Raw genomic sequence first — 129,152 nt, forward strand, 5'->3', positions numbered from 1 at the left:
AAAATTTTGTTATATAAAGATTTGGAATTTTGTACCAGTATCCTCATCTATTCATTTTTTTTCAAAAAAAAAAAAAAAATTTATTACAAAGTAAAGCATAGATTTTTCTAAGGACATAACATTTTCTAAGAATGAAATAGGATGAAGTTTTGTATCTGAGTCAGTCAAACATCATCCTCATATCTTCTCTCTCACCACTTCATTGGATTTTGTTCGTTGAAATCTGTTTATTCTCTTTCATTTATTATTTATTATTTATTTCTTAGTTCTTGATCGTACAATTTTCGTTTTCTTCCTCTCTACAGAATGAGTCTGGCATCCTCTGTACTTCTCGATGTGTCTCAACTCTCACAAAATTACACATGTTACAATTTTCTCAATTGATTTGAGGTCTTTAAATCTTTAAAATTACAAAGATTTTTCCTCTTTTTTCTTCTTCTCAAAATACACCTTCAAATCTTTAAAATCAAAACTCACCTTCAAATCTTCAAAATCAAAATGGTAGAAAACCTCCCTACAACCTACTTCAAAACAAAGAAGAGATAGAAATCAAAACCCTCGAGTATTGCCACCGTCGATTTCTTTTGCAGCCCTCGCCGCCGTGTGAGAGGGACAGTACGATGCCGCCGCCATGTGAAAGAGAGAGAGAATTTGCTGCCTCTGTGTATAAGTGAGAGTGAGGGAGAGAGACCGTGGATGGAAGCGGTGGGTTTTTGTTTGTGATAAAAGGTTAGGGCAACACATTTTAAACATCGGTTTTATCGGGTGGTACCGATCCGAACCGACTTTCACTGTAACCGAACCCGAACTCGAACCGAATTGGACACTTACACCCCTAGTATTTGGGGTACCATTGTCCTGTTTTTTTCCATTCTTTTTGGGATTTACTTTGTTGGATTTAATTTAGGTCTCATTCTCATAGGAAGTGCCTTTTTTTTTTTTTGCCATTGGAGTACTTTATTGGGAACTTGGGGCACATTAACATTGTACAATTTTAACTCCAAAACAAAGATAAAATTCTCACTTATAGGAATTAGAGACTTGATATATAGTATTTTTTTTCCTTCTGAACAATATGTGGAGGTCGAGATTTGAACCTCCAACCTTTTGGTTGATTTGATATCGTGCATTATTATGAAACATTCAACATGGTGCTACTACGCATATAAATTTGATATCTTAATATAGTAAGTTATGACTCATTAACGGAGATTATTAGCTTCAAATAAATAAAAATTGACTTTATCAATAAATGAGTAATAATTTAGCCGTATATGATACTGTGGGAAGTGAGATTGAGTGGGTAGGGCTTGTTTGGTAATGTTTCCGTTTTCTTATTTCTCTTTTCCAATTTTTTTTAAGAAATCTAACCATTTCACAACTAACCATGTTTATTGTTTCTCATTTCTTAGGAACATTTTCAAAATTGTATATAAATTTTGGAAACAATCAAAACAAGTTTCTACTTTTTTATTCCCATTTTCAAATTTGTTCCACAAAATAAATAAAAAATTTGTTTATCATACTTGAATCTATGAATGTTATAGCATGCAATTCAATTTTCTTTATTAAAAATAAAGAAACAGAGACAAGAAACAAGAAATAGAAATGTTACCAAACGAACTCGTAGAAATGCCGGTCACATAAATAATTTTTTTCTTGTCCATTCCGGTGGAAAATGGGCTTCTCCCCTTTTATCCAGAATTAATAAAAGATAACCACCGAGAAAAGTACTTGAACCAAAATTGACTCTGAATCAAATGTTAATAGAGCTATCTGTTTGTTTTCTGATTTACTTCAAGTCTCGCTGCGGCTTGTTGGGCACTAAATACAACAATCGATCAGACAATAATTCTGAAATATCCATTGAATATAGGAAAATAATAATAAAACTTAAAATAACAATAAAACTTAAAATATTTAACTTATAATATTTAGTAATTTTTTTTAATAGATTTGTTTCGATATAAATAGATGAAAAAATAAAATTTCAAAATTTTAGAATTTAATTAAATGAAAATATATTTTTTATTAAAAGAAAAATTATATTTATTTTATTCGAAAAGAAAGAAAAAGGGTTTACACAGTCGGAGATTCGAACACAAAATGGGGGCAATGTCTGCTAGATATATATCATAACGTATATCACTTAATTCTTTTAAGTCTTCCTTATATGATCTGTATAAATAAAAAAGGCTTAAAAGAAATATTATTTGTAACTCTTTATACCAACAACGCACACGAGGGCTCTACTATATAAAACAAAAAAAAGAGACAAATTCAAATTCAAAGTATTAATAATCATGAGATTTTATTTCAAAAACAATTGACAATGGGAGAAATTCTTCTTGACTGGATCTCATTTTTGGATCGGATATGCTCGTTTGAATTTTTTGGATTCTCATACTAAATTAATATTCATGAGTTTCATCTTAAAACTAATAAAAAATAGTCCATGTTATAATTCATTCTTTTTCAACGTGGGATCTTTTAACACAAAGTCCGAGAATTGTTTAAAAGTTGAGAATTAATTGAGACCCCAAAATTGGCCATTTCTTCAAGTTCTCTCCATTGCCATGTTCATCTTCAGGCTTAGAGGCTTCCATAGTTTGTCAGATGCGATTTTCCTACTCACTCAACTTACCACTGACCACACCGCCGACCTGAAATGCTCGCCGGCGACCTTCTCTCTGACAGTCTCCAACATCGGCCCTCGCTTCTCCGTCGCCCTCCGATTGGCCCCGCAATCGTTCATCCACCATTTCGCCGACGGGACTCACCGTGCCGGGATTTCGCTCGACGTCCTCTATGATCATATGAGGGAAGCCACGAGATTTTCTTCAATGACCTTCACTCTTTCTGGCACTGCTCCTCTCGTCTCCCTTCAATTTCGTGGTTAGTATATGATCATCGATCTTGGTTCTAATTTTGATTGGTTCTTTCATATATATTATGAGAGTTTGATTATTTGTGTGATCATGTTTTGATTTTTATGATTGACTTTTTGATCTCAAAGAATCTTGTTGCTTTTGGTCAATTTCAAGAACACAGCCTAATTATTTGATGTGTGTAAAGATAAATCTTGTTTGTTTTCCGGGCACGAAAGTTTGAAATGACTTGTTAGGCACCTAACATTTCTTTGTTTTCAATTTTTTTTTAGAAACATAAGCATCCAACGACGATTAATGTTATTTCTCATTTCTCATTTTTAAGAAAAATGATCCTAAAGTTATGTAAAAATTTCGAAAACAACAAAAAAAACCATTTTCTTTTTCTTTTTCTTGCTTATGTTTTTTTTACAACATAAAAATGTTGAAAATTTAAATTTTGTATAAAATTACTTTTTTTAATCTAAAATTTTAGACACCAAGAATACAAATAATTATCAAACATCTCTTTTTTAGAAAAGAAATAAGAAGTAACGACAATAAATAGTTAAATATAGTTCTATTTTTTCAAAATTAAAAGGGAGGAAAGTGAATGAGGAAAAAAAAACATGAACACTACGGAACGAGTGCGTAGGACTTGTTTGGTAACGTTCCTGTTTCTTATCCTTGTTTCTTTATTTTTAATGAAGAAAATGTATTGCATGATTCCCACGTCTAAGAATTTAAGCGTGATAAAACAATGTTTTTATTTATGTTTTAGAACAAATTGGAAATGGGAACCAGAAGAAGGAGAAACTCGTTTTGGTTGTTTCCAAAATTTCTATATAATTATGAGAATGTTTCTAAAAAATGAGAACACGAAACAAAGTTAATTTGAAAATACTTAGATTTCTTAAGAAAATTGGAAACGAGAAATAAGAACGTTACTAAACGAGCTCAGTTTTACTTTGATTTGATCTGATCACTATACATATATAATATCATTTTTAGGGCGTGGGCGACCAATGTTGTTTCGTGAATTGTCCTTGACGGATTCGGTAGAGGGAGATGATAATGTTGGTGAAATTGATTATACAACTTTTGTGGCAATTGATTCAGAAGAGTTTAGAAACATCATAACAGAGTTTAATCTTTACATAGGTGATGATATATCTCAAATTCTTCTTTCATTTCTCATATTACTCGAAAGATAATAGGGTCGTGATTAAATTTCTAAAAACTTGTTCTCATTTGTCGTAGTTCGTGTTACACTGACGGATTCACAAGTCAAGTTCTCTGTCGCAATTAAGAGTACTATTCTTACCAAAGAGGTATTGTCTTTCGATGTTGATCAAGTAGCTAATGATCGTAGAGTTCGTTTGAAATAACATATTCATGAGTATAAAGTACGTTTTAGGAAACGAGATGAGATTTGAATCGTCAAACTTAAGAGTATTTGATTCATGAGTGAATTAATTGTTGATTGATTTTATGTAGGGGAGACAGTGCATAATTGGAGGTGTTCCACCAGGAGGTGAAATTGAATTCCTAATCACTCTATATCCCATGACATTTTTTCATCACTTGACGGATCGGTCAAAAATGGTATGGTTGTTCAAGACAATTGATTCTCGTAATATAGTTAGTGTCCCTATTGAGTTGTATATTGGAATTTATAATATATTTTAATGATCGGTGACATGGGAGAACTAAGTCTACAAGAATAAATGTTGATATATACTATTTGTGACGAGAGATTTGAACCACCAAAATCTTTAGAGGAGTAAATGCTTTGACCAATCGAACTTGTTCATATCGGTTTTGTCGGGCTGAAAATGGGCAATAATGAAACTATATGTACATATATTCCTACTTTGATTATAGAATTTTATGGCTCAGCTTCTTAGGAAACTATATAGAATTCTAACATTTCTATATAAGTATCCAAATTACAGTGGAGAGTGAGACCTTACAATATCATCCAAATTATTTGATAGGTAAACTATGTTAATCACATATGATAATTTATTTCCAAAAGGTTGATTATTGCAAACATAATGTATAATTTTTTTTTTATTATTTGGGAATGCTTTAGAATTTCTTTTATTAAAGGTAGTGGTTTGTTTGGGAGTGGTATTAAAATAAGTAATATGTGTGTAAAAGTATTTTGATTATAAGTGGTTTAGTAAAAAGTGAAATAATAACCAATCTCATTCTAATCTATTTTATATTTAAAAATGATTTATATTTTTATTTATTTTTTTTTGTGGGGTAGGAGTTGAAACTCTCAACCTCACGATTGAATACATGTGTCTTAACCTGTCGAGCTATATTCTGGTTGGTTACATGTTTTTCCCATTTAATCAATGTCTTATGTTTTCTTAGTTAGATTCAGTTTTTAATTTTTTTTTCAATATGATGTTAAATAATTTGTTATTTTAAAAAATATTTGATTACCTACCATTTATAGTTAACTTATTATTAAAATATGTAAAAAAATACATATTGTACTAAAAAAACTTAGTTGAATCATTGAATGTGATTTTTTTGCCATCACTTCGAAATAATCACTTTTTAGAGAAGTAAATCTCTGTGTTGATTGAAAAGTTGTTTTTAATCTGTCTTTTTTTAAGTATTTTTTTATTTGTTACCTCCTCAAATATATATTGCAAAATTTTAAAAAGATTTTTTCTGTCATCAAAAATTATTTTGACACACACTCTAAATTTTATTATTATAATTTGTGGTTGGGTTAGGTCAAACTCTTTATTCTATATATTGGGTTCAATTTTACTTCTAACTCTCTGTCCAACAAAAAAAAAAAAACTTCTAACATTTTGAAAGTAATATTTATTTAAAAAAAATGTAAAGATTTGTGAGTAAAATGTTTTATTATACTTTATTATAAATTATAACTTTAATTTTTTAGGGAGAATTTCCCTTAAAGAACTTATTTTTTTTTATAAAAATACTTTATAATAATATGCTTTTAATTACATGTTTGGTTATATTACTGTTTAAAGTACTCTGTGTGACAATTTGTTTAACTGCACTACACTAAAAAAAAAAAAATCTATTAACTCACAAATATGGTTTTCTTTCTTATAAATGTTTTTTAGTCAGTCACGGCCTTAAAATCAATTTTTGGACAATATTTCTAAAAATAATTTTAAAATCATTATATATTTTATAAATGATTTTTAGTCGACCACTTCTTCACACTTTTGCTAGTATGTGTTCATCCTTCTTAATAAAACATTCGTATTCTTAATATAATTAAAAATAATGACAAGTTTTTAAAAACTACGTTTTAGTTTTCAAAATTTGACTTAGATTTCGAGAACATATTCAAAAAGTAGATAACAAAATAAAAATATATATAGATGAGACTTATTAATATTTATAGACATCTCAAAATCAATCGATTATAAGTGGCTATTATAAACCGGTTTCTTATCTTTTCAAAATGACATCCTCAACAAAACTATATTTATAAGCTTAATTTTTAAAAGAAAATTGTTATAAAATGCGAAATGTCGACGTTATGTGAACCTGAAAAGATATACGTGTGTATATATCTTTTTTGTATGGTCTTTGGTGAAAAGTCTGATTAACTCTTCTCTAATCACATAAATTTTTAGAATTGATACAATTTCCTGTTCTGTCTGAAAAGTGATGCCCTTGATGTTGAATATTTTTATCCGTTGAATTCACGTACTAGTATAAATTTGAGTTTTCGTGATGTTTAAAAAATTTCACTAAACGATTTCGTGACTTCTTTTCGGCATCATTGTATCGCGTATCATAAAAGGATATAAATGTTACATCAAAGAGATTTAACAACAGTTAAAAAATGTCATGAAAAAATGGATTTCATGACTGTTGAAAACGTCATGAATAATGTAATTGGTTGGTTTGAGTATTTATTTTTATTGGACTTTGGGTGTTATCTATTTTGCTATTTTGAGTAATTTATTCGTTGGGTAAACTTTCTAACTTTTAACTATATTAACTGTATTAGTTCTAGTGAAAATTTTATGGATTAAAATTTAAATTTTAAGGTTAAAATTAACTCATTCCATCAGGAAGAAAATTTTCTAAATCTTTTCATTGCGGATTTTAATCAAATTTATAGGATTATTCTTTCAGTTCAAACTCCCCAACACTATTATTCTTATATATAAATTTAGAGTAATTGTGGTGGGTAACAAAAATATTTTATGTATTGCACAAATGTCACCAATTTTTCAAAATTTCAAATATAGCAAAATATTTGAATTTTTATTTTCGAAATTTTTATTATTCCAATTTTACCCTTATGATATTTGATACACATTCAATCTATATCTGATGTATATTTGTATATGATAACATATGATGATGTATATCTGTATATGATATATATCAAATCTATATGTATATCTGATATACATCCAATCTATATCTCATGTAAATCCGATATAATGCTACTTGTAGAATTGATGATTTTGCTAAAATTATTTGCCGATGTTGATCCTATAAATTTTGATGAATTTTGCTTAAATTTTGATGAGGCGATTTAAGATGGAAAATGGAAGATTGCAATGGATCAAGAAATTGATGCCATACAAAAGAAATGAAACATGGGAGTTGTTTGAGTTTCTTGTAAATAAACAAGCTCTTGGAATGAAATGGATGTATAGAACAAAGCTGAAGTCAAATGGTGAAGTTGAAAAATACAAGACAAGACTTGTTGTAAAAGGTTACAAGCAAGTATATGGAGTTGATTATGAAGAGATATTTGCCCCTGTGACCAGAATTGACCAGAATTGAGACCATTCGATTCATTTTATCTTTGGCTGCTCAAAATGGATGGAATTATAATATAGTTATACACACATAAATGAGAGTACAATATGAGGGTAAAACGGTCTAAATAAGCGTGCAATTTAAAAAAAAAAGTTTTAATATTTGCAAAAGAATAAATTAGATATTGTTTATTTTGCATATGACGATGTGTATTGCTTTCATTTACATAAATACAAAATTTTTGTTCTAGACGAATATAAAGGTAAGATTCAAAATATAACTTTTGAAATAATATTTGTCATCGGGAGAGATCACTCCCAACATTTTTCTAATAAATTTCCGACCTTTTAAAATGTTGAAAAAAATTCAAATTCTTGTAATAGTCGGAGAGGGAATAAACTTTTTTTCTCTCTCTTATTCTTCTGAAATAAGTCCAGCATGCTAGACAATATAAAAAAGAGCCAAATCCGAAGAGTTTCTCAAACTTGAGAACCTGAAATAAAAACCATTAGCAATTTAGCAGTCCTTCTTCCTCCTCCTCCCTCCCTTCCCCACAGCTTTCTCCCATAGCTACCGATGTCGTTCGGGTTCAATCTCGACCAAGTCAAGCCACTTCTCGAAGCAACCTTCCTCCTCACTCGCCTTTCCGACGAAGCCGACATGAAATTCTCGCCGGAAAAGTTCTCCCTAACAGTCTCCCACCTCTCCCCTCCCTTCACCGTAGTCCTCCAAATCATTCCCCAATTCTTCACCCACTTTTTCTCCGACCACACTCACTTTTCCAGAATCCCCCTCCTCCTCTTCCATCGAACCATCTCTCACATCAATCAAACAGGATTTTCTTCACTCACCCTCTCTCTCGATCAACAAAATAATCGTCTCCTCCTTCAGTTTCCAAGTTCAAGTAACAATTCCCCAAGAATTATTAATCTTGTTTCTCTATTGGGTTTTCAAGAAGATAGCAAAATCTTGATTCTTTTTTTCAAAGATCTGATCTTGATCGCGCCATGTGTTGTTGTTTTAGGGGACGACGAGCAGCCAATACCGAATCGCCATCTGGCATTGTCGGATCCGGCGGAGGAAGATGTCGGCCAGATTGATCTTCGAAGTTCTGTCTCAATTGGTTCACGAGATTTCAGACGCATTGTTTTAGAGTTTGCAAATGATGACTTGGGTGATGCATATAATTAATTAACTCTCAACCCTCTTCTTTTGATCTTTCTTGTACCGATAAGTTCTTTAAAAATTTATTTTTGTTATTTGTCACAGTTCGTGTTGTTCTAACCTATTCACGAGTCAAGTTCTGTAGTGGAACAAAGGAGATTATTCTTACCGTAGAGGTCGGTATTGTCTGAAATAGTACATTATTCCAAAGTTTTTAAAAACCAAGATTTAAATTTAAAAGTTTGCTAGGTCGAACTTAGGAACATCTAATTTGTTGGCTGATGTTGTGCAGGAAAATCGATGCGTAATTGATGGCATTAGGGTAGGACGGGAAATTGAATTCTTAATCACTATTCACCCCACGACGTTTTTTGGTAATATGACGTGTCGGGCGAAAAGGGTATGGTTGTTCAAGACAACTAATTCTGAAAGTATGATCATTGCCCCTTTTGGATTACATGCTCAATATATGATATTTTATCCCTATGGGATGTGACATAAAAACCAAGTTTTTGTAAAAAATAATGTTGATACTATTTTAGTTTCTTCTTCTTCCCTTTTTTTCTTTCCTTCATTCATCTCAATAGAATTGAAAGGGATAAATTTGCAGTGAAAATAAATATTAAATACACATAAAATCCTAATTATGATTAGAATACTGTTACTCGTTACAGTGAAGGGATCCTTTGAATTAAGTATAGATGAATAGATGAAGCACTTTAATAAATGAGAAAACTCCACAAATCACTATTTAATTTCGGATCAAGTTGAAGTTGTTAAGATTGCATTTTCAAACTTTTTAAATTTGAGCAACTAATTTTTTTTTAAGTTACGAAATTGTTGTAATGAAGGGTGCAATTTGGAGTAGCAACTCATTTGGAAGAGATTTCTAGCTAATTTTTTTTTCCCCATAGAAGTAACTCTCAAAGTGTTCCTCGAAAATGTGTTTTAAATCAATCTAATTTTTCAAAAAATATATATATTTTTAATTATACTAGTTTAGTAGATTTAAAAAGGAGTGCACTGTAGTTATCCAACATAATTTAAGAAACTATGCCAAACACAACCAATCTTAATGCATAATGTAATGCTGGCTTTAAAAAATGCATATTTACATCAATTAAATGTTTCACTTAATAGCATTTTTCTCATGAACAAACATCATAAAAGGGTATGGTTACTATGTTTTCGGGAGGGTGGTCTAATTGATGATGCCATAACTCCGTGGACTTTGAACTTAGAAGCTAACACGGCTTGCACGGTTAAGACACTGACATACATAATAAAGTCATCCCTTCGCTCACCCGTGCAAATCACCTTCTCTCAAACGTTGGTCTTGTAACACATAAATTATAATTAAATTGGATAAAATAAGGGAACTCATCATTCAATTGTGAAACTGAGATTAAATTGCCACTTTAATTGAGAGACGACAAAGAGAACCTTATGAAGTATTATGGAGTCTGTCAGCTTCACAATGCTTGCTTTAGTATCAACCATGGTTTCTTCATCCGAAACATCACAGGACAAGACAAAACTGCTTAAATAATATAATGATAAACAAGATTTATTACTGGCAGCATGCTGAGAATAGTAGGTAACAATAATCCAATAAATATTGTTGAGGCAGAAATTTGGCTTCATGAGATTTTGTCAAATTCGTACCAATCAAATTAAAAGATCGACGAAACCTACAAAACCAAATAGCACTGAATACCGATGTGGCTTTTGCCACACATGCTTCGATGCTTAAGTTAGAATTGGAATAGTAAAGTATGGAGAGTAGGATATTTCAGCGTACCTCTAGGATTTTGTTAACCCTTTTATTTATAGAAGTCGAATCCTAATGCTCATAGGAAATATAGAAGTCGAATTTTTGTTTTCCGAGGAAATCTGGACTTCTGGCCCGTGTACTTTGTCGTGGCCTAAAGTCGAATCGAGATTTGAGACGGATAGGTTCGGGCCTGGCTGCACAACAGTCGGGGAGCACCATTGGAGTTCTCGACCAGAAGTCGAGAATTGCTCAGCGTCGAGAACTGGTCGGCATCGACCCTGGGTCGATCGTGGTCGACCTGGGTCATCTTCTTATTTCTTTACCTGGTTCATGCATAGGAGCCCACTTCCCTTTCAACCTTTTATATCACTTAGTCGGATCTCGTCTGAACACTCTAGATCGGGTCATGCTTCGGGCCATGACCAGTGATGTAATTCGCATGTCGCGTCTGCTTTTGTCTTCTCATATTAAATATTATCATGCAACACCCGATTGAGAGAATGAGTACTTAACACGACTACTCCATGTTAATTAATGGAGATTTTTCTCTGTCTGTCATGATGAAACCGAAGCTAAATCGAATTAGGGTGAATCAATTTGAGTCAAACCGATCCCAAATTGAGACCTAAATCAAATGGGCAAACTAACCCAAACATGGACTAAACCGAACCAGGAGTGAATAATCGAACTGGCAAGATAAACCGAACTCACGATGCGTCCTTCCCTTGCAACGGCGGCACGAGAGCAACCACGGTGGTCTTTTACCCTAGCAATGGTGATCGTTTGAGCTCCGTTGAGGGAGCCGGTTCTGAATCTGGGTCTTAGAAATTGGTGAGGATTGCTAGGTTCTGAATTTGGTTGAAACTAGAATCGGTTCCAGTGTAGAGAATTAGGGGCGATTGATTGAAACTGTCGAATGATGGTCTGACTGAAACTGTAGAAGCAAGCAATAATAATGCAATGTAGCAACCTTCCCACCAATTTTAATGGCAAAAAAATATTTCAAACGAATGGAGACCAAATTGTCACTTTTCAAAACTACAAAACCAAAACGAATATTTTGATAGTATATGAAGTAAAATGAATTAAAGTTGAGAGTAGAGGGACCAAAATGAATATTAAAAAAAAAGGATTAAAGAGAATAAAAGCTTAAAATATACGGACCAAAATAGTGTTTGACCTGAGTTTCTTTTAGACAAGTATAACTCAAACGAAACTTTTTGCAAAGATAAAGATCTTTAGCGTTTAGAACATGATTAAACATGTATAATTACGCGTTTAGCAATTTGACAAAAAACAATACAAAATTAAGCACAAACTTTAAAAATTTACAAATAAGACACAATTTTTGAAATGATCCATCATAATGTATCTCAACACAGCACATTTACGAGTTATAGATATCTATATCATCACTAAACACATAAGTCATCGACAGAGATTATCTATTGTTGAGATACACATAAATGAATTAAATTTACCCAATCCATCAACTTAAGTTTTTGAATTGAGTCGTGGATTATTCATCATTAACATGATATCAGAGCAGGATATCTTATATTGATCTCCACTTGTTAGGTCTTTAAATTTATCCAAATCCAGCTTAAACTTTTGAATTGAGTGGTGTGCAAACTATCCGTAGTTGCAAAATCTTATAGGGGTTGTTTGGCCAAGGGGTGTGCAAACTATCCATATTTGCACAAGGGATAAGTACATTTACTCCCAAATTAACTTCACAATCATTTGACATGCATAGAACTCAACTCTTTTACCATTAAACCCTCACAACAAGATCTTCAAGAATCAAACGTTTGTTAAATCCCAACTCACAAAACGAGGGCTAGAGGTTTCTCCACTATAAAAGGGAGCCAAATAAATCCAAAGAGATCATGATCAGTTCATTAAACTTAGCCTTTTCTTCCATCACGATCAATGTTGAAGGTGAACCATATCCATCCATTTCTGCAAGGATTCTTCCTCCTCACTCAACTCGCAGACAGAGCCGACATGAAACTCTCTCCCACAATGTTCTCCCTCAAAGTCTCCCATTTCTCCCCCCATTTGTTCGTCGCAGCCCTTCAATTTTCCCCTCAATTCTTCACCTTCTTCTCCTTCGACCACACCCACTGCTCAAGAATTCCCATCCACCGTCTCTACAATCTCATTCTCGACATGTCGCACAGAAAATTCTCCTCCATGGCCCTCTTTCTTGACGAAGAACACAACCGCCTGGCCCTCCAATTTTACAGTTCTGGTAAGTAGTAACTGAGAGCTTTTCAAGAATCTATCTTGGGTTAGTTAATTCTTCTTTGGCATGATCGTTGATCGCTTTCAGGGCAATCGGGGCAAGTTTTGTTTCATCATTTGATGTTGTCGAGCCCGGTGGAGAACGACATGGGCCAAATTGATCCAAGAACTTATGTCTCAATTGATTCACAAGATTTCAGACACATTGTACAACAGTTTGAGCCTGGCTTAGGTGATACCCATTTTTACTACTCGATTCTTTTTGTTTAAAAAAAAAATTTAGGGCACGTTTCCGATAACGTTCTCGTTTCTTGTTTGCTTCGTGTTTCTTGATATTATTTTACCATTGTTGTATCTATTGGTGTACGTTGGGGCATGCAATTGTATTTAAACAAGAAACGAAAACATTATCAGATGGGCTATAGACCTAAATGGTGGTGCTACGGTTTCTAAAAACTTGTTTTTGTCGTATGTCGCAGTTCATGTCACTCTAACCGATTCACAAGTCAAGTTCTCCGATGCTAATACAGAGTTTATTTTTGTAAAAGAGGTAACTATTAATTATACTGTCGTTTGATGTTGAAGAAGCTTACTATTCTAGGGTGTGTTTGAAAGTTTATGAAGTAGAGTAAAACAAATATAAAGTTTTTGGAATCAAAGCTAAGTAAATTTAAATTAAATCTAAGGTTCATCCTATGTTAGACTTATGAATATTTGTTGGATTTTGTGCAGGAAGACGAATGTGTGATTGATGGTGTTACAGCGGGAGATGAAATTGAATTCCTAATCACTCTTCATCCCGTAGAATTTTTTCATAAAACGGCGTATAATGCAGGAAGGGTATGGTTGTACAAGACAACGAATTCGGGCAGTATAATCGTCGTCCCTGTTGCACATTTTGCTAAATCTATGATCTATTTTCCCCCTAGGTCACATGGGAAAACAACAAGTAGTCTACAAAAATGTTGATACTATTTCTCTATTTGACATTGTCTTAATTAGAATTGGAATGGCTGGAAATTGAGTATGAAAATACATACATATAATCCTAGTTGTGATTACAATTCCCTGGCAATTATATCGAATTCTAACATTTCTATTCAATTATCCAGTCTTTAAAACTTATGATATTGTTGTAATTAATTAAGGGTGAGATTTTGGAAAAATCTGTTTGAAAGTAATTTTTTTTGTCAATCACTTTAAATCCAATTTTATTCTTATATTTAAGAAATGACACACTTTTAATCACTTAAAATTATTAGAAAATTACTAATCTCTTGGATATAATTGCAGCTTGGTTCCAAAATAATTGTCACTCATTGAGAGATGGATATTCAAACTCATAACGATCGAAACTAAGATAACAATTTTTATTTTTTTTACTGTTGGATGAAGATTCAAAAATATAGACTTTTAAAATATGTTTATTTCTCTCTCATAAATCGAATAGCGTAATTTTATCAACTACATTACATTGTAGCAACTTCCTCCAATAATTTCTCAAGTTCCTCCAATAATTTCTCAAGGTTGTTTGGGAAATAATATACGGTTGACTTGAGTTATCTTCTTGAAAATAAAAACCTAGACTATCATAAAATGAGCCTTCCTTGATCTTATTCTCCTTCACCGTTCCATTGTCATTGCCATGTTGATCTTCAAGCTCGAGCGGATAGACGGGTTCGTGGAGGCGACGGCAGTGCTGGCCGGAATATCGACTCGATGCCATTTCAAGTTGTCGGCGGCGATGTTCTCCCTGTACGTGTACCACCATTCCCTCCGGTGCAACATAGCCCTCCAAATAATGCCTCCCTTCTTCACCACATACAATTTCTTCGACCAGAACCCCAACTCCTCATTCTACATCGAAAACTTCTTCCGCGCTCTCCTCAACTTTCAGCGCAGCGGATGCTCTTCGCTGAGCTTCGCCCTCGACCACCACCTCCCCCGCGTGGAGCTGATCTCAGAAGGATCTTGCCTCACGCAGCGCGTGATTGAATTGCCCCTCTCTCCTGCAGAGGAGAAGGCCTCCACAGAAATCGACTACTCAGTCTTTGTGTCCATTGATTTGCAAGACTTCAAGCCCGTGGCAACCATGTTTGATCGCGCTCCTTATGTTCGCGTTACTTTGTCGCATTCGGGCGTGAGGTTTGCTTATGAAGACGAGGAGATTACTCTCACCGCACAGGTATTGTACATTACCACTTAATTAGTCATGAGAGGAGTAGTCGAGGTAATTAATAGGTGTTATTTGTTGGTTGGTTAGAGGAATGAATGCATAGTTGGAGGAGTTGGGGCAGGAGATTCAACACAGCTCATTCTCACACCCATTCCCTTGACATCATTCTATAATATGACGGGTCACTCCAAAAGGGTGTGGATTTTCAAGTCAAATCATAAGTACAGTGCTGTGCTTACGGCTCCTATTGGATTGTATTCCACTTTTTTTGTGTATCTTCCACAATTGATCTGACCATTCCCAAACCCCATTGCTAGCTACTTGTTTATTTTGTCATGTGATTAATGGCAGCATTTTCATACTTGGGATGTATTTTGTTTATTTTGTTACCTATTTTTAGCTGTAATTGCTAAGGAATTAAGAATATCTATTTTTTCATACTCTGAGACTTTAAATTTGATTAATCTCGAATTACAATAAGGAATGGTGCGTCGTTTTTCTTTTTTTCTTTTTTTTTTTAAAGGATTATAATTGTGGAGCGTGAGGGTTTACGTTGTAGCTTATAAAAGGAGGCAAAGCCAAGGGTCCTTAATTCCTTCTGTTCCATTATTACAATGTTGATCTTCAAGCTTGAGCGCACGGACGAATTTCTGGAGGCCGCCGCCGTACTGGCTGGAATCTCAACGCGATGCCATTTCACATTGTCCAAAGGAATCTTCTCCTTACACATCTTCCACCACTCCCTCCGCTGCAAAATAGCCCTCCAAATAATGCCATATTTCTTCACCACATACAATTTCTTCAACCAAAATCCCCATCCCTCCTTTTTCATCGGCGCCTTCTTCACCGCTCTCCTCAACTTTCAACGCATCGGTTGCTCTTCCCTGACCTTCCACCTTGCCCAGATCCTCCCTCTCGCCGAGCTCATCTCCGACGAATCTTGTCAGTACTCCTCCATTTTCTTTCTCTCAAGAACCAACTTAATTATAAACTGGGTTTTGTTTAATTTCTTTTTTCTTTTCTGATCTTGATCTTTTAGGCGAAACGCAGAGTGTAATTCAATTGAAAGTGACCCCTGCGGCTGCGGCCAACAGGGCTACAAATGAAATTGATTTGAGAATCTTTGTCTCCATGGAGCTCCATCACTTCAAGCCCATTGCAACAACCTTTGATCAAGCTCCTTATGGTACGTCATACTAATTTCTCTAAAGAAATGGTTTTGTTTTTGTTTCTAAAGACTTGTTTTTGGTTGTGGTTTTCTTTTGTGGCAGTTCGTGTTGCTGTAACCGATTCAAGAGTCAGGTTCTCTTATGAAGATTATATCATTACTCTTACCGTAGAGGTAAGTAGGTACAATTCAAATTTTAAAAGTGTAAAAATATTTAAACTAATAAATAAACATTTTCATGTTTCTAAATAAGATAAAAAAAATAATTAATATTCATATGATATATATATATTAGTGATATTTTGTTGATATTTTTCATATTTTGTCGGATTTTTTATACTATCATGAAAATGTCAATTTACATGTCGATATTCAAGGGAGGTTTAGAATCATAACATAGATTGTGTTTTAAGATATATTAAAGATTTTGTGGCATTGTAAGATTCATAAAGTTGTTTTAATTTCAGGGAAATGAATGTATAATTGGAGGTGTTGAGGGAGGAGATGAAGTGCAGTTAATACTCACACCAATTCCCATGACAGCCTTCCATGGTATCACTACTACGCCTGCGTCCAAAAGGGTTTGGATATTCAAATCAAATCATAATTTCCACGCTGTTCTCAGTGTCCCTTTTGGATTGGATGTTCGATTTTTTGTATGTTTTCCTCAATTGATATGACATCGGAAACTCTCTAGTTCTATAAAAAAATTTGATATTATTATATGTATTTTTTCTTTTCTGTACTTTCCTCAAAGTACTCGACTTAATTAAATGGATTGTATATTGATTGTGAAAATTAAATCTACATATAATCTTAGTTGGAAGCTACAGCTTTTTGTCAGTAGAATTTTGTCATTTCTATTCAAGTATCTAACTTATCAGAGAATCGAACTCGTTTTTCAAGTCCGAACTCCCACTTTCTCGTCTATGACAGCTCTCTTCGATGCTAGCAACTGCGTTTGACCCTTTTCCGCACTTCTTTCAATTTCCTTACATTAACGATAAAAGACGCGTCAGCGGGGCCTTCAAGCATTCGAAATATGCCACTTTGGGTATGCTATCCCAATCATGATCCCTAGATATCAATGCCCTAGAGCCATGATTTCCGTCTCCGCAATGGTGAGTGCTACACCTTGTCTCACCCCCGGAGCATATAGATCCACTCAGTGAATGGACCATAAAATTATTCTCCCGAGAGGCCTTTATTTTCGAAATTAGTTTTGTTTGAACAAAAGAGATAATTAAAAGTATGTTTGGAAATAGTTTTGGAAGGGTTCTTATTGAAATAGAATGATTGCTCTTGAAGTAGATTAGTTATATTATAGTCCTATTGTTTCCACTTTCAATTTAATAGTTCTTTTAGATGGAGATAAATGATTTAATCAATTGAACTATGATCATGTTAGTTAAGCTGATTTAGTTAAATCCTATTATATTAAACTCTATTAGTAGTTGGGAGTCAGGTCCATAATTTTCTAAACATTTTCAAATTTTCAAATTTGCTAAACATTTTAGAAAAATTAATAACAAAAGTTTAGGGTGAGGATCAAACTCAAGCCTTTAGTTGGAGACATATTCCAAACTGCTAATCTATGTTTGCTTAATTTGCAATTAAATATTAAACTTAAATTTTTTATTACATATTGACATGTCACTCAAATATTATTTAACATATAAAATCCAACTTGTATATTCTCAAATTTAAATATGTGAATTAAAGAATAATTTAACAGAAATTTCGGTAGATGACATTAATTTAATATATCTTCCAAAAAAATGTTACAACTGTCTTAGATTTTTGTTTTCAAATACAACTCATGCCTTTTCATAATGTTGTAAAATAATAAAATTTTGGTCAATCACAAATTAAATTGTCACGTGATTATTTTAAACTAATGATGAAATTACATATTATTATTTTTTTAGACCAATTACAAATTAACACGTGAGTCAAAAATTAAATTAATACACATAAAATTAGCATAATTAATGTGATTTCTCTGTCATAATGCTAGCTAATGAGATTGTATCCTATGTAACCATGTGGTCTAAAGTCAACCGAGCTCAAATTTACTTATGTAAGACAAAAAAAAAAAAAAAAGAAAAAGCCCCATGGACCAAGAGCGATCCAAAACCATTAAGGAGCATAGGATGGCAAAAAAGTCTCATGGACTCGATCCCGTGGTTACCCGATCCAATCGAGGGAGAGAATCCTTGGTAATTGATCTGGTACAAGGTCAAATCGGAAAATTTATTCAGGGATCCGTGGCGGGACGGGGAAGGGCATTCCCGCCTCGTCTCCGTCCCCAACCCTGCCACGTTTAATATTTTAATAATTAATAATTATTTTTATTTATAATAATATTAATAATATATTTACTTTTAAATATACTTTTTCCAGTTTGAAAAGGCCGAAACCCAAATTTCGTTATTTTCTTCCGAACCCTAATTTAAAATTTAGATTTCTTTTAACCTCTCTTCTCTACCAACAGTCCCAGCGGACCGCACTGCACACCCAGTCCATCCATCCATAAGATCACCAAAGTTTCAAAAAATCCAAACCTTCTCATATCTCTCGACTTTCTCTCAACTGTTTCAACCTTCTTTTAAGTTCTTCTTTTTCAAGCACCTCGTCGGACATTTCTTCTTATATTGCATAAAAAAAAATGTTTACTTTTAAAATTTAAAAAATTGCTCCAATTATTGTAATTGGGGTCGAAGGCGGGCACCGCGGGGAACCCGCCCCCGTTCAATATAGCTACCATTTCTCTCAATTGGAATGCTTTCCTCCAGGCATCTCTTTTTTTAATATGTTTCTCACATTTTTTTTAATGAAATGGTACCTTTTTTTCAAAAAAAAAAAAACAATTTAGATTATAAAAATTATGATATACTAATGACCTACGTGATATATTATATTACAAAAGAAATCAAAAGTTTGGTTCTTCACTTTTAGGTTTGTGTTTATTATCATGATAATTTATCATAGCCATAAAAAAAACACTATTTAGGCACCGACCAGTAGCACTCAACATCCATCTCTTTCTTAATCACCATTAAACTTTTGACAAGTACTAAGAGAGATGAATGTAGAAAGGAAAATATTATATATATATATATATTTTTTAAAAATAAAAAGTTGTCAAATATTTAGTGGTGGTTAGCTAGAAGATGAGGGTTGATCGTTAACACCTAAATATTGTTCCATACAAATGTTGGGTCTTTAAACTTTTTTAAATTGATGACTTTATTATTTTAGGAGGTAGTGTTTAGTCATTTTATGACATAAGCATTTAACTAACGGATTGAACACACTCCAGCATAGCTCGGCGGTAATTGACATATATCTCCAACTATGTAAGTTCGATCCCTTACCCAACATATTGTATTAAAAAAAAGAAATGGACTAAGCACACTCATCTATTAAAGACAAAATAAAAAATTTAAAAACTTGTTAGAATTTTTTTCAAGTAGAAAGGTCAAATACACACGATTTTAAAAATTTAGGGATATATTTTGAAAATTTTAAAGGGTAAATAGGACTAAATAAACACAACCTTCAAAGTATAAGGTTAAACCTATAATTTAACAACTTTGAATATATCTATTATATTCATTCAACTTTTAAAAATAATTATTTTTGTTTAATTGTAATATATATTTTCTAATTTGATAATTTTTTTTTTTAAGAATGATAAAATATAACTCTAACATGTTGGTAACATGATTCCAAATGTGTATTGTTACATCCTCCCTTCTCCTTTGAAAGATTTAAAAACGTCTCATTACATAAAACACAACTTTGAAACTTCGTCTATATATCATGTGACATTTTTGTAATATTACTAATTTTAAAACTTAATTTTAAAATATTATAACTTTCGAATTTATTCCGAAAATAATGTTTCAAAACTTTTTTTGCCACCAACTTACCTATGTGACCTGGTGGCCATCCACGTTGCTTAGAAAAGAAAACAGCTCCTCACGTTGTTTCTTCTTTTTTGTTTTTTGTTTTTTCTTCTGATAACTCGAAATCAATGTCGTGTGGTTTCGCCAGTTAGATCCATCTAACTGAAGGGTGTCGACGACCACTCACTATTATAAACGACGTTACGGAACTCGTCCTTGAAACGGGGGGGGGGGGGGGTGAAACCTCTCTGCTATACACGTCCAAGGGCTCGATCCTTGGAAGGGTATAAGGTGGTTAGGTTGTTTCTTTAGGACACAACCTATACCAATTTTAAATAGTTTATTCAAGGAAATGAGATTAACAAAGTTTTATATAGTCCTGACATTTGATTCCAAAGCTACAATCGATAAGATTCTTACCTTGAGGTAAACATGACCCTAGAGGTCAAGATTCAATTCTTAATACTCCTGTTCTTTTTTTTTCTTCATTTTTATCCAATACTATTGCAATTTTTTCTTTTAAATAAATGTTACTTAATAGATTTATATGTTCTCTCATAAAACAAATAATTACTATTAAAAATAATATATATTCTTTATCTTAATAAGTAATACTTATTTTAATTTGTTTAAAAGGGAAAAATTACAATATAGATATTTAAGAGAGAAGGGATATTTTAACGAGTAATAATTATTTAAGTTTTGTTGGGATTGGCGGAGTCAAAACGATGTCGGAATGAGCTAGGGATGAGTCGGGATCAAGTCAGGATGCGTCGGGATCGAAGTGGGGATGAAAACCAGGGGAAGTGGTCTCTGCAGGCCACAAGGGCCGAGGAGGCAGCACTGCGGCGCTGTCCTGATTAGGGGCGTGGACAGCGCCATGACACTGTGTCGATGTTTATAAATTACAGTTTTAGGATTTAGTCCCGCCGTTTTTTAGAGGGTTTTGTGGCAATTTCAAGGCAGAGGCTCGGGGTATTTGCAGAGGCATTGAGGTTGATCAAGATCGACATTATCGGGGTAATTGTATCTTGATCCTTGTGAGTTTTCATTCATGTTCCCAAGTATTAATCGTGTTAAAATACTTAGAAGCCAGGAGGCTTTTGTTGGGACCTCTAAGGGATATTTTTGGGGAGAGTTTTGTATTCCAATCTTATAGCCAAGTTTACGATAAAAGAATAGGACAAAGGTCTATATTCAAGTCAGAAATCTCGGTAGCAAGCCTATTTAAAGAGAGTTGTTATACGAGCAAGCTAAGTCCATTAGAGTGAATTTATTTGAGCGCCATGTGAAAGCAATATCATGAACGTACGAGAGGAAATGAACATGCTCAAAATAGGCTTTTTTTCGACTTCAACGAGATTGACGTTATAGTAGCTCCGCGGATTCGCCCTGAGAGCGATGGTATAAGAAGAATTTGGATTCCAGAAAGCACATGAAAGAACGAAATATACATCTGAGTGGAAGACTAAATATAGCTCTTAGTGGTGAACATAATCTGCTGTGTCATTTATCGTGTGCTTTACAATTTTTCTTCCTATTTGCATATTATGATTGTATTTAGATATTTTATGTGGAATTAAAAATTATACGACCGTTATTTTCCCAATAAGTTTGAACTATGAAAACTATTATTACTTTTTTCTTTTGTTGAAAAAAGTTATTAAAAGGTTTCTAACCTTAGAGAGATTTTATTAAAGTAATACTTATTTATATTTGTTTAAAAGGAAAACAATGACAATATATTATAGAAAAGTAGATGACTGAGTATATATTAATTATAGTTTTTTTAATTATTGTTTTTAGTACTTAAGAGTTATATATAGTAATTATTTTATTCTATGAGAAGAGATAAATTTGATTAAGCAGCATTTATTTAAATTTAAACTCATTTAAAAGAAAAAAAATTAAAATATAACATTTATTTGCTAGAAGAAGAATGAGAGTGCTAAAAATTGAACCTTGAACCTCCAAGTTAAAAAGCAAAATCTATAGCCGTACTACCAAATTGAATATATTATTCAAAATTGGTATACCATAGAGATGACATAGGAGTTTTTTTATTTTTATTTTTAATAAGCAATAAGACTTGCCAGTAGGTAGATCGAGAGATTGAGGTAAATTGAATCATATATACTTCAATGGAAATGACAAATTTTTTTATAGTTTGCTAAAGATCAGTTTGAATCATATTACACACTATTTTGAACTAGGGCGGAGTATAGGTATATTTTTACTATCATCGATCATCTCCAATCTCTTGATTATTAAGAGAAAAAGAATGTCAAATAGTCAGAACCCTCTACAGATCAAGATTTTCACGCTGTCATATTAGATTAAAATAGATCACATAAACATACGTGTCAAAAGGGACACGCATTGCACCACGAGAATCAACTGTCTTGAAAAACCATACCTTTTGCGATTGACCTGCCACACCAAGGAAAAACATCATGGGTTGGATAGTAATTAGAAATTGAGTCATTTCATCTTCTCCGCGACCAAGAATCGTACATTTTCCTCCCTGTACAACATCAACCAACACCTTGTTTACTCGTGGTTGGTGGTCATAATTAACAATCCAAAAGAACTTTTTATTTTAATATGCTACATAAAAATTAATTTGAGTTTTTCATCAGTCGTTCATCATCTAATAAGAAAAAATATAAAAATAAAATAAGATCAACAATACCTCTTTGTGAAGAGTGAGCAACCTAGCTGGCGTAGAGAATGTGACCTCTGAATCGGTAGATGTGACCAAAACTGTAATAAACACGCTAACAAATTCTTAATTATCAAATAAATTAATGTTCTCTTTGATACTTCGGATTTTGAAAGAATTCAAAATCATGACGGATTTCAAATGAATTCTACTATTTGGTAGCACATGATTTGATTTCAAATCCTATTTGTCGGATTTGATAAGTAAATTACCTATTTAACCTCGTCATATTTTAATTTCTAATTAATAAATTTAGAATAAAAGTCTAAATCAGTAAAATTTCTATTTTCTTTTCATTTCGGTAAACATCCAAATAAATCTAATTTAATTCGCTTCAAATCATTCTTGTTCCAAACAAGATAAAGAATTTAAAATCATTTCTCAGAACGATTTAAAATCATTTCATCAACTTGACGCGAAACAGAGGCTAAAGAATCCGAAAAGTTTGTATTACGTGTTTCATCATCGTGGATAGAGAATCTGGCTATAATCTGAGTGAAATCTTGGTAATGAATCCCAAAAAATCTTCCATAGTCAAGTTTGCCAAAGTGATCCTCATCTTGATCCTGGTCCGGAAGAAGTGAAAATATCAATTCGTGGCGCTTCTCTTGCTGATGACCTAAAAAAGAAAAGCCAATAATGAAAAGAATAAAGAAGTTGAAACCAAATTAAAAGAAACAATGAATAATGAAAAAGGTTACTTGAATTCTCAAATCTAAGGATGAAGCGATTAATGGAATCGTGAATATGGATGGTCATTGAGGGGGAAGTTGAGGCATCCAAGAGAGCAGTGTGGAAGGCGTGGATGGAAATCCTTGAAGTGTGAGTGAGCAGGACGGAGTAGGCGGTGAAGAAATTACGCGGCAACTTCAGCACGACGTCGAAGCGAGACGACCGGTGCGAGGCGATCATCGAGAACAACTCCGGGGTGAGTTTCACGGTCACCTCGTCGGCGATTTCGGTGAGTTGAGATGTGGCGTGCAGAAGAAGACCAATGTTCCCAACCCTGATCGAGAACATGGTGTCTTGTCTTTTCATTTTTGAGATAATGTACGTGAGAAACGTAAAAAAGAGAGGCGATATGTAAAAACACTCCAATTGAGATAAGGTATATCATAATTACAAAAAAGATTGGATTTAGAACTCCATGTAGGAGCAAGGACTACGATGTCGTCCCAGAGAGAAATTTGAGATTTCTACAAGTCAGCAAATGATCTATTGTTGCGTTCCAATAACAGAATTGCCTGATATGATGTCAAAATGAAAAAGGCACCAAAATTTTCTCAACTCCCTGTGGCTCCCAATAGAATTGCCTTCTTTTATGGAAAAACTTCGCTTTACCTTCATGTGGCCCTATAAAAACAAAACAAGTGTTGATAGATTTTTTAATTATTTTATTAAAACTCATAATCTCTTCAAAATCTCCCAAATCTCTTTTAATTATTTTTTGGATTGGTTGGAATACTCTTCTCCCCTTTTTTTTATCTCTCGGATCTCATTTTGTTGGGCCAAGGCTGCCTAATTTCCGTCAGTTGTTCTTCCACTAGCTGTGGGGTTCGAACCCACGCGCACTTATGTGCAGAAGATCTTAAGTCTTCCCCCTTAACCTCTCGGACAAACCAGCTCAATTAATAATACATTGCTAGTATTAATTTTATTTTTACCTTCCATTAAAATTTAATCTTTATTCTTTCAATTTGTAATTCAAAAAAAAAAAAACTTTTGTTACCAAATTTTATTAAAATGCCTAAAAAAAATATCAAATATCAAATTTCAAATTTGTAAAACTCAAACCAACTAAATTATAGACGAGAGAGTTTGAAATGACTCTCAACTACAAATAATTAAGAGAGTTTGTCGATGTAGACTCCCTCGATACATCGACATATCGAGCGATATATATCAACGATATATTGATTGACTTTTAGTATCCGAGTGTATTAGCTTATTTATTTATTTTGAAACCAAATATATATATCAGTTGATTTTAGTATTTAAATAATAATATTTTAGGTCCATTTGTAGATCACTAATAGTTAATAATTAATTGAAAAAATAGCATTAACTATTTTTTAGTTGCAAACATAATAAAAAAGGGAAGGCAAGACCGAAATAAAAAAAAATAGAAAAGTCGATTATACCCCTCCCATTGATACATATAAGTGAATATTGGTTATATTAATCATATATAATAAGTGATATACATATGATATTACTTGATATGTGAATAAATCTATAAATGATCCACTAGAAAAAGATTGAAGTTTATAATTCATGAATGAGTAATATACTTTAAAGTTACTGATAGGCTATTTAGAGACTATAATTACATAAAAGCATTGAATGTATAAAATTTACCGTTCATTTTAAATCCCTTAAATTTTGCCTAATTAGACTATCCAAAAGTAAAAAATACCAAATCCCCAAAATTATCCATTATTGAAAAAATTCGAAAACCTTCTTCCTCCGACTTTTCTTCTTCCTCTGTCGTTTTGTTTTTGTCCATTCCTTCGTCTTCGACCGCGGTCTACGTTCCTTCGTCTCCGACTGCTGTCTCCGTTCTTCTTCGTCTCTGGAACAATCTATCTAGCTTCTCCTTTGTCTCCAACCGCCCGTCAATTGTTTCCGTCCATTTATCCAGAGGTTTCTTTTTTGTAGCCGGCCGCCCGTCGACCATTCAAACCCTCCGTTTATCCCGACCATTGTCTAGTCACCGACCGGAAGGTTTGTAGGTTATTTGCTTAATTTGTTTGTTAATTGTTGAGGGATATAGTCGTATCTACTTTATAGCCAGATATAGGTTATATCTCAATATAAGTGTATGTTATAATGGCTATAGTTTATATCACTACTGTTAAGTGTATCTTGCTTAAGTTTATAGCCGAATATAGTTTATATTTTTATATGAATGAAAATGTAGCCGGATAAAGTTTATATCTCCATATAAGTGTATATTATAATGACTATAATATTGAAATTTATCTCCATAGTTTATATCTCCATAGTTTATATCACATATGTCAATGGAGTAGTTTTTCCAAAAAAAAAAATAATATTGAAATTTGGCCAAAAATTGTAATGAAACGAAAATAAATATTTTGTAATAAATTTCATTATTTAGTAGAATATATTAAGGAGTAAATTTGGGGATTATGAGAATAATTGAATATTTTGTAATAAATTTGTAGAATATATTAGAGAGTAAATTAGGGGATTATGAGAATGATTGATTTATTTCTGACGATAATTTAATGTTTACAAAATCAAATTTGGAATATTAATCTCTTGCAATTAAATAAAAGACTAATTATAATAAATATAAATGTCATAAATAAGGGCAACTTTAGCATTTGGAAAAAGTTTTAAATCCACAAATTTAAAAAGAAAAAAAGAAAGAAAGAAACAGAAAAATGTAAGTTGCATGGTCGAAATCAATATTCTTAATCATATGCACCATCAGTATTCCATGTATATATGAATATTAATCATATGATGGACAAGAAACAAGAAACGGGAACGTTATCAAACGAGCCCTAAGTTTTCAAAGGGGTGGGGGTTCGAACTCATGACCTTTTGATCATAAATAGATGTCTTAACCACTTGAGCTATACTCAATTAGACAAAATTTCTACCGTTAAACTCTATCACTAATGAATATAATTGTTAGGTTCAATTTCAATAATTTGATATTGATAAAATTGAAAGTTTGAAAGTATGAAAAGATAAATCCTTCCCTAACAATTGCTACGTAACAAAATAAACAAAATCCAAACTATGAAAATGCTACAAAAGCCTAACCAAAACCACTAGCAATTGAGTTTTAGCGATTTTCATGACCAAACTAAATTATATAATAATAGTTTTTTAGTACCTCACGAACTAGGATTATCTATAAATTTAAAAAAGAAAGTCAAATAATACCAAGGTTCAGGTTCCATGCCGTGCGTGTGCGTGTGCGTGTGCGTGTGCGTGTGCGTGTGCGTGCGTGCGCGTGTGGGTGGTGTGTGGGTGTGCGTATGCGTGTGCGTGTGCGTGCGCGTGCGGGTGGTGTGTGTGTGTGCGTGTGTGTGTGTGTGCGTGTGTGTGTGCGTGTGTGTGCGTGTGTGTGTGCGTGCGTGTGCGCGTGTGTGTGCGCTGTGCGTGCGCGTGCGCGTGCGCGTGTGCGTGTGCGTGTGTGCGTGTGCGTGTGCATGTGCGTGTGTGTGTGTGTGCGCGTTTGCGCTACGTTCGTAGCGCCATGGCGTCGGGGACAGTGCCACACCGCTGTTTCAAGCCTAAAAACGTGCAGTTTTCCGGTTTAGGTTTGGTTAGACAAAAAAGTGTTATTTGCAGCCAATTTTGAACGGGTTTTGACAGCAAATCAGTGACAGCAACTCAGATATTGACAGAGGTTTTAGAGCTAATCAAGATCGACATTATCGGGGTAATTATTGCAAACATGTGTTAGTTTATTTGTTAGTATTTCCACATTTTAAGAATTATGCTTGGTAGTTGTTTTCATAGTTGGAAGTTATATTTTATTAGTGGAAGAGTGGCTGTAATTTAAGGAGAGTTTATAGCTTAGTGACTTAATGGAGTAGTGGTGTTGGTTTAGAGAGATTTTGAAGGGTACTGGCCTAACTAGTGGGTTAGTGGCCTAAGTATTGGATTAGTGATCGGTTTTCTTATTCCTTATAAATACTTTGTAACAATCTCAATTCAATTAATAGAAGTTCTTCCTTCGTACGATTTCTCTCTTGCTTCCACTTTGTTATTCATCTTCGTTTTCATTACACGGTATCATAGCCAAGTTCTTTACCTCGTGTTTGTGTTTGAGTTCAGTGCTCATTGTTTGAGTCTAGTGCTCGATGTTTAAGTTTAATACTCTGTGAAGATGAACAGTGGAAGCAATGTTTGTGTAGACAAGCTTACCGATGATTGATAACTCTCCTAAAGAGAGTTATTTGTGTCTAAAGTAGCGAAAGATAGCCTCATCTAGCCCCCATATTCATTGAGTTGTGCCTAAATTAGAAAGTAAAGCAAGGTTCTCCTATATAATTCTAGCGCTTATATAAATGACCTAATTTTGAGCATTTTGCTGCAGCTTTGATGATGCTACAACATCGGGTCCAGAAAGAGACAAAAAGCAGCAAGCTGATATTGAAAAGACTTCTCAACGAAATTTACCACAGTAACTTGAGGTTTCACCTGGGAGTAAGAGCTGGGCCCCATAGGGCTTGTTTTGTTGTCCTAAAATCGGAGGGAGGTATAATTGCCAACAAAAATAGAAGCCTCCACACACACAAGACAATTCCATTTCATTCTTGCAATTACTCAACCCTCACTTCAAGAAAATCTCTCCAACCGTCTGAGAAAGTCAAGAGGAGAAGAAGACCAGATAACTGTAGCTGAGAAAGAACTCGAGAACTCTTGTTGGGAGCTGATCTTCAACTCTCTCTCTTCATCTTTTAAACTCTTTGTATTGATTTTATTCCTATATTTTGGAATTTCCTTATGGCATTGTCTAGCTAAAAACCTTGTGTAAGGAGATATGTTGTGAACTCATTTTCAGGGCTGTAACTTTGTTGTTTTGCAGTAATTATAGTATGTTTTGATTTGAAGTTGTTGTATCACTTTATTTTCAATGTGCTTGACCACCATATTGAAATATCTTCTTAATAACCTTTGGAAAAATGTCTTAGGGAGCGGAAAACTTCATGTCAGGCTAGAATCTACTTTAGTTTATAGTGTGATAACTTAGGGATAAGCACCACCTAGCTTGGTTAAAAACTGTTCATATATACTATTATTGTTTGTTTAAGAACTCTAATGGTAGAAAATCTGGGGTGTTTGGAAAAGCATCTTGTCTGTTTGACCACTGCATTCACTCCATTAATGTTGCAGCATCGTTAGAGTAGCCTAGAAAGCGTCACTGTTCTATCCCCTTATGTCGTTATTTTCATACGAAGTTACTCGTTAATTGTTTATGTTTGTTAGTTCTAGCGAAAATTTATGTGTGTTTAAGGATATATTTAAACCGCCTGCATTACTGTTCATTTTAGCATTTATTCAGAAGAAAAATTATTTAGTTTAATGCATTGATTTCTTAAGTGAATATTGAGTGTTTGGGCACTTAGTCTCTGTGGATTCAAACTTTTTATTACTTGCTGCGACGATTGTGTATACTTGCACATATAGGAATTGGTAGCATAATCCATAAACAACAAGTTTTTGGCGCCGTTGCCAGGAATTAAATTGCTTAACACTTTGTATTTTGCTTTAAGAAATTTTGTGCTAGATATTTGACTACTGTGTTGGTGAACTTTAAAGGTGAATGCATGATTTGCAAGGGTTAGAGTATCTGCTTGAGAACGAAATTGAGCACACATTCCATCAGAGAAGGAGAGAGCAGCGTCGACAATGAGTGGAAATTAACCCAATGGATCACCCACCAAGGCTCCCCAACCCAGCAGTTGAGGAACACAATGGAGGAGAAATGGCTGAACCAGCAGCTGTGCCCCCTCTTAACGTCATTCTGTTGGCAGATGATGGAGATAGAGCTATCACAACTTATGATTCGCCTCCACTCCACGGTTTTCATCCAGTCGTAGTAGGTCCATAGATAGAAGCTGAAAAATTTGAATTGAAGTCTGTGATGTTTCAAATGCTTCAAACAGTGGGCCAATTCTATGGGAACCCATCTGAAGACCCACATCTCCATTTAAAATACTTCTTGGAAGTGAGTGACTCCTTTAACATGCAAGGAGTATCAAAAGAAGCATTGCATTTGAAATTGTTCCCTTACTCATTGAGGGACAAGGCAAGAGACTAGTTGAACTCTATGCCAACAGAATCCATTACCTCGTGGAATGACCTTACTGAGAAATTCCTGATAAAATATTTTCCCCCAAGTAAGAATGCCAAATTTAGAGGGGACATCAACAACTTCCAGCAAAGATGATGAGAATACGTGAGTGAGTCTTGAGAAATATTTAAAGAGCTGCATAGAGGTGCTCGCACCATAGCCCGTCAAAAGTGTATTCAAATAGAAACATTTTATAACGAACTGAATGAGGCAACTCGAATGGTTGTTGATGCATCTGCTAATGGAACCCTGTTATCGAAATCGTACACAGAAGTAGTGGACATATTGGAAAGAATTTCTTCCAATAACTACCATTGGTCAGATTCCAGAGCTATAAATGACAGAGGCAACTATGGGGCGGCTAGCACTAATGAGATGGCCTCCCTGAAAGACCAAATTATAAACTTAACAACATTGTAAAGAACATTAGTGCTACTACAGTATCATCGAAGTTATACTGTGATCACTAGGGAAAAGTTCGACCTGATGAAGCATAAGTTCGATGAGCAGGTCGAGGCGCTTAAGGCCAGGTGCGAGAAGAAAGACTGTTCGCTCGACGATGGCGACTTGGGAGAATCGCCATTCACCGCGGACATCCTGGAGGCTCCAATCCCTCCGAAGTTCAAGACTCCCGCCATGAAGCCCTATGACGGGTCTAAGGACCCTAAAGACTATGTTGAGGTCTTCGAGGGCCTCATGGACTTTCAAGCGGCGACAGATGCGATTAAATGCCGCGCCTTCCAGATCGCGCTTACCGGCAGCGCGCGCCTGTGGTACCAAAGACTGCCGGCCAGGTCGATCTCGACCTACTCCCAGCTAAGGAGGGAGTTCATCAGTCAGTTCTCCTCTCGGCATTATGACAGAAAGACAGCGACTCACCTTGCCACCATCAGGCAGAGGGAAGGAGAAACGCTGAGGGAATATGCCACACGGTTCCAGGAGGAGCAACTTAATGTCGCGCACTGCTCCGATGATTCGGCCATGTGCTACTTCCTCACCGACCTGGCGATGAGACCTTGACAGTAAAGCCTGGAGAGGAGGCTCCAGCCGCCTTCGCCAAAGTATTGCAGAAGGCGAAAAAAGTCATTGATGGACAGGAGCTACTCCGAACCAAAACTGGCCGACCTGAGAAGCGGATCGACCAAAAGAAGTTGAACCAGGAGACGAGGAGGCCTGATGTCAAGTCCAAGGATAAGGGTCCATCCTCCTCCAGTAGCAGAACAGAGTACCGTAGGACGGAGAGCGGCCCTACCCAGAGCCGACCTTATGAACGGTACACCCCCACCACCATCCCCATCTCTGAGATACTCATGAACATCGAGGAGAGCAGGATGGAAAAACTCCTCAAGCGACCTGAGAAGCTCCGAGGAGACCCAGAAAAACGTAGCAAAGGCAAGTACTGCCACTTTCATCGAGATTACGGCCACAATACGACAAGTTGCTGGGAATTGAAGCGCCAGATTGAAGAACTCATTCAAGACGGCTACTTCAAAAAATTTGTGCGCAAACCGAGGGCGAACTCGGTCGAAAAGAAAGAGGAAAGGAAGCGTTCAAGAACGCCGCCTCGCCGGGGTGACCGACCTGCGGTCATCAATACTATTTTCGGGGGTCCGAGCGGGGGCCAGTCTGAAAATAAGAGGAAAGAGCTAGCTCGCGAGGCCAGGCGCGAGGTATGCATCATCAGAGAGCAGAAGCCCACTTGCTCCATCACTTTTTGCGACGCCGACCTGGAGGGGGTCCAGTTGCCTCACAACGATGCACTGGTGTTCGCCCCTCTGATTGATCACGTCCTAGTCCGAAGAGTGTTGGTCGATGGAGGCGCATTTGCCAACATCTTGTCCCTCCCAACATACCTAGCATTGGGATGGACCAGGTCACAACTGAAGAGGAGTCCAACACCCTTGGTTGGATTCTTTGGAGAATCGGTCTCCCCTGAAGGGTGCATTGACCTGCCGGTAATTATCGGGCAAGATGATACCCAGGTAACGCAGATGGCCGAGTTCGTGGTGATAGACGGCAGATCAGCCTATAACGCCATTTTCGGGAGACCCGTCATCCACTCGTTTCGGGCCGTCCCCTCCACACTGCATCAAGTCTTGAAATACTCAACCCTGAATGGGGTGGGCATGGTCCGAGGTGAGCAAAAAGCCTCACGGGAGTGTTATGCATCCGCGCTCAAGGGATCGGCCGTATGCGCCCTGGAAGAACAAACCAATTGTGGCAAGCTGCAGGAGTCAGAGGCCGACCCGCCAAAGGAAAGCAAAAGGCAGTTCTCCCCGCCAACAGAAGAGCTCGAGCTTGTTCCTTTACTTAGTCCCGAAAAACAAGTAAGCATCGGAACCAGGCTGGGGGCCACTGACAGGGAAGAACTGATCAACTTCCTCAGGTCTAACTCGGACGTCTTCGCATGGTCTCACGAGGATATGCCTGGCATCGACCCGAAGATCATAGTGCATCGCCTCAACATAGACCCATCATTCCGACCTATAAAGCAAAAAAGAAGACTTGTAAATAAAGAGAGGAGTGATGTAATTGTTGAGGAAGTAAACAAACTCTTGAAAGCTGAATACATACGAGAAATTCTGTATCCTGAGTGGCTCTCTAACGTGGTATTAGTTAAAAAATCCAACGGGAAGTGGAGGATATGCGTGGACTTTACAAATCTAAATAAGGCATGCCCAAAAGATTGCTTCCCCCTTCCGATGATCGACCAGCTCGTGGACGCAACGGCCGGGCACGAGCTACTCACCTTCATGGATGCCTACTCCGGATACAACCAAATTAAAATGCATTTGCCAGACCAAGATCACACCGCGTTCATAACAGACCAAGGTCTGTACTGCTACAAGGTGATGCCTTTTGGCCTAAAAAATGCGGGTGCGACCTACCAAAGGATGGTGAACAAAATGTTTGCCAAGCAGATCGGTCGGAATATGGAAGTGTATGTGGACGACATGCTTGTCAAGAGCAAGCAGTCAAAGTTGCATCTTTCCGATCTGATCGAAGCTTTTGAAGTGCTACGCAAGTACCAAATGAAGCTCAATCTGACCAAGTGCGCTTTCGGAGTCTCCTCGGGGAAATTCCTTGGTTTCATGGTAAATAACCGTGGGATTGAGGCTAACCCAGAGAAAATAAAGGCCGTGCTCGAAATGGAGGCACCCAAGATTCTAAAGCAACTTCAGTGCCTCAATGGCAGGATTGCAGCCTTGAATAGGTTCGTGTCAAGATCGACGGACAAGTGTCTTCCGTTTTTCAAAGTTCTTAGGAAGAAGGGACCGTTCGAATGGACGGAAGAGTGTGAACAAGTGCTGGGACAGTTAAAAGATTATCTCTGCTCGGCACCTTTACTCGCGAAGCCATTACCAAGGGAAAAACTTCATTTGTACCTGGCGGTATCTGCTAGCACCGTCAGCTCGGCACTGGTCAAGCAGGAGGGTGCGAGCCAGAGCCCCGTTTATTACACCAGTAAGGCCATGACCGAGGCCGAGACCAGATATCCCCAAATGGAGAAGCTAGCCCTCGCTTTAGTCACCTCGGCCCGAAGACTTAGGCCGTACTACCAAGCGCACACGGTCGTAGTACTTACAAACTTGCCCCTGAAGAGTATCTTCCTTAAGCCTGAAACATCAGGGTGTTTGATGAAGTGGGCATTGGAATTGAGCGAGTACGACATCTAGTTCGAGCCCAGAACTGCGATGAAGGGACAAGTAGTGGCAGATTTCATAGCCGAGCTAACGCCACCTTCCGAGCTGAGCGAGTCCGACTTCGCGTGGACAGTCTATGTCGACGGATCCTCCAACGAGAGGGGGTGCGGGGCCGGGGTCCTCTTGCTCGCACTAGGAGGCGAGCGATTTGAATATTCCTTGCGGTTTGGCTTTCAGACTTCTAATAACGAGGCCGAGTACGAGGCACTTATTGCTGGTCTACGAATCGCTAGAGCGTTGGGGACCTCTTGTATCAAGGTCTTCAGCGACTCCCAGCTGGTCATGAGCCAGATCAAGGAAGAGTACCAAGCCATGGACTCCCGAATGGAGAAGTATTTGGGCAAGGTCAGATCGTACCTCACCCAGTTCCGAACCTACGAAGTAAGCCGGGTTCCTCGAGCAGAAAATTCCAACGCCGATGCCTTGGCCAAATTAGCATCAGCGTACGAGACCGACCTGGCTAGGTCGGTCCTCGTTGAGATCTTGGATAATCCCTCGATCTTGGAGCCAGATCTGATGGAGATTGGCGCTCCAGAGCCCTCATGGATGGACCCGATTATGGACTTCATTAGGGGCAATTCACCACAAGACCCCAAGGAGCGCAGAAAGTTAGCGAGGAAGGCAGCTCGGTTCATAGTCCGAGGTGGAACGTTGTACCGACGTGGTTTTTCCTACCTCTACTGAGATGCCTAACCCCTGAAGAGGGCCTATACGTCCTCAGAGAAATCCACGAGGGAGTATGCGGCAATCACTCAGGCGCCCGTTCGCTGTCGGCCAAGGTGGTCCGACAAAAATACTATTGGCCGACTCTCAGCCAGGACGCCAAGAAGTTCGTTAGAACTTGCGACAATTGCCAACGCTACGGAAACGTAATCCACCAACCTCCCGAGATGCTCACCCCCATCTCGACCCCGTGGCTATTCGCGTAGTGGGGGGTAAACATTAATTGTCATTTCCCTTTGGGCAAAGGCCAGCCAAGTTCGCTGTGGTTGCTGTGGACTATTTCACAAAGTGGGCCGAGGCCGAGGCACTCTCCCACATAACGGAATCCAGAGTCACGTCCTTCGTATGGACAAATATCATATGTCGCTTTGGTATACCGAAGGCCATTGTGACAGACAATGGGAAGCAGTTCGACAACGCAAAGTTCAAAGATTTTTGCAGCAAGCTTGACATAAGTCACCTTAGCTCGTCCCCTGCGCATTCGCAAGTAAATGGGCAGGTGGAGGCAGTCAATAAGATCATCAAGCGAGGCATCAAACTTAGACTGGACTCCAAGAAAGGTAGGTGGGCCGAAGAGCTACCAGAGGTTCTATGGTCATACCGGACCACCCAAAGAGAGTAGACGGGTGAGACCTCGTTCTCCCTAGCCTTCGGCTCCGAAGCTGTAGTCCCCGTTGAGATCGGCATGCCATCTGACAGAGTAGAGCATTACGAGCCCACAGCAAATGGGGAAGAGCTGCTCCTCAACCTCGACTTATTGGAAGAAAGAAGAGAAATGACCCAGCTACGCGTGGCGGAATATCAGGGCAGAATGGCCAGACATTACAACGCCCGCGTTCGACCTCGCACCTTCCGAGTCGGACATCTGGTCTTAAGGAAGGTCCAAACCCATGTGGGTACCCTTGACCCGAACTGGGAGGGGCCGTTTGCAGTCAGGGGAATAGTCCGACCTGGGACGTACATATTGGCCGATCTTAAAGGAGACGTCTTCGCGCACCCATGGAACGCGGAGCACCTGAAGCGTTATTACCCTTGAAATGCCAAAATGGTTCTCAATGGACCTGTAAAAACCTTTTCAATAGGATTATGGTCGGAATAGATGAGATGATTTAATTTCATGCCTCCGAGTTCGACCAGAAATTAAATGGGGGCCACGGACTCCCACACGATCAAATTCTAGCAGTCGGTTAAAATTCATTCCTCCAAAACCTAAGGGTACGAGGTGCGATGCCAAAACCACTGATGAACTTAAAATTCAAACCTTCAAGGTAAAAAGGCGATGTGAAAAGTTCAGAAAAGTCAATCCTCCAAAACCTACGGGTACGAGGTGCGATGCCAAAACCACTGACGAACTTAAAATTCAAACCTTTAAGGTAAAGGGGCGATGTGAAAAGTTCAGAATGATCGAGCCTCTGAACCCGAGGGTACGAGGTGCGATATGAAAAACAACTACGGACTTAGGATTTTAGCCTTTTAACGTTTTTAAGTTAAGGGTGCGATGCTAAAAGTCTAGAGTTGGTGCAATACATTGAATGCTAGACAGAGATTCGAATTCAAAGTTTTAATAATTTTAATTGAAGGAGCGACCTCAAAGGTAAGAGGTGCGAGGTAACGTTGGCTACAGTTTAAAGAAAAAGCAAAGAAAGGAGCGATGTTGCCAACACGAAAGTAAAAACGAATAAGAGCTTCTTCATTGATTGGAGAGCAGAGCCAAGACTTATGGACCTTGCAGCTCTGCCCTAACACTTACAAACAAAAGAGAAGAGAAGAAAGACAGAGGAAGGCCTCAGCTGCGCCCGAGGTGAGGGGACCATTCGCCTTGCGACCCCAAGAGGGTGATCTCCTAAGAGCCTGTTTGAGCGCCCTCTTGAGTGGTGCCGACCTGGTCCTCTTCGAGGTCGGAGTAGTCAGAGTCCAGATCTCTGACATACTTATTCACCAACGCTTGGGGGCCAGGGGTACCGTTAGGCCCAGAAGCCCACTGCTCGGCATATCTCTTCTTCAGACTACTGAGATCGATATGAAGGTCGGGCATGTCGGAAGTAATGCCCTTCATGAAGAACTTGAAGCCCGCGTCAGAAAAGTCTTTGGCAAATCCATCGAAGTCAGGATGTTGCCTGAAAGACTCCTCCAGCAGGACTTCGTTGCCGAGACGCTCCTTCGCCGCCTTTAGCTCGGTAGTCGCACGCTTCAGTTCCTCGTCCTTCGCTTCAAGCGCCTGAAGCATGTCGTCCTTCTCCTTGAGGAGTTGGAACTTCTCCTTCTCCAGGCCCTTGGTGATGGCATGGGCGGCTCGGAGCTGGGCCTTGCGTCTGTCCTCTTCTTTCTTCAACAGCTCGGCCTTAGCCTCCACCTCGACCTTCAGAATGTCCGCCTCAGAGTGAGCCCTTAGCAGCTCATCCTTCATGGTGGAGGAAGCAGCCTCCAAGGCAGCAGAGAATTCCTCCTTCTCCATCGCTGCCAGAACTTCCCTCCTATCCAGCTCGGCCTTTACAGCTAGGGCCGATTGAATGGAAGCAACGAACGCTTGAGAAAAACACCATGAAGAAAATTAGACCGAGCTACCTGTTAGGTAAATTGAGCAAAATAAAGAAACCAATCTCACCTCAGCGGCGTAGTCGATGGTCCTCTGCAGAACGGACCCCGGGTCACTTACAAATTTGGACGCTCTTCTGAGGCAGCGGTCCAAACTTGCAGCTGATATGCGGGACACCTGGTCCCTCACCCCAGAACTTGATAGTTCAATTCTGAACCGTGCTGTCACGTCGGACGTCCCGCCCATCCTGGCTTCAGGATCGTCCACCCGGTCTGCGAAGCTCGCGGGCAGGACCCCACATGCTCCGACCTCCAAGGGGGAGGTGGTTTTCTTCTTCTTCTTCCTCCGCTTCAGAGGGGCCGCCTCCCCCACCTCCTCACCCAAGGGCGAGACGTCCACCGCCTCGGTCTGATCTCTTAGCGCTTCTCCCGCGAAGGACCTCCAAAAGACTCCAGCTCGATCACTCGGGTTGGATCTTCTGAGGCTGGCCCTGCCACAGCAGGAGTTGCAGGTTCCGAACTCTAGGCGGCCTCGAGAGCATGGGCTCGGCCCTTGGACTTGCGCTTTACGTTACTCGCAAATCTGCAAACCATGGCTGCGAAACAAAGAACAGAAAGTTAGCACAAAGTCAGAGGAAATGGGGGGGGTAGCGAGCTCGGCTTACCTAGTTCGGAGTTCGGCCTTGAGGTTTCAATGGGACGAACTGCGGGGTTGTAATCTCTAACAACCCGGACTCGAGCAGCAGCTTGTCGGTCACCAAGGTTCCGACCTTCCTGCCCCTCGGAAAGTGCTCCTTGTAATATTTCAGCGTGTCGAATGAGGCTTGAGTAAGCTCGGGAACTGGCCGGATTGATACTGCACAAGATAAAATCCGAGTTAGACCTGAATAACATGAAAGAAAGCTTATCATGAAAAGCAAGAACTACTCCATACCTAGGTTCCCAAACCTAGTGGGAACGTCAAAGAAGGAACGACCTGACTCGTCCTTTGCAAGCCATTCCCCAGAAGCGTAGAACCACTTCCTCACCCATCCTTTGATGGAGGTCGGCCCCTTAACTATACCTTCTGCGCCTTTTCTTGCACACATATAGTACCGACCAGGCTTCTTAGCTATCCTTTTCGCTTCGAAGCACGCGAGGAGCTGATCAACATCTAATAGTTCGGCCTCTTCATTGTCCCGAGCTCGTAACCAAAAAAGGATGGCCAAAGCAAAAATGACACCCCATCCATTGGGGGCCACTTGAGCCGGAGCCAGCCAAGTTCGGAAAAGAAACTCTTGTACGAAAGGGTGAAGGCGAAGTCTGAGGCCGTACTCAAACATTTTGAGGTAGAGAGTGACCCATCCCTCTGGAGGATTGTCAGCTCTCTCCCCCTCCTCCGGAATCCTAAGGAGGATGTTTTCAGGGATAGCGAACCCCTTACGAAGGGGACCGAGGTAGTGCTCGGGTATCCTAGAAGGGTATTCCAAACCCTGACCCGAGGTGGAAGCATCACTATCCTCCCCATCGTCGGAGAACCTAAAGTTTTCTATCTCCTCGAGCTCGGACTCTAACCTACGAGCTAAATCCTCATCGGATCCTAAGTCGCTACTAAAAGAGGACGACATGGAAACTATGCTCGAAAGAGAATGAGAGGGAAGAGACCGACCTACCAAGGGTTCGAGCTGCCTTCAGATCGAACTCCAAGAATTCAGGAAGCGTAAGGTATGACCTGAAGGATTGGGGGTATTTATACTCATCGGAAAACTTTCCCCACCGTACACGTGTAATCAACGAGTGACTGGGATCTTCCCAAAATCCGAAGCGTCGGAATATTTGAATATTCCGACGATAAATCTACCGCAACGGTTGTATTTTTCCACGAATAGGAAGTCGCCACGTGTCCGAAGCGAATCGAATGAACTTCTCTGCCAGGTCGAGATCGAACCGGACAGAGAGGGGGCCGATGTTTGGGGGAGAAAATACCCTGGACACGTGGAGGACAGCTATGAATGTTTCAAGATGACTCATGAGTCATGCTCAACTCGAACCGCCGAGATTGCCACCACTAGCATTGACATGTGCTAAGTATAAGGGTCGAGGTGCGAGCTGGTCAAGGTCCGATCTACCGAGAAGCTCGGCAGGTTCGATGTGAGCAACCATCAGTGGCGTGATTATCGGGTGTAACCGTCGATCCCGAGATTACCGGGTGTAACTGTCGGTCCCGAGATCACCGGGTGTAACCGTCGCGAGATTAACGGAACTACCCCCCATAAGTTGAGGACCTCACTCCACACTCAGGTATGGTTTTTGACCTCGAACTAAATTGGGAATCCGACCTATACTGACTTGATCGTTGGAGTGTACGCCTTTTTGTGCAGGTCCGCCCAAGTGTTCAGATCGGTCCGGAGACCGAGTTCGAGCTGCGATCAGAATAAACACTGTTGTGCATATTCTTGCATAAACACTATCCAACCCATGCTGTTTTTCCTTGGTGTGGCACATCTAGCACAAAAGGTATGGTTTTTCAAGACAATTGATTCTCGTGGTGCAATCCATGTCCCTTTTGACATGTATGTTTATATGATCTATTTTAATCTACTATGACTTGAAAATCTTGGTCTGTAAAGCTGTTGACTATTTGACATTCATTTTCTTTTAATAATCAATTGATTGAAGATTACGGAAGATAATGAAAATAATATATATACCTATAATCACCTGGTTCAAAACTGTGTGTAACATGATTCAAACTCTTTAGCAAACTATAAAGAATTTTGTCAATTTTAGGAGTTCTTATAATTTTTTTTTTTTTTTTTGACATAGGAGTTCTTATAATCATGCTACTGAACTTTCAATTTCCATGTGGGATGAACTCACAACCTTTAAAAAAATTTGTTGTAATTAATCCCACCGTAGGATTTAATTACAATAAATTGGAGTGGAGGGTGATTGTACGAAACAAATTTTTACTGAGGCAAAATTATATGACATGTTAGGTAGTTTCAAATTTTGTCTTTTTAACCTTTTAAAGTTTAATATTTAACCTTTCAATTTGTAATTTAAGAAAAAGAAAACTTTTGTTAGCAATGTTTATTAAAATGCCAAAAAATATATCAAATTTGAATATTTGAATTTGTTTAGAAGTAAAACTCAAACCAACTAAATTATACAATAAATTAAGAGATTGAATGTTTGGAACATAGGACTATTAACATAACTTTCTATACTTCCAATGCTTTTTTAGTTCTCACTCTTATCAAAACACCTTCTGCTTTTAATAAAAAGTATTTCTAAACATATAGCTTCAATCTCTTTTGTTCAAATAAAACTAATTTTGAAAATAATGCCTTTCACTAATAAAGTTCACTTCACTTGATTCACTTAATTTATAGATATCGAGAATAATTTTAAGATTAATTCGCTAATAATTTGGATACTTGAATAGAAATATGTATAATTTGATGGGACGATACCTCACTCCCAACTGGGTTATATGTACATTTAATTTTCACAATCAATCTACAATCCATTAAAAGTCAAATAATACGAACACCAGTACTTTGAAGAAAATATACAAAAGAAAAATAAAATAAAGTAATATCAAAATTTGTTGTAGAGTAAAAGATTTTCATTATTAAGAATCCCACATTAGAAAACGAATGATTTATAATAGATATGGACTACTCTACTCATGGCCAATTGACTATTTTGGAGTTCCGAGCTCATTTCGTCCTATAAACTAAATATGATCGAGCAGAAGTCACACAAACAAAGAGGAATCTTGAAGGAAATTGACTTTTGTTCGTCGATAGATATTCTTAATTCCTTAGCAATTACAGCTAAAAATAGGTAACAAAATAAACAAAATACATCCCAAGTATGAAAATGCTGCCATTAATCACATGACAAAATAAACAAGTAGCTAGCAATGGGGTTTGGGAATGGTCAGATCAATTGTGGAAGATACACAAAAAAAGTGGAATACAATCCAATAGGAGCCGTAAGCACAGCACTGTACTTATGATTTGACTTGAAAATCCACACCCTTTTGGAGTGACCCGTCATATTATAGAATGATGTCAAGGGAATGGGTGTGAGAATGAGCTGTGTTGAATCTCCTGCCCCAACTCCTCCAACTATGCATTCATTCCTCTGACCAACCAACAAATAACACCTATTAATTACCTCGACTACTCCTCTCATGACTAATTAAGTGGTAATGTACAATACCTGTGCGGTGAGAGTAATCTCCTCGTCTTCATAAGCAAACCTCACGCCCGAATGCGACAAAGTAACGCGAACATAAGGAGCGCGATCAAACATGGTTGCCACGGGCTTGAAGTCTTGCAAATCAATGGACACAAAGACTGAGTAGTCGATTTCTGTGGAGGCCTTCTCCTCTGCAGGAGAGAGGGGCAATTCAATCACGCGCTGCGTGAGGCAAGATCCTTCTGAGATCAGCTCCACGCGGGGGAGGTGGTGGTCGAGGGCGAAGCTCAGCGAAGAGCATCCGCTGCGCTGAAAGTTGAGGAGAGCGCGGAAGAAGTTTTCGATGTAGAATGAGGAGTTGGGGTTCTGGTCGAAGAAATTGTATGTGGTGAAGAAGGGAGGCATTATTTGGAGGGCTATGTTGCACCGGAGGGAATGGTGGTACACGTACAGGGAGAACATCGCCGCCGACAACTTGAAATGGCATCGAGTCGATATTCCGGCCAGCACTGCCGTCGCCTCCACGAACCCGTCTATCCGCTCGAGCTTGAAGATCAACATGGCAATGGCAATGGAACGGTGAAGGAGAAGGAGATCAAGGAAGGCTCATTTTTTGATAGTCTAAGTTTTTTATTTTCAAGAAGATAATTCAAGTCAAGGGTATATTATTTTCCAAACTACCGTGAGAAATTATTGGAGGAAGTTGCTACAATATGTGATGTAGTTGATAAAATTAAGCTATTAGATTTGTGAGAGAGAAATAAACATACTTTAAAATCTATATTTTTTAATCTTTCATCCAACGGTAAAAAATAAAAGTTGTTATCTTAGTTTCTAATCGAGATGTTATTAATTTGAATCTCCCTGATATCTAAGTGTCTTAACTATCTAATGAATGGAACTCAAAAGTCATTCTCTCCGACAATGGGAGAGACAATATTATTTTGGAACGAAGCTTCAACTATACCCAAAAGATTAGTAGTTTTCTAAGTAATTTTAAGTGACTAACTGTGGTCCATAGAATGTGATTTTTCTTCTTCAACTTCAGCAGTAAGTTGTAGTTCATGGTTCTTTAGTGCTAGCACGAACTGATTGTAAGATGGATAAGGGGCTTTGGAAAGCATAGCAATTCTGAAATCTTTGTACTTACCTCCCAAACACTTTGCAAGGTGGAAGAGTTTGGTTGTGTCATCAAGGGGCTTTTTCATAGCTGCAAGTTTGTCACATAATCCCTTAAATCTCTTTAGATAGTCTTCCATGCTCATACTCTCCTTTCTTAGACTGACTAAGGATTCATTTAGATGGATTTCATTCTCCTTGGTCATGGTTAGGAGAAGTTCTTCAAGTGATTTCCAAACTTGATAGGCACTATCATTTGCTTCCATCATAGAGAGAGGACTTCTTCTGTAATTGTTCCCAAAAGCCATGAAGTCAACAACCCATCATTGTTCTCCCATATACTGAATTGAGGATTGAGAGTCACTTTTCCCTCCTTATCTGTGAGTTCTTGTTTTGAAGCACTATCTTCAAGCAAGTGATGTTCAATCTTCATGCTTCTGATGAGAGGTACAATTTGTGATTTCCATAGCAAGTAATTGAAGGAGTAACTTAATAGAAATTAGGCTGGAGCATTGGTGAAAAATCTGAATGGTGAAGGATGTTTCAATATTGGTCATGAGTGTTAAGAGAGGAGATAAGAAATCGATTTCTTTTGTACAGAGAAACCTTGGATACCATAAAAGGTATAGCATTAATGGTTTTGACAATTGTCCTAGTTTTTATTAGGATACCATGACTCAAGGCATATATAATTTCAAATTATGGTAATTACACCCACAAACTTTTTGAAAAAGGTACAGGTACAAAATTGCTGGCTGTGGGGTTCAAACCCACGCACACTTATGTGCAGAAGATCTTAAGTCTTCCCCCTTAACCTCTTGGCCAAACTAGCTCAATTGATAACATAAAACTGGTTTAAATTTTATTTTTAATCTTCTATTAAAGTTTAATCTTTAATCATTCAATTTGTAATTTAAAAAAAATTTGTTAGCAACTTTTATTAAAATGCCTAAAAAAATATCAAATTTAAAATTTTGAATTTGCAAAACTCAAATCAACTAAATTATACCATAAAGAGAGTTTGAAATGACTCTCAACTACAAATAATTAAGAGATATACATATGATATTACTTGATATGTGAATAAATCTATAAATGATCCACTAGAAAAAGATTGAAGTTTATCATTTATGAATGACAAATATTCTTTAAGGTTACATGAAGTAATATAACTTATATTATACTTCCATTATTGTGTATTACTAAGGCATAGTGCACTTGCACTTATACTCAATTCAGTACGTTGCTCAACAATTTGCACCCGTACCAAGTATGCATTTTAGTAATACAAAATAACTCATAAAAGTTTTTCTTACTAAGAATAATAATAATAATAATAATAAAAATGTTTTTTGTATTTTTATAAATTTTACAATGTTTACAAAGAAAAGAAAAAACTACCTTTAACGTAAAATTATAGTATTTACGTCCACAAACTTAAAATTTTTGTAGTTCAATTCTATCGCTAATGAATATAATTGTTAGGTTCAATTTCAATAACTTGAGATCGATGGAATTGAAAGTTTGAAAGTATGAAAAGATAAATCTTTCCTTAACAATTGCTACTAAAAAAACGTAACAAAATAAACAAAATCCAAACTCTGAAAAGCCTAACCAAAACAACTAGCAATGGAGTTTTAGCAAGTTTCAGACCCAACTAAATTATATAATCCTAGTTTTTTAGTACCTCCCAAACTAGGATTATATATAAATTTAGAAGAAAAAAAAAAGTCAAATAATACTTTTAGACTAGAGAATTTTTCATGACACTTTGAGTCGATACCATGTGACTTTATTAGTTGGATTTTATAATTTGAAGTGTCCGTGACCACCGAATATTGTAACCAACTTTTCCATTGTCACATCGATTGTAGAAGATAGGTGTATATATATATAATAATAATAATAATAATAATAATAACAACATCACATAACCAACATGTTAGGATTGGTGGAGCCCAAACGACGTCAGAACGAGCTAGGGATGAGTCGGGATCGAAGTGGAGATGAAAACAGGGGAAAGTGAACAATGCAGGTGGAGACGCTCGCGTTTGCGCTCCATCCGTAGCGCCACATCGCTGTTTCGAGCTCTATAAATGTGCAGTTTTTGGGTTTAGGTTAGGTCAGTCGAAAAAGGGTTATTTGCAGTCGATTTTGAGCAAGTTTTGACAGGAAATCAGTGGCAACGACTCGGGTATTGATAGAGGATTTGACACTTATGAAGATTGATATAATTTGGATAATTGTATATTGATTCTTGTGAGTTTTCATTACTGTTACTGAGTATTAATTAATTGTGTTAAAATACTTGAAAGTTAGTATAATTTCCTAGCAACTATTTATATATTATGATTCTCCTTCCACCCCCGCGCCATTATTCTCCATATTACAGAGATATGTTGGTGCTAAGGCTTGACTCCATTGCTCCTCTTTTGAATGCAACCTCCATTCTCTCATTAGTTGCAGAAGCAGCCGATTTCAAATGCTCGCCGTCCATCATCTCTCTAATTGTCTCACAACCACCGTCGATGTCGGGGTCGGAGTCGGAGTCGGCGTCCGCCCCCGCCCCCGCCCCTCGCTTTCGCTTCACCGTAGCCCTTCAAATGATGCCCCAATTCTTCACCCTATTCTCCTGCGACGGCCAGTTTTGCCATTACAGAATTCTCCTCCACCATTTCTACACAACCTTGTTGGATATGGAACAATACCGTTTCTCTTCTTTAACCCTCTGTCTTCCCCAACTCCTCCATCGCCTCGTCCTTAAGTTTCAGAATTCTCGTTAGTATATGCATAACCTAACCCCATATTCTTTTTGTATTCGTTATTTAATTCTTGAGATTAGATGAACACAAGAACAAGAATCTTGTTTTTGCTTTCCCTTTTCGTTTCAAGAAGACTGTGTACTTGTGATTGCTCGATCTTTCTTATTGTTTTTGGGTTAATTTGGTGATTTAACATGTTTAAAACAAAATTCAATTTTAGAGCGTGCGCTGGAGATTCGAGAATTGGCATTGTCTGATCCAGAGGAGGACGACATAGGAGAAATTGATTACACAACCTTTGTCTCAATTGATTTGATACAGTTCAGACATGTTATAGCTGAGCTAAATACTCCGGAGGATGAGACAGCTCTCGTTATTCTAACGTATTCACAAGCCAAGTTCATTGGTGCAACTACAGAGATTATTCTTCCCAAAGAGGTAGTCATTTTCGTATGTTTTCATAATCTTAGAGTACGTTTGAAATGAAACATTTGAAAGTTTAAGGATTTATTCGCGTAGGGAGGGAAATGCATAATTGGAGGCCTCGAAGAGGGCGAGGAAATTCAATTCACAGTGATTCTCCATCCCAACATGTTTTTGCATATGTTTACAGACCACTCGAAAAGGGTATGGTTTTTCAAATCAACTAATTCTTGTAATACAGTGATATGTGCTCCTATTGGATTGTATGCTCGATATTTTGTCTATTTTTCCTGAGGAGGCAGAAAAATTTGGCCAGCTAAATGTTGGTTTTATTTGAGAATATTCTTTTTCTATTCATAAATTTTGAAGGGCTTATGATTGACCATGAAAATATATACGTATGATACCGAAATATATAATTCTAGCTTTCATTTCTATTCAAAGTAAAAAAATTATGGTGAATGGTTCTATTTTAGAAAGAAAACTTTGTTAATGTGAAAGAGACGACAGTTATTTGCAAAAGAAGTTCGAAATATATATATATATACAATGTAAAGTTTCTTTGAGATAGATCGTAGAATGAAGGTATATATATATTTGGAAGTACGTTTGAATGAGGAGTGTTTCTCTTGTTAAAAGTATTAGTATGTCAATAAACGATAAAAATATCAAAAATTTCGAATTGGCCCGTTTGATAATGTTTCAGTTTCTTGAATTTTAGAAATTTAGACGAGTTTATAACGATTTCATTTTTTATTTTTAGTTTTTAAAAATTCTTAGAATCGTTACTTTTACCAAAACCTTTTTATTTGTTTTATTATACTAGTAGTTTTTTTTTTTTAAAAGTTATTTGTGGCACATGTCATGCACGTGATATATTGGAGTCTTTTTTTAGGAGAAGTTTTGTCTATTAATTAAATTTCATTTTTTTAAGATATAATTAATCGTCATTGAATCTTACAAATGAGAAGAGATTATGTGAGGCGCGCAATAGCACATTAACAAACATATTTGGAATCAGGTAATTAACATGTTAAAAGTTAAACAATTATTGGAAAATAATTATTTTTAAAAGTTAAACCACACGACACCTATTCTTGAAAAAAAAAAGTTCAATGCTAAAATAGATATCTTCAAAATTGTTAAATTATATGTTTGGCTCTAAACTTTCAAAGTTGTGTTTATTTAGGCCAATGTACTTTAAATTTTTTCAAATAAGTCCCTACATATCTAAAGTCTTGTCTATTTGACCCTTATAGTTTAAAAAGAAATTTCTAATAAGTCTTTTAACTACGACACCAAATACCTAAAGCACCTCTACCTTCTACAATAACAAAGTCAACCATTTTAAACAGTTCAGAGACAATTTTTCATTGAACAATATAGGGATATTGACCGTCAACATTCCTCTTTCAAGCTGACCACTACTAAATATAATATTTGACAACTCTTTAGTTAAATAGAAAAGAATAGAAAATAATATTGTCGAAAATTTAATGGTGATCAGTAAAGAGATAAGTGTTGACGGATTAGTATTTTAAGTACTGTTCTTTTTTTACGGCTATGGTAAATAACAAACTAGAAGTTAAACCATTAAATATTGAAGTACCCAATATACCAAATTTAACTCACAAGGGTGTGGGCGAGGGAGAGGTCTAATATACTGAAACAAGCCACAATTCAATATTTGAGAGCGGGAGAGAGCAGTAAAAATAAATATTTCATAATCATTGTATCCATATTGGTTATATTTTGTTAATATATTTTATATTTTATCCATTTTTTATATAATATTATAGAAATGTCAGTTTACCTCTCATATGGATGTCGAACTTTTAGATATATGGACATATCGACAGATACTTAATACTTTGATTGTAAAACGACAGCTGCAATCATGAGACAATTTTGTACATGAGGAGGGAATTTTCTTATAGTATGATGATATGGACAGTACTCTCATTATCATCTACTACACCCACATCTTTTAAGAAGTATGTGGAGTCCAACAATATTAAAGAATTATTTACGAAATAAACTCATAATATGAACATGAGAGAGTGGGAGTACATATACTATAGGAATATTTTTAGTACAACATGTAGGAATGAAGGGATCGAACTTACAACTTCTTGGTTAGAGATATATGTCTGTCAATTACTGTTGAGCTATGCTCACTTTGACGGCAAAAAAAAATAAAAATAAAAAGTAATAATGAAAAAAAAATAATCAAGTTTTGTCTTTGGATAAAAGACTGAAATTCTCAAATGAGAAAGGATATGTGACTCTAATATATGCTTATATCGGGACTTTAATACACATATCCGAATCATGTTATCACAATATATGTTAAACAGTTAATTGGAAAACATATTATTACTTTTAAAAGCTCAATGAACAAGATTAGATACCTTTTAAGGTTGTAAAATTATACGTTTGGCCGTAAACTTTAAAGTTATATTTATTTAATTTATGTACTTTAAAATTTACTAAACTGTGTCTATTTGGTCTTTGTACTTTAAAAAAGTTTCTAATAAACTTTCAAAATTTTAATTTTTATGTCTTATAGATCAATCTGCTATGTCGATTAATTAGTTTAACCATTACACGCCACCAAATGCCTAAATTTTTGCCTCCTTAAATAATAAAGTCAATAAATTTAAAATGTTTAGAGACTCCATTCTTTCATGTGATCATCAATGCTCATCTTCGCACTATTTTTGACAACTCTCCATTTAAATCCAAAGAAGAAATAAAACTCATTTTTTACGTTAATCTCTTCTACTTGTCAAAAATTCAAGGATGATTAGCAAGAGACGGGTGTTAACCAATTAGTACCAAAGTATTATTCTTTTTACATAGTCATGGTAAATAATCACGATAATATAAAACACGAGCTTTAAAGTTAGAAGAGAGTTAAAAGCATTAAAATTGGAAGAACCCAATATATACCAAATTTAATTTGTACCAAAAGGGAGAGGTCTTGACACTATAAAACAAAGCCAATTCTATTGGGAGCCACAGAGAGTTATTCAAACTTGAGAAAATAATTGAAACCCCACAAAAATTTGGCCCCTTTTTTTCTCCCCTTTCCCGCCATTTTCACATCACTCTCCAAGACACCATGCTCTTGATCAGGCTTCACCACATTGCTCCTCTTCTCAACGCCACCTCCCTCTTCACCGATATCGCCGACGACAACGTCACCGTGAAACTCACCCCGGGATCGTTCTCGATGATTGCCCCGCACCGTTCCTCCCGCTTCGTCGCCGTGCTGAAATTGCCGCGCCAATTCTTCACCTCCTTCTCGGATGACCTCAATCACACTTCAAAGGTTTCCCTCCACACTTTCCACACTGCTCTCTTGGATGCCTCGACTTCCTCCTCAATCGCCATCCATCTTCTTGATTCCATGAATCGCTTGGCCCTTAGATTCGAGAATGATTCTTCAAGTAAGTTATTTTACTCTCACAATATTTAATTAAAGAACATCTTTGAGAATAATTACATTGTTTCTTTGGATTTCAAGAACACACAATTATTAATTAGTTCTTTAATTATTCTTGGACATTTCATTTTTAGATGATGAGCCAGAGAAAAGCCATGAATTGGATCTGTCACCTCCGGGAGAGGATGAAGAGCAATTAGGCATAATTGACTATGGAAGATTTTTTGGGATTGATTATCAAGAATTCAATCGCATTATAGCGGAATTTTCTATCTACGAAGATGACATACGTAATTAACAACTCTTCTTTTTCGTTTCAATATATATTTACGAGCTATGTTGAGGTTGGAGTTTCGTATTAGTTTACTTGATAAAGAATTTATTAGCACGTGTTATTAAGGACTTGTTGTGTTTATTTACAGTTTTGGTCACATCTATAGATTCACGAGTCATCTTCTCTACGCCAACTATGTCGATTACTCTTCACAATGAGGTATTGTTGAAATTATTTTTTAGAGTACTGTTTTTAAGTGAAGTTTTTTTTTTCTGTCCAAAAATTCTATTTTCTACATCCATGGTAAATTTATAATCTCTTTTTCATTTGTTAGAAATATTTTTCTCTACTTAAAAGTTAGGTTTAAATTTTACTTTGGAATTTTAATTTCTATGTTTATTTTATTTTGGAACTTCTAAATACATTTGTTTTTTTATATAAATTACATATACATGTCTGTAATTAATTTATTTATTTGATGAACAAATGTTTGCGTTGATTTGTATTTGAAGCTAGGTTTGGTAGGTAAGTAGGTGTTTTGTTTCAAAATATTTTTTTATTTTTTATTAGATGATGAACTACCAATGAAGATACGAACTCATTTTTATAATGCTAGATTAAAATATAATGTTTTGAAGTTTATATATAGATTAAAATAAAATAATCGTAAAAAGTTCAAGAATCGTTATAGGTTTTAAATCATTAGGTCAAACTCAACAACGTTTTAATTATTGATAAGTAAATGAGTTGTTGTTTGATGTTGTGCAGAAAGCACAATGCGTAATTCTTGGTCATCGACAAAATGAAATGACTCAATTTCTATTCACCATCCAACCCATGACGTTTTTCCTTGGTTTGACAAATCAAGCACAAAAGATATGGTTTTTCAGGACAATTGATTCTCGTGGTGTAATCCGTGTCCCTTTTGACACGCATTCTTATATGGTCTATTTTAATAGTCTGATATGACGTGAAAATCTTAGTCTGTAAAAGTGGCTATTTGACATTCTTTTTCTCTCAATAATCAAAGGATTGAAGATTATCGAGGATAGTCGAAATATACCTATAATCCCTAGTTCGAAACTGTGTGTAATATGATTCAAACTATTTGGCAAACTATAAAGAATTTTGCCATTTCCATTGAAGAATTCAAGTTTTATATATATATATATATATATATATATATATATATATATATATATCAAATTAAACTTGTTAATTATAGATCAGAATTATTTCCAAGAGAAGCTGCAAAATACACAGTGTTATTCCTCTATTAGAGTGGTTATAATTATGTCAAAGTTTGTAGTTGTATAATTTAGTTGGTGCTAGTTTTGTTTAAAAGTTTCAATTTTGTTAATTTTGATATGCATTTTAATTAAATTTAATAGTAAAACTAAAACTTTTGAAGACATTAGGGAAAAGAAAAATTAAAACAAGTGACATGGTATAATTTATTCTGAGGTAAAAATATATTACAACTTTATCTTCCAACTTTAGAAAGTCTTTTAATTTTGTAAAACACCCTCCATAACTTATCAAATTATTGAAATTAAACCTTAACGTTGTGGTTTCATGATAGTGAAAGAGGGTTTTATGACAGTAATTTTCTTAAGTTTGCGGGCATAATTGCTATAATTTCTTGCGACGATAATGAATTTTACGAAGTTTATATTTGAATATATATATCCAAATAAATTACTTTTTCAGTTAATTTATGTATTAAGATACCTTAAATACGGTGGAAATCAGTTCAATGAGGAGGATAATTCATACTCTTCATCCGAGTGCTTGAGAAGGTTCCAATATAACCATAGCGTACAACTATTCAGATTTTGATATCAGTTTTTTTCCTCAAATTTATAATTATATAGTAAAAATTAAACCCCTAAACTTTCACATAGGATAAAATTGCACCCTCTAATTCAAAAATTGTAAAATCTAAACCCTAAAATTTTGAAAATTTGTATCTATTTGACAATTTTAAAATTAAAATATTTTTTTTGTTCGTGGATATTCGATTTTGCAGACAAGCAGTAGTTCACAAATGGGAATATGCTCCATCATTCATTAACTTGTGAGGGATTTAACAGAACAATGGACATTATTTTCCATTTCAATTTGATTTCTTAATTACCTATACGTACAAATCTATGCCCCAAAACTTGGCGGGCGTTTGGTATTTCCTGTCAATTCCCCCGATAGAATTATTCATGTCTTCTTTTGTAAGCTTAAACTTAAAAACTTTGAGCAATCTCTCGGATTTCCACGTCCCTAAGAGCAATTTGAGCAACACTCTTCCCATATTTCTCGGCAAGTCTCGAGGAAAAAGGCTTTATAAGAATTGTCTGCAAAATCGGATATTGAAGAGCAAAAAAAAAAGGAATAGTTCCAGCCTTTGTTGCCCCTCGGTAGAGTGAGTCTACTTAGTGAACTGGCTGGACGCGGAGATCGATTAATCAATATGAATCTCGAGAGTGGATGGTTGACCGCCGCCCCCTTGTCCTAGAGGCTCTCCGGCCAGGGAGGGGTTTGCTATCGTAACCATTTCTCCCGGTGTATGTGAAAAAGAGTGACTCCACCCTTTTTTGCTTCATTGAATTCAAAATTAGATGAGAATATTTTCAATACATAATATGGACGGAATTGTAAAAAAAATACAATTTTAAAAAATTTTAGGGTTTAATTGTAATTTAGAGGGTACAATTTTAATTATCATATCTGAAAGTTTGGGGATTTAATTTTTACTATTGAAAGTTCGAGGGTTTAATTTTTTCATTTATAAAAGTTCTAGGGTTTAATTTTCAATAATTTATTGAATTCGGTAGGGCGCTAGAGATTTTGCTTTGTAACTTAGAGGTCCAATGTTCAATTTTTAGTAAATAAATGTTGTATTCTAATTTTTTTTCTTTTAAATAAGTTTAAATTAAAAAAGTGTTACTTATTAAATTTTATTTCTTCTCCTCAAATAAAATAATTACTATTGAGAAAACAATAACTTTTTAGTACTAAAAACAATAATTCTTTTTAAAAACTATAATTAATGTACTCAATCATCTATATTGTAATTTTTTTCCTATGCTATATTGTAATTTTTTCCATTTTAAACAAATATAAATAAGTATTACTTAATAAAATCTCTTTTATCTCTTGAAATAAAATAATTAATGTTAGAAACCTATTTTTTTTCAAAAAAAACTATAATTAATCCACTTTAATAGTAATTTGTGTTTATATGATTTAAATTTAAATAAATATTACTTATTAAAACCTTTCTCTCTTAAAATATCTATATTTTAATTTTTTTTTTAAGTAAAATAAAATAAGTATTACTTAAAATAAAGAATATATAATTTTTTAAATAGTAATTATTTATTTTAGGAGAGCATATATAAATTTTAATAAGTAACATTCATTCAAAATTGAAAAAAAATCTATGTTATTTGTTTATTAACAAAAAAATATATATAAGTATTGGGAATTAAACCTCAGACCTTTGGGTCTATAGCGGTCTTGTCAAATTGAATAAGCTATTTAAAATTAGTATAGGTCGTGTGAAACAATAAAGGAGGGTTTTTTTTAAGCAACGTGGCCGTAAGTGTGGCCGTAAGTAAGTTGGTGATGAGAAAATTTTTTGCAGCATTATTTTCTAAATAAGTTCAAAACTTATAATATTTTAAAATTAGTAATATTAAAAAAATGTCAAAATATATAGAAGTTGCAAAGTTGTGTGTTGTCTATAATTAGACATCATTAAATCTTTCGAAGAAGGAGAGATTATATAATTTTAATACATGCTCATTAATACACCTATTCGGATATGTTAAATTATATTTTACCATTCATAAAAAAAAAAAAAGTTACTTTTTATCAAATTATTATTATTATATTAAAATAAAACAATTAATAGGAAAATAATTATTTTTAAAAGTTGAATGAATGAAATAGATATCTTTAAAGTTGTTAAATTATATGTTGGACCTTAAACTTTAAAAATTGTGTTTATTTAGTCCTATGTACTCTAAAATTTTCCAAATACTTCCCTGAATTTATAAATCGTGTCTATTTGAACCCTTGTACTTAGAAAAAATTTCTAATAAATTTTTAAATCTTTAATTTTGTCTCTAATAGATGAGTGTCTTGAATCCGTTAATCTAACAATTACACCACCAAATGTCTAAACTCTATCCCCTAAAATAATAAAGTCAAACCATCTAGAAAAGTTTAAAGATTTCTCAACTTTTTTATAGAATAATATTTAGATATCAACCGTAACGCTGATCTTCCACCTAATCACCACTAAATATTTAACAACTCTTTATTCTAAATTTTTTTTATGACTATGGTAAATAATTATGATAATCAACACCACCCTAAAAGTTGAAGAACCACCATTAAACTTTCAAGTATCAAATATACCAAATTTAATTTGTACAAAAACAAAAGAGTATAAGTAATTCACAAGGTTGTGGGCGAGGGAGAGGTCTAATACCGTAAAACAAGCCAATTCAATTGCGAGAGGGAGAGAGTTGTAAAAATAAAGATTTGTTGGAAATATTTAAATTAATAAATAAATATTTTATAAAAAATAAAAATTATTAGTACTAATATTATATATGTTTCTGTCATGCGAGATTTGAATGAGTTGATTGAGCAGAGCAGGCTGAACAAGAAGACCTGCAAGTAAAGAAAGTGCACTCCGACGCTCAAGTTAGTTCAAAGTTCAAAATTTTGAGTCAGTTTTCAGATAGAATTGCGTATAGAATTGCGTACTTGATTGAATGAAGAGATGGTGTATTTATAGGAGTTGTGTGGAATCTTCACGAGAATTACAGCAAAGATCACGGAGACAATCTCGACAACTATTTATTCTGCTTGAATCGCTCCTAAATATTCATTGGGCCCTTAGCTCAAGTGAGACAAGCTAAGGGTCTCATTCCTTCACATGAGGCTCTATGTTATAGGTCGCAAGCTCCGCAAGCCAGTACCTTGGAGTTGGTGATCGACCTTCGCTCTTGGTCCACCTGACATATGCTTCGATTTTTTTTCCTCCCGACGATATCCATACTGTGATATTTTATTTATATTTTTATATTTTAATTTGTTAAGTGTTTATATAATATTATGAAAATATTGTTTCACCCCTTGTGTTGATGTCAAATCTATGAATATATAGATCCGACTCCTAGGTAATAAAAAAAAAATCTATGAACATATAGACATGTCGAAAGAAGCTAATTAACACCTTGATTAAAACAAACAATTGTAATAGTGAGACAATTTTTTGAAGTACATACGGAGGCACAAATTTTCATATGGAATGATAGTTCACATACTACTCCATCTTCTACCGCACCAAGATATTTTAAGAAGTATAGATTAATGTTCAATTCATTAGTTGAACGATTATGCCACCAAATGCTTAAACACGGCCTCCTTTGAATAATAAAGTCAACAATTTTAAAAAGTTTAGAGACCCAAACTTTTTATGTTACAACATTTAGATATTGACCATCATTCCACTCATTACTTTTCCAACTGATCACCACTAAATATTTCTCTTTTTTGCACTCATTCTTCTACTCATCAAAATTTTAATCGTGATTAGTAAGATACAAGGTATTAGTCGGTTAATACTCAAATATTTGCTCTTTTATACAACCATGGTAAATAATAAAACACAACCCGAAAAGTTGAGTAAACCAATAGAGTTATACCATTATAATTTCAAGAAGCCAATATACCAAATTTAATATAATCTGTACCAGAACAAAAGAGCTCCAACACTATAAAACAAGTTACTTCGATTGGGAGAGACTTGTTTAAACAAAAATTTCGTCCCTCTTTTCATTTTTTTCTCTCCATTTCCACACATCAATATTCTCCAAGAACACCATGATCTTGATCAGGCTTGATCACATTGCTCCTTTTCTGAACGCCACCTCCCTCCTCACTCAAATCGCCGACGACGCCGACATCAATCTCTCCCCGTTGCTGTTCACGATAATCGCCACGCACCGTTCCTCCCGCTTCGTCGTGGTGCTGAAGAAACCGCGTCGATTCTTCGCGTCCTACTCCATCGATCAGATTCACGGTTCAAAGATTTCCCTCCACGCCTTCCACAATGCTCTCTTGGATGGCTCGACTTCCTCCTCAATGACCATCCATCTCCTAGAAAACATTAATCGCATGATCCTTAGATTTGAGAATTCAAGTAAGAACATATATATATAATTTTCTTTGATATTCTTTGTTTATTCTGAGAATTTAAAGAACATGTTTGAGAAATATGATGTTTCTTTTGGCTCCAAGAACACACACAAAATTAGTTCTTTAATTCTTGGAAATTTCTTTCTTTTTGTTTTTTAGAGTATGAGCCTGAGAAGCGCCATGAATTGGATTTGTCACCTCCAACAGAGGAGGAGGTGGTGCGCAAAATTGACTATGGAAGATTTTTTTCTATTCATTTAGAAAATTTCAGACAAATTATAACCAATTTTTCTGTCTACCAAGATGAACCAAGTAATTAATACAAACTCTTCTTTTTGTGTTTCATATAATTTAAATACTTGATGATGAACAATTTTTTTTTGTGTAATTAATTATTTGATAGAACTTGTTATTTGTGTATTACAGTTCGTATCACACTTACGATTTCACAAGTCAAATTCTCTGTTGCAAATGAGGAGATTGTTCTTATCAAGGAGGTATATATTGTTGAAATGATTTCTTGGAGTAATTTTTTTTTGTTTCTTTCAAATATTTTTAGATTTTGTAGAGTATTTGATAAATTTATTTGAAGAACTTTTATTCATTAGTAAGAAATATTTTTCTCTATTTTAGAAAGTTGGGTTTAAATTTCACTTTGGTGTTTCTAAAACAGTTTCAAATATTTTGTTTTTCTTGAACTTTTGGATACAAAATTAGTTCAGTAATTGACATGTGTTTTAATTCATTTATTTGATTAATTTGATATGTGTTTTAAAGCTGGGTTTGATCAGGTAGGTGTCTGAGTTTCAAAATAATTTTTTACTTTATATTAAATGATGAACAATTAATGACACGAACTCGAATGAATTTTTTAAGTAAAGCTTTTATGTATTAGGGACGACGTAATTGTTGAAACTTGAGAGGTTGAAATATAACATTTGAAAGTTTATAGATTAAGCTAAAATAAGCGTTAAAAGTTTGAGAATCAAAATAGGTTTTAAAACTTAAAACGAAGCGTTATGCAAAGAAAAAAGAACATATTATTTATGAGTAAATGAGTTGGTTGGTTAACATTGTGCAGGAAGGAGAATGCATAATTCTTGGTCGTGATGGAGAAGCTGAAACGACTCAATTCCTAATCACTCTCCATCCCACGCAGTTTTTCCTTGGTTTGATACATCAAGCAGACAAGGTTTGGTTTTTCAAGACAGTTGATTCTCGTGGTGCAATCCGTGTTCCTTTTGACACGCATGCTTATTTGATCTATTTTCCCTAAATGTGACGTGAAAAATCTTGGTCTGTATAAGTGATGACATACTGTTTGACATTCTTTTTCTTACAATAATCAAGAGATTGAAGATTATCGAAACCCTATAATCCTAGTTCAAAACACTGTTATATGATTCAAACTCTATAGCAAATTACTATAAATAATTTTGTCATTTTCCATTGAAATATTCAGGTATATATCCTCAATATGTGTGTCTATATATATATGCAAAGTAAAACTTGTTAATCATAGAGAATTATTTCCAAGAGAAGCTACCTCTATTAGTGGTTGAGTTATGTCAAAGTTTGTTGTATAATTAATTAGCTGGTGCTAGTTTTGTTTGAAAGCTTCAATTTTTTTTTAATTTTGTTATGCATTTTAATGAAAGTTAAAGAAATTGTAATTAAACTTCATATCGAACACCATATGAAAATATTGTAATTAAACTTCATCGTTGTGATTTCGATACCCCCTTATTGTTTCAAAAAAGAAATATATATCCAAACCAATTAATTTTTCAGTTATTTTGTGTGTTAAAATACCTTAAACATGGTGGAAATCGGTCAATTCAATTTGTAAGTAAAAAAATCTTCATCCGCATTACCATGGTACAACTTGAAAACATAGACCAAACAAGATCTGAATTAACATAAGTTTACTAACAATTTTTTTTTATATAAAATAAAATTTTCATTTTCCACATGGAATATAATATACGTTCTCGATATGCTTTTCATAATTTGACACATCGATCGAAAATATCATAGTTATACAAATCAACAAATTCCTATGCTTAAACACTTATGACATGACATGTTACCAAAAATTTTATTGATATTATTTGAAATTATTTTTTCTCTCAATAAATTCAAGAGGCAAAAGATTGGCAGTGAAAACATACCTATAATCGTAGCTGGGATTGGTGTACTATAATTCAGCTTCTTGGGAAACTATACAGAATTCAGTCATCTCTATTGAAATATCAATATCTGCAACGCAAACTTTGTTAATCAGAGAGAATTATTACCAAAAGAAGTTGCAGAAATATGGTGTCCAATTTCATCCAAGGAAACCAAGTTCAATCCATGAATTAAGATTTATTTATCGAAGTTCTTGTATAATGTCTTTATCTTCTAAATTATGAATAGAAGCTACAAAAGTTCTTCATGAACAGTTAAAAATTTGCTTAAAATCACAAATGGCATATTCGTACAGATAAAATTGGACATTTTATGCTTCGGCTCTTGGATTTTTTTAGAAAAATATGGCTCGACATTGCTCCACGGTGTCGTCGGGGCTAGTAACTGCAAAAACGAAAGCAAAAACAAAACATCTGCTTTAGGAACACACCACAGTAATCAAGAACAAAAGAAGATAACTAACAGTGATGGAGGGAAAAGACCTTTGTGGCCCACGGTTCGTTCAGATTCATAAATTTCATGATCATTTCCTCCCTGCCCGAAAACAAATGTAGCAAGATTATGTCAGTATAAATACCAAAATCATGCTTAATTTGCTATGATTGGGAAGGAATCCTAGTTTTTTACTATCTTCCCTGCTCGATAGAGGTTCAAGTTCAAAAGCTAATCTAGCCCGTTTGATAACCATTTCGTATTTGGTTTTCTATTTTTAAAAATTAGGCTTGTTTTTACATAGTTTCATTAGTAAGTTTTTCCAAATTTCATTGTTTTTGAAAACTATTTTTTTACATTTTAAAAATTTGAGTGAGGTTTTGAAAATGTTTATAAAAACTATATACACAACAAAGGAATACATGAGTGAAGAAAGTAATGTCTATAAGCTTAATTTTTTTAACCAGAAAACCAAAAACAAAACGGTAAAAATGGTTATCAAACCCATCTTTAATTATTCGCTTTATGATTCTCTATGTTTGAGTTAGAGGCTAATTATCACATTCAGTGGGCACTAATAGAATAACATTTTGCACAGGAACTCGAAAGCAATCAGGCAGGCAGTAGACCCTAAACAAGAGATAACAACCAAACAAATGAAAAGCCAATCAGAACTTCTAAGAATAACCTTGTAAGTTTTATCGCCAAAGAAGTGGATTTCTTTAAAATCTTCAAGGTACCTCAGGCAATATGTCTTGTCCCAACCTTGAGGGAAGACCTGAATGAAATATTAGCACCACCCAAATAGATTCAGTCATGCTGTTTATTTATTTTATGATGATAATGCTGAAAATTAAACTCTACTTACATCAAAGCTTATCTGCCCTCCTATGGAGAATGTCAAATTAAGATGGGAAAATTTCTCCCGGAGGATAGAAACCATTTTTGGACGTATATTCTGAACCTGAATGTGGATTGCAAGATTTATCTCATCTCATGTCCTCTGAATAAAAATGCAAATTGAAATCACCGAAGCTGACTTTTCCAATAAATGGGACTAGAGTTCTTCACCTTATCATACTTCTCAAATTCATCTCTTTCTTCTTGGCTGCAGTTTCGCCCAATTGGTGAGACATTAAGCATCCCATTTCGGAACTCTATAAACGTTCCCCTAGAGATGCAATGAGATAAATAATTTGACATATATCATCTGCTACCAGATATACAAGAAACATTTTCAAGGCTCCAGCTCACTGACCTTTTTATAGGGATATCCAAGTCGGCAATATAATGAAGTGTAAAGTTGATAAAATTCTGCATTTGTTTGGTAATAGGTCATTTCGGAATATCAAGGCTTCTATAAGTTACTTTTCATGAATACAATAGCATGCAACATTTATGAAATATTTCTTATTACAATCAGTCATAAGGTAGTATAAACAAATCCAAAGTTTTTGCGACTCATCTATGTTCATGCACTCAGATGTGATTAATTTTTTGTATGTATATTGAATAGTTACAAGCAAATGATTTGTGTGAGACAAAGTAATAATGAAAACTTTGACCAATGTAATTTGCAGCTCAAATCCCTTGTAATATCTAGTTGCCAGCTACCTCCTAATCATTTATTCCCCTCAACGATAATCCGGCTGACCCACTCTTCTCACTCTCTCTGCCTCTCATGATTACTAAAGTGATTTCTTCGGACTAGCTCTCCCTCTTCAATGCACAGCTCCTTTTATCTTCCTATTTTCCCTATATACCCTGCTTTTACCCTTTCTAGCTTAGGTAAAACCTTTTTGGGGGGCTATCAGAGTAGCGTATGCAATATTGCATTCAATTATACAACTCTATATGCAATACTCTCAAAATTGCACAATTTGTTCAATCAATGATCGGTTATGACATATGAGCACATGTAATTGTTCATACAGACACTAATCTAATGGCCTCAAATAACATGCAGACCACCAGCAAGGGATCATTCCTTGTGTCCCCAGTCATAGGAAGCGCTGGTTACCCTGAGTCCTGACAACGGTTTCTATATAAATGGGGCACTGAAAAAAGGATGACTTTTATTACCTTGAGATTTTCTTCCCCAAGATGTGATCTCAAGCTCTGCACATATTGAAAGGAACAATCTATCATGCAGATATAGATCAATTATAACAGAAAATAACAAGAGGAAATATTAAAAGCAATTCAAGTGAAAGTTGGTCGAGCCACCATAAGCACATAAAATAATTTCATATTACTGCTTAAAGAATTGTAATTTAAGATAGGGAAGTAGATAAGCATCCAAGGCATTATAAATCTTAAAAGGAAAATATGGTCATATGTTGTTGATCCGTCTTCTTCTACAACACGGTTTCCTTTGTTTATTTTGAGATCATTGAACTATCATGAAGGGAATAAAGGAAAAGAATCAGAGTATACGTTAGCTTCGAAAATCAATGAAACGCTTGATATAGAAATAGAATATATCATAAATATTTACCTAACTAATTCCCTTTCCCCTAACCACAGAGTTTGTCTGATCAAAATTGTAGTTAAGCCAACAGATCTTTCTTGTTGCAACGTGAAGTCAAATGGCATGACTGTATTTATGGGAAAGTAGATACCCATTGAAACAAGGGAGAAAATTGACGAATTTATGCTGGATTTTTCCAGCTCTCGAATTTACTTGATACCAAAAAAAACACAAATTCATACACACATGACACATATATTAAACATTAGAATAACATTTAATGGCTATCATCACCCATTAGACATCTAACAATTTGTATAAATCTAGATCTAGTTGCAACCAGTACCTGGGTGCCAATGAGGTTCCCATCTTTATGTGCCACAAGTCCATTCTCAGAGAACACATAATCATAGTCATGAATAACTGCATAACAGGAATGGATTAATAGATTACAGAACAATCACAAACATTCTCTATTTAATGCCCTGTACAAGCTTAATATAAGGAAGGATCGTGAAAAACAAAAACTTGGAAGAGCAAACAACAAGGAGGAGGAAGATTACCAATATTCTAAATTATTTTAAATGAAGCAAATACCATATCTAGTATATAATCGTCAAGGAACATGATTAATGAGGGAAATTGATACATATGATGCATATAAAAAAATTGGAACAAAAACAGAACACGTTCCGCTTGAAAGTCAGCCACATTATAAATTAGTTGTTCCAAGTAACTTGCTCATGAAATTAAAGAATCCATTAAAATTTACCTGAGTTTCCAAGCTGTTCTGAAATCTTTGAAAGGTCAGATCCTCCCACAACACCAACTGTAACAATCTGTAGTATTTAAAATGGATGAGAAAATCAAAAAATAAAACAAGGAAAATGTTCTACATAAATGTTTTCTTTTCACGTAAGTAAATCAAGTACCATTCGGAGCTCCCCCATAAATTTCAACATCTCTGGAGTAGCAACCTGAAATTTCACCCTTCTTTAAAAAGATACTCCACATGACAGAAATGTAATACCAATGATGTACTGAATAAGATTCATAATTCAATGAACCAACTAGCATCACGGAACTTTTTTTGTTTACCTTTCTAGGAGCTGTTAGAGTCCCATCAACATCAAATAAAGCAATGACTCCAGGTCTCCTCACAGCCATTAGACTCGATATATGTTCTTCTGCCAACAGAAACAAGATTCCCGATTACAATTTGATTGAATAACCATTTTCAAAACATATTATAAAACTGTAAGAATTCCTAAAACTTCAATCGCTAATGTCAGCATTACAATTCTCTAGTATCCAAGACTGCGGTAAGTTGCAGACTCATCATATAAGGAACAAAAGGAACAGTACATATAGAGGGAAATGAAGTTGAATAAATTAATCAATACAACGTGATAGAGAAAAGCAATGAGAGAGATACTTCAACTTGAAGATTCTGCCACTGAAGTCGAAGCAGATCTCAAATGGCGGAACCTGAAGCTTGCCGTGGCAGAATATGCGGAGGAATCTCGTAAAGAGAAGATTGAAACTTCAATGGCGTGCGCTTCAGATCTGCTATTTAATTAGCGCCAAAGAGAGAGAGACTGGATTACAGCGGACAGCGACTGGCTTGGAATTTTCTTCCCTTTACAGTTGTTTTGTCGAGAAAATTGTTTCGAGTACGATTTTCCGATTCAGGGGATGAAGATGAAGATCGAACAGATTTTATTTTTACTGAATCGATGGAACTTTTTTATTTACCAGTTCAATACCATATTCAACGCCTAATAAAACAATTTATTACAGAAACAATTTATTCAATGAACTACTTTAAATTTATAAAAATATCATAAGTTTGTTAAATATATTTTATTCTTTTTATAATTAATATAATTGTAGAAATATAAGATCAAAAGATAAGTATTATTAATAAAATAAGTTAAAAATAAAAAAATGATATCCAAAATATAAAATATAAATCAAATCAACCATCAATATGATGTCTTATTAAATTTTAAATTCATCCATGTATTATAATTCGTTAATGTTTTACTTTTTATATTGTTCACATTTTTTTAACTATTTTCCTATTTATTATTAGTAAATATAGGTTTAAGTTTCTTAATTATTTTCTAAATTTTATTAACATCAAATTGTTGTGGGAATAAATTGAACACACAAAATTATAATTTGAGTGAGTGAAAAAAATTATAAAATTTTTGGCATTCTAAAACCTTCATTTTCTACAATTAAATATAAGTATATACAAATATTTAGATATAATTAATTTATGCATATTGAATGCGTAACTTTTTATCTTTTAATTTTTTACGTTCTATTCATTTAATCTTTTTAGTGCATATAAATTGCATTATCATATACACAACTTTAATGTAGTTTAGGTTACATTTTCTTAGTGTTAATATAACAATTTTTTTATATTCTCATTTTGAAAAGTTTATTTTACCTAATTCAGGATTTTTTCTTTTTTAACTACACTTCAATTAAAATTATAAAGATTTTCTATCCTACTTTTTATTTTAAGGTCGTATATTAAAATTTTCAACTTCAATAAAGAAAAATTATTTTAATTATTTGATTTCACATTATAATTATACTTATTATTTTAAAATTCTTTTAACTTCCCGATGAATGAAATGAAAAAAACACAATTGTATTCCACCTTTTTAGATCGATCATTATTGATAATTGATTAATTAATTGAAAACTTGGTAATAACACAATTTTTTTTCCAAACAAAATAAGATAAGCTTCGAATTATGATCAATAAATTATTGATTATTTACCAAACATTTTAAATAAAAAACACATTAATTATAAAAGAAAAGCAAAAACAACAAAAAAAAAATCTAATATTGTAGCCTTGATAATTGATTGACCAATATTATTATTTAATAGGGTAGAATTTTAGAAAGTGATTTGCATCACATGAAATCAATCGAATACCGCAAAATATATATATATATATATATATATACATAAAAAATCAAGAATTATGACGTGAACAACCGTAGGGCTTAAGTCGTTGGCTCCCCAATCGATTGTACTCTACGATCATCATTCTAGCTACAGATGAAAACTCATGGCTAAAACAGAAAGCATCTCATCACAAAATGGAATTGAAACAACCCGGATATAGATCCAACAAGTGCTTCCTTGCAACTTGAATATGTCACCAGCATCTTAAGACGTTTTCCAATATTGAAGAATTCTTTTAGAGCAATGAATTGAGAGCATTAAAAAGAAGAACCGAAGGGAAAAGTATTTGTGACCAAAATCTTTTTATATTAGTCAATACAAGATCAATGGCAAAAACTATCAGATTTAAAGACAATTAAAATTTTCTATAGTTTCAAGAAGTAAAAATAGACCACAAAATCTTGAACTAAGTTTGTAATTTATCTAAAAAATCATACACGAGGGGTAAGAAGCCTGAAGCCTCGTCGGAATAGAGAGAAGGGGTTCAGAAAGAGTTTGGAAATAATTATTAAGAGAAATCTAATCTCCATTTCAATGCTTTGAACTTTGAAGAGTGACTTTATAATAATTTTTGGAATAATATTTTTGATCCAACGTCTCAAGAGTAAATTTAAAAAAACTTTGAGCATAGTATCAATTTGGAACATTACAGTCCTTATAGTTTAATTAAATCTTTTAAAACATCTCTATTATTACCGGATCTTCATTATTGAAGATATGGAATAAAACTCACCCCTTTTTTCACCTTTTGTTTTTACTCAAAACTATAATACAACCACTCAATTTAACCATCACAACTCGTTACCGAAAACATGTCATATAAGAGAACCATTAAACATCTGGTAACAACGAGAACGTTTAGAACATAACGAAGCTGCTAAAATCATAATAATCAAATTGAAATAAAGCTTAAACCTAAGTACTTTTAACCTGAGATTTCACCAAATCTATCAAACATGTAAGAAGGAGAAGACGAGTGAAATGAAAGAAGTTAGTTATCAAATCAAAATTTGACATAGGAGAACTTATCTTAGAGATGATAAAAAGAGTGGATGGATGTAAATATAAACTCTAAACTTCCCATCCCACAATTGCCACCTTGAATACAACAATTAGGGGAATATATAAAGCCTAAGGGGATCCAAGCAAGGGCGTTTCCGCACAGCATTCTTCAGAATAGAGAGACCTATTTCCTATGTTCAATAGTTTGGCCCCAAACTATGAGAGAGAGAGAGAGAGAGAGAGAGAGAGAGAGAGAGGGCTGAAGAATGGTGTTCTTGGGGAAAATAAGAATGGTAGAGCTTTAGAATATGCTTATTTTTCATGAACAAGAGGGCTGTAAATAGGAAACCACATATTGCGTTTGATGTATTCAATCGTCTCCTCCTGCAAAAGTTCCAAAAAAAAAAAAAACCTCAAGAAAATTACAGCTCATAAAAGAAATTTTTACACAAGTCATACTCCAAGAAGGTTTGGAAAACTGTTCTGGAAATAAATTGTTTTTAAAATTGTTGTAGAAAATTGTTATTGAATGGCTCGTGAACAAAATTATGTCATGGTCGAAAGAAATAAAATTTATCTTTTTCAGAAAAATAGGTCGAAGAAGTAATATTTATCTTCGAACACTGAAAGATGTGAAAAGTAATTCAAACACATTTTTTTATCCAAAAAAAAATAAAACTATTGTATAAACAGTTTCTAAATAAGCTATATATTTGGATATGAATCATTTTCACAGTTTTTTTAGTTCAACAAATATGAGGGTGGAGATTTGAACTTTCGGACTTCAAAAGAAAGAGTTAAAACAAAGGAGTAGATGTTTTAACGAGCTATGCTTAAGACACATTTATTTACGACTAGAGCTATTTAGATTATGAAATAGGTACCTTATTTTATGAAAGTGGAAGAAAGACAATGTTGTTGTGTATGTTTTCATAAAATATGAATTGAGTTTACTTACTTCTGCCATTAGCCTGAGCTCTCTAGGCCCCACATCGCCATGGCCTTCTGCCAAATTCTCCGAAACAGCGCTTCGCAGGACTGCAGCTCCGACCTCTGCTGTGATTTGTCGAATGCTGCAATTTTGCATAAAGATATTTTGGAGTTTAATTCATGAATTAACCAGTCTAAACAATGAAGCCATCAGATTGAGTTGATTAAATTTTGGCAATATGATAGAGCAAATAAAACTGTGAATCCTACCTATCAATTGATGGGTACAAAATACCACTTTGAACTTCTTCATCTGTCATATAAGAAGCAAGGCTGCATAGATGAGAACGTCATATCAGAAACTTCGAGATAATGAAACATAAATCAAAAGGATAACAATGTCAGAATATTAAAGCACTCAAAAAATATAAATTTCACAATTTAATTTATCATTAAACAATTTAGTAAAACATAGAATTCTATGTAGAGGGTTTTGTGAGAACCCTATTAGTTTGTTAGTATGAAGGGGCAGTATGGTAATTAGTTGGGGGTAATATGGATATACATAAGGGTAGTAAGGGAGAAGGAGAGTATCTTTGGGGAATAGTATTGTGTGAGGAACTTGAGAGAGTTCTTGGGAGAGAAATAGCCCTCTCGAAAGGCTATTGATATTGTAGTTTCTGTTTGAGATTGCAATATAGTTTTCTAGTTACGTTATTCTATTTGGGATCCTAATAGGTTTATATTTTTGGATGCCTATACGGCAACAGATTCAACCAAATTATCATTTTTTTCATAAGCAATTTGTAAGTGGTTTCAGCAACACATCATAAAAAACTCTCTTAATACGCCATAAAGTTCTGGCAGCAGATTAGGTATTGTTATCATCTTCCAAAAGTAGTATTCACAAAAAAAGATGATATTGGATTTCCAGATAAAGATTCATACCATTCTGCAGCTGCTTGCAACATTCCATCAGTTATAAAACGAGCACCTGATAGAAGAGCTCCCAGCCCAATCCTGCATTAAAATAATGACAGTTAACAAACAGTTAAACTCATCAGAGTCTTACGAGTTCAAAATAACAGTTCTGAGGGAAGATACAGACCCGGGAAACAGGTACATGTTATTTGCTTGATTTACATGTCCAATTTTTCCATTGCCTGCAAGGAAGCGGTTTTGCAGATAATCATATTAAACTAATAATACATAGGGCCAGAGTCAGAAACATATATTTAAAAAGTAAGAGTGGAATCCCATAGGAAAGATTTCACATTGATTGTTTTGGTATAACGGTGCCAAATGCTTTCAAACATTCTATTATATATATCGAAAGCATAGAAGATACCAAGAGCAACGTTTTCAAAAGGGCTTCCACTTGCAAATACTATGTGTTCTCCAGCATGCTTGAAAGCGTCAGCAGCAGTGCATTCAGCTGGTAAAATAATGATAATTAGTTTGAACTGTAAATAGCTAGCTAAGATGAAAATAATGGCATCCTATAAGACAAACCATTCATTGTGGGATTTGACATAGCAAATATTGCAGGTTTAGTTGAATCAGATTCTCGCATTGCCTTGAGCACCTAGTTTAGTTCCATAAAATATGAGAAATAGTTGCGGAAAGTAGACGCAACAATTGACACCCTGCTAATAGTTAAATAGATAGGAAAGCACAATGGAGTCTCAGACTCTCAAGTTATATACTTCTGTCTTCGTAATTAAGAGGCTGAAATTTAGATTAACGAATTATAGACATCAGGTGTATGCAATTTACTTCAGTTACACTGAATTTCCTTTCTCCTATCCACTCTTTCTTTCATTTGAGTAGAGGGCTAAAGAAATCTTCACTATAGAAAAAGTATATTAATGAGAGGTGGATTTCTTAAGTTGCTTATTCTTCAACTTAAACAACAAAATGTGAGCAAAAAAACATGGATAACTGACAAATACATGATGTACATGAAAATAACCTAAAGACCACACATCCTGTCAAGATAAAACTTTTCTGAAGTTAACTTGAGTACCAACTAACGATGAGAAGATAAATTAGAGGACACGCACCTCCTCATTGAAGATACCACCAACTCCAGATAAACCAAGAAGAACATGGGGCCTGACCTTTTTCACCTGAACAACGATTAAATTTTCATTCATAAATGTCAGTGGAGATGAGTGAAAACTACTGAGTGATGCTAAGAACTCTCTCCAAGAGTATCAAGGCAATTAGCTCGGTAATAATGAAGGATGTTTGAGAAAGTTTACCACTTCTAGTAGACTGGCTCCCTCACTAAGTCCCTCAAGCTCTGTTGGGTCCTTAGCAAATGGTGCAGCTGCCGGATCAATATTTGTTCTATCTTTTGTGACAAGACCCTGCACAAAGACATAATTTGTTTTACTCCGATGACATATAGCACAGTGTTAAAAGTCTATCAGCATCACCCTGCTAAAACTTATTACATCGCAGGCATTGTCATGATATTTATGGGGTGGTGAAGAGCACGGAACATATCAAATTCACTTCACAAAGACTAAAAACCCACAGAAGATCTACAAAAGTTAACATCGATGGTATTCTATAAATATAGCACTTTCACAACTGTTTCTGGGATCGAATATATGAAAAAGAAAAATATGATGCAAATAAAAATCGAAAGGATGAGATCTCTTCTTTAACTAAAAAGAAAACTTAATATTACGAGACACAGCATTCTTAAAAATAATAATAATAATAATAATAAATATTAAAAAAAATTAAAAAGGTATTACAAGGAAAAAAAATTAACTACAAAATACCCTAGCAGAAGAAGCTAGATAATAGTTATGACAAGCAATTTATTTTCACATGCTAGAAATTTGAGTAGTTCAAACGTAAACAAAATAATCCTACTGCTAATCTTCCACAGTATGTCCACCATGCTCGCAGATTTCAAATTAGCCCACTGACTTCATATAATTAATAAAAGAATAGATAAAGAAGCAAGGATGAATGGATAAGCTAGGTTAGACCATGATTACTATACCAGACTACCTGTTTATAAATGAAAGGGAATTTTCTTGCCAATTAACAAAGAATTTGTAATGTTGAAGGATAATTGGTCATGTAGATGAGATTAATCCGCACTATGAACACAGATCATGCAAAATCCATATAATTTATCCAATAACTCCCATGAAGTAAAAACTAGAAAAACTGAAGCAGCAAATGATAAGTGGAAGTTTAGAAGAGAATTTACATCTTTGTCAATTAGGAAAAATTGATTTCTTGCAGTAGAATTAGTGTTCCCAGCCATTCTCGAAACAGCCTGGACAGCCATGTTAAGAACGCCAAGCCCTGCACTGAAATCGAAAGAAGAGAGGGAGGAACAAAATCAATTGAGAAAACATGAAGTGTAGGTTCAACCAAAAGGATTGGGCTATAGTTTCCAAAGTATTCATTCCTCTTCCACCCCAACCAGTTTTGTTTACACAAAGAGAAAAATGCTTGTGATCACAAAATTCTAAGCAGTATTCCTGTTTTGAGTGAATTTTAAATAGCAATACCTTCCAGCTCCCACAACTACTATCTTTTGGTTAACGAAATCACTCAATGGCCGTCCTTGAGCTCTCACAGTTCCCAATAGTCCAGCAAGAGCAACACCAGCAGTTCCCTTTATGAAATGAATTAAGTAAAAATGAGTATCCTTTTAAATCATTTATCCATCGGTAGAATACTGCAGCAAGTACTCACTTGTATGTCATCATTGAACATGCAGAACTTCTTACGATAACGTTGTAATGTTTCAAAAGCCCATTTCATTTGAAAATCCTCAAACTGACATCATTCAAAATCAAATCACAAGGTTACGAAACTGATTGCAATAAAAGTTAAATTAAAAGTCAAAATCTTAAATCAATAAACCTGAACAATAGCTTTCGGCCAACGTGTATGTACGGCTTCCATAAATTCATCAACAATTGATAGATACTCTTCTCCATCCAGTCTAGGTTGCCGCAGTCCTAAATCTGTCATACTAAATCATGTGATGACATCCTAGGAAATGTCTAGAAGGAATAATCCAAAGACCACAAACATTTAACAAATTGCAGGCAAACAGACACCAGATAAAGCAAGTATTGAAAGAGAAAAAATGAAGCTTAAGAGGAGAAAATATGATTACTAAGAAACATAAAATAAATAGAATAAAAAGGAGTTCCTGGTAAACGCAAATATGTTGAGGTGCCTATTCAACACTACTATGAACTTTATGAAAAGATACAACCAGTAACTATATGCGCCTACTAGTCTTTGTATCTCTTAAAGGGAGAAAAAAAACAAAATTCTTGTCCAACAAGGCTAACGAGTCAAACTAGAAAAAGGACAAAATGAAGCAAGTTCGGAATTGAAAACATGTAATTTTTCTCTGAGTAAAAGTAAATATAAATATTAACTAGTGGTCAAAATCAATTATTTCAGCACTATAGAATACAGATAAAGCTGCATTGCACAAACGAAACAGATAAATATAAGAGCAATAAATCACAAGTGAAAGAATGAAGATAAAGTAAGGAACTGAAAGCCTCTCTTTCACTTACAAAGACGATCATTAAGTAACTTCTCATTGTTAGTACCAATGTCCAGCATTACTGGAAGAATCTGTCAATCAAACAAGGGCATAGATTTAGTGAAATTTCAATAAAATGGGGTTAATAAAAATTATCCAAAGTTCTACTTAAAACACTTCCAATCATCGAAAATAAATCATCTCCAATAATTTACATCAGTATTTTCAGGTAACATAAAACCTTCAGGCAGAAAAGACAGTAGGCTCGAGGGTTACCCCACTATCAGGAGCAAGTAATAGGAAAAAAAATATTGGGAAAATTCCAAACGTGGTAATCTAAAACTGTCACTTCCTTGGTTCTTCTCTTGCATAAAATCACGTGTACATGTTAACGTTTACACCAAGCAAATGAAATTTCCTAAAGAGAATCGTCCAAGAAGTAACATAAAAATATATTGATAGAATAAAAAACAATTATGAATGACACATCTATAGTTTTCTTTTTTCTTTTTCTTTTTTTGTTAAGATAAGAGACAATATCACAACAGAAACGAAGAAGAACAGCCAAGGGGCAGGGAGAAGAGATCCTCCGTGCCCAAGAGATCTAATGCAAAATGTTACAGAACGAACTTTTTGAGTATGGCACTCCAACAAGAGGCCATGAACTGCACATGGTCCCACAAAAAGAAAAAAGGGTATGTCCATTAATCTTTCTATCAATTTAAATTAACTATCCAATTCAACACAAAATTAAAATGGTAAAAAAATTAAACTACATATATGTTTATAACTACATTTAGAAAATAAAGTTATAATTTGCTGCCTTCGCAAATCATGGAGGTCATTTATCTTTAAAATGAAAATCTACTCTAATCTATTAAATCTCTCATCGGTATAGTCAATCCGAGTATCAATGGGATATTAAAGGTGTAAATGCAGGGATAAAAATATTCAGAAGCACAAAAACAGGCTCAAATGAGCCACTGTCATTGGCACGTGCTCAAATACTACAAGCCTACACTTACAAAAAAGAACATACTCTTTGAGGGTTGATGCCAGCAGCAGCAACATACATATCAAGCTTTCCAATAGGTATTCCAATTCCCTGAACTCCAAGGTCACCTAGGCCAAGAATACGACTTCCATCTGTCAGGACAATCATGTCAACCTGCAGTTAAATGGGTAAAATAGGAGGAATTTTAGGAAAATTATATAGTGTGAGGCATAATAATTAAAGAATTGTTGAATGAAACAGTATCTGCTATGCTTTGAATAAATGTGGTCCACTCATAAATTAATAGACCATTATCCCAATGTATAAATTGTGTCAAGTTAGTTAACTTGGTCTCTTAAGCAACTTAAAGATTGTTGAAGAAGGATACCAGAAAAATACATTAACCATTAGTCTTGAAAATATATGAAGGCATCTAATAGCTGCCTAATAAAATAAGCTAGGTCCTCTATGTAAAAACAAATATGATTTAGATTTTAGATAGTATCAGCCAGATGCAATTCCCAAATACTACTGAAGAAAGAGAGCAATCTAGAATTCTCGACTACAATGAAACATATTAGTTATCATACTTATAAGACACTTTTAAGATCTCTGGTCATATGTTTTATAAGTTCAAAAAAAAAAAATCGCATGGTATATATCTCCTTTAACTTGAAACATCCATTATTAAAATATAAAATAGAAAGAGAGAGAAACAAAATGATAGAAGATGTTCAAAGGTCAACATAAAACCTGCTGTGCTGGCCAATTATAAATCATGGACATCATTTCTCCCTTGTCCTTCGCACTGAAATACATTCCACGTGGACGTCTGAATAACCCAGAATAGTTTTGACAAACTAGGCCCACTGTGGGTGTATATATTATTGGAGCAAAGTCTTTGATGTTGTCAATAAGGACCTAGAGTGAAAAGTATTAAAATGGGATTGAAATGAATACTAATTGACAAGCATTTAAACAATAATATTTTTGCAACTTACTCGATAGTATAGTGTCTCATTCCTATCATGCAATCTGTTTAAGATCCTCCATTTTGCCAATGAAACAACACTATCTGGTTGACCATGAGTATTCCTCTCCAGTGACCGATATGATTCCACTAGCAATTTGAACAAAAAGATGCATAAGACATTCAAAAAACGATCTTATCTCTAATGCAGCATAGGGATTGAAAATTCTCCCACAATACTTAAAGAAATCATTATTCATTGCCAATTGTGATTACAGAAGTTCAATTTCTTCTCTAATTATACTTTTGCAATAAACTCCAATTGGAGTGGTCTTATATAACTATTATAGGGAGTGGATAGAATAGAGTTGCAACTTTTCACTAAATCAATAAAATGTTTCTTTAAAGAAAAGTTGTGATTACAAGAGCAATACCCTACTATAGGTGTCACCAACTAATCAACTGAATTTAACAAACTAGCAAAATAATAACCAGACAACAAATTAAACAACTAAAATACAAGCAACTAACATTTAACAGCTAGCGACCAAGTAATAAGTAATGACCTACCATACAATTTCAAACTACACTAATGGTGAAAAAGAGGTAAAATACAAATTCTCATTACAGCGATCTTCTTAGTCAGCCTTAATACATTTCTTTCGTAAGGAATTAACAATATGTCATTCTGATGGTAGAAAAGCAATAAGTTTTAAGATCAAGCATAAACTTACTGAAACGAGCATATTGCTGCTCAAATGATATAACCCGAGGAGGAAGAAGACCACGGATTCCTAGACGGTCTCTTTCAGTGAGAGGAAATCCAGTATCCTGCTCTTTGAAAATGAAAAGCGACAGATGTAAAGAAAGTTTCACATGACCGCAACATGATATAATGTCAGATACAACCATAGGATAAAGAATACCAAAGACAATGCCTAGAAGAATACTTTCCCTCATTATATCCGTTGGGAGTACGTTATCACATCCTGTTCGGATGTATGAAAAAATAAAAAGAACAGAGATTTGGGTACTTCAAATTTTAAAAAATTTAATAAAACAAAAAAACGAAAAAAAAAAGTCAAAATACATATTGATAAAGAATTTAGTAGTGATAATCAGACATCGAAACCTTTCCCAATTGAATAATTCTCATCCTAGTCCTAAAAAGAAGTCCCAAAGTGTACCCAAAACCTGACTTTGAAAGCATCATAACAAACAAAGCTCCCTGGAATCTCTTCGCCAAGGCGAACACTAGAACAGAATTCCTACTTCGAAATATCTACAACTTCAAATGTTTCCATAAAAGGAGGCCCCACAGAAGAACATTGCCGTCACAAAAATACAATAATTCTCAAGCGTACTTTTTTTATAAGCACTTTAAGGTCCTATTTTCGACTTCTGAGTAAGAGACACGTAAATATCTACTTTTGAGAGTAGTAAAAATACAAAGCAATTCACCTCTTACATTAAACAAAAAGCTCAAATTAGCGACTACAAACAACCAAACGATTAAAAATATTCCAAACGCAGAAGAACTCAAAAAGATTCAAACCTTGTTGAACCAAGGATCGTGGAGAATATCAGCACCGCGCTTGTGGACAATACAAGGACCAGGAATTGCAGTCGAGAAGCGCCTAGATCGGCTCAAACTCGCCGCAGTCAATCTCGCGAGGTTCCACATCAAACTGGATCTAGAATTTACAAAAAAAAAATATCAAAATAGAGACAAAATCAAATCGGATTTTGAGTGAACTAAATGCAGCACTACCTCAAATCCAGTACTCCTCAGCAACGATTACGAAGAGGAAAAATAGGATCTAAGAACTCGTGGAAGCGACGGTGTGATTCGAACCAGTGTTAGTTGAGTTGCATTGAAGTGATTGAGAAATTTGAGAATGTTGCAGTGAAATTATAGCGGAAGCAGTTGAAGAATATTGCAGACGGGAGGGAACTGGGGAAGTTCGCTCTGTAAGGAATCGGGCAGGAGAGAGAGAGAGAAGAAAAAATCATCCCAACATAAAAACGACGGATATAACTTTCTTTGCTCAGTACATCATTTTCCAAAAATATCTTTTATGCTTTATTCACGATTAAAGTAAAATACTAAATATTTAATCAAACAAAAGTAAAATACTAAAAATATATTAAATAGTCTTTAATCTCTTGAAATTCTCATAATTCATCTCCAATGTATTGAAAATTCTCAACTAGATTCTGTTCAAAAAAAAATTATGTCGGGTTGAATTATTATTGGTTAAGAAATATTTTTGGTCTAAGTTTTATTGAACTAACGGTCTATAAACTTTAATTTGTAATTATTTAATCTTTGTATTTTGAGATTGATAACAATTTAATCGTTAGAGGGGGAATGTTGTTAAGATTTAATAGGTTATATATATACATAGATGATGAATTACAACGATTAAATCATTATATGATTTTAAAAAAAACGAACTTAATTTTGATAAAGCTTTTTACTGTAATTTTAAATTATAGAGATTAAATTTTTACATACCAATTTGAAAATATAGGGACTAGAACATTACAAATTAAAGTTTATGAACTAAATCACTATTCAATAAAAATATACGTACCAAAAGTGTTTTTAACCATTATTATTTTATCAACATAGTTAAACAATAGGCGCACCACTAAGACAGACCACTTGGAAAAATAGATTTTATTGATAGATTCATTTGGATTTTGAAGATAAACGAATTTTAAATTGAGAATCAATTATATTAATCGAATAATCACTTAATGAATAATCAACTTTTTTTTAACAAGTCAACTTGAGTTTAGTTCGATTGGTCAAAGCATTTATCTTCTAAGGTCATGAGTTCGTATCTCCATTCCTACATGTTGTGTATTAAAAAAATTATTAACAATTTTTTTAACAAATGACTTAATTGAGAATTTTTAATACATTAAGGATCAAATTGAGATTTTTAAAACATTAAGCACCAAATTGAAAAATACCCAAAAGATTATGATTTATTGGGTATATTTTTCCTAAATAAAAAGGTTCAAATCTTCACCCCACATCTATATCTATATATATCTATATATATATATATATATTTATTTATTTATTTATTTATTTATTTATTTATTTATTTTAAAAGTTTAACTATAGATGGAGGATTTAATCCTTCGGCCTTTAAAAAATAAATAATATTTTGATCAATTAAGATAATTAAGGTATGTTGATGTCGTCAATTTGAACATAGCTCAGCAGGCTAAGACACCTATGTCCGACAAGAAGGTCGTGAGTTCAAATCTCCTACTCCTATATGGACAAATGGTGATGCAACCACAAAAAATTTGTTGGTTTGGCAAACTTGAAAAACAAATTGTAACAAAAAGTAGATAGCTATAATACAAAGTACAGTGGTATGTGCAATATATACTCATTTTTGTTCGATTCCGTGTTTGTTCGAACGATGCTCGAGATAATATAGTTTCATGTACCTGAAAATGAAGCAGGACTTCTGACAAGACTTCAACGGCTCCCCAAAGAGGTTGTCTGAGATATTATGTTAGATGTTTGTGCCTACATATGCTTTTGAAGGTCGACTCATCCTCGAAAGAGGTTCGCTGAGGTATGATGTTTGGGTTGATCGGCATGCAGCATAACCTCCAACCATCATGAAGTTCCTCGCGAAGCATTTTTCTTTCGTCCTCGGATCCCTCAAAATGGTTCAAGTTATTGATTATCTTATCGCTGAGCTATCAACTAATGACATATGGCCACTGAAAAGTCACCTCCAACTATATCAAATCTCTTTGGTAAATAATTAACACTATATTTTCTTCAAGTGTCCACCATTTTTATGTATAGTCTATTATATATATATATATATATATGCATGCTAGGTGTGAATTATTTAAGGTTGGATAGAGCTATTTTTGTATAATTGTCCGATTCTCATTGATAGATAAAAGTAGGGTAGTATCAATAGCTTTTTGGCTTGAGTTTTGGCAACTTTAAATTTCATTTCGGTAAAATTAAATCTTTTAAGTTAAAACTTATTTTCTGGACCAAACACAACAACAAAAAATTAAAAAGTTCTCTTGTTTTTAATATCAAAATTATTGTTTAAAATTATAAGGGAAAATATATTATGAAACGAAAAATACTCCTGAGATTCCTCTCCGTAATTAAATATTTGACAACTAAAAAAGATAAATATAAAAATAAAGACTTATTTTAGAAAATAACGATTTCTTTCCAAAGAAATAATAGGTTGCCAAATATTTAAGGAATATTTGTTGGGGGGATAAAGTATTTTCCTTATAAAACATACCTAAGGGCAGAATAGGAATATTGTTAGAAAAAAACAGCGCCGACGGAAGAGAGAAGCTGCCCGGAAAAGGGGCGGGCAGGCTGAAGAGACTGGAGAGAGGGAGGGTACTGATATGAGCACACAATGGCAATAATGCTAATAATGGGCTAATCTGAGGCATCCACGTGGATGGTTCCTATTAGGTTGATTTGAAAGGGCGCTAAAATAATCAGCTGGGAGCGGGACTACCGTAAGCGAGTCAAAGCCCGCAATATGTTAATGACACGTGGCGCTGTCCGTACTTCCGGGACAAAGGAATTTTCTGTCAATTTTCCTCATAAATACTAAATAGGGACGACTCGCGGTCCCCGCCATCCGTTTAATTCTCCAGCGAAAATTTCACGGCATTTTACGGAAATTGGAATGGAATTCCTGTAGGGAATTTCTCCGTTTAGTTTCTTTATTTTTTAAAATTATTTATCCATTAAATATTTTCTAAAAATTTTTTAATTAGTTGCTTAATTTCTAATAACAAAATTTCATTTACATGACCTAATTATCCTCTATATATACATTGGATAAGTGCATAGTAAACAATACAATTTTTTTAACATATATATAGAATCATAAGATTGGCTTACTATGTATATATATAATATATTTTTTTAGGAGATAATTGGAATGGAAAACATATTTTTGGTCCCTGTCTCACGGGAAAAGCCCTTCTTATCTGCATCTTGCTAGAAATTTAAACAAGAATTCTGGACATCAGGATTCCTACCCATAAATTATATTTTGGTTGACAAGTCAAGAGAATCCACCTGCCATTCCTTTCCGAATTGACCCTCTAATTTGGATTATATTCGGTTAAATTATATTTTTTTAAAAAATATATGAGCAATCCAAAAGTATTTTCGCACAAAAATATAATAACAATAATAAATATATATATATATATACATATTGTATGCATAAATTTAGTTGTCAAACTTGATTATTCCTTAGCTCATCGGCTTTCGTTTCCGCTCCTGGCCTATTGGTTGAGTTCAGCTTTCCACCCCAATTTTAATGGTACAAATTCTTAAATTAGAAAAAAAAACTAGTAAATTTAGTTTGAAAGTACTATTAAAACACTCTCATAATTTACAAGTAATATAGAGTTATAACTAGTGTATTTAATTGTACTAAAAAAAGCATATTTAATTAAAACGAGATGATAAATTTAGAATATATATGGCTCAAATTTAAAGTTTGAAAGTGAAACTGCTATCCCCTCTGATTCAATTATGGCTTTCGCATTTCTTATAATCCACGGTGGTAAAGGCAAAATATCTTCGATCAAAAAGTTATGAATTCGAATTTCGACCTCTACATGTTGAACTAAAAAAAAAGTTCTATACTTTATTGTGAATTTAAGGTCACTCATTAGAAAAGTTTATTTATACGGAAAAATTTCTTTTTTGAATACGGAAAAATCTCTTTTAACTGCATAATCAACCACTGTACGAAATTTGAGAAGTAATTTTAGGGTGAGCTTACCTTTTAATTTTACCTTTTTCTTAAATTACTTTTCGATCAAATTATTTTTAATTATGCATTTGATTACATTTTTTCTAAAATATATTTTATTTTCATAAAAATATATATTTTTTTATCAATCACTTTAAAGTTACTTTTTGGACAACCACCTCTCGATGACTTCTGATTTTCGAAAAAAATGTATTATATATATATATATATATATTACTAAATGCTGTAGATTTTTTTTTTAAAACACTTTTAATTATCTAAAACCACTCAAAAAGCTATACTAAATAGACTCTTAAGTCTTAACCAGTAACTCTTCCACAATGCATGTTGAAAAACAATTTTCTTTAAAAAGTATATTCTTTTCAAAAGTCTGTCTAAAGAAATCTTTCACAATTCTAAAAACAATTGGCCAAAAAGGTATACCAAGGAAGCAATCCTAAGGGAAGAATTGAACATCAGAAAATGCAAAAGGGACAATCAATGTCAATTAATTTAAGTGGGAACTGAACTGGATTCCTTGTAAAAAGTGTAGATATTTTTCTTTTTGACTGCTGTGGCAAACTGCAGCCTTTTGTTCATAAAATCAGACATATCCCTCCTGTTCTTGTGGGGAATAAGAATTTTTTATCACCAAAATAAATTCCCACAATTCAACATAATAATAACAACAATAATTTACAGAGAATATTCCTTATTTTTCTAGAAATCTGACCTCACGCCATTCAAATATAATGGCATCATAGGACTATAACAAAGAGTCAATGTGGATTGTGTTTTGGTAAAACAAACTGGCTGCCCAGCATAAACCAACTAAACTAACTCAAACCGATAACTAACCGACAAGTATACTTCAAATCGATCAGTTCGGTTGGTGTTGTTAGTTGGCCTGTAGTTTGAACGACCTTTTGAAAGAGAGGGAGATTAATGCAAGATTGAGGAAAAAAAAATGATTTGCACAATCCAAACTAGACAGAGTTTCTTTCTTTCTGGTCATTATGGAAACACAAAACAAACAGCAGCTTATTTTGCTCACTAACAATAGATAGAAGGGATATAACCCACTACAAGAGTGATGTTAATTGGAAAATATAACACCAAAGTGCTGAAAAGAAACATTAGTCTCTGCAATTACCAGATCCAAAAGACCCCCTTGAACTGAAAATCAAGAACGCGGTCTCTGGCCTCATAATTCTTTACTCAGTTTTCAGATGGACTTAGTATTCTTTGTTTCCGAAGTTCTTGCACCAGAGCTGTGAAGGAATCGGCCGAACAGGATTGTGTGGCCGTTGCTGCATCAAAAAAGAGAAGGCAAGGTTACTTCCTGATCATACTTGAGACAAATTCAAACAGAAAAGCTAGTGTCAGGGTGAGTGATGAGGGAATAGAATCTGATTCCCACGAGGAATGAAATTTGGGGTCTATTTAGTTCATGCTCAATCAGGAATATATAGAGGGTGGGGAGCTTCCCGACTTAAACGAAAAAGAACATGTGCTAAAACTTCAGAATCATTAAAATGAGAACCAAATGCATGGCTAGCTTTTTCTCGACAAAAATGCATGGCTAGCCATAAAGAAACTTTATCTCTATCATATTTACCAAGAGAACAAGCATAAATAATTATCTAATGACACAAAATCAAGACATTTATAGCACATATGTCGAGAACCTTTACATCAAGCCATCCAAAAAGAAGTTTAAATTTCAGAGATTCATTTCACACACTATGGAAGGCTAAGAAGGTCAGATAGGAAATGCAGGAGTTTCCTAAAAAAAAAAAAACTAAATAATATCACAAAACGGCAAATTCATATGATCAATCCTCAATACTTGATTCAATAAGAGATGACATGTTGACAATTGCTATCATCACTTTTCAAGGATTACATGTTCTTTGTTCTCAATGAACACCGATATGGAATACTCTGTCTTGTGCAAGTGAAACTTTCAACAATACATATCTACACCATTCCTTTTCAATATCAGGGAGACGTGAGTACCAATAATGTTATCCTCAATAAAATAATATTCTTAATTAATAAGTTCAAGTTGGTTTAGTTTATCTCAAATTAATTTTAAGATAATCATAAACCAACTTAACCCAAGCAAGTTAAAAATATTTGAACCAGATCCACAACACATTTGCATCCTTTCTGAAATAATCATTTTCTTTTATGCTAATCCGTAGATTCTAGAAAGGATGCTTCATGCTTGGATGTCTTCTCTCCCAGTCCCCTTCTATTTCAGAAAAGATGCTGCATAGCAATAGGCTTCACAATTTGTTTCGCTGCATTGTGAGTGCAACAAATTATTCACGAGTACAACAGGCCTTTTGCACGCACAATAACAAGACACCTTCACAAAATATATATTCCACCTCTTGTGGCTGCAGGCATTATACTACCTTCATGTCTTTAGAAATGAAACGGATGGGGGTCAATAAGGTCCACATCTGTTAATATAAAGGACACTTTCTAGAATAAGAGATCACAGCATTGTCGGCAGATTGTACATGTGTAAAATGAATGTAATTTCTAATAGGAAAATGACACTGGAGATTTCCAATAGCGCTTATTTCCCTGTGGCATTCTGTCCCTGTTAGCAAACATGGGATGAGTGACAATAGGAAAAATTGCTAAGTTCTCAAGGTCCTTGGTTCTTCAAAGGTAAGTTTTTGTCTTCATTTTCACTTGCAACAGACCTAAAAAAGATAACTAAATGTTCTCAAGAGGGGTGTAACAAGATCCCTTTTCCTCTCGATTTCCTACAGCTTTCTACAGTTTTGAATTTTCTAATAGCAAATATTTTTTCTACAGTTTTGAATTTTCTAATAGCAAATATTTGACAGCCAAGGAGCTTCTGTGAAAGTCTATTTGCATATGTTTAAGCATAGAGAACTCGAGATAGATCATAAGCAAGTTCCTTTCATTATTTATTTATTTATTTCATTTTCATATATTTTTGGGCTTTTATATCCTCAAATAAATTTTTTTTGATAACTGGGAGTCGAACCTTCGCTCTCTTATACCTGGGGCACTAGGCCGGATCTAGGAAACATCAAGGATTTTTTGTATTAAGCTCACTTGAAACCTCTAAGCCAGTATGATCCAAAGACACTTTTATATCCTCAAATAAAGAACTGCCTATTAGGTTGATCAGTGAGGTAGGAGCTCAAAGGTGGCTAAAACACTAGATCCAAGCTTCCATCTGTTCACGTGGTTGACTTGCATAGAAGGAATAATATTTGCAATCAGCTTTACAGGCAATATCCTCATATAAATTGAATATCCAATATTGGGCTATACAAAAAGTTAACAGAGTATGTAGATGACTTGATTCCATGGCATCCCACCTTTTGAACAATTTGGTGCCAGCAGGAGAGTAATTCTAAAGTTGGCCATTCCATGGGAATTATGGAATGAAAGATTGATTAATAGAATAATCTTTGAGAAAATATGGCACGGTCATTATTTTGGAGATCATTAACATTGGAGCTTCTTGCAGTCTCCTCTCTAACGTGAAAGTTTTATATTATCCCGTTCTCTTTTAATCTGAAAATTTTTTAAAAGTCTAACGCAATTTCCATAGTCGCTAGAATTACAGACCTGATTCCCCTAGTTTTTCGTCTTCGCTCTTTCATTATAGAAATTGATTTTCGTGCAGGAAAGATTTAAAGACCTTGTATAAGCAAAAATCAAAGATAATCTTTGACTGAACCACAATCATCCAATATCATATGCTGCAAGATACCGACCACACACATTCACACCAAGAGTATTAACAAATGATAAAAGGAAAAGGATAAATTTACGATTTAACTAGCAATTTCAGTGCCTTATGACCTAAGTGAGCAAAATTTAACCTTAAACAATCCATGCCCTAGAGTTGTACATAGATCCTTCGCTTCTCAGTTGGGGTCGATTCAATGTAAGTTCCGAGCTAAAGTTTTTCTACTCCAACTCGTCTGTCTATAGGATGAAAAAATAGATTGAATTCCACGCTTTCCCCCACCCAAAAAGAAAATTTAATCAAACAATAAGCAAAGAATAGATAGACGAAAAATGGTGATAAAGAAACCTCAAGCTCCGCAGATTTCATAGCGATAGGGATGCAGACGAGAACGATGCCAGCCATGGCAATGGCGGTATTGCGTTTCCAATGCTTGGGCCGGCAATAAGGTCCTCCGCTCATGCTCCACACCTTAGCCCTAAAGTCCCCATGAGCCTCCCCATGTCCGTGTCCATGTTCACCTCCTCCCATCCTGTCACTACTCTCTGAAATTGGAGATCGGAACGGCGGTCAAAACCAAAATCGCAGTTAACGAATTATCAATCAACTAAGATCCATGTATGCATAACAATAGATTCGAGGATAGAGAAATCAATTGGGAAGAGACAGATTTCTTCGATTTCAGTACCTGAAAATTTAGGGATTTTGATCGCTAGCGAACGAGGAAGATACTCTGCTTCAACGCAGGCGTGTGTACTGGAGGCAGTGTTCTTGAAGCTCTATCAGTAAAATGATCGTTAGGCGAGGACATTTTGGTCTTTTAATAATTATGTTATAATTATTTTTGTCAAAAATCACTTACGATTTAGTTACTATACTTTTAAATTTATAATAATACCGATACTTAATTTTGATGAGATTTTTCGTAACAAAGATTAAATTATTATTAATTTTAAATTATAGAGACTAGCGTTGTTACATAGTGAAGTTGAAGGACTAAAATGTAACTAATTTAAAAAAATACAAGGACTAACAAACTAAAATTCATTCCATCTACTAAAAAACTAAAATTGATTAAATCATTGCTTAGGTGAAATTATAGGGACGAGAAAAATTTTTAACCTAACATTTTTTTTATTATATTGTAAAGTCACTACCAAAATAATTAATTAAATAATGTTGATTAATTAATTATATTGTAATGGCGGTGGAGACGATATACCTGGCAGATGTTGTGTCGGTAGATGAAGCTGAATCTCTCACGGTGATGGAAAGCCTTCGGCTGGCGTCGGATTTGAGACCTTCCCCAATCCTCCTTGAAACTGATTCGCTTCGGGTGTCCAATCTATTGAGAAATGAGGAAGAAGATCTGTCAGAAACCGATTCGATTATTTCTTGGGCGAAAACAATCTTTGCTAAAGGTTTGCATGCAAGGTTCAGATTCACGAAGAGAAGCGGAAACAAGGTGGCTCACCTTTTGGCGTGAAGAGCCCTTCAACGTGAAGAACGACATATTTGGATGGAAGAATGACCATCGGAGATCTCGGATGCTTTGGCTGTCGAGTGTCTTGATGTTTTATTTTAATTGTGTTTTGTTTCTGTTTTCCTTGTAAAAAAAAAGTTGCTTTATAGAAAATATTAATTTAGAAAATAATAATAAAAAAAGCATTCTTACTCATAATGAATTATAAAACATACCATGAAAGAATTTAAGAGAAATCGATATTAGAATTGAAGTTTGTGAGTTTTGGTAGAATTATTCCATATTAATTTGTCAAACTTAGTTTTATTGAAATTAGTGAACTTTAAAGACTTTTTTAATTACTTACCGTTAAAATTAGTGAATGAATTAGTACAAATTTAATCAAAATTAAAAATTACAACAACTATCTAAGCCTAGGTCCAATTTGATGAAATTTTAAATTTAGGATGAAAATTGATACAACTTACCAAGTTTCATAATACAAACGGATTATTTCCTAAAATAAATCCACAAGATACGTTTATATGTCTAAAAACGAAAATGATTTTAAAAATCATAATTAGTTGGTCTACTAGTCATAGGATAAAAAAAAAAAAGTTAATGTCGCAGTTATCCAAAATATTTGAACAATCGACAGTAAAATATTGGTTTATCCTCAAAATTTTTTTTCCCGCTTAGTACTTGGTTTTGAGATTAAAACATGTATACAACATAAGATTATTATTGTATTTAAATCTTGTAAAATTGATGTTTATTAATATCATCTGAAAGAATAAATTATTTCACCTAAAAACGTTGAAAATCAAATAATTTTATAAACTTCAATTAATTTGTTCAAATAAAGAAGACCGATTTTATTTTGCCAACACACAACCATAGAAGTATCAGTTCTTGCTTTCGGACTACTTTTAACCACGGCAGGGTGAGGATCAAATTTTTAGCCTTAAAGAAAGATAATCGATATTTAATCTATTGAACTATGCTCGAATTGACCAAAAAATGTCTTTGTTTCATAATAACAATAATTCTTTCTTTAGAAAAAAAACATACAGTCATCTAAAGAGATTCAAAACTATGATGGAAATTTGTTTCTTGTTTGTTCTTTTCTTTTCTTTCTTTCTTTTTTCTTTCTTTCTTTTTTGGTTGCAAAAGAAACAAAAATGTATTTGATTACCCTTTTTTTCCTCCTTAAGTATCTAAAATTTGTATGTTATATTTAATTTTTAGTATTTATTAAGCATTTTTATTGCTATTATTTATGTTACAGAGAAAATTGAAAATCAAAACAAGAAATTTGATTTTATTGTTTCTAAAACTGACACTGTTTCTTCAAAAGGGAAAACAAAAAATAGGAATAATATGCGTATGTTTCTAACAAACTGAAAACGAAGAAACGATGAAAGAAAGAAAGAACGAACGAAAAAACTTACCAATCGAGCTCTAAGTTGCCTCCATAGACTATAACATGCTACTTATCGATGAACATCCCAGACTACGACGATAATAGTGCAGGGAACAGATTCTTGAACCTTTTTAATTACTGAAAAAAAGTTAAAAAGATGCAATGAACGGAAGTGTCCAACTTAACCCAACAGCAACGAACATCTCAAACTGGTCAATACATTACTTACCTTCCTAAAATTCATCTAACTCGTCCCACAGAGAACATCATTTCATTCTTCAACTTCTTCAGTGAAATTAATTTGAAGAAGTTTGAGGCAATTTATAGACCTTGGACTTTGGTAACCAAGCATGTGCCATTGAGTCTTCAAACGAAAGCAGCAGAAGTTGCATTGTATTGTATAGTATATTGAATGTCCATCGCAAATCAGTGTTTAGTCTCGGCTGCAAGTGTCAATCTGACACCATGAGTGAATGAAACGGGAGAAATGGCAAGTTTCTGAACCAGTTTACTGATGTTCATTGAAATGTCAGCAGGGGATTTTACCCCTCGATCAATCTGAAACCATTCAAGTGGAAACTCAAACCAAAAGTAGAAATAATAGACGAATCTTCTGGAAGACAAGGCTGCCAAAATATCTAAAATTTCCAGCACTATATTTAGCCTACCGAAAAAGAACAGTGCTACCTAAAAATGGTGCGGTTTCAAGTATTCAGTATTTTTCTAGTTTCTAAAATTTGGTATCAGGACTCCACTCCTTGCATCATGCTCAAGGTCCACCCCTCTAATCTTTGGGAGGTTTCTGTGAGAGTCCTGGTAGGGATAGCTTGAAAATAGTATTAGTATATGAGTTAGGGGCGTTATAGTAACTAATTAGGTATGAGTTGGTTAAAAACTTATAAATGGAAGAATTAGGGAGAGGAAGGGGTATCTTTTAGGAAATAGTTTATGGGGAAGAACTCAGCGTAGTTCTCTCACGGTTGGGTTGGCAATAAGTTTCAGTTTCATCGGGTAGACGAACTCACTAACCCGAATTTTCGGGTTGGTCCAAAAAACTTTTCTAATCCGACCCAACCCAACTCGTGAACATCCCGATATCAAATGGTTTAATCTATGATAAAAGGAATACAACTTATGACCTTACTTGAACAAGATCTATTCTATAGGTTATACTACTGCGTCTTTGGTTCTAAAAATGAATACAGCTTAACACCATTTGAAAAAGATATTATAGGAAGATCAAGAGGAACATACCGAGGATGCAGACACTCTTTTTATCAATGATTTGTTGTGCCCTCTAATTTCTGCAACAGTCTCGGCCATTTCGACACGTGATACACGATTCGGTCCTCCAACATTTAACAGCAACTGCATTTGCTTGCTCTCTGGAATTCGATAATCAATTATTGCAGAAGTAAGAAACTAAATTAATATAATAAAGGAAAAAGAAATACAAACATGTCAAAACTTAGCAGAAAAATGATTGAACAACAACTATCAATCAAGCAATGCAGTATATGCCAACAGAACTGACAAAAAATAAAGCAATACCAATGGAGAAATAGTTACTTTTTCTTTTTTTTTTGTTCGAACAAGATACTAACTCTTCATTAAATTAATGAAAACGAACAAAATTGTTCAAAGATACAACTCTCGAAAGAGTAAAGTACAAATAAAATTGCAAATAAAGCTAAAGATTCAGGAAGATGTAATAAAAACACCCTAATGGAGAAATAGTTACTAAATGACAAAAATTGGGAACTATCCATTTTTTATTCCACGTTTTTTAAACTATAATTTATTCAACATGAAAGGAACTAACTGAAGGTGACTTAGGGAGCACCATCTGTATTATCATCCATCACGTCCCTACAAAATCCATACCTGATATCCATGTCTTAATCAATTTTATAATGACAGCTACAACGTCCTTGACATACACGGGACATCGAAACTCATCGTGAAAGAAGTCAACTTCGCTTCCTTTGGTTAAAACAGCATCAATCCACTGTATTGAATGCATACAATGATACAAATTAATTGTCATATACAAAGAAGTCATGAAGGCCATCAAAATATTTTGTACTGAATAAAAAAAGAATCAATCAAGTTAGTTGGTTTATATAAGTTTATGTTTAGTAACAAATTATGATGGATGTAATTCTCTTCCTAATGTCCACTAGTTGTTTTTAATGGCCTGATCGATATGCTTGAACTTGCAGACATTCGTCATCAGTGCTTAGAATTCAAAATGATTATATATGGATTAATATATCAGGAAATTTCAGAAGTACAATATAGCATGCGACCATGTACCTGAATTGGAAGAGATTTAGGAACAGGTGAGATGGTCTGGGGACCAAAAATGATGCTAGATCTCAAGATTGCAAAGTTAGGAAATTTCTCAGAAACATACTGTTCAGCTGCTAGCTTTGACTTCCCATAAACATTCACAGGAATGGTTTCATCTTCTTCCTTGTAGAATGATCTCACGCCTTCATAAACTGGTGGGAAAATAACATCATGCACTATTCAATAATTTATAACAATCATAAAGTAAGGAAAAAGATGTCCCCTCAAATAGACAGAAATAAAATCTTATATTTAATGAAACTTTACTCCAGAGAGCCAATTAGTAATGATGATTATCAGTTACTTATAGTCAGCAGACCGAAATCTTCATATTTGGACATCTAGATAACTGAACTGGGATTATAATTCCTAATTCAATCTAATTCATTGACTCTATTGGCCGAAAAAGTTGGGGCATCAAAGTTTTTAATGGAGTAGCACCATCCCAGGCTATGCTCATTAATCTTTTGCCAACAATCTTAGGCATAAAGATACCGTTGATGAAGGAGAAGTTCAGTAGACTCGAAAGACAAAGATAAAACAAAACATAAACATAGAAAAATAATAACTTTGAGAAACATATTTGATACCAATAAGTTCATCAAAACAGCAATGTCATCCCTAAACTTCAGTATATAACTGATCCCTTTAGTTGATAGTGTGTAACTACTTAGTCTCTAAGCTTTATGACGTAACTACTTAGTCTGAATGAACTTGGCCTTGGCCAGCTCAAGATTCATCTTCTTATCTATAGACATAACTTTCTAGGTTTGTTCCCAAACTAGCCCTTCTTCAAGGGACAAGAGGATCGTCAAGAAGATCTCAATTTTCTAAAGATAACTTGTGATTTTGCCCCCTTTTCTAGTTGTAAGGTCGGCCAAACTATAACAACCCCACAACAAATAGTGAAATGTCAAGCCCTTTCTCTATTAAACTTCAGTATATAACTGATCCCTTTAGTTTATAGTGTGTAACTACTTAGTCTCTAAGCTTTATAACGTAACTACTTAGTCAGAATAAACTTGGCCAGCTCAAGATTCATCTTCTTATCTATAGACATAACTTTCTAGGTTTGTTCCCAAACTAGCCCTTCTTCAAGGGACAAGAGGATTGTCAAGAAGATCTCAACTTTCTAAAGATAACTTGTGATTTTGCCCCCTTTTCTAGTTGTAAGGTCGGCCAAACTGTAACAACCCCACAACAAACAGTGAAATGTCAAGCCCTTTCTCTATTAAAGCACTCAAATACCTCCTAAACTCCAAATCACCTGGTCTGATGTCTCTAATAGATTTTTAATTTACAACCATCTAGTCTCTAAACCTTTAACATGTAAGAATTTAGTCCCCGTAGTTTAAAAGTTTAAAATCCAGTCCGTTTGGATCCCACCAACCAATAATTTCTTCTTTTGCAAATTTTAAACTACAGAGACTAAGTTGAAAGAATAAATAGTGAAGAGTTACTTCAATGACAAAGAAGGGAGGAGTTACCTTGATCAGTTGATAGATGAACTAGAAGAGTATTCCTCTCTTCAAAGCTCAACATCCAATTTCCAAGGGCAGTAGGCACGTTGATCGACAATGCAGAAGCAGGGTCTGTTTCGCAGGCACGAGGTACAGAGATAGCAGCACAATTAACAACAACATCGGGCTGGTATGTCGAAATCATATTTCAGCACTAGAAATTCTACATTTATAACAGCAGATCACAAATTCAACTATTCAACTTCAAGCGGCAAAAAGGGCAGAGGCAAACCTGGCCAAATTTCTCAGCAATGGCATCGAATCCTTGACCGGATTTTAAATCGACGTGAAATGCGAGCAGATTAGGAAGAGCTCGCAACAAATCTTCCGGCGGAAAGGAGTGGTAAGTGAATGCGATATCGTATGGAGCTCCTTCGATCCCGGAAAATCCTGATAGAAGATGCTGACCTAAGTAACCTGTGCCGCCCACTACCAGCACCTTCTTCCTGCTCATATTCGATTACCAGAAATGGGCGAAACGATTTCTGGTTCTTCGGAAGTGAAAATGGAGCTCAATTTCAATTACATTCCAAAATGATTTTGGTTTTTCTTTTCCTCCAGAACAAATTATTGAAATTGGGTGTGATTCCAAAATGCAATGAGTTCGAATTTCATTGTAATAAAAAAAAAACGAATACATTTTCATATAAAATCATGGAAATTGCAAATGTTTACATAATTGTTTGAGTTAATAAATCAATATAATTCAACTAGTTAAATTAAACTATATATATATACACACGAATCTTCAACCTCGCATCCGAAGATCATTATTAATGACATAGTGAGTATATGTTAGGGATGAGATTTTAGTAAAATAATTTATATGGGTATCCTTGGACTCCATTCGTCAATAAAACTCTGATATATAGAGTACCGTACCTGCGTACCCTATTTGTTAATACTATAGTTTTGCCTTTATGAATAATTTTTTAATATTGATAAACTTCACATCTTTTTTAATATGATGTTGATGTGACAGAACAGTGAATGAAAGAACTATCTTGTACTATGCATACTCTCATAGTACAAGAATTTTTATTTTGTTTCCGTGTGGGTACGTGCACCTAGCTACTTAGGTGAGACGAGAAGCCACTTAACTTGGTGAATCGTAGCCAAACCAAGTGAGATGAGATGCTTGGAGCTTGACTTAAGTAAGAGCAAGTACTTGTAAACCCGACCTTAGTTGTCAATTTCAAGCACTCGAAATACACCAAAGAGCCAAACAAAATACTAGATAGTAAAATCTTGACTAGTCTAATCGAAATAAAAGATAATATCTTATTAGTCCAATCTACCAATCGAAATCATACAAAAACATTACACGTTCTTGTTGTGATATTTTCTAGACTTCTTCCACATTTTCATAAAATTTAGAAAAATGACATTTTTCTTCAATATGGAGGTCAAACCACTGAGGTTAAAGAAATGTCTATTTGTGGGTAAAAAATGTACTCATATTTTAATTTATATAATTTTCATTAAACTTATTTGTAATTTTATTTCAAGTCATAAATAACCATATTTTATATTTTATTAACTACCTACCCATCAAAATAGCTATTTGTCCCAAAAGATGTTATTGGTGGGAGGATTGTTTGAGACAGGTGAAAAAATAAAAAATAAAAAGTAACTTTTTAATCATAATTTCATAAAAACAATACTAAGAAATTCTTCCTGAGGAAACAAGTATCGTCACCATCCATACACGACTATTGGATAACTCAAGCTAACATATCGTAGATTCAAATCTCTTCTCTCCTTTATAATAGCATAGTTTAAAAAAACACAAACAACGCAAATATGACAATTATCTCACCTACGAACATATCTGAACAGGATTAAATATATGAGAAGGTTTTCACCGAGCCATTTTTATTAACATAATGAACCTAGGATAAAAATGCAATTTATCTAAAGAGGAAACAAAGAATGAATGTTGCCAAGGAAATCATAATTTACAGAGCTGAAGTATTCTACCATTTTCCTACCTTTATACAGACAGAAACAGAGTGCAGTTCCAAATTTCTTTTCATCTGTTTCACTCAACTCAAGCTTGAACTACAAAATAGGTTCATTGAGCAGATTGATGTTTGATGTTTCTTATCAGCTGAATTCTGGGGCAGGGTGGGGCTGGTTAATAAGCTGCTCAATTTTCTGTTCACAAAGTCATGAAAAGAAACCAACATGAATGGATGAAGTAGAGAATCAAGAAATGAGGTGAATGATATTCCATCTCCCTTGAGCAATCTAGAAACTGAGGACACTATTTTGAGCAAAGTGTTTGTGGACAATGACTACCTAGTTTTTTTTATTACTGTCAAGAAAATCGAGGTTTTTTCCACATAATAGTGTCAACCAAAGACCAGAGCATCTTAGCAGACACCGGAGAGAAATAACATATCCTAGAAAACAGATGATAACTCATATTGTCATTCACAATTTAAAAGACAATAAAGTCTCATTTGATAACCATTCATTTTTAGTTTTTTATTTTTCTATTTTTAAAAATTAAGCTTAGAAACATAACTTTCACCAGTGTTCCTTTGTTTTGCTATATAGTTTTTGTAAACATTTTCAAAGTTCGGGCCAAATTGTGAAAAAAAAAAAGTAGTTTTCAAAAACTTGTTTTTGTTTCTGAAATTTGGATGAGAATTCAAATATGCTTTCAAGAGCAGTGAAAAACTTAAAATTGCACAAAAACAGGTATGATTTTTAAAAACAGAAAACCAAAAACGAAATGATTATCAAACGGCATCTAAGGTGTCGGCCAATTATGCTAATCTTGGGACAGGCCACGAGCATATTGTTTTTGCCACGTCGATGTCCTGATTTCTAGAAAAACGACATGTGGCGGTTCACATCTTCATGCTAGTTCATGCCTTTTGGGTTTGATAAGAAAAGTAAATGAAATAAAGAGTTCATGGGAGAGAACAAGGCATCTCATGCTAATTTAATTCATACCGACCACTACAGACAAACAGTTATCACTCTCTTTGATATGCAACAATTTGAATTACCTGCTACAGAGATAACCACAGAGATGATAAATAAGTAAATACCTTGACTGATATATTGACTTCTTCCAGCTTTTGAAGCAGCAGTTCCTGAGACAATATACTTCTTCGTTCCTTCGCCACATAATGTGGTGATATAGTAGTCTGCAGGACCGAAAACAAAAGCTGATAAGGATGGCAAGAACTCAGAAAACAAACACATAGCTCGAGCTATGATTCATGTCCAACGTAAATTAACGACTCCTAGATAAGATTACAAAGTACTAAGCAGACAGAATTCCGAATATGCACAAGCAAATAAAAATCATAAAGTCAATGTCTGTTTCAGCTTTCAGGTACCATCTAGGATTCATCAAGATGACAGGCTACCTAACTTTTTACCTTGAATTGCTAGTAGCCTAGTAGTATTCGGGTTTGAAACGACTTTTTAAATAAAAACTAATAAGTGAGGACATTCATCTAATTAGTTTTCATAAAAACGCTTGAGATGTTTCTCGGGGTTTTTAGAATTTTTTTGATCATCTAACCAAAAACTCCGAAAATTTTGAAAAAGTGTTCTTTATGAGCTAAAAGCACTTTTTACCATCATGAAGTCATCCAAAACTCACCAACGATTTGCAAGAATGAAAGGATGTATGCTTTGCATTTCAGTTCTACCTATGTTGGCCAAATAATGAGTGGCTAAAAAACGGGAATAAAAGAAGTCATTATCTTCATAAAGCCTTCAGATGCCAAAAAATAAATAAATGAAGGAATTAAATGTCTGAAACTAGTAGCACCAGAGAGTTTTTTTATGATGGCTAATGGCACCGACAAAACTTGTAAACAGACTCTTTAAAGGCTCATATTACCTTTTTTTCTCCTTTCGATCCACCATACCAAATGACCGATTTCTGGTAAAGCCATTGGCATATACCTTCTCTTACTCGTAAGGTTGAATTGGAAAAAAAGAAAAAAAAAAAAGACTCAAAACGAGCTAAGATCAAAGCCAAAGGGCAATCCATACCTTCAACCCTCTTGATGGAGATCTTAAAAAAGTAGGTCCCTCCATTGATCTTGAAGGAAAAGTGCTTTCTCCTTCAGCATTTAATGGAGTTGTATTCCAACAGTCTTGAATAACTTTTGAAGCTTCTCTTACAATGATCTGGTTGGAATGCAAGAAGGCAGCATCTCTTCTTAAATTAATTTTTTTTTTTTCAAAAAGTTAGTTCCTAAACTTTACGGTATATCTAATAGGCTCCTAAACTTTAAAAGTTTTTGAAAAATTCTTGTCTAATAGGTCCCTGACGTTCGTAGATCTATTAAACACAAAATTAAAAATTTAGGGACATATTAGACACTAGTTAGAGTTTAGGAATTTAATAGACGCAAACCAAAAGTTTATGAACTAAATTTATAATTTAACCTAAAACAGAAAGCATTAATAACTCAAAAAACAAAATTGACAAAACTAATGTTGAATTACTCCTTTAAAAACAAGCCAACAGATGAAGTAAGACCAACCTTTCTCAGAAGACCAGGGTTAGAAATCCCTTGAACCTGCAGATCATCAACAGGAGAAGCTTTCCCACGTGCTATGCTTTCAATTCTGAAGGTATGGATTCCGTACACTGACTGTAAGCAACCTACACAGAAGAAGAAACTTTGTTTCTTCAACTCATGCAGTTCCATATCTATTGAGTACAATCAAGAATGAAAATGAAATATAATAGTGGAAATATCGAGTTTAAGAAGCAAGATAGTTGTTCACGTGGATCTTGATCTAAATTTTCAGAATGTCGAGTGACAACATTTTCTAGTCACCATATGTTCATAGAACATCCATCATGATATTAAATATTAGTGTTATAAATATTAAAAATAACAAGAGACAAATTTTGGTTCCATGTAGTGATACATGGCCCTCCCCAAAAGGAACCTTCACGGATAAAATTGGGAATGTTTAGAACTCCCCCAATCAGGTTCTTGTATATATACGAACATCCTGGTAAAGGTATGCTTTCAAATTGAACAATCCAATGTGTATCAAACAAGGGTTTAACCACAGGTATCACATCACTAGATGAAATCAATGTGGAAATATAACAACTCACTTTTTATGCCTCTGTTGATAGTTTATAAGAATATTATGGCAGAAACAGTTTTAATACTTTGGTGCTAGATTGTACCTAGCACGATACATTTAAAAAACAGTATAACACATAATTAAAATACTGCCACTTATTTTCTAAAAATGGTATAGCATAGAAAAAAGTACGAAAAGAGAAACACACACACAAGTGACAATGTCATTGAAAAAATGGAATGAAAAACAGTAAAGACAAAAGACAAAAGCCCTGTCAGTCAGGGAGGTTAGAGAAACGCTCTCCAATTGCCCAATAAAGGAGATGGTATAATAACCACAAAAGAAATCAGAAAAAGAAACACACAAAGGAGAGGTTCCCAAACATCCTCCCAAGAGAACTCAATTTCTTTCTTTCAATTAAGTTTAACAAGAAAGCATGATCAAGAAAATAAAGTGAGGAATATCAAGGAACTATACTCCATAGCAGCAAGATCACAAGTGAAGGGTGCACCAATACCTTGTTCAATAATGATATCAATCACCAAGGAAAGAGGAACATTCTTCTCAATTTTCGTGGTACCCCAAAAAGGTATGAATGAAGGTCTTGAAACCTTAAAGGAAGAGAAACGAAAGTTAAAACTTCCTCCATTTTCTTTATTTTCATAAACATATAAAGTTTCTGAAGGGGGAAAACCAAATAACTTAAAAATGAACCTTGTAAACTATTTTCCTTGGTGTGACATATAATCTGCGGGAGGAAAAGTCCTTCTGAAGCACATATCTCCTATATGGCAGGTAAAGTAGCATGATTATCCCAAAACCCCAGGCTAAAACCAGCAGCAGTGATATAGAAAGCCATATAATAGTGTCATATTGGACACTGTATCTTCCAAATTCCTCGAAAGATGCTTCATAAAGAATCTGTTCAGAGAAATCTGCAGCTTCATCAATATCCAACTCAGATACCAGATCGGACAGAAGACGATCCTTCGAGTATTGATGTTGTGCTAGAACTTCTGTATGTCCCATCAACATTTCTTCAAGCTCTAATCTTATGAAACTGCAAGTAAAATAAAACTTCAGTATTACTAAACTATAATTTCAATTTGTCCCGATACAAGATTGTTACTCAAAACAGCAGAAACCAGCTGCATCCAACACCTTCAGCCCCTTATAACAATCCATTTTAAGGAGAAAAAAACATACTGAAGAGTTCAAAATATATGACAGAAAACCATTGATCTTCCAAGTAATACCTACAGTTAACTGAAAACAAAAAAAAAAAGAAAAAAAGAAAAAAAAAATGTCACTCCCTCACTACAGAAGAATTCACTGACAGAAATCAGAGTACAAGATCATCTTGAAGATCGTACTGAACAACTTTTTATATTTTACGGCGAAAATAGATTAAATTTCAAAATACCCAAAACATAGACGAACCAACCGACCCAGCAGGTTGGGTCCTGAGATAGAGAATTCGAAATGAATCTAGCTAAAAATCTCAAACAGTAACAAAAATTTAGAACATTTATCGTTAGCAAAAATCAATGGCTTCTCGACATCAAACCATTCGTTTTCCTTCCCTAGCCGTCCCTCCAGATCACTGGAAACCAATACGAACAATAACGAAATGGGAGGTTTCAAGAAATCAAAATCTGCAAGACCCAAATTTGAAACTGGGGAAAAGATTAGTCGACGAAAATGTACCTGGCAGTGATTTTGGATTTAGAAAAGAAACTCCAGAAGATAATCTTTCGACGTTGCTCGGAGGAGGCCTTATGGTGGAAATTGGGGAGTTTGTGGCAAATTATATTAGAAAAATTAAACTAATTCATTGGGGTGGCACTTGACAGAATCCAGAGTTCTTAATATACCTTTTTTTTGGCAGAGATCTTTTGCGTACTTTTTTTTACATGTTCTTGAAAAAAATAAGCTTAATTTCATATAGTATAGAAAAATAGAAACGGACTTAATTATATGTTACTGATTAATTTTTCTCCTTAAATATCGTATAACAAATAAGGTTTCAATGTCAAATGAATATAACTCGGTGGTAATTGACATATATTTCCAACTAAGAAGTTGCAAGTTTAATCTCTACCCCCACATGTTGTAAAAAAAAACAACAAATAACGTTTCAACCTTCAACTATAAAGTTCGTTAATGTTTTATGTTCTTTTCAAAAATAATAAATAATAAACAAAGTTGCATAGCAATAGGATGCTGGAGAAGATTTTGTTTTTTTTCAAACACGACAACCTCTTGAGTGATGGTTCAAAATCACAATCTTTCAATCAGAAATAGTTGTCTTAATCAATTAAACGTTCATGTTCGTTTTCATCAGTAGCTTTAGATGTTTATGGAGAGTATTTTTCAACCTAAGTTTCAGAAGATCTCCACTACCTCTCCCTCGTGTATCATCAGGTTGTGGGGTGCTCGATTTCTGGCATGAGTTATGGAGAATTATTTCACAGGTCTTCATCTTCCACAAGGCTTTAATATCACAAATAGTCAATTAGAGCTCATTTTCATACTCTTCTTTGTCAAGTACTAGATTGCTTGCCCATCTTAATATAACTGAACTGACAAAAATATTAATCGTTTTTAAATGTCATAGATTCAAACCGATGCTAGTTCATTTCGTTTACCAATCTTAATATAACTGATAAAAATATTAATCGTCTTTTATGTGTCATAGATTCAAAACGTTACCTCATTGAATAAAATGCTCTTAAAAAAGCTCACGTGCTCTTTTTTTATTTTGTAATTGTTGTGATTATGAAAGTTTATGGAGTCTAAGTTTTTAGATGGATTCCATCAACGAAAGTCCTACAAACAATCAATATCGACATGCGTTTAGGCTTGATTGATTATCTTGAAGCAAGTTTCAGAAGTTCATTGATTAGTAAACCTCTCGTGCTAGTAAGGTCAGGACTGTAATTAGTAACATACATATAAATATGTATATATATTTTTTTTTTTTGCTCTTCTCCTCGAAATGCCAGTAAAGCAGATATTTATAATAAATTAGCAGATAAGAAATAAATTGAATGGGGGGTGGTCTGATTCTTTCTGCTAAAAGCAAAACTCGTATTGAATAGTATACATACACGTCCAAGAACCCTATTCATCCCAATGTAGATTCTTATACACTGTCAAAGAAAAACACACCTGCCAAGAAGCTGAGTGTTAACACTACAATTTTATATGAACCTCGTTAGCCAGTGTGCCTGCGTCCTTCACCCGGAGAACAAACCGATTGCAGTTCTCGCCCGTTTCCTCTCCGTGGTATGAGCAGGCTGTTAATGACAGTGTCGACAGATCTACTACAAATGGATGATCTTTACGGGTTGGTTTGGCCAAAGCACAATTATCCAGGAGGCCATATTCACATTAATTTAATTTTGTGCGTGTTCGGGGATGAGGCGATGGCGCAACTCAGTCGATGCACCAGCAAGTTCTGCGAGCGCATCCAAATCAGTACTAACAAAAACAGTCTTGTCAAAGCAGTCTTGTCAAAGCGTCGAACATGATGTTGAATAGTTAGGTTTTACCTTGTGCTGTGAAATTGAACAATGGCGGTAGAGCTTGGCCGTTGGGTAAACATGCATTTGGATCTCTTAAATCGTCAAAGAAAGGGTGTGCACAAGCCTCCAACTGAAGGGAGAGAAAAAAAGGCCACTTAATGGTTAGATTGACCATAAGCAACCATATGATAAAATTATGAGTTCCTTGCTAGACTATGAGTGTCACATTTCAATGTGATATTATGATCAAAATGATAGCATTGACAATATAATTAACAGGCAGAACGTGTCGCGATAGACATCTAAGTAGTCTCTGAACTTTCACTTGTTCCTAAATTTTCAAAGCATATGATATAATTCCAGAGTTCTATGAAATAATTTCACTACAGTTACTTTTTACACCTCTGGTATCTCTCATAATGATACTATTTAGTGCGATTTCAAGGTTAAATCATGCATTTTGAAAATTCAAGGACAAAAGAAGAGTAAAACTCAGGTGCTAATGTAATTTTCCCTAATCTTATCTATGGGCATAGAAATCCATCTATATTGGTGATAGAGTTCTTGCTACGAGGCATTAGAACTACTAGAAACATTTGACTCATAGCAGCAGCAGCATCACACGTTGCAAAACAACAAAACATTAGAATATGATTTAAAAAATAATCATATTGTCCTAGAAAGCGGCATAGAAATGGGAATAATAATTTTTGTGATTTCAAAGAAACAAAGTCATCATTAAATGAGTAAAGTTTTTTACCGCAGTACAACGTAGGTTGGGCGAATACTGGAGCAATCTAGATACAAGATCGATTGCTTCGGCAGGCATTCTCGAGTGAAATATCTGGGATTATAGCTTCAATAAGATTTCCACCCTCATGACAATACTAATAGTAGTAAACAAACATGACTGAGGAAAAAAAAAAGAATAAATTTTCTGATGAAAATGCAAGAGACCTTATGCCATGGATGCGCTTTAATCTGAGGAAATTTGAATTCTGTATAATTTGGGTTCATGCACTTAATTTCCTCTCTGGTTGGTGTTCCCAATATCTGAGGGTGAAAGAAAGGAGACATAAAGCCATGAGAGAAAATTAGAAAAGTGAAACAGAAAAAAGGAATAAGTCCCAACTTTCTTTTGATATCGATATTATTCAACAGATCGGTTGTACCTTGATGATTTCTACCAATTGATCAACACCACTTTCACCAGGAAAAAGAGGCTGCAAATAATTTACATGTCCATGGCACATCAGAAAGAGCAAGAAGATGATACAGAAATAACTCAACAATTTAAATAATCTTCTTTTCGGCATAAACCACGCTACACCGAAAAAACAGATTCTCAATGAACATATGATGAAAAGATTATGAAGTCTATGCACAGTTGACAGTTTTTACATGAACCACAAAAGTCCATAAGAGTTAGATAATGGCCTACAAGCTACAACTTTATATTCAAGGCAGCAATTCAGATGAAGACCTACCTGTCCTAAAAGAAGCTCAGCCATTACACAACCTACAGACCACATATCAATTGCATTGGTATACTCTGTTGCCCCAAATATGAGTTCTGGGGCCCTATAATACCGTGAACAAATATAAGATATGTTAGGTTCCCCAGGCATCTGAAATTGAAAAATTAATCGCATCAGATCATAAATCAATATATTTCATCAGAAAAGAATCAGATCCATATTCAGATGTAAATGCATACCAACATCTTTGCACTCCCAAAATCACATATCTTCAGCTGATGGGTGTGAGGATTAACCTGCACGATTGAGCAGCTGAAAATGATCAGCAGATAAAAGACAACTCCTGTCATCTCTACCGTACTCTAACTTTCAACTTGAGGAACCTATTTTTCTGGAGACATTTCTATCGACTCCATCCACATTAATTCTGTATTCAGAGTATGACATGGTCTTCTATGTAAATACATTTTAATTCAACATCATAATACATATCGACTTGAAGTCTCTTACCATTTCAATATGCTTATACAATGTGTGCTTTAATAGCTATTAACATGAAAACATATTGTTGAGGTCCTGAGGGTGATTTTAGCCAACATTTGACGACTGGGCTGTAGTATAAGCAGCCATACACGTGCAAATAAATTTCTGGAATGGAATGCAGGTAGTGCATTCTCATTTAAATCCCCTAGTAAAATGTTTAAGAATACTAACTGTATGCACATTTTTCGAAAAAGTGAATCCTCAGGTCTGAATGGACATAGTATTTTTATAAACTAAGAACATTAAGTTTGGATCAAATCTTTGGAGCTATTAGTTTGCCCACTTCATCTAGGACTGTTTTTAGAAGTCACTTGGGGTTTGTTTTGGCTCACAACAAACATTTTTGTTCCTTTTTTTCTTTGGAGCATTTGACTTGAGATGAATAATGGGAACTTTAGGGGGTTGAGAGGTCCCGAGAAGAGGTTTTGTCTCACGCCAGGTTTAATGACTCTTTAAAAATTAGTATCTAAGGGAGTTTTTGTCATTATCCATTAGGCCTTGTTCTTTTCAATTTGAGCCCTTTTTGAATAGTTAGTTCATGTTTTGGTTTGTCTCCTTTTGTTGGATTGCCTTTTTATTTGCCCAAGTTCAGTTTTTCATTTAAAAAAAAAGTAACAAAAGGAGTTGCTGTCAGATGATGGGAAAAAAGGAAAAAGACCTACCAGTAAATTCTGAGGCTTAATATCACGATGACACACCCCTACAACATGATGCAAGTAATTCAAAGCCCGGCAAATCTGGAAAAGTGAGAACATAAGTTACTACATTTATACATAGGATTGCAACAGCCAAATTCAGCAAGAATTCCAGATTGAAGGTTAAAATACTTCTCACGTCATCAAATCAACAGTAATTCATCACGAATTGAAAAGTTTACCTGATATGTATAAAGCTGCACATAAATAATGGGCATGCTTCGGTTCATCCTGATATAATGCTTAGAAACTCTGTAGACAGTTTCAGATATAAACTCCAGGACAAGGTTAAGGTACAGCTCATCTTTATCAGTAGTGGAAAAGAAACAATGCTTCAGTTGAACGACATTAGGATGGTCAAGTATGCGCATAATCTGAAGTTCCCTGTTCTTGTATCTCTTATCCTGCAGCACCTTCTTTATTGCTACAGCTTCATTTGTTTCCAAGCACTTAGCCTATTACAATAACATTCATATGATTTTAAAAGTTGCAATAACCTCAGGATCTGAAAGGAACCAGAGCAAGGAGTATTGGTTGAACATGGAACAGCATATTAAAATACCTGGAAGACAACACCGAAAGAACCAGTACCAACCACACGCTCTGCCATGTAGGAGATCGTCTGCAACAAGGTGACAACAGCAAAGAATTTTCAACCACCTCTCCACCTCAATTACAAGAAATCAAATACCATATGATTTGATTGAAAAGGTTACGATAAGTTATTTCATAGCTTCCTCTGAGATTATGAGCATACGTGGGAGATATAGAGAGGAGGATATGTGCAACCAAATGACAAACAATATGCAGACTAATTAAAAGTAACCTGTTTTGGTTTTCCGTTCCGCCCGCCTACTGTAGTTGCTATTATCTGACCAGCTTCTGTTCCACTGCCATTAATGATAGCAGGTTCCACCAAATCCTAAAACAGGATCATAGCAGATAAAATTTCAATACTTATTTCCACTTGATTTACCACGTTGCAGAAGTATCCAAGTTACGTTTTCCACATGGACTACATATCAAAGAATACAAGATACTAGCAACTTAATTGCAAATGTACATGGAGAAAGTGGCATGAAAGATATTGAAAAGATGGAGAGATTGTTTAAAAAAGGAAGATAACAAAACAAAACAAGAGCTATATTTGAGAAGCAAAAGTCTCTCTGAATAACCTTTTCATCATGGTTGGTTTTGTCATCTCTAATTCTCATTTCACGCATTTCTCTTGGAAGGTGATCATAGCCGGACTTTACTGCTCCAGCCGTTGATGAAATATTCGATGTGCTTGCAGCATTGTCCATTGAAGTAGAAGCCAAATTCGGTTCTAATCCAGAGGCAATTCTTCCGACATCATCCGATACCCCATCAACCTTCCGTTCAGTTTCTTGATCAACTTTAGCCCGCTTAATCCCAAAATCTCCACCCTTAAAAGACACGGTAATGAGAAAAAGATCAAAATTGATGGAAATGTAAACATCAGAATCCCGAAGCATCAACAGTATCTCCATTATGACAACACAATACAATGTATAATGTTACACATTGTCATAGATCTTAAACGAGGACCACTAATAAACGCATCAAATGATCTATTTCCTTACAAGAAATTATCGGAATTAGAAAGCTGAAAGGGCATAAAAAATGAAGATTAATTCATTATCAGCTGAGTTCCCTTTCAATTTCGACCATGTTCTCGTCGATCAAGCATTTCAATTCCCCACAAACTTTCCCAATTTCAACCCAACACAACGCCAACGCCAGAAAGTTGAAGATACAACAAAAAATCAAAATACAAAATGAAAATACTCACAGGGTCAGATGAAATCGAAGTCCGACCTGAAGCAATGCTCTTAAGACGACGCATCATATTCATTGTAGCTAATTGGGCCGCCGCGTCCTCTCACCCCCAGCAGAAGACGAAACCCTAATCCGTCCCAAAAAACGAAGAAACCACCGCACCCCTCAAAGAACCAGACCCAAATCCAAAACAGCTTCTTCAGAAATTGGGCATAAAAGAAAATTCAAAAAAAAAATTCTTTTTAAAAAAGGAAAACAATTCGTTGTTTAACCAGAAGAGAGAGAAACCCAATTTCTCTCTCCTCCAGCTGCGGCTGCACTCCCCGGAAACCAGAAGAAGAAGAAGAAGAAGAAGATTGAATTGAAAGAAAAACAAGAAGAGAAGAAAAGGATTTGGGATTTGGGATTTGGGAATTGGGATTTGGGATTTGGGATTTGAAATTAGGGTTTAAAAAAGGGTTGGGATTGGGAGGTGGCGATTTTCGAATTTTTGTTGGGTCAAAGTGGGATCAAAGCCAATCATTCGAGGCCGGTTTTTAATGTACATTGGTCAAACGAAACCTCATTATGTGGTTTTCCGGTGGCCCCATTTTCCCATTTTACCCCTACCCTTTTTACCAAAATACGTTCCTCGATTCCACGGAATATTCGCTGCACCTTTGACCGTTTTTTTTTTAATTTTACCCGCCACAGTTTTCAAACTTTCAATTTCAATCCTTCCACCACACTTTTTTTTTTCTTTCCATTTTTAAAAATATTATTTATTTCCTACTCTTTTCAATTTTATCTCATTTGTTTTCGAATTTTAATTTTGGCACGACACTTTATTCGCTCAATTTTTTGAAATATAGGCATAACTTTTTATTAAAAGATTTCTATTGAATATAAAGTTTGTGTTGAAATTTTGCAAATAGGAATCAAACTGATAGGGGTGTTCACAGGTTGGGTGGAGTTAAGTCGAGTTAAGAGGGGTTTTAGAACCAATCTGAATTTTCGGGTTGACAATATATAGGAACCGTCAGGTTTGAATTGGAATCAAATTGGTAGGGGTGTTCACAGGTTGGGTTTGGATTTTTTCGGGTCGTGTGTTTTTTTTTTTAATTTTTAATTATCACGGCGGCAACATGAGTTTGGATTAAAACTAAATGAACGGTTAAGATTTAGATACAAAATGGAATAAGATAATTTGAAAACCTTAAATGAAATGCTATGATTAAAACTAAATGGACGATTGACATTGAAGATAAAGATAAATATTATTATTATTATTATTATTATTATATACAATTTAAAAAAATACACATATATGTATAAATTCGAGTTGGGTTGGGTTGGCCTGATTTTTTAAAGGTTAAATCCAAGACCCAACCCAATCCAAACCTTAGGGTTAGGTTCATCGGGTTGTTTGAACACTCCTACAAATTGATCACTTTTTAAAAGTAGAGGGGTCGAAAAGAACATTTTGAAAGTATAAGAACTAAAAATCAATGTTACAAAAGTATAGAGATGGACGTATTTTCATGGTTGTGTTTGTTTAGTCTCTATCTTTTTTAAATAGTTTCTAAATATGTTTTTTATATTATAATTTATAATTGTGAGTATGATATGACTCACAATATTGAAAGTTTGGAAATGGAAATGACATAATAATATAATTATTTTAACTACTTAAAAGTATAGAGGTAAACTTATAATTTAACTTTTCAATTTGATAATTGGATATTCATTAAATAATACATTTGTTTTTTTGTCCTGAGTTATTATTTCAGTTCATAAACTTTACGATGTGATGATCTAATTTAAAAACTTGTAATGATTTGATAAAAAATTTATACGGTGTAATGGAAATTTGACATGACAACCACATCGATTATACGCGTACAAAAATAAAATGCACGTGTACAAAAATAAAATTCATATGTAGAAACGAAAGGATGGATTGATAGACTTTGGAATATGGTTGCGACATCAAACATAGTTCGCACCTCAACATAAATTTTCATGATAGAAACTAAATTATAATACATTTTAAGCCATAGATACTGTGCATATTCAAGAAAAAATGATGATATAAACTAAATTATAACAAATTTTAAACTATAGAAATTACATTGTTACATCCTAAAGTTTAACGTTGCATTTTTTTAATTGAAATTATTATGCAATTATTTCTTCTTTTCTTAGTACCATATAAATGTGAGGTCCATGCGGATCTTCCAGACTCAATATGTCCTTTTATGAGTTGAGTTAGGCTCATTTTTTTTAGTAGAATAGATATAGAGATGGGAGATTGAACCTCCAATTTCACATTTGTGAAGGCTGGTAAGAAATATTTTTCCATGTCATAGATTCTAACTCTACAGTTTACCTTCTTTAAAATCATATCGTAAAGATAGTCGAAGTATACAACGTACCTATTGTCTCTTTAAAGTTGATGATTAAATCCTCACCCTACCATTATTGAACTAAAAATAAATAAATATTAAGTTATACTGGAGATGCAAACATGTGCATTGGTTAGAATTAGAGTTTTTTTTTTTTTTTTTTTACACCAATCTTTATTGGTATTAGGTATTTTGGCGATAAAGTTCAAAAGTAAAATCAACTTTAAGTGTGATGTAAATATATAATACGTTATCACTCTGAAAATATATATATATATATATATATTTGTTCTTTTTTGCCCTATCAAGTGGGTGTTTTTTTTAATTGTTTCTCCATTTGTACGTGTCATCCTTTTTAAGTATCTAAGTTCTTCTCAAAAGAAAAAAAAAATGTCTAACAAAAGTTAGAGACATAATTAATGAGGAAATGCGAATGAATATTCCCCGATGCATGCTAAATAAAATTGGTGTCCTAGTCATCTCTCAATAATGTCATTTGCAATGAATTTCTGTTAGACAAAGTAAGATTGTACCTAAAAAAATATTGTCGAGGTCGGAACGCTTGATAAATATTTGTAAGATAGTGTAACATTTACTACTTGCAAAATTTTTTTGAAATTGATTGTACTTTAATATATTGATACGTATTATCCAATATATAACATATAATAAGTAAATGTAGACGTGGATAGAAAGGTTGAATTAAAAAACAAATCCAAAATGTCCTTTTTGTTATAAAAATTTGGTCAAGTTTTCAATTTTCAAAGGTGCTTGAAAGAATAAAATTAAAGATTTTATTACTAAACTACCATATTTTAAAAAAATTTGAAAGAGAAAATCCAACCATTTTCAAATGCACCTAACTGTGTGGGCTTCCATAACAATTGTACCAGGAACATTATGGGCTTACTAATTAATGGGCTTTTATATTTTGGGCCAAACTAACAAGCATGAGAAACTTCTGAAAAAAAAAAAACACTTTTGAAATCTTAATAAAATCTTTAAATGGCTTTTTGAATTTTTTTTTCAAAAGTTTGCTAAAATATAAAAAATATAGTTATAAAGTTAGATTAAATAACTAAAAGAAAAGTCAACATAAACTTAGTTAAGCAGTAATTATCATCTACTAATAACCAAAATGTCATAAGTTCCAATCTCCCACCCTATTTGTTGTACTGAAAAAAACTAAAAGAAAAATAAAGTAAAAATAAAAGAAGACAGAAATACTGGATATCTTGTTTTCCATTCTAATTTTAAAATGAGAAATTTATTAGAGGAAGGAAAAAAGTTTTACCTTCAATTTGTTTTGAAAACTTATTAGCTCTCGTAAAAGCAAAAGTATATATATAAAAAACAAAAAAAAAATTCCAAATCAAAATATTGATTTAGTTCATACACTTAATAATCATATTTGTTTTTTGTTATTATCTTGTGACCCAACTGTAATAATCAAAATGATTTATTTTTAAAAGTTTTAAAATAGATATTTTAAAAGTTTATAGACTTAAATTAAATCATTGTTTTTTCAAAATTCAAGCACTAAAATAGACATTTTTAGATTCTTTTTCTTTCAAAAATATTATTTTAATTTTTGCTATTATCTTGTCATCTAAGGAAAAAAATGGTTTACTTTTAAAAGTCTGAAACAAAAATAAACATTTTGAAAACCTAAGAATATTTTTTTTTCAAAGTTTAAGAACTAAAATAAATACTTTGAAAAATAAAATTTAAACAAATTATTTAACAACACAATTCTTAAAATATACCATAATAACTGAAAGAGCTTTTAGGTGAGGGTGAGAGTATAGATTCAATAGCAGCTACTAGAAATATATTCCAATAGTCACAAAAATATGTATATTAAGATCTCATTTAATAATTTTCTCCGAACAAAAAATTGTTTTTTAAAATTAAGTTTATAAATAGTATTTTTATCTATGTATTATTTTATTTTATTTATCTATTCTTTAATTTTAAAACCAAAAAAAATCAAAATCTTTTTTTTAATGAACGTGAACACATGTTAAAGAAATTACAGGTAAATAAGTATAAATTTTAAAAACAGAAAACTACAAATCATATCGTTATCAAATAGAGTCTAAACATTTTCATAATTATAACACTGTGATTATTGAATCATATTCTATAAGTAATAATGTTACAATAATAATTAAATAATACTCATAAAATATTGAACTCAAAAGAAACTATATATGGTCTCAAGTATACAAATTTGTTATGGGAAGAGAAATACATGGACGAAGCGATAGAAGGGGAATCGTCGAACACCGTCGGTTCGGGCCAACCCGGGGTCGGCGTCGACCAAGCCTCGGCGTCGAGGAGGCCTCACGCTGAGGTGTTCTCGGCCAAGGTCGAGAATCCTAACTCGACTCCCCTCGATCCTCGTGCAGACCAATCCGAAACCCCGCCTGATCTTGACCCTTGATTTGACATTAGATCCACGATGAAGCATATGAGTCCAGAAGTCCAGATCTCCTAAAGATACTAGGGTTCAACTTCTGTAAACTCCCATTAGGATTCAACTTCTGTAAACCCGAGGGAGATTATGATTCAACTTCTATAATTAAATTGGAAAGTAAGCCAAAGGTTTGGCCAAAACCCCCTGCTCTCCCCCTACTTTCCTCATTCAACTTCTCCGATACTAATTTAAGCATCGAAGTCCGTGTAGCCAAAGCCACACCGGTCCTAGTGCATTGTTTTGCAGGTCCCGTCGATCCCTTTCATACTTAGAAGATTAGTGCAAATTTGGCGAAATGTCAAGAGACCAAATTTCTACATCAACAAAATTAGTTAAAAAAATAATTTAAATTTATATCACGAAATTGAATTGGTGTAAGGAATTAATAAAAAATTACTTTTTGAGGTAATCATATAGATGGGAATAAATATGTATTTGCAAATGTAGTAGAAAAATTTAAAATGGTAACAAATAACACGATAGAAACTCAAATGTAAAGTAAAAACAGGTCAAGTAGTTAAATTTGTGATATATTTAAAAAAAATTAAAAATTGTGATAATTTTGAAAAAATATATGTTAATTAAATTTATACTATAAAGTAAAATTTGTTTAAATAATTAATATATTTCAATAATGATTGAATATGACTCAATTATTAATATAAACCTGATATATTTGTTATTCTGTTAAGGATAAATTTATATATATTTTTTAAAAATATTTATGCCATTTCTCAAATAATTTCCCAATTTCTATTTTTTTTTAATTTCATTGTTTATGTACTGGTATTTTTCAATGTGGTCACTAAATATTAAAAGAAAAATGATAAGCAAATTTAAAATGATATTTTTTACCAGGCTTTTGGTTGTTGGTAGGGTAGCAACAAGCCCCTTAAAGTCATTATGATTTAAGTAATTTGATGTGGGTCCTTCAAAATAATAATAATAATAATAATAATAATAATAATAATTTGAAATGGGTAAATTTTTATTTTATGGGTGAACATATCTAAAATACTAAAGCAATCCAATTCAACTAATATACGAAAAAATGTACTTTAATGTGACATATCATCATTTATATAATTATTTTGACATTGTGTCAATAAAATTTAATATAGATAATCTAATCAACTTCAACATAGCTTAACTAATTATAACATCTATCTTTGATTAAGAAGGCGTGAATTTGAATTATCATTCTATACTAATATATATATATATATAATTTAACCCAAAGATTAAATTGAAACATTCAAAAAAAGGAAAAATACTATGGAAATTGGAAAAATGGCACACATTAAAGAACAAAATCATATATTTTGCCTCCTTATAATTATGACAAATAATTATAAGGAAAAGCTTCTCAATCCAATTATTTTTTAATTATTATTTTTGGAGATAGGCCCTAAAAAAAATGAGACAAGATTGGAGAAAAATGATAACAATTATTGAAAAAACACCACCATATTTTGAATGAAAAGAAAGTGAGTGGATCACAATTGAAGTAGGGAACTCATAGCTTCTCTCTTATTTCATACATTATATATCTTTTAAGGGCTACCAAATCGATACATAAATTTGAAATATGAGTAGTCACACTCTTAAATATGTAAAAGAGAAGATTGATTTTGACATTCTATCTCCCTTGAAAAAGAAGCAAAAGGAGAAAGCTAACTAATTTGAAAATGAAAGAGATGTGTCGATATGCTAAATTGCAGATAAATTTAAGAGCGGTCGTTTGGGCTGCTACAAATCTATTGTTAATGCTGTAACGGGTGGAATATACAGTAATCACTATAATCAACGATTCCTATGATTATAGTTTTTTTTTTCCAACCATCTATGATTATAGTTAATTAATACCAAATCAGCTTAAATCATTGGTTATGAAAATTACTCATCTTCGACCAAGACATCAATTAATGTATTAATCGTTTTTTTTCGTAGGGTGGAGACTCGAACTCTCAAGCTCATGGTTGGATACATGTGTTTTAATCTCTTGACCTATACTTTAGTTGGCTTCGAATCCCTATCCTTACACTCAAAAAAATGTTTAATTAATGATTTAAAAAATAAATATTATATTCGTAATTACTTTTGAAATAAATAAAATGGTGTATAGAATTTTTAAATCTCATAGCGCACTTTTTAGTGAACAAAAATATTTTAATACATTTAAAATACATTATTCAATTATGTTACTAAATTAAAAATAAAATAAAACAATTTTATAACCATTATGTGAAGATATTCAAACTAAATAAGCACTTTTATAAAACAAAATAAACAATGATATATTAATCCATCACAAAAACTAATGTCAACTTCAACCTATAGCTCAATTAAGTTAAAACATTTATCTTTGATCAGAAGATCGTGAATTTGTCAGAAATAGGTACCTTAACCACTTGAGCTATGCTCGATTTGGCATATTACCTTCTTAGTTACAAATTCTAAAACATGTGTTTTTAATAAGCTAAAAGCGGGTTTAGCGGTAATTAGTATATACCTCCAACTAATTAGAGGTTGTGAGTTCGAATCCCCTCCCCAATATGTTGTATTAAAATAAAAAAGCGAAAAGCAATATTATTCATCCCTTCACTCTCGCTCTTTCATTTTTTACTTTTTCAAAAATTATAATAACGAAATATCATGAAAATTTTTAAACGTGCCTTTAAATAGTTAAAAACGATGTGGTTTGCCAAAGCGAGCACAACTCAGTAGTAATTGACATATATCTCCAATCAAGAGATTGTGAGTTCGATCCTTCACCTATATGTTGTACTTAAAAAAAACCATGTGGCTCTCACTCTTTTATTTTCATTTTCATGGTACAATTATTGGATAAGAGAGATGAATTCAAGCTCTAAAAACTTTGAGATACGAAAATCCTAAACCTAACCCTTCAAACAATAATGGAGAAGAAGAAGAAGCCATAGTCTTCACGTAAAACCCTAATCACAATAATTCTACACAGTGACCAAACAAATAGTGTGAGATTTCAAGTTCATTAATTATAAGCATAGCCTCTCCGAAAAATAGATTGAAGAAAAAATAAGGTAAAATAAAATTACAGAAATTACAAGTTTTTTGCCCTTCTTGACAACCATGGGAACCTCGTTTAACCGTGTCGAGGCAATTACATAAAATAAATAGGCTAAAACACATTTTTGGTCCATATACTTTCAGTGAAGTAACGACTTAGTCTTTGAACTTTAATTTGTAACAATTTAATTCATTCAGTTTAAAATTTGTAACGATGTAGTCCCTATCGTGAAACATTTTCTTACATTTAGATTGATAAACCGATGAGGGATGAAATATGTTTATAAATTACAAAGACTAAATTAATGTTATATATGATAAAAATTGACACTTAATTTTGATAAAATTTTTCACAGTAGGGATTAAATTGTTACATACTAAATTATTACCAATTTAAAACTACATAGACTAAATGATTACAAACTAAAGTTCAAATCGTTGGTTTAGCAAAAGTACATGAATTAATGTGTTTTTTTAACCAAATAACAATGTATAATTCAAATCAAAGTTGAAGTCTAATCTAAGGTAAAATATACTAAGAAAAGTAGAACTTCCACCCCTACATGTTGTACTAAAAAAAAAAGTTAAAACGTAGTAATATTTTACAAAATACATATTAAATGTATGCCGTTGAATGAGATTTCTCTCAACCGTCAGATATATGTTTAAATATATTAAATTTATATTTACAAATATATGCTTTTCTAAAAATAATTATAAACGTTATCATTTCTAAAATAATAAGTACAAATGTAGAACTCTTTTAATAATTGATAAGTCGTTGATTATTAGCTTAAATAACAGCAATAAGAGATTTACTTACATATTAAAAATAAATTTATCTACCCCTAATTTTATAAGTCGAATAATACATTTGATTTCGTAAATAAATTCTAAAAATAAAATTTTATTTTGTTCAAATTTGGTTTGGATTAGGTTTTTTTTTAGGAGAAGTAATTTATAAAAAAAAAACATGGATTATAAAGTAAATTGATAAGCCTTTTATTATCAAATAATATCCACACATCTAGTTAATATTTTATGAACATTGAAAGACTCTCCCCAAGTACTAAATTTATAATTTATTAAAATTGGATAAGAGTCTATAAACTAAAATATAATTTATTTTTTTAAACACTAAAACCACACTAGAAACGGAAGCAAACTTTAAGAATTAAAATTATATTAAAAAAATAAGGCAACGTTATCAAGAAGATTCTTTTTTTTTTTAATTTAATAATGCATGAGAAGAGTGAATTTAATGTAATTAAAATTAGTTTCTTTTTTATAAAAATACAATTATAAATTAATCATGAAAAAGAAGATAATAAATACAAAAAGTTGTCGGTATGGTCAACGGAGGAACTTAAAATAATAATAATAATAAATAAATAAATAAAATGAAGAGAGGATTTCGATGGAAAATGGCCGGTGGCCGGAGCTCCGGTGAGAATGGACAGGCATGTGATTGGGTATGCGGTGGTGGGACCACCGTCTGCCACCGGCATGGGGTGGTGGGGCGCGGCCGCCGGTGGGCCACCCGACCCGACGACCGGCTTCCGATTTAATGAGATAAATTGTGCTATTCCTTTGTTTGGATTTGGACAGCCAAAGTTTTCTTTCACTGTCTTCGCAACTTTAAATTCATTGCATTTTCGTCCCCACTATCTTACTCTATTTGTTTTTTTCCCCTAAATAAATAAAAAAAATTACGAATTCGTTCGAAATTTCTCATAACATTCTCATATCACAACCTTCTTTCAATGAATAGTTGAATGTTTCTAAAATGAGAAACAAAAAAAAACATAAATAGTTATCAAATGTTTAGATTTCTTAATAAAATTTGAAACGATAAATAAGAAACAGAAACGTTACCAAACGACCTTTTAGTTTTCCTTTAATAAGTTTCTAATAAGCTTATACTATTAACTCCATTATTTTAATGTTTAAATGACATTTTAAAGTATTATATGACACATTCATTTCGATCCATCTTCAACCATTTAGAATTAGTAAAATTAATGGCACAGATTTATTAGATACATAAAAATTCAAAATTCAGAGGACTATTTAAAATCTTTTAAAAATATATAGGGACTAAATATATGGAAATTGAATGACCTATTAGCCATAATTTTCAACTTCTCCCTCAATTTTGGTCAATTTTACTTGGTTCTTTTTTTTTTTTTTGGGTAATTTTCAGTGTGTAGACAATCTAAATAGATGGCATATTTTCGTCCACACTTTTCTATTTGTTTGAAGGGTCACGTGTAGTTTTTTTTAATTATTATTATTTTTTATTTTTATGAATTGGGAGACATGGATTGAGACCTTATTCCAAATCCTTTGAATAATTCAATTTTATTCTCACTCTTCAACTTGGCATCAACCAATATATCAACTTCACCCTTTTTCTTTTTCATATTCATTAATTACTACCTTTTTCAAATCTATTTCTCCTATTTCCAAAGAAAAAAAAAAATTCTATTTCTCCTCTTTTTTTTTCTTTTCCTCAATAATAATTTTAATTATGTAAAAAAAAATTAACAAACTCGAATTAAAATATCACTTCTCTAAGTCCATTATTCCAAGTTAACACCATCAATAGGACGTTGAGGGACAATTAACCACGTTATAATTATTTAAGAATGATATATGTCAATTATTGTTAAGTTATGCTCGCTTTAGTGTTTTTTTTTTTTTTGGTATTGATAACTTTACATATAGGAAGTGCTTTCATAATTTGTTGTTTTTAAAGATCATAATGGATTCTTCTGCTTTTTCTAGTAAGATTTTTTTTTTTTAATTGTAAGCATTTGTTTTTGGAAAATTTCCCCCTCTTATGATTAAATTATTATTTTCATCATCATGGTTTAAGCTTTGGTTTCAATTGGAAACCAACCTTTTTAAATGATATGCTTTCTTTCAAACGTGATTCGATGGTGTTCATTTTTAAATATGTAGTTAAATTCACTATATACGAATTTGAATAAAGAAAAAACAAATGTTTACAAAAACTCGCTCCCTTTTTCTCTTTTCATCACACTCAAAGATTACCGTATTATATAAGAAAACTATCGACACCGGTAACAATAAAGATATTTTGTAAAATTTGATTAAATTATAGAAATAAAAACGAAAAACTAACTTAAGAATTGCTTAATTAAGACAAATATAATCGACCAAAACATAAGAGATTCATATCATTACACCCAAAAATATTTAAAATAATACAGATTTATACTATTTTGGTACATGTTCTTTCACTTTGCGTTCATTTTAGTCCATGCTATTCTGGTCTCTATATTTTCATATTTTGTTAAATTTAATCCTAATACTTTAAAAAGTATTAATTTCGTTCCTCTTACTTAAAAAAAAAAACATTTTGGTCCTTTCATTTTCATTTTTATCTAATTTATTTCGACCAAAATTTTAACATATTCACTCACTATTTTTTTTTAAAAGTACATGGATCAAAACAAACGTTCTAAAGGTACAGGACCAAAATAAACAAAAATTGAACGTATATATATAAGAACCAAAATGAAGTGAAATAATATTTAATAATAAAATAGCATAAGAAGTTTGATTTTCTTGGTAAAATTTGGAGAGGGAAAACACTCCATAATTTGTGCCCATATCCAAGGCCCTACTGTCCCGGAATCCCAGAGATTGGACACCCTGTCCTAAATCTACCGCTTTCCATCCAAAACGCCGTTTCATCATCATCCCCGACTGTCACCTAATGATCTCCACGTGTCCTTCTCTTATTCGTCACTCGAATAAGCCTACAAACTTCACATTAAATGACAGCAACCCTTTTCTCCCAACAGCTTCTGCCACCTCCTTTATTACGACCCTGACAGATCTCATCTCCCCATCCCACCTGCAACGGCGGCGCGTGACTCCACTTCCCAAAAATATCAGAAAAATAAAAATTAGATTGTCTCCTCGTTGACTTCACTTGGAAAATATATCAAATTAAAAACACAAATCTTGTTGAAAAATTATTAAATGTAGCCGCCTCATGATAACCATTGGATAATGAGATTAATAAAAAGAGACTCATTTAATTGAATTCAAAAGAGTTTAAGGAGCAGAACCGACAATTCGATGTAATACAAATTATTAAGAGTACAATGGAATACAAATTATTAAGAGCATTCCGACGAGTACTTTTGTAATTTAAAATTTATAAATTCAATTGTATAAAATTATTAGCCACATTATGACAATCTACTCCAATAATTCCTCCAAATAAAGATAAAAGACAAGAAAGATTACACATTGAATTTAAATCAAAGGAGGGTAAGAATTCAAATACATAATTACCAAAACACCCTTTTTTTTAAAATCTAAACCGTCAGAAAACTTGAGAGGGTAGACTTGAGTCAATACCCGAACCACCACCACCACCACCACCCCCTACCGTATATATATAAATTCAAACAACACCCTTCTCTTTCTTTTCTTTCTCTTATCCGAGTTATCGACTCGGTGTAGTCACAACCCTTACACCAAAGGTGTCTAACACGCGCGGTTCGTTCTTGACTCAATACCCCCTACCCACCACCACAATAGACCACCATTACATCTCATTTTTTCTTTTTCCATATTACAACACTAAGCCACACTTTTTTTTCTTCTCACACACCGTTAAAAAGCCCTAATAATAATAATAATAATAATAAACGAATTACTCAGGGAGGGGTAAAATAAGTTTTTCTCTTTTAAAAAAAAAAAAATTAACCCAACAACACGTGGCCGAATCACGTGAGATCCATCAAGCTTCACATTGAAGAGCGGCCTTGATCTTCTGGATGGTACAGGAGATGAGATTGTTGACCGTTTCAACCGATTCTACGGTGAGCTTGGCCGTAGGGAGGCTATTCACCAGAATTTGAAATGCAACGGTCAAGAGGGACCCACCTACGGCCACCCTTTGCGGGCCCTCCCCGCCACCTGGACTGCTCCCATTGGCCGCCGTCGTCGCCGCCGCCCCGTCCGGCACAATCGCAAACCCGGACGGCAGCAGCGCCACGTACGCCGAGTCACCGCCGTTCATCACCACGTGCATCGCCGGTATGTCCACCGGCGCGTACACCACAAGCGACCCCGCCGCGTCTATGCACGTCTCCTGTAGAATCAGCATACTGCTCTGGTTCGCATTCATAGCCTGCCGTTCCAGAAATACCCCTCAGTTTCATCAAATTTACAACCAATGCCACTCATGCAAATCATTAAAAAAAATGTAATTTTTTTTTTAAAAATTTCTCTGCATGATGAAAAAAGTTAAAAAGGTGGGGGATTGATCAGAAAATAAAAAAAGTGGGTCAGAAATTCAGAGAGGAAGTTGACAACTTTGAAATTAATAATATTAAATCTTCTTCTTTTTGTTGACTTTGTGAGAAGCTACAAAACAAAGAAAGGGTCTGTAATTTTGCCTACCCTAAAAAATGTCTTTATGGATACTTCCAATTTCCAAAGTCATCCCCACAAAAGATACATCTCCCACTCAAACCCACATGCGTTATGGAAAAAGGCATCATTTGGAAGCAAAAATAAAAAGAGAAAAAAAATTTCAGGTAGAGAGAGAAAATTAATAATATAAAAAAAAAGGAAAAAAGTTTATAGAGAGAGAGAAAGAATACGCTGGCTCGTAAGAGAGAGACGCAATTGCCATGATCTTGGCCTTTGGCGATATGGGCCATCTCCTGCATGGGGCCGCCGTTGGACAGTATGTCCCATTCGCTCCTCAGCCGCTCGTCCCGGAGGAAGTCGAACAGTCGTTGAGGTGATACCGGGAGCCACACCGACGTTGCTGCGCTCAACACAATCCCCGGTGGCTCCCCCGGGTCGTCCACACTCTTCCGTGTCATCACACGCACGTCCTCGTCCACGCTCCCCGCGTTCAGCTTGTTCCATTTGTGCACCGTCGAGGCGCACACCCCTGCACAGAAGTTCGCCGTCATTCGCTGCGCTAGCTTCAGCATGCTCCTCCGCCCGCCAGCAGTTATCGCTGCAAACAAACGAACGTCACCAGTCACGAACTTTACAAACAACCGGTCACCGTTAGAAAAACAATGTTAGAATATGAAGCTCATACCGGTGTGGTCTCGAATGGGAACGGCGGAGGACATAAGGATGGCAAGGCATTCGCATTGCCGTTGTAGGGTGGCGACCCACCGCTGGGCGCCGAAGCCCATACCGGAGCTGAGAAGCGGGCGGTAGAGCTGGTGGACTTGGCTTTCTTCATACTCGGCATGTTCCACCCACGTAACCTACTCCCAAAATCGTTACATCACAATAATATACAAAATATTTCATTATACTATATAGTTCTTTTAGTCTCAAAAAGCTTAACAATCATACAAATTCGCATCACATAATAATATCTACACCAAGTCAAACCATGATCTCAGCAGATTGACCAACTTTGGTTCAATAAAAAAACAATTTTTTCTGGAAGAAGTAAAAAGTCAGAAGATGGCATTTGGACCAAAAACAGGAATCAAATTCAGAAAAATAGTGAAAGATCATAAATTGGGCAAGATACTAAACAAAAGGGTTAAAAAATGAAGAATTATTAGGCTAGAGAGAGAAAATAGAGGGAAGAGAGAGAGACATCGAGATTTGAACCACCAAAAGCAGTGGATCCGATCGGGTCGATGATAAAACTTAGGTGCGTACCATTACCAGTAAATAAGTATCTTCCTGCTTACTATCATTAAAAAAATTTCTCTGTTTTTTCACGGTGGTACCAGTAAGCACCTAAGTTTTATCCTGGGATCAAAATGAAAAGCAAAAGCAAAGGAAAAACAGGCAAAAGAAAACAAAAAAAAGGGAGTCCTTGAAGTTTGACTAAATAGTCCTTGTTTGGATTATAATAAAAAAACACTGACACACGAGAAAGGCTGGAACCAGTTCAGACAGAGTTTATTTATTATAATCTAAAAACAAAACACAGCATAAATCGAAGAAGTAGCCTCCAAATTAGATTCGAATAGAAACATCAAAATGCCCCAAAACTTCCACTATTTAAATGGATAAAAAAAAGATTACAAATTTTCAATGCGCTCGAGGCACAGAAATTTCAGTAACAAAAACAGGAACCTCGATTTCCAGACTATATTTTAATGTAAATTAAGCAATCCCAGATGTTGAAAAATGAAAACCAAAGTTCTAGATGGAGAAAAATTTTGTCAAATCAGATTTCAAGCATCCCAATGCTTCATATGGTATTCTTTTGGAAGGTTCAGATTCTAAAATGTGGTCTCTTTTTTTGTTTAAAATAATGCACTACTGACAGATTAGTGATTATGGTGAATAATCACTGAACTTTTTGAACTCTGACTTGGGAGTTGAAAAATGGGAATTGCTTTGATTTTTAATCTGTTTTCTTTCAAATGCATTCAATGGCAAAGGTAGTAAAATAAATGTAAGAAAAGGACCAGAAACATAAAGGCCACAGAAAAAAAGCTCATTGGATGGAACATTTCATGGAAAAAGAACATTAAATTTTCATGGAGGAGACAATGAATGTGGGATTAATTTTTGCTAATTACATGATATGATAGAAGTTATGATGTTTTTTTTACCTTGGAATATCCATTGGGCATGTCTTGAACAACACAGCCAGAAGGAAGCCTTCTGCAGTTGATGAATGAGGAAGCACCGGCGGGAGTGTCTCTCATGGCGTCGATCGATATGTCGACAACTGCCCAAACCCCTTCCGCATGCTGCTTGCAGAAGCGCAGGAAATTGACCTCCCGGACCGGCACGAGCGGTGAGAGCACTTGGAGCTCTGCGTGCATCTGTGATCAAACAAAACCCTCTTAGATTTTAATGAACTGTAGGGAAGAGGCATTCTGCAGATTTTTTACAATCTTTTTACCAGTTGAAGTGCGCCATTTCTTGTTCCGCCCATGCCACCGGAGATCACATCGGTGGTGGTTGTTCGGGCAATCATACATGGAAACATCTCTGCCCATCGATTCTGCACGAGTTTTGAATGAGAAACAAGGATCAGAAAACAGTTGGAATTTAAACAAAGTGATTTTTTATGCAAGAGGTTTCTTTTAACTGTTTACCGAGTCCATCAATGTCTCGACGAGAGCCAAGCTGTTGATGATGACCATACCGGTTTCTCTCGATGCCTCGGTGACGAACCCATTCGGTTTCAAGCCGATGCAAGGAGTGAATGTCCTCATGTACTCTTCCTGGTTCAGTATTTCTCTTCCACCTTCCAAGCTCCCAATCCAAAGAGGCTCATCTGTCTGTGCCATTTTAACCAGCTCATCCATGGCAGCCAAAGCAAGCTCCAGTAGCATAGATCGCTCAAGCCCCAGCCCCGGCGTCGGTCTGCCAGGAGGGGGAACAACAGCCAGATTACCCGATAACCCACCTCCAAAATCCGGCCCAATAGGCATTGTCGTCGCCATGGTCAAACTCCCAAATCCATTACTCCCAACTCCAAGTTCCAGACTTGAGCTTGGCAACGGAGGCGCAATGGAGTTAGCCAGCGATGAAATTGGTCTCCCGAGAAACTTCCCGGCAAGCGCGCAGACCCGGTCCAACTCATCCTTCAACCGGGCGTTCTCGATCCTCAACTGCTGCTCTTCCAGCGAGATTTCTCCGATAATTGCCGGACCACCGCAGTTCGAACAGATTGGATTCCTCATAGCATCTCGAATCGACATGTTCTCAGCTCTAAGCTTATCATTCTCCTGTCTAAGCAAAGTATTTTCATGGCGCTCCAATTGGGTCTGCACAAAACAACAAAAAACACACATCATTCATCATTCATCTCTAAAGCTACAAAAAAATCAAAAAAAATGGTGCACTTCTTCTTCTATTACCTTCATCTGGGTCCTCCGATTTTGAAACCAGAACTTAACTTGTCGAGTTTCCAAACAAAGCCTCCGACTCAACTCCAGCCGTTGCTTCTCATCAGGATGAGGGCACTCTTTAAAAACACTGAGCCAAAAAAATCCCCCAAAAATTGGTTCAAGAAATATAGAAGAAGAAGAAGAAAAACAAAGAGGGGAAAAAAGACTAATCGTACGCTTCGAGCTCTTGGATTTGTTGAGGAGTGTGTCGGTGGTAGCGCTTCTTCCTCGGAGGGTTGTCGGCGGCGTCCTGATCGTCGCCGGAGCCGCCGTCCATATTATCACTGCCAGATCTACTCTCGTGCTCTTCCTCTCTGGTCCTTCTCCCAACATTATGCTCCAAACCCTCCGGCATTCGGCCGGCCAAATCCCCTTGCCCGTCCATATTCGTCTGAGATTTCGGAAGAACCCATTAAATCACCAATAAGAACACAGATTAATCGATAGAAAAAAAAGGAAGAAATTAGAGGGAGGGAAGGAAGTACGAGAGCGAGAGAGAGTCCGGGGGAGTTGAACATGGATTTAGTGAGCGATTGAGTGATGAGGCGCGGCGGAGCAATCGCACCGGAGGGCATATTTCCGCCGCCGCCGCTGTTGTTAGTGTAAGGTAAATCGGCTACAATTCGAGCGCCACCGCCTCCTCCTCCGCCCCCGCCGCCGTCGAGGAAACCCCCAAAACTCATCAATCAAAACTTCGATAACTCCTCTCCTTCCCTTTCCCCACTCACCCACCGGCCGGCGTTTTGGGTTTTCCTTTAGAATCCTCCAGATTCGGCGAATTCACAAAAACAACTCCCCCAAATGAGAGAACGAATCAGTGAAGTGAAGTGTAAACACTGAAGCCCTTTTTCTCAGAAACCCAGAAGTTCAAAAGGCACAAAACGAAAAAAGAAACAAAACCCACAAAAATCAAGCAGCTGAAATTGCCCAAATCAAGGAGAGGAAGAAGAGAGAGGACAAAGAAGGCAAAGGCAAGAGAGAAAATGAGGGAAAAACGAAAAACCCTTTTGCTATATCTTCCTTCTCAATCCTCCCCTTCCCTCTCTCTCTTCAGAAACCAACCAAAACAAGAAGAAACCCACTTCGATTCAGACTCACAAGAGAAGAAGAAATAAAAAGAAAACAAGAAAAAGAAAGAAAAACTCAAGAACCCTAGTTATGAGGGGCTATAGCAGTTGCAGGCGTTTTCTCTGCATGTCAAAACTTTCTAAAAACCCTCTCAAGGCAGCAGAAAACTTGGAGAATCCAAAAAAGAAAAAAGAAAAAAGAAAAGGGGAAAAAGGGCGATGGAGAGAGAAATGAAGAGGGGTATGGAGTTTTGTTTTAAGATTTGCACAGTGAGAGGAAAGCAAAAAAAAGGAAGAGAGAAGATAAAACGCAGTATGTGGACTATTCGAAGCCTTACAAATACAAAGGTCCAAAAAGGAAAAGGGGTCGGTTGACTCTCAATCGCCTCCCCAAAAGTCTGTGAATGGCAGTGAAACAGAGAAGGGGAGAGGGGCTGTAAGAATTTCTTTTGAACAAGAAGAAAAAGAAACAACAGGAGGAGGTGAAATTCATTCATAGATGTTTACAAATTACAATACATTACAATACAATACATCCATTGCTTTCCATGTCTCTCACTTTGGGAAATGAGATTTTTTTGTTCCAATCTTTTCCCTCAATTATGTAACTCTTTCAGAAATTTTGGAATCCAGCCCTTTTTGTTTTTCTTCGAGATTTAAGTTATATTGAATTGAAAATTGAAATGTTTTTTTACTACTCAAGTCCTTTTACTCGAGATTCCGCAAAGACGAGAATCCTTCTTCGCACAATTGTCGTTCAAGGGCTTGAACCTCCCATTTTGTGGTTAACAGCCACACGCTTTAACCAACTGAGCTATTCCAACCATTGGAATTGGCTTATCGTAATAAATAATCTCCCAGTTATAAAATGTTACGTTATTAATGTGAATTTGTCAGAACTAAAGTATATATATATATATTTTCAATATGTTGGAAAGGATATCGTATTAGACAAATCCAAGTTTTTTAGTATGTGTTCCAAATTTTATATATATATATATATATATATTGTGTAATTTGTGTTTTTATTTGTGGATTTTATGATTTGTTAAAAGGGTAGGTGCCAATCTAACCCAATTTGAATAAGTTATTAAAAAATAGTTAAAAGTAAAAATATAGCCTAATTTGATTTGAATTTAAAAAGAAAAAAAAAGGAAAACTATCTCATGAGAAGAAAACAAGTCAAGTTTGTGACATTTAAAAAAATTACTGACAATTTTAAAGTAACTATTCTTCTAAAATTAATTACAAAAGAAAATTAGAACATGTTTATAAGTAATTACAATCAATTGACAATTGCTTTTTATGATTATTGTTTATAAATGTACAAATAAAAATATAATGATTATAGTTGTTTAAGTTAATCATATATTTATAATGATTATGGTTTTTAATTATATTTTTTCAAAAATATATATTTTGTAAAATGAAGCTTATTCATTTAAATTTTTTAGTTTATAAATTGAGTATGTGGAATAAAAAGAGGGTATTATAAGTTCTTTTATATAACCTGAATTTATTTATTTTTTATTTTTTGCAAATGTATAACCTAAATTTATTTGGTTCCTGAGGTTAACAAATTCATAATTTATAAGTAAAAGTTTTCCTTTTATTAAAAATATTACATTATAAATAGAAGATGAGAATTTAAAATTACGAATAATCTTTAGAAAAAGGTAAAATACCTTTTTTTTTACTTCGGAAAAGGTAAAATACCTTAATCACATATCTCTGCGGAAGTTAGTTTGAGTTAAATAATCCCACGTATTAAATATAGATTCAAATTTTTAATATGTAATTATAGTTTTTTTTTCACTACAATAATTTGATTTAGGATGAAAATTTAATTACACTATTATACTTTTTGTTGGTTTAAATATTTGATGTCCTTTTCCAAAAAAAGGAGAGAGAGAAAATGACGTCACGTGAGTATTAATTTGTAATCTTTGAATATATGTTGTTAAGTGAATTAAAATTTAAATTATTATACGATATTAATGAAATATGTTAATTATGATATTGTTTTACTTTGTAAATAAAGATTAAGGTTGATGGCCAACCGAGTTAATTCAAAATGGTTAAGATATCTATTTCAAACCAAAAAGTCGTGAATTCAGATCTCCACTTCTATAAGTTGTACTACAAAAAATGTTAAGGACAACCGTAATAAAAAAAAATGATATTGTCCGCTTTGGTTATAGCTTGCTTTTTGTTTAACCCAAAATGTCTTATACCAATGGAGATAATTATTTTCATCTATATATCATGAATCATGGTCTTCCCTAACCAATGTGAGACTTTGTTTGCATTCACTTTACAAACCCAACAATCATTCCTTCAAACAAAGTGTTGCCGAGCCTCACTAAGTCTTCTCCTCAAGTAGTCACTCATTCATATACTAAATTTCACAACAACAAAAAAAAAAAAAAGTGAATTTCGTTTAATAACTATTTTATTAATGTTTTCCATTTAATCAACCACAATCTTGCGCTGTTCGTTTATCTTCCTTCCGACGACCATAAAAAATTTGATAGCTCTATATTTATTTATTTTTAAATAAAAAAGACGTATTATTTTTTACATTTATTTCTTTTATTTATAAAAAATTTAATGGTGATATAAGGGATGAGTACTGACAGATAAGTACGTAAATATTTTTGTTTAGTACAACATGCGGGTCACGATCGAACTCAGAACCTTTTATCTAAGAAAAATATCTCTCCTCATCTATTACCCTCTATTTTTTAATTGATCAAACCGTTTTAAAAACATTAACGAAAGAAAACTCATTCATAACGATTAGTTTTTGAAATTTATTTTTTAAAAAGTAAAACAAAATGGCAAAAATAATCATCCAATTGATTCCGAAATAGCTTTAAAATTACAGAGATACAAAGAACTCAAAGAGCAATCACACCCCTTTTTTCTAGGGAATTTTCATTAAAACGACGTTCAACAAAGATGAACCTAGTTGAATTTCGAAGATACCGACCGAGGTGGTAAATCGAATCGAAAGTTGAAATAATTTGACAAAGTTTTAAAGCTAAAGAACTTGCTAACCAAATCTTTGGTGAATCCTAACCCTTTTTTGTTAGACTTTGGACCACAAAGAAAGGGTTAGCATAATTTAAATACCTTCAAGGGGAAGGAAGAGTTAATGGTGGCTGTTTATGAGTCATACAAAATGTTATTTTCTTGGTTGCTTCTCAACTTTAGTCTATGTATAGAGAGAGAGAGAGAGGGAGGGTTTTTGCTACCTTGCATTCATTGATGACCTTTTCCCAAATTGCCCCATTTTTCTCTCTCCTACTAAATTTCATTTCCTTTCTAATTATTTCCCTCTTCATTAAAAGGGTATTTTGGTAATTTTATTAAAATTTAAGAGGATGTTTGGCTCACCGTTTTGAGTTTATAGAATATTGATGGATTGAAAAGTTTCGATTTTGTATGATCGACAATGTAAGTGAACGAATGTATAAAACTTGAATTTATTTAGTTTTCATGGTAATGAATCTTATGGGATAAGCCAATTCACAAACTAAAATATATGCCCAACTCTTTTGTTTTTCTTTTTTTTATATATATACACAAATCTAACTCGTGAGTCACTCGATCCTTAAAAAAATTTGTTGGCTCGCATGTTCATATACCTAGTCGCAACATGGACGAATGTATGAATTATGGGTTTATAATAATAGATTTTACAAGTTATTAAAAGGACTCTAATGGATTTACATATTATATGATCTTTAATAATGATCTAAATTAATTAGTTAATTTGATATGTAGTTAATTATTTTTAGTTAATTAATGCAAGATTACTCCACAAGATTATTCTAATCCAAATTATAGTAATTTTTTTATTTAGAGATATAATCACCCCATCCAAGTCGGTCCACAATTAGTCAGAGGTTAATTTTACCATGTAATTACATATTATTCATTAAATATTATCATTAATATTCTCTAAAAATATCATAAACTCGGTGAAGTCACTCTCAAACCAATAAAAGGAGAGAGTTAGATCTCATTATGTTTAAAGTTTGAACAAATGCAACCAACAAAGAGAACTATCCATCATTATTTGGTCCAATTCATATTTTTTTATTGTTAGATCTCTATCCCCACATGTTATTAATAAAAAAACAATAATTTACCAGTAAAAATGAAAACACGAAACAACTTGATATAAAAAATTATACATGCACACGGAAAAAATCTTTCCAAACTGACTCTCCTCCAAGATTTATGTAGATGATAACAAAAATGAGGGGTAATATCGATGTCGATGAATACTTTTGTCTACACATCAATGATATTTTATTGATACTTTGTCGATTTTTTTGTAACATTATAAAAATGTCAATTTACCTTTCATGTCGTTAATACATCGGTACCTCACAATCACACATCTTTTTTATCTCTCTCTAGAATTCTCTTAATTTTTTAGCACAGACTGTTTGGCTTATGATCAATGGTCCAATTTTCCTCTTGTACATTAAATGAAACTGAGAATGAGCAGAAGGAAGGGATTTGTGCTTGTGAGGAAAAAGGAAACCCAACTATTTGTATCCCAAACCATCTTTTATAGTAGTCAGTATCAACAACTTTTTATTTATTTTTATTTTATTTTATTTGAGTTTGGAATCAACTTTTCATAAAAATGCTTTTAAACTCATTCTTTTTTGTATAAGTAGTTTTGAAGAAAGCATCAATTAATAGTGGGTTTGCAATGACTTATGTTAAAAAAAAAAAAAAAAAAACTTTGGGTCCATATTTAAAAAAAAAAATTAATTTTTGACTTTTAATTTGTAACGATTTAGTCTTTATACTTTTATATTTATGATAATTTAGTCAGGTAGATTAAGCTTGTAACGATTTACTTCGTACCATGAAAATTGTTGATAAGATTTAATGAAATTTCTTGTATATGGAGATCGATAAATTGACAAGTGACAAAATGTGTTTATAGAGTACCAATACTAAATCATTACATAATAAAAATATATTGTAAATTTTTATGATAGGGACTAAATTATTACTTTTTTTACGTACAATAAATTGTTGACAATTTGGAAGTACATGGGTTAAATTATTAGAAACTAAGATTTAGAGACTAAATCATTAGAATGAGTTGTTAACTTCAATTCCACGTAGGAATCTCGATGGCAACTAATTACATTGTCTTTTTTTTCTAAAGTAGTTTTAATTATATTAAAAGCACTTCTCACCATTTTAAAAAGCGGATAAATACTAACCCTTGGTTTTATGAGAAATATCACTCCATAGCATAGTCTTAATTACGTGTTTTAAAAAATGTCACAACCTTTCATTTTTTTTCCAATATAGTATGAATTTAACTTTCTTTTCCTCTGTTGAGTATGAATTTGATTTAGATTAACATTTTTCAAAATATATATATTTATTTTATTAAGTTCTAATTTACCTTGAAAGTTTGAAATTACTGCTTTTTATTTATTTATTAAATGGTCTATTTGTTTCCGATTTTCAAATTTAGATTGTAAAACATGTTGTATATTAAATATTTTATGAGAGGAGGATTACTAGACTTTAAAGCATATTTTGAATTTGAATGGCCATTTTTTGTCATTTTCTTTTGGGATAGGTTAATCTTATTTATTGTATGACTTTGATAATAGAAGCAATAATTTTGATATATTTATTTACTATTGTGTATCAGGTTTAATTTATAAGACATGTAAATTATTGAAATGAATAATATTCAAATTATTTCTATTAAACTTGTAAACTATAACTTCAAAATTTTGGATAACAAAAAAGAAAAAATTCAAAATTTTAAGGTTGAGTTTTTAAAAATTGAAATTAACTCAGGATTAGCTACACATATGAACATGAAATCAATTTGTCGAGGCGTGGAAAACGCCCCGCCACGGGTGTTGCTCGGTAAAATTGACACTAAGCCCGACTCAAGAAATCCGAAGTCAATTAGACGACCACGCCCCTTATTGATTTCAGGAGTTCGAAATTGTTCGAAAAAATCTACGTGGCTTTCTCGGTTGGGTTTTGGCAAAATATTGGAAGGGAAGTTGTTCGACATCGGAAGAATACAAGCATGCTAGAAGTTGTCCCACATTGGAAGGAGGTGTGTTCTAACTACTATAAAAAGAGCACATGGGCTTGAGTTTTAATCATTTCAATTGAAAGACTTTAAGCGTAGTATAACAACTGAGCGGTATTTGCTTTGAAAAAAAGCATTTTGTGTAATTAGGAACGGGGAGAGCAATCAGTGTGATTGTAATATTTTTTAACATAGTGTATTTTCCCTATTTCTCAGTTATTCTCTACTTACTGCTCGTAATTTTTAGAATGAATATTGTGGATAGTTACAACTACCCCTTAAATACCTTAGGTGAAATTATCCTCGAGTACATGCGAATCTCGATATTAATTTGAAAGTGAAACGGTTCGAATTGGAGTGCTCATTTCTCTGGTCGATTTTCATTGGGATTATTCTTAACCAACTTGTGAATTTTGTGCTCAACCACAATTTATGATGTCATACATTTTTATATTGTAATAACTATTAATCATCTTATAATTTATTATAAAATTTGCATAATTATTACCCAGTGTTAAAAATTCTTAAAATAATTAATATAAATATCAATGAATATTTTATTTATTATTATGTACGAAAATGACTAATGAAATGAATATTCAAATTACCCTTAAATTTATTACTATTTATAGATTATATAATTAAGTCACCTGTATTTACATGTATTAAACTAACAGTACTTTAAAAAGTCTCATATGCGAATCTTCTTTATATCAATTTCACAGTACTCCAGCAAAATCCTAGTACCGTAATTATTATTATATCAAATTTTGATTATTGTTTTTATATTTTAGCAATGGTGCATTTATTAGAAGTATCAATTCTTTTCATTTTCATATCTTCTACAAAAAAAAAAAAAAAATCATTTTCTAAAATTAATTTCCCTTTTGCTGACTCCATTCTTCTCTTTTCTCGACACTTTTTGCAAAATAGAAAAGAAACTTGAGAAAAATAGGATAAAATTTTGTAATTAAATTTTGCTAATTGAAATAGTTATTACAGTAATTTCATTTTTAATTTTATGAATACACGGATCTTAATTTTTATGAGAATTGTTTTTTTTTACAACGTATAGGGGAGGATCGAACTCACACTCTTTTAGTTGAAAATTATGCCCAATTACCGTTGAGTTATGCTCGCTTTGACATTTTTATGAGAATTGTTTATACGGGTTAGAAATTCGAATATACACCCTATAAAGGAGGGTACATATGTTCTATTATTTGAATTATTACTTAGGTTGACATAAAATTGTTGGAATATTAATCTCTATCATTAAACCCTGAACTCTAAACGTAGCTGTTAAATTTTTAATTAAATTAAGTCGAATAAAATTGCAAAATCGTAGCTAAATATGTAATGAGGCAATATAGTGCATCTTTTTTCTGGTTTATTAGTTGAATATATTTGGTTTTCAAGTTACATTGAATCGTTAGTTATTGTATGTTTGATAGCTGCCACGAATATCTACACACACAATAGATTTGCATATCGAAGTGGTTGTTAAGTCCAATCACTCTGATGATTAAATTAGCAAAGAGTTTCATTGCAAGTAGCAAAAAAGTAGAATTGTGAGTGCATACTTTGCGCCTCACGTCTCTTCTCTTACTTATAGAGTGAGTCTACTTTAGTCGATTCAACTAGACCAACTTGATATGTTCAGTCGACTTTGGTTTGGTCTGGTTGGGTGGTCCAGCCACCCATTTTATTTGCCTAACTCTATTTAAATAGAGAGATTTAAATCTTTCGACTTATAAAGAAAGTTAAAAATGTTTTAACTAGTTCAATCATATTTACATTAGAACTATGATTTGTGTATATATATATAACAATATTTAGATTTTTATTGATCAACCTTCATCTCAATTTGAAGCTATGAAAAACATAAAAGAGATCGAAAAACATAAAATTATCTCATTTTCTGTATTTCTCTCTTTTACTTGTCAAAAATTTAACGATGATCAAGAAATGAGTTGTTGATTGATAAAAAAAAACTTCATTATTTTTTACTTATATATGTTTGCACACATACAAGTCAAAGAATTACAATAAATGCTTCATAATAAAGGTAACCCTATAAAATCCAGCCATTGCTTTGGGTTTGGCAATGAGCTTTAAACTTTAATTTAGCTTTTCCTAAATATCATTTTAGCTGTTTCGATCTCCTTGATCCAATTAGACCAATAAATTATAGTTATTACGTTATGTATAAGTAGGGTTAGGTTTTATTTAACTCTATGATATTAATTTTGATGATATTTGTCAAAGATGACATAATTTAGCATAAAAACATTTATTCTTTCTCTTGAGGTTGAAAGTTCAAATTCTCACACCTCACATCGGTTGTACTAAACAAGATTTTGATGTTATTCAAGAAAAAAATTGATACCATGTAAGGGTGAGGATTTGAACTCTCCTAATCTCATGATTGAATACAGTGCCTTAACCTATTGAGTTATGCTTTAGTTAACTTAAGAAATTGTTGGGAATATGTGATCGTAGTTCTATACCGACTGAAAATGAAGGAAATCTTCTTTTTAGTATAATATGTGGGATGTGAGATCAGATTCACAATTTTTCGATGGGAAATATATGTCAATTATCATCGAGAAATCTATTGCATATAATTAAAAATATCTTAATTAGTCTACTTTTGTGCGAACCACAAAAGTAAATCCATACGATCAGTTTAAGAGGGAGAAACCCACGGTTCTAATATAAATTAATCCAATTAATTAATAAGTTAGCTGGTCCAAAGTTTTTTCTTTTAAATCTTTTGGTCCCTAAATTGAATTTCTTGTCCAATTGTTAATACATTTCAAAGATTGATAATTACTTATTAAAAGTAATTAAAATTTTTTAGGTTGAGGCTGGGGGCGAGGTTAATTAATGTGGGGAATACATTTTTATGAAGATGGAGAATTAATTAAAAGTAATTAAAAGCTTTGGGTTTTTTGTTTTTTTTGAAAGGTATTAAAAGCTTTGGGTTGAGACTAGGGACAAGATTAATGTGGGGATGGGAATATATTATCTTTTTTCGAAGATGGAGGATTACTTATTAAAAGTAATTAAAATTTTGCAACTATTCGGTAATTGATGTGACAAGTTCGCTTATTGGATTAAACAAAAGAAAAAAAATTCATAATTTGAATTGAATTTTTCATATGTCATATTTGTTGTTTTTATTTGATTTAGTGAATATTGAAAATTCTGAAAACAATAAATATTTTTTTTTTATTTTTAATGTTTTCATATTTTAAATTTGAAATTTTAGAAGTAGGATCACAATGAAAAAGAAAAAAATAAAAACTTTGATTTTGATAAATATACTATTTAGTACTATAAACTTTATTTAATTTTTGTTAAAATTAAAATGATAATATATCAAAATAAATTAATTATATTTTACATTGAACTAAATATTATTATTGAACAATTTTTTAAATTGAGTTTCAATTTTTAAATAGGCTACCAAAACACATATTTAAAAAAAACTGAAAATATGGAATAAAATTATGTTTTTAGATTATGAACAAAGCCCAAGATGACACTTTTATATCATAATAAACTTTTTTTTTTGTTGAAAAATATTTAAGACCCTTTTTCTAGGATTAATTATAATAGTCCCAATCTATCATTAATTTCGAACACTTTTTTTAGTACTAATTTTGAATGCATGAAAAAAGTATACATGACACATTAAATAATTGAAATTAACGATAAAGAAATAATAAAAAGAGTCATATGGTTATCAAGCAAATATATGATAAACAAATATATATACATTTTAAATAAAAACAAATATATGACAAAAGTGTAATAAAATAATATATTGCTAAAATGAGCATAGTTTAGCGATAATTGACGTATATCTTCAATCAAGATGTTATTTTTTATTCGATCTTCCACCCCAAGTATTGTACTAAAAAGAGTTTAAAACAAAAAATAATAATAATATGTTTGAGGCAAAGAATGACTCATAAATGGTATAAAGAATATTTGTTTAATTAATATGGGGGAAATAAATTAATATAAATATAAGCTTTTCCATTTTAAGCAAAAAGGGATGTCTCTTTAATATATATATATATATATCATTATGAGGGAAATTAAATCAATTTATTATTCCTCAAAAAAGAAAAAATTCAAATTATTATTTTTTTAATTGTGCTCTACCACCCAT

The 129,152-nt window shown here is 33.9% G+C and overlaps 7 protein-coding genes and 2 non-coding genes across 15 annotated transcripts; 1 reads left to right on the forward strand and 8 right to left on the reverse strand.

Moving 5' to 3' along the window:
* Positions 1-24,358: 24,358 nt before the first annotated feature.
* On the reverse strand, positions 24,359-24,441 carry TRNAL-UAA (transfer RNA leucine (anticodon UAA)). The gene has a single exon. It is a non-coding gene; the product is annotated as a tRNA-Leu (tRNA).
* Positions 24,442-44,629: 20,188 nt separating this feature from the next.
* On the forward strand, positions 44,630-45,412 carry LOC148210448 (uncharacterized). Its single transcript, XM_088126324.1, has 3 exons — positions 44,630-44,711; positions 44,916-45,133; positions 45,215-45,412. The coding sequence occupies exons 1-3, from the start codon at positions 44,630-44,632 to the stop codon at positions 45,410-45,412; spliced, it is 498 nt and encodes a 165-aa protein (XP_087982450.1).
* Positions 45,413-54,533: 9,121 nt separating this feature from the next.
* Positions 54,534-61,829, reverse strand: PMM (phosphomannomutase). 5 transcript variants are annotated; one of them, XR_015792329.1, is made up of 14 exons: positions 61,578-61,829; positions 61,241-61,329; positions 61,075-61,119; positions 60,915-60,981; positions 60,489-60,565; positions 59,755-59,790; positions 58,931-58,986; positions 58,744-58,843; positions 58,541-58,636; positions 58,361-58,450; positions 57,723-57,774; positions 57,534-57,624; positions 57,222-57,309; positions 54,534-55,008 (listed from the first exon to the last, which is right to left on the reverse strand). XR_015792329.1 is itself a non-coding variant. In XM_022300450.2 (13 exons), the coding sequence occupies exons 2-12, from the start codon at positions 61,307-61,309 to the stop codon at positions 57,575-57,577; spliced, it is 738 nt and encodes a 245-aa protein (XP_022156142.1). In that variant the 5' UTR covers positions 61,310-61,329; positions 61,578-61,829; the 3' UTR covers positions 56,961-57,309; positions 57,534-57,574. The 5 variants fall into 5 exon arrangements, 2 of the variants coding, with proteins under 2 accessions (XP_022156142.1, XP_022156141.1); XR_002603075.2 differs by having other exon boundaries at positions 54,534-55,011; XR_015792330.1 differs by lacking the exon at positions 54,534-55,008 and adding an exon at positions 56,074-56,322.
* Positions 61,830-64,113: 2,284 nt separating this feature from the next.
* On the reverse strand, positions 64,114-73,594 carry NAD-ME2 (NAD-dependent malic enzyme 2). Of its 2 annotated transcripts, XM_022300431.2 has the most exons (20): positions 73,347-73,594; positions 73,131-73,269; positions 72,310-72,406; positions 71,607-71,725; positions 71,359-71,526; positions 70,651-70,779; positions 69,643-69,703; positions 68,969-69,072; positions 68,798-68,881; positions 68,611-68,717; positions 68,304-68,406; positions 67,333-67,440; positions 67,132-67,197; positions 66,581-66,653; positions 66,417-66,503; positions 66,177-66,231; positions 66,017-66,088; positions 65,339-65,401; positions 65,097-65,211; positions 64,114-64,522 (listed from the first exon to the last, which is right to left on the reverse strand). In XM_022300431.2, exons 2-20 carry the CDS (start codon positions 73,257-73,259, stop codon positions 64,451-64,453), a joined length of 1,812 nt encoding a protein of 603 aa, XP_022156123.1. In that variant the 5' UTR covers positions 73,260-73,269; positions 73,347-73,594; the 3' UTR covers positions 64,114-64,450. The 2 variants fall into 2 exon arrangements, with proteins under 2 accessions (XP_022156123.1, XP_087982686.1); XM_088126560.1 differs by lacking the exon at positions 73,347-73,594 and having other exon boundaries at positions 72,310-72,411; positions 73,131-73,271.
* Positions 73,595-78,326: 4,732 nt separating this feature from the next.
* LOC111023107 (uncharacterized) lies at positions 78,327-81,900 on the reverse strand. Its single transcript, XM_022300460.1, has 3 exons — positions 81,810-81,900; positions 81,470-81,666; positions 78,327-78,683 (listed from the first exon to the last, which is right to left on the reverse strand). Exons 2-3 carry the CDS (start codon positions 81,650-81,652, stop codon positions 78,609-78,611), a joined length of 258 nt encoding a protein of 85 aa, XP_022156152.1. The 5' UTR covers positions 81,653-81,666; positions 81,810-81,900; the 3' UTR covers positions 78,327-78,608.
* Positions 81,901-84,030: 2,130 nt separating this feature from the next.
* LOC111023110 (NAD(P)-binding Rossmann-fold superfamily protein) lies at positions 84,031-88,588 on the reverse strand. Of its 2 annotated transcripts, XR_002603077.2 has the most exons (7): positions 88,111-88,588; positions 87,846-88,005; positions 86,323-86,510; positions 85,891-86,014; positions 85,261-85,391; positions 84,236-84,564; positions 84,031-84,144 (listed from the first exon to the last, which is right to left on the reverse strand). XR_002603077.2 is itself a non-coding variant. In XM_022300465.2 (6 exons), the coding sequence occupies exons 1-6, from the start codon at positions 88,330-88,332 to the stop codon at positions 84,433-84,435; spliced, it is 957 nt and encodes a 318-aa protein (XP_022156157.1). In that variant the 5' UTR covers positions 88,333-88,588; the 3' UTR covers positions 84,031-84,432. The 2 variants fall into 2 exon arrangements, 1 of the variants encoding a protein (XP_022156157.1); XM_022300465.2 differs by having other exon boundaries at positions 84,031-84,564.
* Positions 88,589-89,726: 1,138 nt separating this feature from the next.
* On the reverse strand, positions 89,727-94,645 carry LOC111023112 (uncharacterized). Its single transcript, XR_015792108.1, has 7 exons — positions 94,528-94,645; positions 93,675-94,020; positions 93,478-93,571; positions 92,399-92,520; positions 91,902-92,039; positions 90,941-91,039; positions 89,727-90,035 (listed from the first exon to the last, which is right to left on the reverse strand). It is a non-coding gene; the product is annotated as an uncharacterized LOC111023112 (transcript).
* Positions 94,646-96,002: 1,357 nt separating this feature from the next.
* On the reverse strand, positions 96,003-101,519 carry SK32 (shaggy-like protein kinase 32). Its single transcript, XM_022300432.2, has 13 exons — positions 101,017-101,519; positions 100,379-100,630; positions 100,030-100,125; positions 99,766-99,825; positions 99,386-99,658; positions 99,171-99,245; positions 98,205-98,261; positions 97,975-98,115; positions 97,660-97,710; positions 97,445-97,540; positions 97,248-97,331; positions 96,515-96,617; positions 96,003-96,420 (listed from the first exon to the last, which is right to left on the reverse strand). Exons 1-13 carry the CDS (start codon positions 101,077-101,079, stop codon positions 96,359-96,361), a joined length of 1,413 nt encoding a protein of 470 aa, XP_022156124.1. The 5' UTR covers positions 101,080-101,519; the 3' UTR covers positions 96,003-96,358.
* An 11,659-nt stretch (positions 101,520-113,178) lies between these two features.
* Positions 113,179-119,158, reverse strand: LOC111023102 (homeobox-leucine zipper protein ANTHOCYANINLESS 2). The gene is made up of 9 exons (XM_088126733.1): positions 118,288-119,158; positions 117,979-118,193; positions 117,773-117,890; positions 117,005-117,679; positions 116,809-116,910; positions 116,513-116,728; positions 115,021-115,195; positions 114,566-114,933; positions 113,179-114,090 (listed from the first exon to the last, which is right to left on the reverse strand). Exons 1-9 carry the CDS (start codon positions 118,483-118,485, stop codon positions 113,698-113,700), a joined length of 2,460 nt encoding a protein of 819 aa, XP_087982859.1. The 5' UTR covers positions 118,486-119,158; the 3' UTR covers positions 113,179-113,697.
* Positions 119,159-129,152: the final 9,994 nt, after the last annotated feature.

This window comes from Momordica charantia (assembly GCF_013281855.1).
Source record: "Momordica charantia cultivar OHB3-1 chromosome 7 unlocalized genomic scaffold, Mcharantia_2.0 BLBB01000007.1, whole genome shotgun sequence".
NCBI lineage: Eukaryota > Viridiplantae > Streptophyta > Magnoliopsida > Cucurbitales > Cucurbitaceae > Momordica > Momordica charantia.

Bases quoted from the DNA above. Each gene is read 5' to 3' on its own strand.
- LOC148210448 (XM_088126324.1), top strand. From the start codon at position 44,630: ATGGAACAATACCGTTTCTCTTCTTTAACCCTCTGTCTTCCCCAACTC. The intron at 44,712-44,915 runs GTTAGTATATGC...ATTCAATTTTAG, and splicing joins CCTTAAGTTTCAGAATTCTC to AGCGTGCGCTGGAGATTCGA. The intron at 45,134-45,214 runs GTAGTCATTTTC...TTATTCGCGTAG, and splicing joins AGATTATTCTTCCCAAAGAG to GGAGGGAAATGCATAATTGG.
- PMM (XM_022300450.2), bottom strand. From the start codon at position 61,309: ATGGCTGTGAGGAGACCTGGAGTCATTGCTTTATTTGATGTTGATGGG. The intron at 60,982-61,074 runs GTACTTGATTTA...TAAATACTACAG, and splicing joins TTATGGGGGAGCTCCGAATG to ATTGTTACAGTTGGTGTTGT. The intron at 57,625-57,722 runs GTCTTTTCCCTC...TCGTTTTTGCAG, and splicing joins ACGAACCGTGGGCCACAAAG to TTACTAGCCCCGACGACACC.
- NAD-ME2 (XM_022300431.2), bottom strand. From the start codon at position 73,259: ATGTGGAACCTCGCGAGATTGACTGCGGCGAGTTTGAGCCGATCTAGG. The intron at 68,407-68,610 runs GTATTGCTATTT...TTTCGATTTCAG, and splicing joins GTAGTTGTGGGAGCTGGAAG to TGCAGGGCTTGGCGTTCTTA. The intron at 65,212-65,338 runs GTAGGATTCACA...GCAAAATTGCAG, and splicing joins TTGTACCCATCAATTGATAG to CATTCGACAAATCACAGCAG.
- LOC111023107 (XM_022300460.1), bottom strand. From the start codon at position 81,652: ATGGGAGGAGGTGAACATGGACACGGACATGGGGAGGCTCATGGGGAC. The intron at 78,684-81,469 runs GTTTCTTTATCA...TTTTTGATGCAG, and splicing joins TGAAATCTGCGGAGCTTGAG to CAACGGCCACACAATCCTGT.
- LOC111023110 (XM_022300465.2), bottom strand. From the start codon at position 88,332: ATGAGCAGGAAGAAGGTGCTGGTAGTGGGCGGCACAGGTTACTTAGGT. The intron at 86,511-87,845 runs GTAACTCCTCCC...TTTTCCCACCAG, and splicing joins TCATCTATCAACTGATCAAG to TTTATGAAGGCGTGAGATCA. The intron at 84,565-85,260 runs GTATGTTCCTCT...GAATGGTTTCAG, and splicing joins AAAGAGTGTCTGCATCCTCG to ATTGATCGAGGGGTAAAATC.
- SK32 (XM_022300432.2), bottom strand. From the start codon at position 101,079: ATGAATATGATGCGTCGTCTTAAGAGCATTGCTTCAGGTCGGACTTCG. The intron at 99,246-99,385 runs GTAAACTTTTCA...TCACTTTTCCAG, and splicing joins TGCAGCTTTATACATATCAG to ATTTGCCGGGCTTTGAATTA. The intron at 97,541-97,659 runs GTACAACCGATC...TTTCACCCTCAG, and splicing joins AATTGGTAGAAATCATCAAG to ATATTGGGAACACCAACCAG.
- LOC111023102 (XM_088126733.1), bottom strand. From the start codon at position 118,485: ATGAGTTTTGGGGGTTTCCTCGACGGCGGCGGGGGCGGAGGAGGAGGC. The intron at 116,729-116,808 runs GTAAAAAGATTG...GTTTGATCACAG, and splicing joins GAAATGGCGCACTTCAACTG to ATGCACGCAGAGCTCCAAGT. The intron at 114,091-114,565 runs GTATTCTTTCTC...CTGGAACGGCAG, and splicing joins TCTCTCTCTTACGAGCCAGC to GCTATGAATGCGAACCAGAG.